Source organism: Simochromis diagramma, unplaced genomic scaffold, assembly GCF_900408965.1.
Source record: "Simochromis diagramma unplaced genomic scaffold, fSimDia1.1 OVJJ01000596.1, whole genome shotgun sequence".
NCBI classification, from domain to species: Eukaryota; Metazoa; Chordata; class Actinopteri; order Cichliformes; family Cichlidae; genus Simochromis; species Simochromis diagramma.
This window is the reverse complement of record NW_024387245.1, coordinates 22,896,309-23,040,487: the sequence shown is the minus strand read 5'-3', so window position 1 is coordinate 23,040,487 and position 144,179 is coordinate 22,896,309. Positions and strand designations below refer to the sequence as shown.

The 144,179-nt window shown below is 39.0% G+C and overlaps 6 protein-coding genes, 1 long non-coding RNA gene and 1 pseudogene across 8 annotated transcripts; 5 read left to right on the top strand and 3 right to left on the bottom strand.

Annotated features, from left to right (window-relative positions):
* Positions 1-1,982: 1,982 nt before the first annotated feature.
* On the top strand, positions 1,983-6,260 carry LOC120714497 (tripartite motif-containing protein 16-like). The gene has a single exon (XM_040000750.1). It carries the CDS (start codon positions 2,226-2,228, stop codon positions 3,714-3,716), a length of 1,491 nt encoding a protein of 496 aa, XP_039856684.1. The 5' UTR covers positions 1,983-2,225; the 3' UTR covers positions 3,717-6,260.
* Positions 6,261-10,087: 3,827 nt separating this feature from the next.
* On the top strand, positions 10,088-12,377 carry LOC120714498 (endonuclease domain-containing 1 protein-like). The gene is made up of 2 exons (XM_040000751.1): positions 10,088-11,120; positions 11,721-12,377. The coding sequence occupies exons 1-2, from the start codon at positions 10,836-10,838 to the stop codon at positions 12,300-12,302; spliced, it is 867 nt and encodes a 288-aa protein (XP_039856685.1). The 5' UTR covers positions 10,088-10,835; the 3' UTR covers positions 12,303-12,377.
* A 9,475-nt stretch (positions 12,378-21,852) lies between these two features.
* On the top strand, positions 21,853-24,857 carry LOC120714486 (tripartite motif-containing protein 16-like). Its single transcript, XM_040000733.1, has one exon. The coding sequence runs from the start codon at positions 22,165-22,167 to the stop codon at positions 23,656-23,658; it is 1,494 nt and encodes a 497-aa protein (XP_039856667.1). The 5' UTR covers positions 21,853-22,164; the 3' UTR covers positions 23,659-24,857.
* A 4,990-nt stretch (positions 24,858-29,847) lies between these two features.
* LOC120714221 lies at positions 29,848-38,614 on the bottom strand. The gene is made up of 8 exons (XM_040000330.1): positions 38,522-38,614; positions 37,525-37,743; positions 35,427-35,571; positions 35,256-35,351; positions 32,019-32,163; positions 31,654-31,799; positions 30,872-31,011; positions 29,848-30,516 (listed from the first exon to the last, which is right to left on the bottom strand). Exons 2-8 carry the CDS (start codon positions 37,622-37,624, stop codon positions 30,368-30,370), a joined length of 921 nt encoding a protein of 306 aa, XP_039856264.1. The 5' UTR covers positions 37,625-37,743; positions 38,522-38,614; the 3' UTR covers positions 29,848-30,367.
* A 1,874-nt stretch (positions 38,615-40,488) lies between these two features.
* txnl1 (thioredoxin-like 1) lies at positions 40,489-46,517 on the bottom strand. Its single transcript, XM_040000331.1, has 8 exons — positions 46,224-46,517; positions 45,300-45,396; positions 43,880-44,053; positions 42,320-42,442; positions 41,584-41,653; positions 41,326-41,498; positions 40,836-40,940; positions 40,489-40,756 (listed from the first exon to the last, which is right to left on the bottom strand). Exons 1-8 carry the CDS (start codon positions 46,319-46,321, stop codon positions 40,727-40,729), a joined length of 870 nt encoding a protein of 289 aa, XP_039856265.1. The 5' UTR covers positions 46,322-46,517; the 3' UTR covers positions 40,489-40,726.
* Positions 46,518-49,874: 3,357 nt separating this feature from the next.
* On the top strand, positions 49,875-87,292 carry atp8b1 (ATPase phospholipid transporting 8B1). The gene is made up of 30 exons (XM_040000097.1): positions 49,875-50,110; positions 67,963-68,147; positions 69,985-70,082; positions 72,500-72,613; positions 72,710-72,808; positions 73,085-73,146; positions 73,256-73,328; positions 74,171-74,241; positions 74,762-74,844; positions 74,955-75,113; positions 75,353-75,441; positions 75,780-75,970; positions 76,090-76,174; positions 76,523-76,646; positions 77,158-77,201; positions 77,355-77,511; positions 77,595-77,783; positions 78,751-78,863; positions 78,953-79,117; positions 79,267-79,378; positions 79,517-79,592; positions 80,488-80,620; positions 80,791-80,919; positions 81,009-81,165; positions 81,255-81,478; positions 82,119-82,202; positions 83,965-84,210; positions 84,404-84,542; positions 85,037-85,167; positions 85,664-87,292. Exons 2-30 carry the CDS (start codon positions 67,982-67,984, stop codon positions 85,898-85,900), a joined length of 3,750 nt encoding a protein of 1,249 aa, XP_039856031.1. The 5' UTR covers positions 49,875-50,110; positions 67,963-67,981; the 3' UTR covers positions 85,901-87,292.
* A 3,773-nt stretch (positions 87,293-91,065) lies between these two features.
* LOC120714095 lies at positions 91,066-101,693 on the top strand (annotated as a pseudogene).
* A 17,936-nt stretch (positions 101,694-119,629) lies between these two features.
* LOC120714660 lies at positions 119,630-123,259 on the bottom strand. 2 transcript variants are annotated; one of them, XR_005691461.1, is made up of 4 exons: positions 122,887-123,259; positions 122,649-122,777; positions 121,562-121,676; positions 119,630-121,477 (listed from the first exon to the last, which is right to left on the bottom strand). It is a non-coding gene; the product is annotated as an uncharacterized LOC120714660 (long non-coding RNA). The 2 variants fall into 2 exon arrangements; XR_005691460.1 differs by having other exon boundaries at positions 122,649-123,249.
* Between the last annotated feature and the right edge of the window lie 20,920 nt (positions 123,260-144,179).

Sequence of the window (144,179 nt, the reverse complement as noted above, 5' to 3'; positions counted from 1 at the left end):
TACCTTCTTGTTGTGGATTATGCCTCAAGATTTGTTGAGATTGCCCCTCTCACACCTTCAAGATCAGAGGACGCGATCCATCATCTCAAAGGGATTTTTGCACGACATGGGATCCCCGAGCAGCTGGTAACAGATAATGGGCCACAGTTTTCAGGGGCGGCTTTTGAGACATTTGCAAAAGTGTATGGCTTCTGTCACATTACAAGCAGCCCGAAATATCCCCAAAGCAATGGCGAAGCCGAACGAGCAGTTAAGACTGTCAAGAATCTATTGCAGAAAGCTGTTGATCCACACTTGGCTCTGCTCGCTTACAGAGCCACCCCACTGCAGAATGGCTATAGTCCAGCCCAACTCTTGATGGGGAGACGGCTTCGCACCACAGTGCCAATACTGCCATCTCTGCTAGACCCCGCACTTCCTGATAGTGTGGCTGTCACCCGGAGGGAAAAGGAGAGGAGGACTAAAGAGGCACAGTCATATAACCTTCGTCATCGCGCACGCAGCCTCGACAGGCTCACTCCAGGCCAAGAAGTGTGGATAACAGACCAGAGAGCCAGCGGCACCGTTATTGGCAGCCACTCCACACCACGATCATATCTCGTGGAGGGACCTCGTGGGACAATTAGGCGGAATCGTCGGCATCTTGTTCCCATGAAACACTCTCCAGACCAAACTGAGAGCAATAATGGGGAGCCAGAATCTGCAGAAGCCGGGGAGCAGTGCTCCACGGAAATGCCAGAGACAGTTTCTCCAGAGCTTCCATCTACACCCAGAACCAGATCCGGAAGAGTGGTTGTGAGACCAACCAGATTGGACTTATAACGGATAAGATGGAAAGGACTGTTTTATATAAGAATACCCCTCTTTCGTAGTATTGTTTGCACAATATGGGTAAAAGTGTAAAAGCTAAAAGGTTGTCATTTTCAAATATGCATGTTCAGAAGTTGGGAAATGCAGGGGGTGTGACAAGTTAGCATGTAAGAATGTGTGTTACTTAACGGGTTAATTAGAGTTAAGATTTTCATTATATAGTATTCCTTACAGGTAAGCGCAGGACCAGACCTTCCAGCCACAGAGGCAGAATAACCCTCTAAGGTCTGGTGAGTCAATGGTAGTCTACCCATTGATTCTAGAAAGGGGAGATGTGGTGTAATTGCATTGTACAGTAGATGTTAATGCAGCCGGTCAGTGTAGTTAGGCTGATGGCAGCTAGAGGGCGAGACCGGTGTGTTTCTGTATAGAATGTTATGTTATGTGGGGGCAGAGCAAGAACAAGAAAATAAAGGTGGTTATGAATCGTACAGTGGACCCGCGTATAATTGAATAACACGACAAGTAAATGTCTCACAGTACTCTGCGTGACAACATAACCTGCCTGAATGCAGTTCAGGTGGTGTAGTTTGTATCCATGGAGCCTCCCGTGTTCCTCCAGTTGATCAATAAGAAATCCTGCTACCTCAATCGGACTCATTCTTTCTCCTGTACAGTCCCATGCGTTTTAGGTTTCTTCTAAGTGTCCACATGCTTATCACAATACTGTCCAAACTGCCCAATAACAGCAAAATCTCCCCATGCCTCAATCCAAGCATTAAAAGAACTTAATTAATTCCAATAAACGAGCCATTTTCTCGCACTCTGATCTGCACTGTCACCCACTTCACTGTGTTACGGCAATATATCATGCTCGAACAATAAAAGATATGTTATAACGTGAAAACGTTATTGTTCAAACAAGATAATTATCACGTTCGTACAATATAATATTTATATTGTATGAACGTGATAATTATGTATATTGTAATAACGTGATATTATGTTGTTCAAACGTGAAAAGTATCTTGTTAGAACAATAAACTTTTCACGTTATAACGTGATATACTTCTATTTTTCTTTTCTTCTGTACCTTCTTCATGCTCACATAAAGACGAGGAACTTTGCGCTTCCTCGGCGTAAAAAGGCCTTTGTACCTTTGTGTTAACCACGCGCTGTTGCTTTAAGAGACCAACCCTCGCTGGATTACTTAAACTAACTTTCAGATTTCCAGACAGTCAAACTTCTCCAGTTTTATATCATCCAGCAAGAAGACTTGTGAGTTTGACCTGCTTATTATCCTCGCAGAATAAAGGAATAAAGCTTTCCTGTGTTATTCCAACCGACGTTGACTGTTTGAAACGATTTGGATTATTGAGGGGACAACGAGCTAAATTACATTTAGCGTCCCGGAAATGGCGCAGCGAGAAAACCAGGTGAACCGAGACAAACTCTGCTGCTCGATCTGTTTGGATCTCCTGAAGGATCCGGTGACTATTCCCTGTGGACACAGCTACTGTATGATGTGTATTAAAAGCTACTGGGATGAAGAGGATCAGAAGGAAACCCACAGCTGTCCTCAGTGCAGACAGACCTTCACACCGAGGCCTGCTCTGGTGAGAAACACCGTGATAGCAGATTTAGTGGAGGAAACAAAGAAGACTGGACTCCAAGCTGCTAAAGCTGATCTCTGTCACGCTGAACATGAAGATGTGAGCTGTGATTTCTGCACTGAGACAAAGCTGAAAGCTGTCAAGTCCTGTCTGCAGTGTCTGGTCTCTTACTGTGAGCAGCACCTCCAGCCTCACTATGAATCCTCCGCCTTTAAGAAACACAAGCTGGTGGACCCCTCCCAGAAGCTCCAGGAGATCATGTGCTCTCACCACAATGAGGTGATGAAGATCTTCTGCCGCACTGATCAGCAGTGTATCTGCATTCTTTGCACAATGGATCAACATAAAGGCCACGACACAGTTTCAGCTGCAGCAGAGATGAGTGAGAAGCAGAGAGAGCTCAAAGAGAGACAGCAGAACATCGAGAGGAAAATTAAAGAGAAAGAGAAAAGCTTGAAGGTCCTGCAGCAGGAGATCTCTGAGCTGAGGAGGAGAAAAGCTGAGCTGGAGCAGCTCTCTCACACAGAGGACCCCACCCAGTTTCTACACAACTACACCTTGCTGTCATGTCTCAGTGAAGCTCCAGACTCAGCCAGCATCAATATTCATCCTGAGAGCTACACCGAGCATGTGGCAGCAGCTGTGTCAGAGACCAGAGAGAAACTGCAGGACAATGTTGAATGGACCATAACTGCTGTGAAAGAAACTCAGGGTAATGTTTCAAACTTTGAGTCAGAGCCCAAGACCAGAGCTGAATTCTTAAAATATAAATGTGAAATCAAATTCAACCCAAACACAGCACACCAGCGTGTTGTGCTTGGGCCTGGCTTAAAAGCAAAATATAGTCATACTCAAACAGCCAAGTATGATCACACTGACAGATTCACTGACTGGCCTCAGGTGTTGAGCAGAGAGATTTTCACAGAACCTTGTTACTGGGAGGTGGAGTGGAGCGGGGATGATGTCTTTATAGCATTAGCTGAAAAAAACATAAGCAGATCAGGAAGAGAGAGTCTTTTTGGAAACAATAACAGTTCATGGGCGCTGGAGTGCTTCAGTGGTGGTTATGAATTTAGAAAAGGCAACAGCAGCACTTTCATTAAAGGTCCACAGTCCTCGAGAATTGGAGTGTTCCTGAATCATTTTAATAGTTACACTTATCTGTCCTTCTACAGCGTCTCTGAAAGCACTCGAACCATGACTCTCCTCCACAGAGTCAGGACTACGTGCCTACTCCTGGTTGGGCTCGGTGTATATGGTGGTAGCGCTGAAATCTGTGAGATTTTAAGTTAAAAATGATAAAAGTCATAAAATAATTATCTTATGGAACAAAAAGTAAAGACGCTCCATAAACCAAGATACTCACTTGAAGGTAAAATGTCTTTGTTTTATATTTTTTCATGTTAAAAGTAGTAGACTAGTAAAAAATGATGTGAAAAGTGATCAGCCATCAGTTCATTGTTAGAAGATGGCAAAGACAGTTTATACAATAAAACTCAGTTTTTAAAGCTTCATTTCTCTAAAAATACTAAAGATTATTTTTAAATCTTTTCTTGACTTGTGACTGACTTCTGATATTTGAGATGATCAGAAAGTTCCTGGTTTTTAGCAATAATTGACTAAATAAAAACTGAAAATGTATTTTTCTGATTGTGTTAATTTTGTTTTTTGTTTTTTTGCATTGTTTCTTTATCAGAATGTTTCTTAAACAAAATAATAATAAGTAATTTCAATGTTTTTGATATACCACCAAATCACAACAACCGTCGCCTGTATGATCAACAGCAATATCAGGTCTTGAAGAATGTGAATCTCCTTCCACTAATTATTTTGTTATACCAGGGGTAGAAGGATTTTCATTGTCCAGAGGATAAAAAAACAAACAAAAATCACACCCACCAAGTCTATATTGTATGTAACAGATTTGATTGTAAAACATCTCAAAAATAAAAGTAAATGTCAAAGTCACGTGATGCCACAACAGCTTGTTGTCTGCTGATGTTGTTTAGTGTGGATTATGTCTTTATTGGGAATATTTCATCCATGGAGCGTGAGGTAAATTGTTTCAAAACAGTATTTTAGTTTAAATAACTTTTTATTCGATTGTCTCGTATGGCCAGTTTTTTATTGCCTAGCAAATCAGTAACAAAGGAAATATTTCTAAAGCTTCTAGAAACAAAGAAACAACAAAAAATTACTGATCATAAAATCCAGTAAATAGGAGAAAACAAACAGCAGGACCTGTGGAGAGTGTGGGTGTTTTTCTTTCCTACCTGATACAGAGTTTACTGGTTTTACTCAAAATTATTTAGTTTTCAGTTTCAATCAAGTTGTAGCTCCATTTGTCTGGTGCAGTGCTGGAAACAGAGATTTTGGTCCATATTGACATGATGGTGTCACAGAGTTGTTTCAGGTTTGTCAGCTGCACAACTCTGATGTGAATCTCCATTTTACCACATCATAAAGGTGCTCTATTGTACTGAGATCTGGTGACTGTGGAGTCCATGTGAGTACAGTGTTAAGAAATAGAGAGATATTTTAATGTGTATCTGCTCATTAGATTGTTTTATGTACTTTAATAATGAAGGCTTGTAGAGCAAGGCCACTTTTGACTCACAAACTAAGTGCTCAGCCAGACTGAAAAACAGGAAGCTTTAGTGCACAGGCATATTAATAGATAAGACACAGAAAAGAGGAACTTTGCCATATAAGCAATGTTTGAAACTGTGTGACGTGTAAAGTACAGAAATAACACCATATAAGACACATGTGGAGCTAAAAATGTTAGAGATCCTGCAACTGGCGTTTGGGCTGTGCAGGGGTCTCTCTCTTCCGGAAGATGATTGAATAAAGAGAAATATAAATGTTTTAACACAGTATGAGTCGATTTTCTCTGTTCTATCACGGGGACAAAAGAATCGGGGTTAATATTTGGTGTTTCCGTCCTGTTCTTCGTGTGACAGAGAGAACAAATGTGGCCGAAGGTTGGATCTGATATGAGGCGAACAGAAGACCGGTCTAAAGAGATTTAAAGGTAGGCACAAACCTGTTCAAAAAGCAAATTTGTGCAGATTGGCTGAATTCTAAATTATCTGTTCGCTGAGTGATGATCTTAACTATTAAATTGGCTCAGTAGTGGTAAAACTAAATTCTTGAGAATAAAGTAAGGCTTTGAAGTAATGATAATGAAACTTGGAGAAACTTTGAAGTAATAAGAAGCTTTGAAGCAATGAGAAGCTTTGAAGTAAGGATAATGAAACCTTGAGAATGACAGTACTGAGTTAAAGGTCATATGGTATTTTATGGTAAAAGAGAAAAGAGACCAATGTGTGTTTAGGATAACACAGGATCATAGGTTATTGGTCAGTTTATGGTTTAATAAGTGTCAAACTCATGGGGTTGAAGAACCTCCTACCCCTCTGAGACGTTGGAGGGGGGCTCCGGCGTGGGCATACTGCAGGTGGCACCTGCCAAGAGTTGTGGGCTTGGTTTTAAAAATAGGCAATGATCGACAGGATCATTTTGGGAGACACTTATTTGTGAGTAAAAAGAGTAATTCCGGATGTGGAAGTCTGATGAGAAGGGCACCTAGAACTGGGCAAGGTGTCTAAGTGACTCAGGATTTCAGAGAATCGAGTCAGTTGTGATTTTGAGTTCTAATGGTAAATTGATTTTAAAGGAAAATCAATGTTTACCATGTTGAAGTAATTCTGAAGATATTACTAGATGTGCTGTGACACAAGTGAAGAATCAGTTGTGTACATGGGGATACACAATTGTGTTGATATTGATGGATCGGCTGCGGTCCATCTGATAAGTTAATGCTGGGTGCACTGAGACAAGAAACTGTTTTTAAATCATCACTGGCTGCAGTGATATACATGTGCTGAAGATTACTGGACCCATAGAGGTCCATTTGATGAAGTTCTTGGGCAGATAAATGACAGAACCCGTTTTTGAATCTTGTGAGAATTTTGAAGCACTGAGAGTGAGTTTTCTCCGTGCTTGGTGCGCTGTGAGGACTTATATCACGGTTATAAGTCCAAAGTTTTATGCCCTGGAGGCCAAGAGTTGCATGTAGACAAGAACATGACTCAGAAAAGGACATTTATGGTCATATTTTGTCTAATTTGGGGAGAATTGTCCCATATGTGTTTATTTCTCTTCCCTTTTAAGAGGACATACGCAGTTACTGGCTGCAGTCTACTTCCTCTTTCTGATTTTAAAAGCAGGTTTGAAAAAAATACTCTTAGCAAAGCGTATTTTGAGTGATTCTAAGTGTGTGAATGATGTGAGTACTGGATTTGAGTGATTCTGTGTGATTTGTACCAAATAATAAATAAGTAATAATAACACTACGTAGGTTCATAGCAGAGTGCGGGAAAAAGAGGAAGTCTGAGAGGAGAGAGTGTGTGTGTGTGCGTCAAACAGGAAGTCTGATTATAGCTTGTGAGCTGGTGAGAGACGTTGCAACATGAAAACAGAGGAATTAGAGACTGAACGTCTTAAGAAAAAGTAATGAAAAATGAGATCAATTACATGTTTTAGTGTGTCAATACAGGTGGAGTCTTCTCAACCTCAAAACATGAGTGCAGCGGCAAAAGGATAGATTAACAGAATTGGATAAGAAACAGGCCAGGCTTTGGCTTAAAATTTTATAGCTTGACCTCTCATTCTGTCCCCATCCTGAGAAGAAGCTTAAAGGACAGTCATTCTCCTGATGAAGACAGAAGACAGACAGAACACCGTGGACTTAAAGAGTTAACAGCAGGCAAAAGTCAGTGCAACTGACCTATAACACTGAAGGGTCAAGCAGCAGCATGTATGAATACCACTGATGGAACATGAGCTTTGAATCTCAAGCTGGAAACCTGACAAGTGACATGACTGTTTGAAGGCACTGGACATGATATTTGCCATGCTGGGAGTTGACCTACAAGAAAAGACTGAAAGATCAACAGAGAAGAAACAGAGAAGAAGAAACAGCTGAGTTGGGACTGTATTTGCTGGAGATTTCAAGCCCACACACTGTGAGACAAAAGAATCGGGGTTAATAACAGTCAACTCATTGTCATGTTTGAGAAACTACTTTGAGATTATTTGAGTTTTTTGACATGGTGCGTTATCTTGGTGGAAGCAGTCATCAGAAGATGGGTGCAGTGTGGCCATACTGGGATGGAGATGGGCAGCAACAATACTCAAGTAGGCTGTGATATTTAAATGATGCTCAGTTCATAAAAAATGTGCCAAGAAAATATTCCCCACACCATCACCACCACCTGCAGCCAGAGCTGTGGATACAAGGCAGGATGGATCCATGCCTTCACCTTGTTTACATCATATTGCTACCATATGAGTGTCGCCCCAGAAATAACGACTCATCAGACCAGGCAACATTCAGCCGTCCAGTTTCAGTGAGCCTGTGTGAATAGTTTCCTGTTCTTAGCTGACAGCATCATTCTCTGTAAATCCTGGAGATGGTTGTATTTGAAAACCCTATGAGGTCCGATCAGTTTGCCTGGCACCAACAAACATGTTCAAAGTTCAATCACCTTTCATCCCCATTCTGATGCTTGAATGAGTTTCAGCAGGTTGCCTTGACCATGTCCACATGCCTAAATACACTGAGTTGTTGCCATGTGATAGATATTTGCATTAATGAGCAGTTGATCGGGGGTGCCTAAGACTGTAAAGTTGTTGGTGAGTGTAATCTTTAACTTGTTTACAGATTAAGTTGTGTTATTAGCAGGGCTTTAAAAATAAACTGGATAATGCTGAAGTCTGACAGATTAGCTGATATACACAATACACTATACACCACAGTGAGCAAGGTTTCTTTAATAACCACAGAGATCCCTGAAGCTTTCCTAATCCGAACAAAACACACACTACCGTGTTGAATTTACTGTATTATTATAATATTAACACATATCATGTTTAATGGTCAGTTCACTAAATGACACCACCCTCCACAAATGTGACCCTGATGATGCATATTTGTTGACCGTACAGCAAGTAAGCCATGACACATATGAGGCCGAACTGGACACATATGAGGACAGGAAAGAAAAGAACAGACAGCTTCACATGAAGTTCCAACACACAGTTTAATTTCCAGCTGATAATGATCACAAATTCTTCTTCCTTTCACAGCTGCTGTATCCAGCCCGGGTGCTTCAAACCGTCCTCCTAAATTAAAGTCTTGTTTTTGACTGAAACTTTAAGCTGCCTCATCAGTTCTTAGAGAGCATCAGGATGTGTGATGGAAATATCTCTGTAGTGACATCACTTTAAACTGACCTCAGCCTCCAGCCATGCATGAGCAGCATTTAATCAGTTCATTTTCTTACTGAGTAGATACTGTGTCTACTGTGAGTTCACAGGCAAATGTGGTCAAAAGTAGATAAGAAGTTTTCAGTTTTTCCATTCACATATCTACCCGAAGTGTCATTTTTCAACTGGCTTCTTTGTCTATTTATCTGTCATAAGGCAAAGCAGCTGACTACACTCAGTAGGATGATCAGTCCTTTGTGTTTGCTGGATGAACTTTAAAGGCGTTCTTTTCTCATGATGATTTGATTTTAATAACATTTTTCAACCCCATGACGTTGTTATAAGACTGACATGGATGAAAACAAATTTCTTTTGCTCAAGTAAAAAGAAAAAAAAAAACAGGTTTTAGATAAAAATCATATTAAACCTCATAACCTCATCATTAGCGTTCAGTGTCATCAGTGTAATCAATCATGATCATTAATGGTGGAACAAACAACACATAAGTTGAATTTGTTTATGTGGGGTATCTTTAGGATTAGGATTCAACTTTATTGTCATTACACATGTATAAATACAGTGTAACGAAATATAGTTTGCATCTAATCAGAAGTGCAAAAAGAGCAATTATACAGTTTAGTTAAGCAAATATACAGATGTACTACGGGCAAATGTATGGATATACTGATTAATACAGATAAGAGTAGTATAAATGGGGCAATAGTTATGAACAGATTATGTACAGAGAGACCAAATATACAAATGAACTACAGGCAAATGTACAGATGTACTGTACATCTGTACAGATATACAGGTGATCTGTATAGCATACAGATGTTCTATATTGCTATACAGATGGGCAGATATACAGATGTACTATGAACAAATATACAGATTTGCTAAATATATACAGATGTGCTGGTGTGTGGTAACAGATCTACAGAGTCCTATGAGTATATCTACAGCAGTGGAAGCGTAGCGCTCTGAGCAGACTATAACAGTGAACAGTGTACGCACTATACCAGAGACTATGTCAGTGTCCTAAACTATAGCAGTAAACAAGTAACCATTTATTGTAAAATAATTTTTTATAAAATAATGAACTGAATAACTTATGTATAGAAACAGAAGGCGTTCATTAAAACTTAAAAATTTGAAAAATTAACTATAGAAAAATAAAAAATACATCTCAGGGTTAAGAAATTGCTGTCTTTTCCATTAGTTTCTTCTTTAGGTGCTTTTTACCTGATATGACACTTTAAACTGTATAGTAGACTGTATATATTAAGTAAGTAAGTAAGTAAAATTTTATTTATATAGCAACTTTCAAGATATAAAATCACAAAGTGCTTCACAAGACCCAACAATGAAAAAAAAAACCAAGAAAAATTAATAGAAAGCAGATTTAAAACATTTGTTTTTAACTCTTTTTTTTTTTTTTAAGAGATCACAGAGTCTCAAATCAAAAGGAAGAGAGAAAAGTTTTAGAGTCTGGAGGCCACTGAACAGAAGGCTCTGTCTCCGTTTGTTTTCAGCTGAGTATGGGGCCCCATACACACTCATTCACTCACTCAGGTCGTGTGCATGCAAATAAGAAAACGTTTGAATAGGCGCAGGTCACCACACTGTCACCTGAGTTTAGGTTTATGTAAAATCAGCATGTATTTTATTAGTTCATTTTCTTATTCAGCAGATATGATTTGCATAATACAATAAGCAGCCAGATAGAAAAAAATGTTGTTTATATATATTTATGCGTGTGTGTTTCAAAAGTCTGAATGCTTTCTCCATTCAGTTGCAACCAGGTGCAACTATGTGTCAGTGGTCAGTACTAGTTCGCTGGGCATACAGTTAAAATGGTTTGCATATTCTTTAAGATTGTATGTAAAACATTATGTTACAATGCTTACACATGACACTGTCATAAATTTAAAGACACTATAGGATAAAAACTTTGGATAATCAAGTGCCCTGTCCTTTGTTAAACAGCAGCCTGTGTGTGGTTATCTATCTGCATTAGTACCAGCCACCATCACTGCCACCACCCAGAGGCTGACAGTATTTAACTCCAACCCTCACTTTCAGGAAAAAGGTTCAGTCTACCTTCTACTTTGCTGTGAGAGCTGTCTCAAAGGAAGGATGTGGATAACTTATTTTTTTTCATCACTGTTAAGGTTTATCAGTGTTGTCTTCTATGGAGAGATCACTACTGACTTTAAACCATGCATTGAATTTTTCTACGCAGAAACGATACCACAGGGCATCAGTGGAGACTACCAGGCATTATGTCAGCACTATGAAAATCAATACCACTTTGCCACCCTGTATGACAGAAACCGTCGTATACCATTGTTCTCTGCGTATATACTCAGTCCTGGAGATGGACCTAGGCCCAAAAATACAAACTGGATGATTGAACCACGGGTAAGCTGTGTAAAATATCACTGTGTGATGTTCAAAGACAGTCATGTATTTGAACTGCTCTCTTTTAAGAACATTGTCTGATACGGTGTATTTTAAAAATGGTTTTCTTAGAGAGGATGAAGAACAATAGTTACAGTGTGAAAGAGTCGCTCTGTTTGGATTTTAACTGTTTGTTGAAGTGTGTATTCTCTGCATTTTACTGCCACATTGTTCTCCATCACCTGTAAGAATATGCAACACATTTAAAGCAGCTATTTTCCTCCTGCCTGTCCTGCCTTAGATATTGTCATACTATACCACATATAATGTAATAACTTAAATAACACAAAAATAACTGAATAAATAACAGGACAGGATAAAGAAGAAAACATACACAAAATTAGATGATCTTTAATAAAACGATGGTTAAAAAAGGCTGTAGGATTTTATTTGCTCTCTCACATTTTAAAATGACATGACTGCAGTATGACAGTACGCTCTCAGTGTTACACATTCCCACAAACTCACACTGAAACACAATTTGCACACACAGTATGAAGAATGATAAATACTCTTTGTAGCTTCTAAAGAAATAAAAAGTCTGTCTTTGTTGTCATTCAGCTGGTATCAGACAAAGTCAACACAGGAATGGAGTACCAAAAACATCCTGACCAAAATGTGAAGAACAGCCAGGCAGTCAATGAAGACTATAAACACTCTGGTTATACCAGAGGCCACCTCGCCCCCAGTGGTCACCAACAGACAGAAGAAGACAAAGAGGCTACATTCACCCTGACAAATATTGCTCCTCAAATGGAAAAGTTCAATAACGGCCCCTGGAACAATCTGGAAGATGAGATGGCAGAGAGATTTAAAGTCTGCACATCAAAAATGTATGTTATCACTGGAGTCATGCCTTATGAGAAAGATGAACCCAAGATCAACAACAGGGTGACTGTTCCTGAGTACTTTTGGACTGCTTACTGCTGCCCAACGTTCACAGCTGGACCTGACCAGAATTACTTTCCTACTTATGCTGCAGTGGGAAGAAATGATCCCAACAGTAAAGATGACATTGTGAAAAAAAACACACAAGATGGCCATGATGTGAAGGAGATGTCCTTGGAGGACCTGGAGAAGATCCTGCAAAACAGGCTAAAGATGCCTGAAATGAGTCTCTTTAAAAATAAATGTAAGGAATAAAAGTATTTTTTTCCTTTTGGTTGAACTAAAAAAATCAAATACTTGTCACTAAAATGTGTTAAGATAAAAGTGAAATAAATGAAATGAAATAAACATTGAGCTGTCAACTGTAATGTTTTTATCATTAAGTTAAAACAAAATAATATTTTAGAAACATATAACATATCTGAGTTTCTTCAAAAAAATGAAAACATCGTACAGCCTTGTGCTGCAGGACGGGTTAAATAATACATTTGTAAATAACTACCTATTTTCCTTTATTTTCACAAAGTATAATATTTTAGTATATTTTTCATATTATATCGAGATGAGGTGATCAAATTTTGGTGGTGAAAGAATGCTCTTTGGAGGGTTTACACTCAATAAATATTCAAAAGGATAATTTAATGAGATGATGATGCTTACATCCATACACGTCTAAAGGTCATTCCTGTTTGGGAATAAATATAATCTACAACCTGGCTGGCCGTCGGAGGCATGCAAACACAAATAGTAATCTCTGTGTCTGTGTGATTTATTTATTGTGCTGCTCTAACCTTAGTGTACAACACAAAGAAACAGTAAAAAGAGCTGAAACTGAAAGATGTAAAAACAATTAAACAGAAACTGTCAGCATGAAAAGCCTGATGTAAAGAAAAAACCTGAAAGACTGAGATTATGCATTACACCAGAGTTTTAAAAAATGTGAAATTGAAAATAAGATGTTGTAAGATTGTCAGTTCATAGCTGATGAACAAAGCTCTTTTTATGTCTTTATTTCCTTCATGTTGAAATAATCTAAATATTCTACTGTGAAACAGAAGCACTGAACATTTCACATCATGTTGAGTGAAGGATCTTTGTGCAATGAAAAAGCAGTCAAAGATTATTAATGATTGTTAAGCACATGTGTAAGTGTTGGTCACACATGTTCACATGTGATCCTAAGCGGCCAAAAGAACTGATTCATTAAAATGGGCACAAAACAGATCATTTAAAAGTCTCTTGAACCAATTTCTTTTAATCTTTCTTCAAGAAAGGAACAGAACAACAGCAAAAGCTCAGTCCCCCCCAGTGTTTCAGTCTCGACATGGGGACAGCAAGGAGTGACTGGTCAGTTGACCTGAGAGACCTTTGTGGAGTGTATCGGTGTAGAAGGTGTGACAGGTAAGAAGGAGCCAGGCCATTTAAAACTTTAAAAGCAAACAATAAAATTTTGAAATGAATTCTAAAGAATGTATTTATCCATCTTGGTAATTATGTTCCTAGCAGAATAAAAATACAGCAGATGCACACACTCATTAAACTCAAAGTAATCTGTGTTAGCATTTAAACAGGGCTATTCATGAATGATGGTGTTGCATTTTGTGTTATACACCAGGAACATGTGAGTGGTTTGAAGACCATCACAGATTACAAGGGGAAACAGCGTCAGATTGAGGGAGGTAACTGCTTCTCTACCTGATGGAGCTGAACACCTTCTTCACATCACATCCTTACTCCTTGCTTCACTTGATCCGCTCCAGTTTGCCTACATGCCAAACAGATGTACAGACGATGCAATAGAAATTGCACTTCACACTCCCCTCTGCCACCTGGACCAGAAAAACACATATGTGCGGATGCTGTTCATAGACTATAGCTCCGCCTTCAACACGATCATATCATCCAGAATGAAACTCCGTGATCTGAACATCAGCTCCTCCCTGTGCAGCTGGATCCTGGACTTCCTGACAGACAGACCTCAGGTGGTTAGGATCAGCGGCATCACCTCATCCACACTCACACTCAGCACAGGTGGCCCCCAGGGATGTGTGCTCAGCCCTGTTCACCCATGACTGTAAAGCAACACACAGCTCCAACACCATCATCACATTTGCAGATGACACCACCACCATCAGCTGCATTGTGATGGAGATGTGATGGCATACAGGGCAGAGGTGAGAACCCTGACATCATGGTGCTGCGATAACAACCTGCTGCGATAACAACCTGCTGCTTAACGTCAGCAAAAACAAGGAGCTCATCGTGGATTACAAGAGACTGCAGATAGGAGGCCGCACCCCCATCCACATCGATGGAGCAGAGGTGGAGAGAGTCAGCTGCTTCAGATTCCTGGGCATCAACATCAGCGACCATCTGCGTTGGTCACACAAAAGCAGCAAGACAGTAGCTCTTCGTCTTGCGGCGCCTGAGAAGATTCAGCATTAACTCCAGAATACTTACAAACTTCCACCGATGCACCATTAAAAGTATTCTTACTGGCTGCATCACAACCAGGTATGGCAGATGTAACGCTCTGGACCGCAAAGCTTTGCACAGGGTTGGTGAGATCACACCCCCTGTGAGATCCTAGGGCATCACCAGGACTGAACTGCCAGCCATGCAGGATCAATATGGACAGCACTAGCAGACACAGAGACAGTTTTTACTCACAAGCCATCAGGCTTTGGAACTGTTTACATTCTATAAAGATTGACAGACCACGTGACTTTCGCGCACTGCATGCCGGGAACTGGTGGCAAAACAATCCAAGTACCGCATCAAATGCAAGCATTTGCAGCACCGCAAAACATTCATTCTTCGGTTCCAATAAATTCTTGCTTTTTCTTTGCCCCCCAAAAAGGAATGTACAAAACAAAAGGAGAACAATGCCAGTCCGTACAAAGACAGACTCGACGAAAAGACAAAGAAAAGATACGAGGAAAAAATCAAAGGAGTGAAAGGGTCAGACCCTTACGAGCACACAGAGGGACAAAATACGTTAGCGTGCTGCCCAACTTTCACCACGCTCAGATTTATAATTATACGGTTCTTGGAGTGAATGCATACACTCGTGAAGTTTAGTAACTTCAGGTCACTGCAACAAGCCCCAGTTTACCAACGGATGGGTACAGGACCTTGAAATGCACCGTGTAGAACGAAAGACCATCGTACATATCATAAGTTTACCAGTCTCACAAATAGTCTTCATAAATACACATTCGTTAACCGTTTATTAATAGGACCTTTGAGCTCAACGGTAATTAATTAGTAGTGGAAATAATTTCTGGTACGCATCACAGAAATGTAGCAGTGACAATAATATTGTATGCTGTAATCGTACTGGGCAATTAGTGATACAAAAAACCTGTTTTACCCTGTGAATAAAAGTATATGTTTTTGTCAATGTACCATGGTAATAACAGAAGCGAAACGCAATATTGTGTCAGGACAATTTACTATTTATGCACAATAAACAAAGGAGCCTAGCGCGACAATTTCTGTTCAGTGCCAGACTTGCTTGTAACCTATATCACCAATTATGTTAAGAAAAATGACGTATTAACTACAACAGAAGACTGACCTTTGTGGAAATGCTTGGAGCAGACTAACCTGTGAGCTGGAGTGTTCTGAGACGTTATATTTTGTCTTTGAATGGCTGCAATCCAGGCCATCCGTCGCCTCTTTGTTACTACGGAAACATGGCTCGAACAATTTCTCTTCAACGACGTAATCCGATAACAACCGATCTCCTTACCCGTCGGCTTCCCATGGCTGTCATGCGACCAGCTATTGCAGTTAATAATACAACAGCTTCTTGCCATTTTTTGTGTTTCTTTTTATCGCTGTATAACTGATTTCAATTGAAAGCCTGCGTGCTCTAGTACCTCTTGCCATGAGTTCCCAGAATCCTTTGCGGTTTTACCCCTGAGTGACGTCACATTTTCAATCTCTATCCGGTTGTTCAGTCTGACGTCACTAGCCGTGTCTGGGCCTAAACTCCGCTGCAGGTCCACATATCAAACGATCACTATGGCATTACTGAGAGTTGAAAAACTGTCTAAAGTCTTTCATCTTTAATAAAATGATCAGCGTTCTGCTCTACCAGGTGTAACAATTGAGTTTAACATCCAGGCATCCATGAAAACGGAATTTATGACATTTAACGGAGTTAGAAGTTAGCAGGGAGTTAGCTCGCTAGCTTCTATCTAAATACAATATAGCATGTCCTGACTGCGGGGTTTTGGAAACAAATTAAAACGTACAGCTCTGCTATCAGTTCTAGCATAAATGAAGACAGAAAACTAAACAGCCGTGACATTTGTAGGGTTACTGAAGTTTGGCTAGCTGGTATATAATGATGTGCTACGTGACCGCTAGCGACACAGCTATGTTAGCATAATATAAACAAGCTAACTTTTTTTCCACTCGATAAAAGTTAACGTGAGTGTTCTCGGTGGTCAGGAACAAATGTAATCACATGGCAGGATGCTGTAAAAGGACCAAACTTCAGCCAGGAGAACAACTGAGATAATCCATCCACAATACGAGGTTAGTCATTCATATACTGCTGCATGGGCTGGGCTGTAGTTACATCCTAAGGTTTTAAAAACTGAGCTTAAATAAATGATTAGCGGTAATAAAAGCCGAGGGAGGTCAACAGGGATCACTGACTGTTTTAGGAGCTTTTTGAGATCAAATAGAAGAAAATACATAACATTAAACATGTTAACAACCAGTGTTGGTCAAGTTACTTGAAAAAAGTAATCAGTAACTAATTACTGATTACTTCCCCCAAAAAGTAATCCTGTTACTTTACTGATTACTTATTTTCAAAAGTAATTAATTACTTAGTTACTTAGTTACTTTTTAAAAACACGATTTACAACCTGAAGAGGTGATAAAGCGATAGATCTTTCAGCCCAATTCTACTTTTTCTGCATAATCCATCATACAAAATGTAATCAAATGGAAAAGTCTCTTTTTTTTAACTTGTTTTATCAGTTTTAATCTTTTAACTTTATGCATCAAGCAAATATTTAATTATATGCAACATTCTCTGACTTGAATAAATTAGTTTAACATTTAAACCTATTTTCTGCACATTCCAGCACATAAAATAAAATATTTTTTGTGTTTACACTCACTCTTTCAAATAGATGCAAGTAAAACACAGCAGAAAATAACTAAAGTCAAAGACTCAGCGGTCCTGTTGCTCTATTTTCACTTGTAAAGCAGGACTGGGGTAGGCGGAGGTTTACCTTGGTGCCGGTGTGCCGCGGTCAGTTGAAGAATCCTGCAGTCTCTCTGTGAATTTCCCATTACGTCGTTGCGCACTCGGTGCGTGTTTGGAAGTTTAGGGTTTTTTTTCGCTGTAAAAAGTTTTTTTTCCCCACGCACAACGGACGCTAATGTTTTTGTCACTTTTTATGGAATCAAACTCAAAGTAAGGTCAGTACTTCCACGCTTTAAACGCTGCACGCTCATACTCTCTCCCACAATCGATATGTGATCCACTGTTGATCTGCACACAGCTGTTGTCACCAACGGCGCACTCGCTTACATCGCTGTCATGAGACATTCTCGCAAAAAAATCACGGTTTTAGTAATGCAGCGTTCCAACGGGAAAGTAACGGTAATCTAATTACCGATTTTGTAATAGTAATCCCTTACTTTACTCGTTACTTGAAAAAAGTAATCAGATTACGCGTTACTGCCCATCTCTGTTAACAACACAAAAGCCATATTAAACGCAGACTACTTTAGGCCCGGAAGTAGGATTCATCGTGTCATCCCTGAACAACCGGATACACACCATTACACACTCACTACAACTACTGGACTCTACACACTGCCACTTTAAATCACTTTAAATCCTCACTGCACAGGTTTTTGCACAACTGTAAAAAAAACCCCGAAAAAAACGAAACTGTAAATACCAAACAATTGTCTTAAATTCTCTTAATATTTAATACTTTATGATTTTATTATTATTATTATTGTTATCTTCTTTAATATAACTGCATACTTCTATATGTTCATGTAAAGCTGAGGAGCACGAGTTTCATTACGGGTAAATGTGGCTACACTGTTTATCTGTACATGACAATAAAACTTGAAACTGAAACGTCTATCCAGGAATGCCTTTACTGCATTGGCAGTGTTCCTAGTTTGGATTCTCATGACATCACTAAGAAACACAGAATTATGATGCTGGTTAATATTTAACAATAGTGGATTTTTTTTCTCACATTAAAGCTCCTTAGTTTCTCAATTACTGTTTCATACGAAAAAGAAAAATAATAATAATAATGATTCATTTTATTTAAAAATGCCTTTCAAGACACCCAAGGACACTTAATAATGGAGTACAGAGAACAATAATTTAAAAAACACGAGATAAAATAAACAATCGGTTCACAGTGAATATGCAGCATTGAACAGATGGGTTTTGAGTTGAGATTTAAACTGGGGGAGAGAACCAGTGTTTCTTATATCTGGCGGTAGAGAGTTCCCCAGTCTGGGAGCAGAGCAACTGAAAGCTCTGCTTCCCATGGTGCTGAGGCCAAAACAAGGCACAACAAGTTGGATAGAAGAAGAGGCTCGAAGTGAGCGGGCAGAAGAGGCAGTGCTTAACAGGTCAGGAGGAGCAAGCTTATAAAGGGCCTTGAAGGTGAACAGACAGACCTCAGGTGGTTAGAATGGGCAGCATCACCTCATTCACACTCACACTCAGTACAGCTGAACAGAAGAAGCTTGTATACTGTTTGGAATTTCACAGGGAGCCAGTGAAGTCCCTGAAGAAGAGGGGTGCAAAAAAAGAAAATGTCTTTTTGTGTTTTTGCAAAGCGCTCAGAGCTACAATGAAAGTTAAATGCCAAATGAAATCCAGTCAAGGTCAGGGAAATACACCTTTTACACAGTCCAGATGTGATCCACTGCACCGACAGGCCACCACTTTCTTCATGGTTACAACCTTAACACAACAGTTTCTCCTCTGTGGGAGCGAGCACGTTTCAACTTCACATTCATCTAGAGCTCTGAACAGGACTTTGATGCCTTTTGTCAATTCCCCATTGATCAGCTCTGTCTGAGCTATAAATCTTAACATTAAGATGACAAAATTTATTGTCCGACATATTCATCTACTAGGTAATTTTGTTGTTAGCAGAATAAAAGCACTGTAGATGTATGCACATGTTAAACTCAAATCCACTGTAAAACATAGAGGACTTTATTCCATGGCATAGAACTTTAAAGGCAAAACATGATTTGATTAATTTATGTATTAAACATGCTTTTGACAGTTTAACACTATCACTACCAAACTCATTAAGACAACTGAGTAATAGATAAAATATTGAAAATATTTACTTTTTTAAAATTTTGTTTAGTTTTTCTACTCTTTATTTGAATTCAATTCAATATTATTTATATAGCTCCAAATCACAATAACCACCTCAAGCCTTGCTGTACCCATATGGAAAAGATATATATAAATCTTATAAAGTTTGTATCTGTCTTGTGTGAAACTTGTATGAAAAGCATATAAGGTGTGAAAACAGATATAAGATCCCTTGAAAAATTATATAATGAAACTTGTATGTTTTGGATACTTACTAAAACAATATATGAAAGTAATGCGAAAGTGGCCACTTTCATGAGTAAATCATGTAAGCCTTATATGATTTACTCATGAAAGTGGCCACTTTCATGAGTAATCACATATAAGTTTTTACTATTTCTTTTCCGTATGGGTACTGTCAGGTAAAGACCCCAGAGCAGTCCCTCTCAAATAGTGTGGCCCGATGCCGGGGGGCGAGGAAGATGCTTTTTTTGCCGTACTAGAATAAACTGTAATTGCACATCCACTACAGTAGGTGGCAGGGTTTTGTTGTTTTGGTTTTTTTTTTGCACCAAGCATGTGCACACACAGCACAGAGCAGGAGAAATGAAGTGCAGAAAACAAAGCTTGAAGAAAAAATGAAAAATATTTAACAGAGAAAGGAGGAGAGAGACGGAGTTAATGAGACAAACAAAAGTCTCCCAAAAGCTAAAATGGGGAAATATGACCAGTGTATGTAGCGCTTGGCTTCACTGTGACTACATGCACTTTAAATCTTTTCAGTTACAGACTAAAAATACAATATCAATAAAGTTATTCTTCTTTTTGTGTAATCTATATTTCTTTTTTGTTTTCTTTAATGTTCATAAAGCTACAATGTTATGCAGAGATGTACTTATAATAACAATTTGATATTTTTTCTGAATGTTTTCTTTTTCCTGTTCATTTAAAGTTACTTTTATGATCATTTTTCGGTAGAAATTAACTTATCTTTCACCACAAGAGGGCAGAATTTCACCAGTGAGCATGTTGGGATGTCTGGTTTAAAATGAGGTTGCGCCATCTTGTAGTACAAAGTGCTATTAGAAAAAAGCACTGCTCAGCAATACTACAATATTTCTGTTGATATCTTCAACATGATCCACAGACGTTTAGAACAGGAAATGAGAGCATTGATGTGTATATCAGTTTAATGTTGCAGCCAGAGATGACTGAAGTAAGTTGTGCTGTGTAGTTTTATCCATAGTAACACAACCAGGGGACACAATAATTCAGATAATACAGGAATTTAACTCCATCCCAGGACACCTGGACTGGCTTTATGTGTTGTTCAGGTCCGTCACCATACCAGATTTTCTTGACATGATGAAAAGAATTCACTTTAATTAAATTACTGGATTTTTTATAATGGATATTAAGGCCGAAACTTGTTCACTGTGTTTACAGATTAAAGCAGTGTGGCTCATGGATTCAGGCTGATGCAGAAATTCATCTCTGTTTAATCAAAATGAAGATCAATCAAGATACCGACATTTCGTAATTAGTTCCTTTAAAAGGAAGTAATTAAGTTACTCTAAATATGTTACGAATTATCTCCACTACATAAAAACATGCTTGAGAATATCTACAATTTTTTGTTATTCATTAAATCTTTGTTGTTTAAAACTATTTTGGAGCCGTGGGAGCGGCCACGTTTTTCCCACACAATGAATTCTGGGACAATGACATGTATTGGTTGTTGGCAAGATAGGGGCTTTCATTCAGCTAGCCTGTTTTTTATAGTGTAGCAACGGTATTAATTAACTTGCCTAGTGACCTGGTTATGACTTGGTAGACCAGCACTATACCAAGGAACATCTGGATTAAGACATACGGCTTCAAAGTTTTGGTGCACTGTGTTGCATGGAGAATCTGTAAAAATAACAATATCGTAATTTCACTGTATAATAAAAATTTGAATTCTATTAATGTATTTATCGTGCGGTTATGCGATACCATGGATAGATGCTGCCATAAAATTGAGCTCTTTACAACAAATGCTCTCAGTAGCCGCATAGACACTAGTAGTTTTCCCTCACTCTTGCGTCCTCGTGTGACGGACTGTTTTCATCTTCATCTAAAATAAGTACTGGTTGACTATCTTCATCCTCGCTCTCGGTTTGCTCTGGTTCAAGCTGGAAAGGTTGAACAGAAGCCATTTCCAGGGCGCTGCTAACTGTGAACTCGATGCGGTGCAACCGTATGACGTCACTACCCAGAGTGCATTGAGAAGTAAATAACAATGGTGACCTACTGGTAATTGGTTTTATATAAAATGTGCTCATTCACTGCCAGCCATTGGCAGTGAATGAGTTAAACCCATTGACTCATTCACTGCAATTGACGGCTATAGACGTCAATGGCAGTGAATGAGTTAAAAGCACAGTGCATATTTTAGCGCAAACATGTCTTAACAGCCGGGGTACCTTTTAACATATTTTGATCTCCTTCTTCACGCTCACAAAAAGAGGAGGAGGAACTTTCTAACCTTTTTGCGCCTCCTCGGTACCTTTGTGTTAATTGTGTGCTGTTGCTTTAAGAGACAGACTGGTCTGGATTACTTAAACTAACTTTTCAGATTTACAGAGAGACAAACTTTTCCAGTTTGACCTGCTTATTATCCTCGCAGAATAAAGGAATAAAGCTTTCCTGTGTTCTTCCAACCGACGTTGAGTGTTTGAAACGAGTTGGACAGGTGAGGGGACAACGATCTGAGTTACATTTATCATCCCGAAAATGGCGCAGCGAGAAAACCAGGTGAACCGAGACAAACTCTGCTGCTCAATCTGTTTGGATCTCCTGAAGGATCCGGTGACTATTCCCTGTGGACACAGCTACTGTATGATGTGTATTAAAAGCCACTGGGATGAAGAGGATCAGAAGGAAACCCACAGCTGTCCTCAGTGCAGACAGACCTTCACACCGAGGCCTGCTCTGGTGAGAAACACCGTGATAGCAGATTTAGTGGAGGAAACAAAGAAGACTGGACTCCAAGCTGCTAAAGCTGATCTCTGTCCTGCTGAACATGAAGATGTGAGCTGTGATTTCTGCACTGAGACAAAGCTGAAAGCTGTCAAGTCCTGTCTGCAGTGTCTGGTCTCTTACTGTGAGCAGCACCTCCAGCCTCACTATGAATCCTCCGCCTTTAAGAAACACAAGCTGGTGGACCCCTCCCAGAAGCTCCAGGAGATCATGTGCTCTCGCCACAATGAGGTGATGAAGATCTTCTGCCACACTGATCAGCAGTGTATCTGTTATCTGTGCTCCATGGATGAACATAAAGGCCACGACACAGTGTCCACTGCAGCAGAGATGAGCGAGAAGCGGAGAGAGCTCAAAGAAAAACAGCAGAACATCGAGAGGAAAATTAAAGAGAAAGAGAAAAGCTTGAAGGTCCTGCAGCAGGAGATCTCTGAGCTGAGGAGGAGAAAAGCTGAGCTGGAGCAGCTCTCTCACACAGAGGACCCCACCCAGTTTCTACACAACTACACCTTGCTGTCACGTCTCAGTGAAGCTCCAGACTCAGCCAGCATCAATATTCATCCTGAGAGCTACACCGAGGATGTGGCAGCAGCTGTGTCAGAGACCAGAGAGAAACTGCAGGACAGTGTTGAATGGACCATAACTGCTGTTGAAGAAACTAAGGGGGATGTTTCACTGTCAGAGACAGAGCCCAAGACCAGAGCTGAATTCTTAAAATATAAATGTGAAATCACATTTAACCCAAACACAGCACACCGGCGTGTTGTGCTTGGGCCTGGCTTAAAAGCAAAATATAGTCATACTCAGACAATCAGGCGCTATGATCACACTGACAGATTCACTGACTGGCCTCAGGTGTTGAGCAGAGAGATTTTCACAGGACCTTGTTACTGGGAGGTGGAGTGGAGCGGGGATGATGTCTTTATAGCATTAGCTGACAGCAATGTAAGCAGATCAGGAAGAGAGAGTGCTTTTGGAAACAATAAAATGTCATGGGCATTGGAGTGTTTCAGTGGCGGTTATACATTCAGAAATTCAGGCAGCAGCACTTTCATTAAAGGTCCACAGTCCTCGAGAATTGGAGTGTTCCTGAATCATTTTAATAGTTACACTTATCTGTCCTTCTACAGCGTCTCTGAAAGCACTCGAACCATGACTCTCCTCCACAGAGTCCAGACTAGGTGCCCACTCCTGGTTGGGCTCGGTGTATACGGCGGTAGCGCTGAAATCTGTGAGATTTCAAGTTAAAAATGATAAAATTCATAAAATCATTATCTTATGGAACAAAAAGTAAAGACGCTCCATAAACCAAGATAGTCATAACTGAAGGTAAAATGTCTTTGTTTTATACTTTTTATTATAAGAAGTGGCCTAGGAAAAACAGACAAGTGATTGTTCATCAGTTCATTGTTAGAAGATAGCACAGACATTTTATACAATAAAAACTCAGTTTTTATTGAAATCTTCATTTCTCTAAAGATAATAAATATTATTTTTAAATCTTTTCTTGATTTGTGACAGACTTCTGATATTGTTTGCAATAACTGACTAAATAGAAACTGAAAATGTATCTTTCTGATTGTGTCAAGTTTTTGGGGTTATTTTCACAATTTATTTATCAGAATGTTTATTAAACAAAATAATGATATTTCATGGCAATATTCAATTCATTTCTACATTGTATGTGTAACAGATTTGATTGTAAAACATCTCAAAATTAAAACTTAATGTCATGTGATGCCATAACAGCTTCTTGTCTGCTGATGTTTTTATTGGGAATATTTCATCCATGGAGAGTAAGGTAAAGTGCTTCGAAACAGTGTTTTAGTTTAAATAACTTTTATTTGATTGTCTCGTATGGCCAGTGTTTTATTGTCTAGCAAATCGTTAACAAAGGCAGTGTTTCTAAAACATCTAGAAATTTATGAGACGTATTTATCATAAAATCCAGTAAATGAAAGAAAATGACCAGGACCTGTGGAGCGTGTTTTTCTTTCCTACCTGATACAGTGTTTGCTGATTTTACTCAAAATTATTTAGTTTCCAGTTTCAATCAAGTTTTCTCCATTTGTCCAGCTGTGCTGGAAACATGCTTCAGAGATTTTGGTCCATATTGGCATGATAGTGTCACAGAGTTGTTTCAGATTTGTCAGCTGCACAACTCTGATCTGAATCTCCCTTTTACCACATCATAAAGGTCTGAGATCTGGTGACTGTGGAGGCCATGTGAGTGCAAACTAGTTTGAGTTTTTTTGACATGGCGCGTTATCTTGGTGGAAGCAATCATCAAACGGTGGGTGCAGTGTGGCCATACTGGGATGGAGATGGGCAGCAACAATACTCAGGTAGGCTGTGATATTTAAATGATGCTCAGTTCATAAAAAAATGTGCCAAGAAAATATTTCCCACACCACCACCTGCAGCCAGAGCTGTGGATACAAGGCAGGATGGATAATAATGGATTGGATTTATATAGCACTTTTCAAGGCACCCAAAGCACTTTACAATGCCACTATTCATTCACTCTCACACACTGGTGGAGGGAAGCTACAGTTGTAGCCACAGCTGCCCTGGGGCAGAAGCGAGGCTGCCATATTGCGCCATCCAGAGGGGCCGATAGGGTAAAGGGTAGGGTAAAGTGCCTTGCCCAAGGTAACAACGACCAGGACAAAGAGCCCGGGGATCAAACCGGCGACCTTCCGGTTACAGATGCGCTTCCCAACCCCCTGAGCCACGGTCGCCCCGTGAGCCACGGTTGCCCCGTAGATCACACAGACAAACACTGTGTTGGCCAGAGGGATCCATGCCTTCATCTTGTTTATATCATATTGCTACCCCCAGAAATCTGGACTCGTCAGACCAGGCAACATTCAGCTGTTCAGTTTCAGTGAGCCTGTGTGAACGGTAGTTTCCTGTTCTTAGCTGACAGCATCATTCTCTGCAAATCCCGGAAAACCCTATGAGATCAAATCAGCTCGTCTGGAACCAACAGACATGTTCAAAGTCACTTCAAACACCTTTCATCCCCATTCTGATGCTCGGTTTGAGTTTCAGGAGGCTTCCTTGACTATGTCTAGATGCCTAAATACATTGAGTTGCTGCCATGTGGTAGATATTTGCATTAATGAGCAGTTGATCAGATGTGCCTAAAAAAGTTGTAGGTGAGTGTACATACACTAGGAAATCATTAACTTATTTACAGATTAAGTTGCATTATTAGCAGGGCTTTAAAAATAAACTGGATAATGCTGAAGTCTGCCAGATTAAATGATATACACAATACACTAAAAATAAATAATAATGTTAAGCAACCAAAACCTTTCATGTATCAAAACATGGAAAGTCAGTCAGTCAGTGTGTTTCTATCCAGTCTCATCGGGCAGTAATATTGTAATCTGTAATGTCTGATTCTGAGCTTTTCCTTTGGAGTTAAAAATCCAAATCAGTGTTTTTCTGTGTGATCTGGATTTATTTATCACTAAAACTGTCCCACACTTAACCGAGAGCTGACACTGGAGGGTGACTGGCCTGAGTTTGGGTGTCACACAGGGGCAAGCAAGTATAGATATTACAATACAAACAGAACTTTTAGAAAGCAATTGACTCGCAGTCCGTTAGACATTAACGTCTCACCAAATTAACAAATACCAGAACTAAGGATCTTTTCTCTATTTTTATTTTATTTTATTTTTTCACATCCACTATTGAATTGAATTGAAATTTTTATTTCAGTCAACAACAACAACAACAACAGATTATAATTTTACATAAAAGTACTCAAACAGTAACCGAAAAAGGAATAGGCTGAAGCCTTATGGCTTATACTTATCCTATCCCTTACCCCCATAGAAATAATCAAATCCTTAACCAAGAAAATAAATAGCATTGATAAATAAGTTGTATAACAGTTTGAAAAGAAATCAATGATAAATCAAGAAATTAAATCAACACAAAAAAAATCTAACAAACCAAATTTCTATAACTTTGTATAATACTAATTTTTAAAATCTTTTAGTTAACTGTTATTTCCTTGTCTCTTACTGCCATGTTGTACCGGAGCAAACACACATCATTCCAGGTTTAGATCAGCATCAGGAACAACAGCAAGCTCCTGCAGTCAGAGGTCGTGGGACGAACACATTTATGTAACTTCATGCTATAAACTCTCATCTTCTTCAGCTTGGCTGCCACAAGCCCAAACAGATTTAGCCTTGTTAAAGTAACGACGAAACAACTGTATTGTCTGTAAGCATGAATCACAGGTCCACAGACTGATGAGTCACTGTATCAAACAAGCACACTCATGTCCTACAACTCCTTGTCTCACAGTGAACCCACTTTTGGTGCCCTGCTCCTGTCACTCGATAAACAGACCTTTTTAAAATTATTTACAATAATTTATAGTAAAATAATATAAATGTCAGACACTGTCCACGACCTAAAGGTTGAAGTCAGGTGTGTTAGTCTGTATTTCACAGAATGATGTAAAATAAGCAATCAGTGAAGTTTGACTTCTTCAGCTTTGTCAAACCTCTTATTTTGTCTTTATTTGAAGCAGCTGTATAAAACCATGATGTCAATGAAGCAGTCATATGCAAGCTGGTATGTTGTATCATGGTGACAGTTTTAGTTCCCACACTGGGTTCACATCTCCAGACTGCAGCAGATTGACGAGATACCAAAAGAGCAGGAAAGCTGAAGAAGAGCTGCGCATCGAACATACCACAGAGAGGTGACACGGTTTAAAAACGGAGTTTACACGATCAACATTTAAATGTATAATGTCAACATCAATGTTTTGTTTTTTGTTTTTTCATGTGTGTGAAAGCTTACAGTCAGGGTTGGTGTGGTTAAGGCTCCTGTTTTCTCTTTTCTTTTCCCTTCAAACCTGAAACACTTCCAGCAGGTGGCAGCACCTCCCTGATCCTGATGCCAAGGAGGCCTCTTCCTGTTAAAAAGGAATTCTTCCTTTTCCTGTTAACATTGTAGTCTGAGCATTGGAGGTCTCTCTCTAATAGTTTTGGGGTCTTTGCCATTGAGATGGCAGTTGTTGTTAACTGGTTTGAATGAATTATTCCTCAGCTCTGTATTCCCTTCATACACATGGGTTTAGGTTGAGGCAATCACAATATTCTGCTTGATATTTGAAAGCAGACTAACGAATATAGGAGCTGCATTTTTACGAACTCCACAGCTGCTCAGCCTGTGTGGGGCAGAAGTGTGTGCTGTGAAAGTGGCTTTGTTCTGAAGAAGGGGGGGGGGGGGGACTTCAAAATCAGGTTTTGGAAGACAACTTCAGGAAAGGCTGGTGGAGAGGCATTTTATCTCCAACCTTTTTAATAATTGGAGGATGTGACAATGGCTGTGGCTACTGCCAAAGTACAAAACACAGGAAATCCCTTATGAGAGACTGGCAGAGATGCCACCCACAGGGACTGAACCAGACATGTTGCACACATGCAGAGTCAGTCGAGCTGGTTCAAGTATTTGTAAAAACTTTACGCTGGAATTAAAAACAACATGGTTTTCTTTCCTGATGAGAAACGGAAGGTTACACCAACTAAACCAGCAATACACTTACCTGGTAAGTGTTGTCTGGCTGATATTGTATGGTAAGTCTTACCATACAATATCAGCCAGACAACATAACACAGGAGTTACCAGGAGACGGAGCGTTGTTGGAAAGATTCACTCAGTCTCTTAAATCTTAACCCCCGCCCACTAAATCAGGGCCTCATTGGGATCACAGCGCAGCCAATCAGAAACAGACTGTACTCACAGACCCGAGTGTATGAATCAAATGTGGATGTGTTAATAGTGAAAAACATTCTAAGCACCAAGGAAAACGCATGTGGATCAAGCTGAGTGGATCAGACAGGAGCAGCCGAACACAAAGAACATAAAGCCCTGCTGAGCCTGATTCTACATGCACTGAAAGAGTCAGGAGACGAGAGGCTGCATTCATTTATTTATTTCAACGTTCAAGGTCAACAAAACTGTAAGTGCTTCAGTAAGAGTTAGTCAAGTTCCACTGTCAAACGTCATCATACTGTACAGTGAGGTTTAGTGCCACAGCATGGATATACATGTACAAAAGCAAATACAAGTGCAATAACAAACAGTCTTAGAATATAAAACATGAATCTAATGCAATGAAGTTTTTCCCCACACATTTAGTATTTTTGGCCGGGTGTTTTGGCATTCTGGTATGACTACAATCTTATTTATTTATTTTAAATTTAAAAAAAAAAAAAAAAAAAAAAAAAAAAAAAAAAGGTTCATGATACCAGGCTAACATCAACTATCTGCAGCCCAAGAAGCTGGAGTTGGAGTTTCTCGCCCTGATTTCAGGACCAGAATCTGTCAGGACAAACAGCCGAACGACACTGAGCATCACCACAACAGTAAACTGTGCAGCGAGCCAGCTGATTCGCAGTAGGGATGGGTATCGTCTAGGTTTAATCTGATACAGGCGCCAAACCGGTACTTTTGAAACTGTGCCAGTGCTTAAACGGTGCTCAAACTGGTGCTTAAAGAATGGAGACCACAAACTTTGTCCAAAAACCTCTTATGTTTTTATTTTTAGCAGTCTCTTTTTTTCTGCAAAATGATAACCAAGTTAGCCTTTGCTGTTGATACAACATACCTCCTTTGGTTGGAACCGGTGCTTAAACAATGGAAAACACAAACTTTGTCCTAAAACCTCTCATGTTTAGCTGTTTTTTTTTTGTAAAAAGATAACAATGTTAGCCTTTTCTGCAGCTATAGGGCATATATGGTATCACTCTATCAAATAAGAAGACAGCCGCATGTAACTACAACGGTGTTTGCTAGTTCACCTTATGTGCATTAATTTAATAACGTGGTTAGCCTACTCAACGTAAATTACACATGAACAACATTAAGCTACTCATGCAGAGAAGAACGGCTGCTGCTGCATCATCTCCCGTCCTCATTTCTGCTACACTGGCAGGGCTAGGGACCAGGACTCTACTCTTTGGGTTTTTGGGTATGTTGCTAACTCCGGGTCTGATAACAGGCACCACACCCGCAGTAGATGTGCTCGGTGTGAGGTCTTGCAGCAAGCTATCAAATACGGTGCATTTCTCGGCTTTTAAAAAAAAACGCTATGCGTTGCCAGGAGTTTCATCAGATTCAAGGTGTTACCTCCTTTGCACAGTATCAGCTTAAAGCACTTGTTGCAGGCTGCTGAGTTTGCATCTTTTGCTGTGAAGTACAGCCAGACTTTTGTCCGCTTCGCCTTGGGCATTTTTAATCTGTAGCTCTGCTCTAAAAGAACGTACGTACCTGGGCCCGCCTACTATCCTTGCAAAGGTCAAATGATTGGATAGAATCTAAAGTGTATGACATCTCAGGAAAAAAAAAAAAAAGCACCAAAATGTGCGCTGCTTTTTGGTCTGGTTACTACCATTTATGTCAGAACCGGTGCCGGTACCCATCCCTATTTAGCAGTGATCGAACTTTCAAAATAAGAGCACAGAGATCATGAAGTCATGGAGTGTGAACTTGTCTCAGTGTCTCAGATGGATAAAAAACAAAAACAAAAGAGAAATCAAAAATGAGCTGGCAATTATACTGAGGGAGCCACTAATAAACCTGCAAACTAAAGTGTGTGAGTGGGGAACACTGAAATACATGAATAAAGTACATTAAGATAAAATTAAGCAGTGTATTAAATAGTTGTAGTAGTTTTTAAAAGAATTTAAAGTATTTTAAAGACTGTATTTCTATTTTCTTCAGTACAGCTGAAGAACAGATAGAAAAGATTTGTGGGTTTCCTGCCTTCCCGTGCAGACTCTTTCTTCCACTGAAGAAATACATTTGTTCCCCATGCTGACAGATAAACTCTGTTTAACATTTAGATCTACCTTCAAACATGACTGTGGAGGTGGTGTGAACATGTAACTCAGTGGGTCTGGGGAGGCACGAGTTTCGTTTAAGAAAGGACCCTGAACGTCCTGCCGTCGAGGGGTGACACCATTAGCCGTGCTGAGCCCGGGGAGTGGAGGGGGCGCCACTTGTTCCTCCAGAGCACCGTGAAGAATCTGGACACGAAAAGGATGCACGCCACGACCAACAGCACAACTGCAGAGAGAAAACAAGCAGGGCAGCTAGTGGTTAGGTTGGCCAAGGCTGGACATTAAATTAACTGAACTCCTCTCTGCCTCTGTTCACTGAATAAACTGATGATTCTTGTGACACAAGTTCATTATATTTGTGTTTCAGGGGTGACAAAAACAAATTCACTATTTTATGAAGTTTACACATTTCTAGTAGTTCATAAGCAGCATTTCAGTGGAGAAAGCAGCTTTTCCATGCATGAAACACCCGTATAATATTCAAATAGAACAGAAACCCCAAACCAAACAAAACATAAAAAAAAAAAAAAATTCTGGCTCATTAATAATCATTATTGATAAATAAGTATTGCTGAACTCACCCATAAAGATGGCGTTTGGAGTGGGATCAGCTGGGTTGAAGTGCTTGTAGACGTTTCCGACCAGAGCCACGATCACCACCGGGTAGATTGTGAGGATGTTGCGCACCCAGCGGTCCAGCACCCAGTTCTCCAGAATGAACCTGCCATCATCAAACAGCTGAGACTGAAGCACAGTGCTCACACAACATTTCACCTCACCTACTATCGCTGCTGTTATAAGAAAGCTCAATATGGACTGCAAAACTTCTTTACTTTGTAAATTCTAAAAACGCTAAACCAAACTGGCTCATATTATCCATCTATGCACCGGCCAATGATCAGTGAAATCCAAACAGAAAAAAAGAAACAGAATACATTACAAGTTTACTGTGTAGCACTATAACAATGTCACACTATTAAGCATTAGTAAGTGGTTAATTCATCATTTTTATATATAAGTGTTTCTGTTTACTGTTGAAACAAACTGTTTGGAGATTCTCTCACAGACTTTTATTCAGTTATGTGTGTCGTTCTTACACCATCAGTGTTTTGGGGTTTTTAGAGTCACAAAAGATGGAGGGAGATCACATAATTTAAGTGGCTTCTTAAGGGTGAATTTTAGGGCAAAGCAAACCTTTGCTTTCGTTTAAAAAAAAGAAAAAAGAAAAAAAAGAAAATCAGATTTAACTGGTGAATCTATATTTGACTTTCTTCTGTCTCCCTGATCATAGAAATTATCTTCAAGGTAATTTCTTGTTAGCTCCCACATCCCTGTGCCTGAACCTCATCCAATCAGAGCTTACCATGCCACCACCTCTGCAAACAGGATGCACAGTGACGCAGTTGCTGCCGTGCTCTTATCCACACCCCACAGGTGGAGAACTAGAGAGAAATTGATCAGAGAGGCGATAGAAGTCCATGTAGTGTAGACAGCCAAACCATTTTGGACCTGAAAAAAAGAAAATGAGACAAACAGTTTCTTACTATTGCCTTTTGGGGACAGAGTTGACACTCATCTAACAAGTATTTGCCCCCTTCCCAATTTCTTTTTTTTAAAAACATATTTGCCATGGGTATTTTAATATAAACATTTGTCTGATGATCTGAAACACTAAAGTGTGACGAATATGTAAAAATCAAAGAAATTTTCACACTGACTGTGTCCTACCAGTACTCTGAGAAAGGTCAGGTCTTTGCGATGGTATGTCTGTAACCAGAGTCCATAGTAATCTGTGGCAAAGCAACAGAAGAACAGAGCGCTGTAGCCGGAAACCGCTATCAGGATTAAAACGACCAAAGACGCCAGAACCATCCTAGAAGACAGAGAAACAGAAAGAAACAATGAATGCAATAAATAGGGGGCAGAAACAGCTCTGTAGGTAGAGCGGTGACCCCCATGATCAGAAGGTTGGGAGTTCAAGTCCACTGAACGGCTACCCTGAGCAAGGTGCTGTCCCTACACACTGCTCCCCAGGCACTGGATTGGTGGCTGCCCACTGCTTAACTGAGTGAATGTGATTAATAAAGTACAGATTATTAAGTCACAAGGTCAGACAGAGCTGATAAAGGGGCAACAATTCCTTTTGTTATTAACTGAATGGTGTGTCCGCATTGTAGTAACTGAACATAATTTACCACAGTGACTTTCAGGCAAACTGAGCTTTCAGTACATAATTGCATGTTCATTATTTGCATATTCATATTATTTATACTGCATTTTGGTCATTCTTATTTCATGCACTACTCATTATTCACAAACTAACATAAATGCTTCCATTCACAAAGATCTCAAAGGATATTTATTTGCCTTTCTGCAGATATGCATAGTCACCTTGATATTTAGCATACTTTGGCACAGCTATCAGTATGATTCTTTGCACATCCATAATAAATCTTAATCACTAAGTGTGGTGTTTTATTGAAACGTGCATGCATACAGTCTGTACATTTCTAATGAGCCTTAAAGGCAATGCCTGTTATGGCCATTGGCCATCTTTAATCTTCATGTTTGAGGACACTTAAATCTCTTTGGATGTTTCTGCCTTTTGTTCTGTTCTCTGTCCAGATGATTCCACACTGCTTCAGTAATGTTGACATCCAGGCTCTAGGCAGGCCAATCTGTGTGTTTTTCCTATTCGGGTATGTTTTTAATCTACTGGGAGTGTGTTTCAGATTCTTTCCATGATGAAAAATCAAGTCGTTGCCAATGACATGATTTTTTTGGATGGTATTACTTGATGGATCAAAATCTGCACATTGTGAACACATTTCTACGTTCACAATTCCATCAATTTGGAAAAGATTCCCAGCACCACCGGCTTAAATGGAGCCCCAAACCATAATAGAGATTACAGGTGGCTGTACACACTCATTGTTATACCTCTCTCCTGTCCTCCTCCATACATATTGATAATGAGCTGAACCAAAAACTTGGATACAAGTTTGGATTTGGATTCACCACTCCATCAGACCAGTTCAGTCTAGTTCTTGTGAAATCTGGCATATGTCATCCTTCTCTTCCTTTCATAAGAATGGCTTCTTGGCAGCCACTTTTCCACTGAGACCATTTCTGATGAGGCTTCAGCAAACAGTGGATGAGTCAACTGAAGGGGTAGATGCATGTGTACTGTGCAAAAGGCTTTTGTCAGTACTGTATGTTTATTGCAAGTACCGCTGTGCCACATGAGAACTAAGAAACGTGAGAACTATTTATTATGTTTTCTTCTCCATGGTGGCTGGAACAGCACTTCATTTCATGCTGCAATGCACTGACTATTGTTTTGTTAGTATTCACAGTATAGGATGATCATCCTAAATTGTCCTGTCTGAATTTTTGTTTGGTCGCCAAGTGTTACAAAGTCCGATACAGAGGAACCACTGTTTTGGAGCCATCATCAAAGATATAACTTCAGTTCTGGCTCAAACGAGTTCCAGTTATTTGCATGACTCAGTCTGGATGAACAGCTCGTCCTACAAGTGCTCGTGCTCTGCTAGTAACACATGTGGAATTTAGGTGTGTCTTTACAGACACACCTGATCTGGAACCATCATTTGTTTTTCCAAGAGCACAACGAGCCAAAACACACCTGCGAGGTCTAACCCACCAGCAGGGTGATGAGAGTGTATCAGATGAACTTGAGTGCAGAGAGACGCACAAGTGAGAAAAAACAAGTGTTCAGCATATGTGAGAACTACTTCAGGAATGTTGAAAAAGCTCCAGTTTACGACCTCATGAAGCTCGTGGAACAATTTAAACCATGTGCTGCTCTTGCTAAACCTTTTTCTCTTTAACTAAACTTTAACTCCAGGGTCCATTCCTTCTTATTATGTCTCTGATACGACCACATGTATAATTTAACAGTCTTGAAGTTTTCAATTTTGTACTGTGCTGCAGAAAAATAGTAAAAACAAATTAAACTCCTAGTAAGCAGAACCCAGCCAGGGTGGAGCCAAAAGCCACAAATGGATAACTGCTGAGGTACATTAGGAAAGACATGCAGTGCTAAATCAAATATGTAGAATAAGATATTCATACTGGATGGGCTGGAGCTCTTGTAAACAGCAGACAATGTATCAGCTGATATTAGCCATCCAACAATAAATCAGTAATGGCATATATGAGCATCTTAAAAGTAAAGGCGAGACAAGAGACACAAAAGTTCAACTACATTATGAGTGTTATGAGTTTGTTCACCACACTCTGCAACTTCCCTGTTAGGAATGCCACAAACACAACAGCTAGCTGCTCCAAGCAGACTCAGGCAGTGTGGAAATGAGTAATCTATGACTTAGTGCAGTGACAACACAAGATCACACCTGTATTGTCATCATATTAAGGTAAGGACTCATTGGGTTTTTAAAATCACAAAATATTGATATTTGCCTAACAAAAAAAATCCTAGATCAATCGGGTTATAGCAGATACACGGTGTGTGCAAGAGACAAATTGAAAGAGAAGCAAAGACAAGAGCACAGGAGACTCTGAGCGGTAACCTGCTGCACATCCTTTCCAGCTCAATCTCTGACTAGGGTGATTAAGAATAGAGATGGAAATGTACTAATGAGTGAAGTGAATGTTGTGAGAAGATGGAAAAGTACTCTGAGGAGTGCATAAATGAAGAAAATAAGAGAGAGAGAAGAGAACAGATGGAAAGTTAGTGATTCATGAATGCATATTTAGTAGGGAGGGTGAAGAGTGAATAGGCAGTCAAGCACTTTGGAGACAAATATAGAGAGACAAGGACATTTATAGAAGAAGGATTATAGATATGTTGGATAAAGGATATTGAATATGGATCTAGGGACTCTGGCGACAGGGTGAGATAAGAGGTGGATGTGGTGACCCGTAAAGGGAGCAGCCAAAGAAGCATAAGAACAGGTAGTAGTAAATAAAATGAAGACATACTCTGCATCCCACAGCAGGAGCCATATAATGTTCAGCACCATGTTGGAGAGCCAGCAAATATGGAAGCCGTAGGGCAGCAGACACTGAGCCCAGGATCTATTAACAGAGAGAGAAATATCAGTTTCATCCTGTGTGTTTAGATTTAGTCCAGCTGTTTTGATGCTAGCTTACCCTCTGCATGTGTATGAAGTGATATAAATCACCATCAGGGTGAGCCAGGTATAGATAACACCCCAGATGGAGAAGGTCCAGCCAGCTGGAGTGATGCCTGTCTCATAGCGGGCTGATACATTTCCTGTAGAAGTATGAAAGGGACCTGGAAAACAGAAAGAGAGAATAAACAAATGTGCACTGGTGGAGTTTGCATTCCAGTTCCAGCTGGTTTGTTTACAGGGGCAACAAAGCAGCAAACACAAAGATGGAAGAAAACTGATGTGATGTGACTAGATGTTACAGGGGGAAATGCAGAAAAACAGAACTACTTCAGCTGGATTAAAGAGAAATGTCTCAGATCAGCAGGGTTACTGCTTACTGACTGATGAACTTCTACCCATCTTTACATCTGAGAAACCCAGTCATGTTACAGACTTGTTTCCAATCAAATGCTTAGTTGCAAAATGTTCCTCCAGTTTTGTTTTTTTTTGGTACCACTTACTTTTCCAAACTTTTATTTACCTGTTCCAACTTTTTGGGACTATGTTTGTTAAATTAGCAACATCTTAAATGCGAAGTAAACTAAAGAAAATCCTCATTTTGTTTGTAGATGTTCCCTTTGAGCCTTTATAACTACTCAAACATAAAGACCTTTATTAAGTAGTAAAATCACTGATAAACAATAAGCTACAACAGAAAAAAACTGACCCTTACTTCGTCATTTTGAAAGCATTACAGAATTCTGAGAACGGCTCTCCTACTTTTTAAAAAGTACCTCACAGGAAAAGATCTTAGGTTAACAGGGAGACAATGTTCAGGTTTATACAACTTCCTAAGTCTTAGTCTTAACTTAAAGCAGATGCAGAGCTGCTGCCATGTCCTGCCACAGTGAGGCTCGAGAGCAGAACAAGGAGTACAAGAGGCCTGCTGCAGTCCAAGATGGAGGAGATTCACTTCAGGAGCAGCTGATTATTATGTTCAGTTATGTGTCAGTCACAAAAAGGCTTGGCAAACACATATGCATTCAATTCATATAACAAAGCGTGTGTTCCTCCTTTTGATGCGTGCGCACATAACAACCTCCTGCCATAAAAAAAATCTAAATCTGTCCTAAACACTGTGACTTCTGGGTGCTCCACTTTCCTCCCACGGTCCAAGGACGTGACTGTAAGAGGCAAGGCTGTGGGTGTCAACATGAATGTGGACGATCGTTTCTCTGTGACGGACTGGTGACCTATGCAGGATCACCTCTCCTAGGTATAAACATCAATGTGTCCTAATTATAAGGACTTCTTTTCGTTTCCATTAATGTAATGCACTTCTATTTTAGAAGGCAGGCTTAAATTTAACGTGTGCGTTTTAAACTACCTCTTTGTCTCAAGCTCACCGTTTCTCTGCTGCAGAGTAGCTCTTACACTTTTTACATGAATCACAGTGCCTGCTGCTCCTAAAAGATCTCTAAAAATAATGACTTAATATCTATCATTACATAAAACAAATTGATCACAGTAAAAACTGTGATTAAAATAGAAAAAAGTGGATACACTGTTACTATTTGCCAGCTCACTGAGGAAGGAAATGAGTCTTATCCATGTGGGAGCCCAGCGGAGCATTTTCTCGGCCACACCCGGAATATATATATAAAAATAAATAAATCACTGTTGGATCTTTCCCGTCCAGCAGAACCAGTGGGCGGAGGGATACCACAGTCACTATTCCTACACTTTACTTAGACTATTTATTAGGATAAAAGTAATATAAACTTCGTACTAATAACTGGTTAATTTGAGCCCCCTCTCATAACTATAACAAACTCTGGGAAGTTTGTGAGCTGTTATTGTTACTCCTGCCAGTTAGCAGTACCAGCTATGTAAATGCGCAGTCCTGGAAATGACGGCTCACTGGTTTGTGTAACATGCGTTGGTGACATAACAGCTGCAGTAAAGAGTTAACAAAACTTCTGAAAACACAGCTTTTGTGAAGGCAGAAAACTAAAACCAGAAATAAAACACTGAGAATGTACCACCGTGTGCAGTTTTAACAGTCTTGCAGTTATATTTTTAATCTTTTTCGAGCTCAGTGAAACTCACTTCTTGAACAGCGATATTTCACCTACCTTTGCCCGCTCCGGCCAAAGCGTTAAAGACTAAAACGGCAACAAAAACCACCGCACACAGGATTATGACGAGAATCCGCAGAATATTGACGTCCTTCATTTTGTCTTTCTCGCTGCTTCGTGCCTCGGTGTGTCCTCTTCAACTGTCAGGGAGCAGCGGACGGAGCTAAACGGACCCAAACGTGACGCCTTCACGTGCTCCACGTAAACGCCCACAGCCTTAGAAGGGAAAAGGAGAAGAAGAAATGCAAATGTGTTGTGCTCACGTTTCAACACAGGTAAACCTTGAGTTATATATTCATGTAAATGTTATCGATAAGTTAAACTAAAGTAACTGCATCGTAGTATAATATATAATTACATATATAAGAACTTGCAGTGTAATGGCGTCCTCTTCAGGCAGACCGTGAACATAATACAGCTTATTTAATGCAGTCTGTTGAGCATGTTTCACAACTTAATTGAAGTGTAAAAGTTGTTCAACAACATTTTTAGATACATAGTGTGACACATAGTGTCCGTTGAACTGGTTGAAAATAGCGAGTTTCCCCCCTCATATTTACATCCCATCATACAACAAATAACGTTTATTGATTTTGTTCTGATACGCTTAGTCAGAGGTATGGTGCAAGGTTGCGCATCTGCTCACATCATTCACAATCTGCCTAACCTGAACAGTATTTCCATCAGCACGTTGGAGGAAACAGTAACAAAACAGTGGGCTCTGCACATATTAGTAATTACATTAAACAGCGAAAACAATAAGTAAACAACTGCAAACTTCTAAATATAAATCTGTTTAAAAGAACAATTCCTGGCATTAGCATTAGTTGAGAACAGATTTGTAATATGATTTGAATATAAATTAAAAGATATAAATGAACTTAAGAGCTTTTTAAAGAATGAATAGATGGTAAATCGAGGTAATGTTTGAGTCTACCCCTCTGTCTGTCTCTAGCCCACTGTAGCTCTGCTGAACAGAGCCGCTCTTACTCACCACACTAAATGTTTGGCAGGGAGCAGTTCTAGAAAAAGCTGCAGGTTTATAATCGGTCCTTTTGAGTCCCCTTTTATAACCGAGCACCACGGGGAAGTTAGTGTCTCACGCCAGTTACCAGAAGCAGCTACGTAACAAATGCGTAGTCCTGGAAATGACAGCTCATTGCTTTGTGTAACATAGCTAGGTGACATAACAGCTGCAGTACGCGGTTATAAAAGCTATGAAAATACAGTTTTTGTGAAAATGCATCTTTTAGTGATGTTCGCCACATTCCCACTGAGTTCCTGTTAAGGGCTCGAGCCCCTAGTGTCCAGTCATTCCAGTATCCATGTGTGTGGGCACTGAGTCGTGTTGTCATGAACTATCCCACTACTGCTAGCGTCGCCCTGAGGCAACAAACCACATTTCCATGTCTCACGCTGGCCCTTCAAAATAAACAAACTTTTTTTTCTTCAAATAATGCTACGAGGCACATCTCTTTCCAATAAAATGATGAGTTGAAGGTGGCGACTTTAAGTTGGGGGGGGGCTTTCTGCAAGATGAGACATCTCCATTAGGAGGTAAGATAAAGATCACTATTTTACATGTTTATAGTGAAATAAATGTATATAAAAATACTTTGTGCATTAATATGTTAAGAAGTATATTTGATTGTTTGTTCTACTTTTTGAAATGTATTTATACAGTAAAACTGTTAATTTTCACTTGTTGCCTGAAGGCAACACTGTGTAGTTAGCCTAATTTTTTTTCAGGCAATATAATGCATTAGCATATGTGTGTAGAGATGTGTTTGTGTGCATTTATATGATCATAGTCAATGTTTTTTTACTTTTACTTTACTTTTTCTTTGAGGGACACTTAGGCAGTCAGGGGTCAGTTGGTAAAGTAATTGTGTGTGTGTGACGTGTATTACTTATCGTTGTCGGGACACAAATCTGTTTACACACTCACATTGTGAGGTCTCGCTTACTTTATGGGGACAAACTGCAAGGTAAATCATTACATTTTAGGGTGAAGGCTTGAGTCAGGGTTAGGTTCAGGCAGGGACTTGTGATGTGTAGGCTCAGAATAAGTCTCCAGGAAATGAATGTAAGTTAATGTAATGTCCCCAAAAGTGATGGAAACACATCGTGTGTGTGTGTGTGTGTGTGCATGGGGTTAGGGTCAAATGTTGGATGTACTTTGGTGTTTTATTGTTCTGTGAAATGTTTACATTGTTTATTTGTTCATCCTTGTTGTACTAATAAAACATATTATAGAATAACTTGTTTGACTACCCTTGTCACACAGTGTTGCCTTGAAGCAACAAACCAAAATAAGTAAAAAAAAATTACATATAAAAACACAAGGAAACATCAGAAATCAGTTTCTAGCAGATGATCAGCAACTGGTTCATTTGTGCTGCCATGTGCAGTTAGCTTCTTCAGCCAGTAGGTGTGAATCATGTCTGGCTCTGGTGCTGTCCAACTCTTCATATTTAATACGATCTGTCTGTCTGCACAGGTCTGTCTGCACTGAGGACACCTGTAGGTTTCAGTCTGATCCTTTTCATCCCAGTAGCTTTTAATACAGTTCATACAGTAGTTGTGTCCACAGGGAATAGTCACCGGGTCCTTCAGGAGAAACACTCAAACATATTGAACATCAGAATTTGTTCTGATCCAAACAAATAGTTAGCGCTGACATTTCACCTCTCAGAAACACGGAGTGCAAGAAACTTTACCACCGAGAGGAAAGAGCAAGTGGATTTTCAGGTCATGGCTGATACCTGTGAGAGGAATAGTTTGAGTGGTGATAAAACTGAAAGCACATTTTGTTTTCCATTTTTCAGGTTGCAGCTTGTCATGCATCAGTAAACCAATACCATTTGTTCTGACTCAATAATAGTGAATAATAGTATAACCTTCCAGCAGCCATGTCTTCGTGGTGTTACTACTACTAAAAGAAATCAAGACTGACGCACGTGCCTTTGAAAAAGGATCGTGTTTTATTTACAGAGGTTCCATCAGAATTAAAATACAAATGATTTATAGACTCCACAGGTGGAGCATTCATTCAGAGCTCGAGGAGGACAGTTGGAGGCCCTGTGTGTTTGTGTGTGTTTGTATGTGAGCATCATGTGTGTGACAGCTTTGGCAGAGAGGGGGAAAGTCCTTGGATGCATCTTCAGCCTCCTCCTCATCCTCCCCTTCGTTCTCCTGCTCAGTGACTCTCGCCTTTCTTCCCTACGACCTGCGTGGGGACAAAACATGGGTGAGTGTCAAACACTGCTCTACACAAATGAGCACAGGCTGCTGCAGCTGCTCCTCACCCTTTTGAAATCGTTCATGTTAGTGGCCTGCACCGGAGTGCCTATGAATGTCAGGTAGTTGATTTTTGTCGTCTCCTCGTCTCCTTGGTTTGACTTAATGAACAACTGAAGGGGAAAAAAAACAAGAAAATGCATTTAACAATTCAACAAAAACACACAAAAAATGTTTTTCTTTAACTGTTCATTGATTCTGCCAGCGTGCAATGTGTCCATAGGGCGACCCTTCCCAAGCTTCTTCTCCAAATTCCTCCAAGAGGAAAGTCTTTTTCCTATAACTCACAATTTTGGTGACCATCCCACAAATAAACCTCTAAAAGCTTTTCCCCCCAGCTACAGGATTTACTTCTATTGTATATACTTGAGCATTTTTGCCGTTTGCATCACGGCCTCTTCTGCTGCTCATTAACAACCTTCTTAAAATACATTTCTAATGCATTAAGATCTAACCGCAGTAATGTTTCAGAGGTACTGTTGGTAGTCGGGTCCTTACTGTAACACTCTGTACGTTCTGAAACTTGACGTAGCGCAGAGGAATTAAACCGTCTTCTTTGTAATCTTCCTCAGACAGCTCCAGAGTCTGAGTGGCTTCGCTCCGCTCTGCGTCGTCGAACCCCATCGACCGAGGGAGATTGATAAACACCTTCACCACCTTAGGGGCTTGGGCTGACAGAGAGTGAAAAATAAAGAAAAATCAGCGCCTCCAGATACTCCAGAGGCTGTGATTAATGTCAGCAGGAGAAACACTCACCAAAGTCTGAGGACAGTAGTTTCATAGAGAAGAGCTTCACAGGCTGATTGAAGGCGATCGTTATCAACAACTGGACAAGATTTAAAAAGGAAAACATCCATCAGGTTGATGCTCCACATATAACAAAGTTTATTAAGGAGGTAAACAGAATGAGAGCAGACTAAGGGTTTCAGTTAGTTTTAGCTTTGTTTCAGTTTCCTGAACAAACCTGAGAGTTTCAGGGATTTGTTAAATCAATAAATATAATCAGCAAAGCCTCTCGTGCTGGTTATGTTGTCTGAAATGAAGATATTTGTTGTATATTTTTGTTTCATTTTTTAAACGCACAATATGTTTTAGCTAGTTTACATTCCTGTTTAAAAGTGTCATGAACATAAAGAGAAAAAAATCTAAATTCAGGGTCATTAAAACCATATGCTAAAAATTTCTCTCTTGAGTATTCAGGAGACAAATATTAGAAAGAATAAGAAAAAACGATTATCAGGAACACCACTTTAAAAGTATCATGATTACCCAGATATTTCATATGAAGATAAACCCCTGAAAATGTATCGTCACATTTTAAGAGGTCCAAACAAATTAAACATGTTTTTAAGAGACAACTCATCTATTAGGCATTCTCAATGTGAAACCAGCTTCTTTGAGGAAATAACATCCAGGCTGAGCGGGGTACTGATTTCGTGAGAACTTTAAACTTGTAATGTTTAAACTTCCCGCATGAAGCGAATAATCGAACCTGTTCATCGCAGTCAGACTCCAGGTAGGACGAGTCTTTGATCAAACAGTTGTCGAAGCCGCAGTCGTCGCTCTCGTTGAGGCACTCGCAACCGGCTTTGTTCACAAAAGGCATGAGGTCCATCTGAAACACAGCAGAGGAGGCAAACTCATTCATTCAGTTCAAACTTCGTGTACGGCTCGATATTTATGAAGCTGGATTCATGTGTGTACTGCAGCAGGTTTACATGCACATTTGTTTAACCTTTTCATTCATCTGTGGCAAAGCTTACACGTGTTTTCACACAGAGTTGGGCTATTTATGGTATTTTTCTATCATTTTTTACTGAATCAGAGAGTATTACTGTCAAATCAGTGCTTACATTGGTTTAGTACAGAGTATGGCTGGATGATGTTTAGTTTTTGAAACATATGAGTGGATTATCGAGATAAAATTAGACAGTATTATTAATGGTGACATGATGTGGTGGTGATTCATCTGAACACTAACTCAAACTTTAAAGGTACATCTTAACTTATAATATCATAAGTGGCAACAGGTGACAAAGTTCAGCCGCTGTGAAGAAAGAAAGCTGACAAAACAATGCTTTTTATCACAGATAACAGTTTGTTGGCCTGTTTTTGTGTGGACTTTGTATTTTATAACTTTATCTTTTATTCAAACTTAACTATTAAAACACAGAAGTTACACATTAAGACAAAATAATTAACTTGTTTAGGAAGCAGTGGACGAAACAGCTCCTGTGTCAGGTGAGGTAAAACACACATTTTTGTCAATAGTCTGGTGGTTTAGCAGTGACTTCAGTTCCTTGTTGGAAAGAGCTGCCAGCACTGGAAATAGTGAAAATGTTATGCTGTCTGCTTGGGGGCGTGGCCCACTGCCATCTACCACAAATAACACACCAACACTGATGAGAACCCTCAGTAAAGCCTTAAGAGTACTAAAAAATGTAAGAATGTCTTATTGGGTTTGATGAAAATTGACATAAGAACTATTAAATATGAACTTTAATGGCATTTTATTTTAATTAAAGTTCATTTTTAAAAAACAATGCTATCCGACATGCTGCTTTTCTAAATAATACCACAATAAATATATATTTTACACTGAAAAAATACAGAAATATGGGACAACTGGATTGACTCACACCTTTATTGGTAGTCAAGTTGGCTCATGATGCACTGGTCCAACTTTTTCAAATGCTGATGTAGAGTACTGATCAATAATCACAGTGAGAAATAGCTTTATTTTTCACTGTGAGGAAGAGACTGTGAACCATTCTTTAAACCAGGCTCAGCTTAAACAGCTTTTCTAACTTTGTAAAATAACTCAGGAGAAATGTAAATATAGGGGAACGTACTGAGCTGGCATTCGTAAGCAAAAGCACATCCCTAAAGGAGACAATGACTAATGACCTTTTCCCTAACTTCGTGACTGCTGTCTTCAACTAGCAATAAATGCACAGATTATTTCTTTATTTGAACACTGCTGATGGCCAGCGGACAATCCAGTTGTCCTCTCATCAGCAATCGAAAGCCATCAGGAACATTATCCACTCACATATCCCTTAGGAATGTCGGAGTCCTCGCTATTTCCAGGGTCGTTCTCTGTGTGCTGTTTGATCTTCTCCTCCAGACCTGCAGCGTCTGCCCCTTGGTACTGATCGACCCGCACCCGGTTCCTGAAGAACAGGAACGTTGGTGTCGCTGAGATGTTGTTGGCTGCGGCCGTTGCCTGAGGAAATTAGAAAAAATATATATTTAAAATTCAGAATATAATCAGACTTTAGTGCAACTAAACTTGCCTGTTTGGGTCTCACTATTGACCGGCACCACACATGTCTATTATTTCATAACCCCCGACAGAAGCATACATTTCTGCTGCTCTGACTCAGTCTGCAGAGGATGATGATGACGACTTCAGGGATTGTGGACGATCAGTAATATTGTCAGTTAGGTCACAGTTAAGTTTGAGCTTGTTTCCCATTAATAGACGAAAATCAATATTCATAGTAAATTTGGTCTGCTTCCCACACCCTCCCCCTTTTGTTTTTGTTTTTTGTATTAATTTCATGAAACCATAGAAATCAACCATCAGTATGACAATTGTTTGACTTATAGGCCACCAATGTATCTCATCTGGGCTGAAATTTGGAACCTTTTAAATTTTTTTGTAGCCTTTTTGAGCCCTCGTGACTTCATAAGTGCAGGAGACATCCCAATTAAACTTTCAAGGTTGAAAAACACGACACAAAGTATGTGGTACAACTGCTCTGTGGGCTACTCTTGCTTGTGTTGTTGTAGATCCGTCAGCTGGCCATGGAGAATAGCAAAGAGTGTTAAAAAGAATGAGTCCTTATAAATCTCCCATAGATGCCATTTTTTCCCAGTCTTTCTTATTGTTCAATCAAGAACTCTGACCTTAACTAAGGCAAGTTAAGGCCAACCTGAAGTTCTTTGGATGGTGTTCTGGAGTAATTTTGCTGTGCTGGCCACTCCTGAGAAAGTTCAGCACTGTTCCAGGTTTTCTCCATTTGTGGATAACAGCTCTCACTGGAGTCACAAAGCTTTCGAGGTGGCTTTTTATCCTTTTCGGACTGACAGACGTCATTGACTCTGTTTCTCAGCAGTTCTTGAGTTTCTTTAGCTTGTGGCATGATGTCTTGCTTTTTGAGATCTTTTATCTTACTTCACTTTGCCAGACAGGTTCTATTTACATGTCTTGACTCATCAGGTCTGACAGTAATTCAGCCTGGGTGTGGCTAATGAAAATGAACTCAGCTTTCCAAAAAATGTGGCTAATCCCACTTAATAAAGGGGGCAATTACTTTTTCACACAAGGCTATGTAAGTTTGGGTGGCTGTATTTACTCATATTTTTACTCATTTTGTAGAGAAAAAATACAGTGCTTTTTCACAGCACTGTATTTTTCTTGTTTCAGGACTGCACAGGATGTCAACAACGTGGTGAATCAGACTCACCTGACAGACGTGAACATCTACTTCGAGGAAGACGACCTGTGGGTATTTGTTACTCAACATGTTGAAAGCTGGAGCTATTCTGATGCATGGCCGGCACCTGAGGAGGAAGGACAGAGCGGGTTAGCGGTCAATTCTAGTCTCACGATGGATCAGTGCATCAATTGTTGCAGTACTTGTCCTGCAAGATGTGATGAAAATCTGCCACACACAATAACACTGCTCAGTGAAGCTAATACAAGCTTAACGTACTCCTTTATTTATTATAATATCATAAAAACCTTTAGTAGAATGTAAACTAATAAATGAATTACAAGTTTTAATGTTGGTCTAAACTTTTCATTTAGACCTTTTTGCTGCTGTTGTGGGTACGTGAGTTTACCCTCAGGACAAGAACCTAGCATTATCATCATTTAATGTGTCCCAAACGAAAGACATAACCTTTAACTTTAGATACTTTAAACTGATTATCATCACTATTGATCTGCTGTCTTTTCAACAGCTTAACAGGCCTATAGATCAATCAAAGCCTCTTACAATCAGAGTGTACATAAAATCACACAAAGACCTGAAAACCCGCACGTAACAGATCATTTGTTATGCTAGTGGTAGTAGTTCTGCTTTTCATGAGGACAATTCTACAGTAGAGCTCATTCTATTTAATCAGCCAGCTCACTCACACACCTCAGCAGCCAAGTTGCTGTAATACTGCCGTGTCATTGTAAGCAGCAGCGCTAGTGAGCTAACGCCTAGCTCACTGCTAGCATAACGCTAGCATGCCGGCCGTAATTACAATACAATAAACGCTGCCGGTGAGAGAAATATTCAGCTCATGTCACCTCCTCAAAGCAGCTAAGCGACTATCCCTGAATGTTTCTCAGTCATATCCCGAAACTAAGGATTAAGTCTCGAGGGGCCTGAGCTTACCCGGCCATTGTGAACTTCACCACGGCGAGCCTGGAGCCGGCGGCGGCTAGCTCCGGCTGGAAGTCCGGGTCGCTCCCGATCACTTTAACGCCTACCATGGTGCAGTGTGCTGCTGCGATGTGAGGCGGTTACCCGGGTGGTGTTCAGAGCGAACAAACAGGGCAACCTAACAAATATACGGTGTTTTGTTTTTAGCCTTCTGTCGGTGTGTTAGCCGACTAGCCGTCCGGTTCCGAGCCACACACTACAGTTACAGTGCGTTGCTCCAGGATGTGACTCCTGATTGGCTACTACACAACCGGAAAGGTAGGGCTTTCTTCTTCGTCCTCGCCGAGTCAGTGTCCGTACGTTATATTGGCCTCAACAGGTTAAAGAACGAACAACAAAAATCTTAATTTTTAGGGGGAAAGGAGTGCAAACCAAATCAAATCAAACGCTGGTCTCATAAATCTTACAAATTCCGTAAAGCATAAATAAATAAATGAACGAATGAATGAATGAATAAAGGACAAAAAAGGAAAATGTGCTTTTTGATCCAAACCTCACATGTTGCAAATTTCATTTACTTCTCACCACTGAGTTTTGTAGAGAAAATAATGGACTGCTCCATAAATTTAGCTAACTATATATGCAGTGCAAAATGAAAAATAACATGGCCATTAATGCAATAAATAAATAAAATTAAATCCACACACATACATACAATACATTAATTAAATTGAAAATAAAAGAAAAAGAAAAATTAATGAAATCAAAAGGCAAAGTACATGAACAATAAAGAAACAATGGACAAATGAAGAACATGAAAAATGAAATAATTAAGAAAAGACAATTAGAAAAAAGAAAATTCATCACAACACACTTTACAGACTCATAAATGCTAACATTATTATTAGTAGTAGGCCTATTAATATCATCATCATTATTATTATTATTATTATGATCTCAGATATGTTGCAGTTTTTACCATTTTTTAGGCACTTTTAGGCCTTCATAGTAAATAGTAGGTCGGGTGTTATACATATACAAATAAAAATAAACATCATTATAATGAGTATTTGTAGAAGAGCTGAGCCTCATATTAAACCGATCAAAAAAGATTTATGATTGACAGGGAAATAAAGCACATACATTTGATCTTTAAATATTTTTTATACTTGCTAATCTGTAGAATCTCTTTAGGTGTCACTGTTGTACAACAACGGAAGAGAAAATCAGCGCTGGCAAAGTATTTTGATAACATAAAAAGGCACCAGAAGCATCGGCAGCATGTAAACTCTCAGATTAAGAAAAAATAAATATTAAGATATTGTTAAACACAGCTTTTGGTGTAATGCTGCCCCATTACACTTTCCCATGGAATTGCACTGGGTTTTAAGAATTGAGAGTTAGAGTGACACAGTGACTTAGGCTTTAAATCAAAGCTAAACATACAGTGCATCTCACTGAAACTCCAAAATCACATTACATTAATGGTTAATGTAACAGTTAATGTTCAATAGATGCCTTTAGAGTGAAATAAATGAAGTATAACACAATTATTACGATGTGCTGACAGAGAAACTATTTTTACAGATCAATCAGAGCCTTCTCTTTAATTTTTGTGGTAAATAGGAAGTTTAAAAAAAATCATGTACAGAATCACCAGCCAAATCTGATAAAATCACCTAACATTTGCAGTTTGATTCAGAAATTACACTTCTTCCACGCCTCTCTCTTTTAATGTCTCTGTTATTATTAATTTAAAGGATGACTGTACAGTGAATGGTATTTGTAGTTTTCTAACCTGCCAAAAAGTCTTTCACCGGTGCTCAAGACTCTTGCACAGTAATGGTAAATGGTCTGTATTTGTATAGCGCTTTACTTGGTCCTAAGGACCCCAAAGCGCTTTACACTATACACAATCATCCACCCATTCACATACACATACACATACATACAGCCGCCCTGGGGCGCACTGACAGAGGCGAGGCTGCCGGACACTGGCGCCACCGGGCCCTCTGACCACCATCAGTAGGCAACGGGTGAAGTGTCTTGCCCAAGGACACAACGACTGTTGGAGCCGGGGCTCGAACTGGCAACCTTCCGATTACAAGACGAACGCCCAACTCTTGAGCCACGATCGCCCCATAATGCCACTTCCTGTTTGAATCTTTGGATCTTATCAAACTCAAAAATTATAAAGCAGTCTAATTGTCTTGTAGATACTGGATGATTAAGCAATACAGAAATATGTATATGGGTGTGTCAGTGTGCTGCCTCATAATGTTTCACAAAATTAGAAAAAGTTCAATAAAGGCATTCACTGAGTTTTTGTAGGTTTGTATTTTCTAATCAGTTTTTATTGTAATTTTGATTTGAATTTGTGGATTGTTGTTTGAAAATGTTTATTTTAAAAGTATTTTTCATTATGTTTTTCAAACTAACATCACTGTTAGTTTTAGTCTTTTTAATTATTATGGTATAGAGAACATGTAAAAGGCTCAAGATTTAGGAAACTCAGACTCAATTTATCGTCTAAACTCACAATAAAACCACAGACATCAGTTTTCACTGAAGAACCTCATCAGGCTTTGACAACTAAAAAATACTGAAAATACTAAAACTAAGGACATTTCTTTTAAAAGGACATTTTATTTTGGTTGTTTGTTTCACATCAAATTTTAATTGTAATTGTAATTGTAATGAACTATAATAAGTTTGGGTATCGTCATGTAAATATAAACTGCCAACAAATATTTGATTGAGAAGCAATGATTGTGGCAAGCTAGGTTTCATCGGCCTGAAGCACACCTGCTTGCTCACAATGCCGGCTTACCTCATTTGTCTAACATTAAAGTATAATGTTGGACCTGCTTTGATACATGACTGCTTGGACTGACTTTAAGCTGCTACTATATGAGCTTCCCTGTCATCAGATCATTTGAAGAGGGACCTGCTGCTGTTTCTAAAATGAAGGGCCATGTGTGTCATGCTGTAGTGCTGACTCATTTTGATATTGGCCATTGCAGGCTTGCTAAGGCCCCACCCCTCATTAGGGTTCTGGATAGTCTTTAGAAGTAAGCGGATCGATCAGGACATCGATGCCAATGCTGGTATTGGTATAAGATTGATACCAGTGTGATAGGACTGATACGTCGTTTTTTTACCTATTTTTGTCTTGACTGTCGTGTCTGTTTAATTTATAGCGTGCAGCACATTTAAATAACACAACATTAGTCCTCTTTGTAAACGTAAATGTGGCAGGTACGTTTACATTACAGGTTTTCAAAAAAAAAAAACCTGCATTAAAAGTTGAAAGTTGTGTTTTGTTGTGTAGTTATTGTGGGAAGTAAAACTCCCTGTGATTTAGTGGTTATTAAAATGTGTTCAGAATTTGCAACTTGACAAACATTCATCACACAAATGATAAAGGTAAAAAACATTGGCATTGGTATTGGTTTTACCACCACTGTGCACAGCACCAGTGGTCTGCCCCACTTTTCCCCACTACAAAGACCCCGATAAGACCCCCCGACACGTTTCATCATATATCCAGGCAGGTAGCATCGTCCTTTGAGCCACCACATGGTCTAATTAGAAATTCAATTAGACGCCTTTACCTGTCCGTCGCGTGACCAGAACACCTCCGCGCCCACTTCCGCAGCTGCAGCCTGCCCCCTAAACGCGTCGTTTTCAGTTGTTATTATCGGGACAGGAGGAGAGACCGGTCCGGCAGGTTTGTGTGGACTAAACCAGGTGAGGCAGCGGGAGAAGAAGGGCGGGGAGCCGCTGCCTGAGACTGCACAATCAGGAAGAAGCTGACAACATGGTGCGGTGACAGAGCGCTCCGGACACCGACTGAGAGCAGGATTCACCTTTTTAATACTATTCTGACGAGGAAACGAGTAAGTCGAGCTAAAATATAGACGTATAAGCGTTGCTTTGAGTACTTTGCTGTTTGTGAGGTTTGTAAGTGTTAAAGATTGGGCATAAACCAGAGTTTCCCCTGGGCGGCTCACCTTTCCTCTGTTGTCGGTTAAAGTTTCCCACTGAAAACTCCTCAATGATCGCGAATGTTTTGAAATAAGGGTCTTTTTGTCATGTTCAAGAAGAGGTTAACTTTAAAGTCTCTACTGCATATTTTAGCGGAAACACTGCTTTAGGCTACTTACAAAAATGATTTTAAAAAGCTGCTGGTTCTGTTTGAATGATGTCTGAATTGTTTCCAAATTTCTGGGTAGTAACAATTACTTTTACGTTTCTTTTGTTTCCTGTGAAGGAAGGCTACACGTTAGAAACTCCCAAGTCAGTATCATTCAACAATTTACAACTTCAAAAATGATCATAACATGATGATCCATTAGGAGGAATTTCCCTAACAGGATCCAGTTGCTCTCAAGTTGAATCTCTCTGGAATCTGAGTGGGGTTGGATATATTCAGTACTTCTATATTTTTATATACCTTAATGTGTTCCCTAGATTTAAAATAAGCAAATAAATAAAATTAAGCCCCATGGGCATGAAAACATGGGCATCACCTGTCTCGTCACAATCACATTCTTCTTCCTGGTTGAAATCAGATAAATTTGAAGCTTGCTGTGGATTATTCTGCCTGCTGTGGCTCACGTCCGTGCTTTTCTCTGGCCCACGTTTGGCCTTCACTAACACTTTTAATGAGGTTTGAGTGGTGCAGTCTCAGCTTTGCCACAAGCCCACATTGTATGGGACAAAGGTCCTGACATTTGGGCCACACCTGTGCCATACAACACATACCAGCGCCTTACCTGAGCTGTGAGTCACCAAAAGTAGCTGCAATTAGGACCAAATACAGTCTGGATTGTGTTTGGATGGGTGACATGTCTTTGTTATGGTATTTCAATGTGGTATCAAATTGTATTCATGTTACATTTGTGATACCCAGACCAACTTGGAGGGCTGGTAAAAGTGGCTGTGTTCCACAATAAATACCAGAATAACTAAGACAAATCACAGCTGCGAAAATTATCATACGTTTTCCATTCCTCGTGTTTCTGTCTTCGTTCAGTGTCTGAGGTAAATGGACATGTGTATTGAACAGATGTGTCCAAAAAAAAAACAAAACCCAGTGTATTGCATTTAAAAAATATCTTTTATGTGCTTCCAATGAAATATTTTGCTTTTGCTCAAGTTTGGGAACTCTGATTAAAATCCATAAGAATAATGAAACTTGACTGAGGTGAATTCCAGAATTTGGCTGTCACAGAAGACAGAAAAATTAAGCACTTAACTTAAACATCACATCCTCATTTTACGGCTGTATTAAAAACTGATTTTAAAATCTGGGTTTTCAGCACGTGTTTACTCTGAAGAATGTAGATTGTAAAATGAAAGGGGGATTACCAAGTGGACTGAGTACATTTATACTTCATCCTGGTGTTGTGGGCAACTCTGTATCTCTTTTCTTTGTTTACCTGTTTACACTATTGTTCTTATTTTTATTGTATTTGTATCTACATGGTAAACAATCAATGACGTCACTTAACTGGACCGAGCCCATGCAAGGTTAATGTAGACAAGCACAAAACTAAAGCCCAGCTATACGGATGCATTGTGTGATTATAAAACCCAAGGCTTTGGATAGATGCACATCAGCTGTGACGAGGGCTGGCACTACACTCACTAAACTGGCATCTGAGCTACATATGCATATAACTGACAGTGGCTCAACAGGCTCAGTCCCACGTGTGGTTAGATGTAACAACCCAGCGTTTTTAGTGTGCAGAGGATACATATTGTTTAATTTTGGAGTGTGACTTTTGAATGACTTGAAGGTTATTTATTCAAACAATGAATTAATAATAATACTTTATTTATTTATTATTATTATCCCTGTGTCCCTTCTAGGCCTCCATATAGATTTTAGTTGTGTTGAAGCCACCCCATTTCCTTCTTTATAACTTGCGTAACCTCTCCATGCTGCAAACTTCTCACGGTCTAACATTTGATAGTAAAAAAAGTGGAGCCCTTTACATATGGCTACTATATAAACACGTCTTGTCTGCAGTTAAAACACTGTGATCCAAGCCTGGACACCCTCAATTGTGGCTACTGTTGTATTTGTGAACACAGTGGCGGCTGGTGGGTACACCCATCCCAGCCAGCCTGGATGTTTTTTCCATAAACACGCAAGGAAGTTTTTCCTCAGCAGACGCAGCAAGTTGGAGTCTCTTTGATTAGGGAAATATTCGTACTTCTTATGGAAATGCCTGACCTTCAAAGCACAGACAGAGAATTTGAATCGTGACTTGAGAGGCAAATGGACAGAAGAGTGATGTGAGGTCAAGGCTTCACGAAGGCTTTTTTTAAATTTTTCTTCAAATTTTCCATATGGACGATCAGACAGGTTTCACTTACTCCATCTGAAGCTTTCTGTTCGTGCTGTCACGACTGTCTATCTGCTTTTATCCATGGTTTAGGAGTGTGTTCTTAAATTAGTGCTTTATTCAATAATATCACTGATTTTCATTCATTTCATTTAATTTTTTGCCCTTCTTCTTTTATTAGGTTATCATACTTTCTCCCCCCCAGTACCATCCATATCTAAGCTTAAGAAATGCTTCCATGGCTAATGTTTGAGATAAGTGTCAGATTTAACAACGTGACGACACCGGGAAGTGTTTTGTGCCAGCGTACTTAATAAATCCGATGTTTGCTACCGAGTTATCAGCAAATATCTGCTAAAGAACTTTCACAAACATTATGACAATGAAACAGGAATAATAGGAACACATAGGATAACAGGAAGGCTCACGTCTGTCTTCTTGTCACCATGAAAGTGAATCTATCAACTTTTTCTCTCCCCTCCAACACCTATTTGAACACGGAGTCCATCTTTAGGTATTTTAATTAATATTTAGGGTAATTACTAATCGCTTAATTACTCCTTGAACTGATAATTAGGGAAATAATGTTTTAAATTGGCATATAAAGTAAGGAGTACGCTTCATTAATCTCGCTTAATTCCTTCATTAAGCTCTGAGTTATTTGCATATCCAAAGACACCTGGTCCTTAAACTGTATTTCCCCCGAGAGATGCAATGGCCCAGCTTCAATAGTTTTGCTATATGGGGGTAATTTAAAGTGAGCACCAGGGTTTTAAAAGTGTGGCCTGTAGCCCAGAGATGGCCATCCTTTAATACAGATGTTTATTGAGACTTGGGATGTGAGTTCAGTGTGTTATTTGTACCTGTTCTGAACTTCTTAAGGTTTGCCCCTAATCAATACCACCCGTTTTTAGAAGACACACAAAAATGAATGTACACAGTTTTTCATTTTCATTCACTTTCAGACACTTAAAAACTAAAACCAAACCAGCAAAACTCTGGAAATCATCAGAGACTAAACTGAATTTAAATAAATGAGTAAATGAATTGGAAAGTGTAAAACTCTTAACAAGGTCTTTACAGGCTCCGTTTAGTTCTCTTGCAGACTTTTGTGACCGCTTGCCCTGACATACTCACTGTGCCCAGAGGGGAATAGCAACGTCTCTGCCAGTTCACCTGTTTTGCTAAAGCGGCTTTGTGGACGCTTTTTAATAAATTATTGGTTTGATGGTTTTATTTTTCCTTTGTGGCCCTCTGCCCCAGACTGTTTAAAATCCTTAAATCCTTAAAATTACTTATCAAGAGCCCCCGATTTAAGAATGTAAACTGAGTGTGGGTGTCTTTGTTGGCCTTGAGGCCTCCCTATAGGTCACTCCAACCAAAACCACTTCTGTTCAGAATCTTTCTCAAACCTTGAGCCATCTTGAGGTTTCAGTCATTGCTCTCATGTGAGGAAAGGCAAACAGATGCAAACTAGGAGTCAAATAGAATTTGACTGCATAGGATATGAAGTCGATGCGTGTTTGTTATTTTAAAAAGGGGGGAAAGCCAGTTATTGTGATTCCTGCCACGGTCTTAGAGCTTCATCTTAATCCACAGAAACGTTAAAGTCCTAGCGGTACAGTGGTTTGCCCCAGGGCCACGCAGTTCTTCTATTTTATATAGACGGAGAATTCACTTTCCCCAAAAGACTTTTGCAAGCTATCTAAATGCAAACAGAAACATGTTTTTCAAATCATCTTACATCTTTTATCTTTAATAGAGAAGTTGTACGAAAACGACATCTCAAATGTGGACACTAAGACGCTGGTTGTTTTATTGAAAAGAAAAAGTAGACATGGGGCAACATAGAAAACGTATCAGTTTCTTGGAGGGGAAAAAATATACTCTGGTCATTAATGTGAGTGGGAACAAAAAAAAAAAAAAAAAGAGTGTAGAGAGACGGCACCTTTCAGGAGTACAGATGGTGAGGACTTTGCCAGCATGTTGGCAAAACATGAAACATTTCTCAAAGTACAGAATTTTCATAATCTTTGCTACCTTTTACCCTTTTTTAAACCTCTTTATTTTTTTTTATCTATTTTATTTATTTAATGTGCATATTTACTCAGCCACTCATGTAAACATTAAGAGCATTGTGAAAAAGAAAGTGTGATGGAGGACAAACTGTTGAGCAACCAAATTCCTATATGAAACAGTGATGGCATAAACCTGTGTGGCTTAAATATGAGAACTCCTCAGATCTTATTCTAATTAAAGGATTAAGGTCTTTAAAGTGTTCTTAATTTAAATCCAAACGTGATGATGATGATGATGCTTTGAGGTCATAGCGCCTAAACTTTGGAACCACCTTCCTCGGTCCGTCACGTCGGCTGAATCAGCCGCTTGTTTTAAACAACTGTTTAAAAACCAAACAAACTTTTATAGATTAGTCTTTCCTTAATCATTTACCCGTTAAATTTGGCTATAGCATACACACATATGGAAGCACGTATCTGTAAATGAGTTAAAATATATATTTCATAATGTAAACATAAGTTTATTTATTAGATGCTTTTTACTTAATTAGATAATAAGTGTCATTATAGCCAACACAGAGATACAATAAGACAAACAGATAAACAACTGTTTTAAAAATGAGTGAGTAACAATTCACTAAAAATTCTCAACAGCCTGTTTAAACACTCGTCTGTGTCATCACAATACAATCTACAGTCATCTAAACGTCATGACACAAAAGCAGGAATAATATTCTCCCGTTGAGCTGAGGCGACCACACATTACAGTTTACAAATGTTCCTCAAATGAATCAAACTGATTTTTGAAAAACAACCTTTTTATGATTTTTTTTTTTTTTTTTTTTTTTTCTGTCTCAGTTGTTTTACATTAAGATACAAAGATGGACTCTGCTGACTGAAAAGAACTGAGTATTAAAGAAGATGTTAAGGAAGCAGGAATATGGTGAATAGTTTAGCTTTGTACTGGAATTTAACACCGACTCTGCAGAGAACAGGCAGCCATTGTTCAGGTTGTTGTGTTTTTTTTTTTTTTTTTTTTTTTTTTTTTTTTTTTTTTTGTATTACAGACATCAGCTCACACAGGTGCTGCAGAAACCCGACTCTGTGTTAATGCGACCAATCGCATCTATTCTGTCCTCAATGTTCCACAGACACAAATATCTTTCAGGTTTTTAAATGAGGTCAACCAAATCGGTTTTGTTTTCTTCCCCCTTTTTGACTCTGTTAGCAGGAAAATCAGAAATGACTTCCATAAGCGTTAAGTCAGGTTTAGGTTATAATTCAAGGAACAAGGGATTTGGTTTTGTGGATTAGGGCTCAGCAGTACCACAGACTTGTAAAATAAAGGCAAAATCTCATTTTCTTACAACCAATTATGTTTATTTAAAAATATAAACAAACAAAAACTAAGAACAAACCTTTTCAAAATGCCCATATTCACATACAAAATGTTTCTTCTCAACATCTAAATTTAAAAGTCAAACCTGTTAGTTTGACAGTTATTGCTAATTGTTTAGAACAAAAAATGCCTCTCTTCTTAAATATGTTTTTCATTTAATGAGCAGTTTTTCAGCATTTGAGTGTATTCTCCTTATGTACAGTTTTGATCAAAAGTTTAAGACCACTTGAAAAATGGCAAAAAAAATCATATTTTGCTTGGTTGGATCTTAACAAGGTTCCAAGTAGAGCTTCAACATGCAACAAGAAGAAATGGTAGTGAGACAAAACATTTTTTGAGCATGCAATTTATTGAAAACAACGCTTAAAATGAAACAGTCTGTTTTACAGCTGATCAATAGTTTAGGACCACATCCCTTTAAAAGGCCAAATCTGTGCAAATGTGGATTCATTGTCATTTTCTGTCAGATAGTCACACTGTCATAATGTACTGATGGCAAAGGCAAAAAAACTTTAGCTTTTTGAATGTGGTGTTATTGTTGAACTGCATAAGCAGGGTCTCTCGCAGCGCACAATCCCTGCTGATGTCTGACGCAATAAGAAAGTCATTTGGGACTTCTTAAATGATCCTGAGGGTTATGGAACAAAAAAAGTGAAGTGGAAGACTCCAAAATTTTACCAGCACTGAGCCGGAGGACCCAACTGGCTGTCCATCAAGACACTGGATGATCCTCGACCCAAATTAAGGCAGTTACTGGTGCAGACTGCAGCCCCATAACCATCAGACGGCATCGGAGACTGAAGGGCTTCAAAAACAAAAAACGTCTACAAAGGCCTCGTCTCCTTGAACGCCACAGAACCGATCATTTAGACTTTACAAGAGTGCACCAAACATGGGACAATGAAAGATGGAAGAAAGTTTTATTCTCAGAGAGAAAAAATGTAACCCTGATGGTCCTGATGGTTTCTAACATCACTGGCATGACAAGCAGATCCCAACTGACATGTACAGTGTGTGGGTACTATAATGGTCTGGGATGCTTTTTCCTTCAGTGGAACAATGCAGGGGCGTCAAACGGCTGCTGGCTATGTCCAGATGTTGCAGAGAGCATTCCTCTCATGACTGATGGCCCTCATCTGTGTGGTAACGACTGGGGTTTTCAACAGGACAACGAGACAGTACACAGAACAAGGGACTATATCCAGGAGAACAACATCAATCTTTTGGATCATCCTGTGTGTTTTCCTGATCTAAATCCAATTGAGAAGCTTTGGGGATGGATGGCAAGGGAAGTTTACAAAAATGGACAACAGTTCCAGACAGGAGATGCTCTTCACCAATTTGAGAAATGTTCCCACTCACCTCATGGAAGTGCTTGCATGAAGCATCCTGCAATGAAGTGATCATCAATAACGGTGGAGCTACTTTGATTTCTGTTTTGGGGGTGGTTACAGTTTTTTTGGAGGTGTGGTCCTAAACTTTTGATCAGCTATAAAACAACCTGTTTCAGTTTAAGCGTTGTTTTCAATAAATTGCATGCTCAAAGAAATGTTTTGTCTCACTCCCATTTCTTCTTGTTGCATGTTGAAGCTCTATTTGCAACCTTGTTAAGACCAGTACAGTATATTTCGTGTGAGCTTTCTGTAGGTCAGCAGCAGTATTTCAAATATTTCATGATTTTAAAAAACTTCTCTAAATGTAGAGATGCTTTTGAGTTTTAAGCACAGCAGTAAGAAAAATGCGTTTTTCTTGAAAACTGGAATGATCAGTGACTTAATGCTATTTACGATTTTTTTCATACTTTTAAATGTCAGACACCTTTAACAGCACTAATCTTCATAATGGAAGCCATCTTTCCTGCTGTAAAGTCCAACAACAATGTTGTTCTCTTTTAGGCTTTGGAAACAACTGAGAAAACATGAATAAACCTCAGTCTTATTGTAATTGTGTTCTTCTGGATATGAACCAAGTAGAAATGGGCCAAGTGAAATTTCTTATCAGATTATTTTCTTTTCTAATAACTGAAACACAAATACTGGAGCTGGTAGTGGATGACTGCTGTTTGAGTTCCTGCTGTTGTGTTTATATTTCACAATATTCTCAGATTAATGATGGACATTTAGAGAAGTAGTCGTCTCTGGTTTGTATTTTTCATTTCTGAAACCTGAGGCCTACATTACCCACAATACAGTGGCTGTGGTGTGCTACGCTAGCAGAGTTTAACTTAGGCAACCATCTGGTGAGCTCATATTTTCGTGTGTGTGTGTGTGTGTGTGTGTGTGTGTGTGTGTGTGTGTGTGGGTTTTTTTTTTTTTTTTTTTTTTTTTTTTTTGCTCTTCAAACTTGTTTTTCACCTAAACAAACATGCAGTCACATGACTTTAACACATTTTTCACACATACAAAAGTGCACTTCGATCCTGTTCATGTACCCTGATGTGAAGACACTGTTTACTAAAAACAAAAGCTGCCTTTCAGCCTTCAAACTTCACACACTGCATAACTATTTCCAGTGAGGTCTTCCCGCAATGCTGCAAACTGTAAATGATGATGATGGATTGGATTTATATAGCGCTTTTCAAGGCACCCAAAGCGCTTTACAATGCCACTATTCATTCACTCTCGCATTCACACACTGGTGGAGGCAAGCTACGGTTGTAGCCACAGCTGCCCTGGGGCAGACTGACAGAAGAGAGGCTGCCATATTGCGCCATCGGCCCCTCTGGCCAACACCAGTAGGCGGTAGGGTAAAGTGTCTTGCCCAAGGACACAACGACCAGGACAGAGAGCCCGGGGATCGAACCGGCGACCTTCCAGTTACAGATACGCTTCCCAACCCCCTGAGCCACGGTCGCCCCATAAATATTATATTTACAGCTGGTACAGCATTATATCAATAAGGGACTAACTTTGAGTTTACTTGCAAACTGGCACCCAAAGTCATTTATTTTATGATTACATTTTTATTTCTGTATCTTTTAATTGACTTTTTTTGGATGGCTTTCTGCGCAGATCTTAGAGAAGACAGACTAAATATTAGGCCAAATGCAAATTTGATATTTAAGGGTCATTATCTACAGATCCGCAGTCTTGTGCTTCTTGTTTGACTTGTCTGAAAGCGACTGCTCACCTGAGCAGTCTCACGGAGCGCTGTACCTCCTCCCTCCTCAGGTTTCAGTGTTGTCAGTTAGGTATGCTCTATTCTGTCCCACTCTGAATCCCCCCCACCCCTTCCTGCTCCCCCTGGTTGCCATAGGGATATCCTGTACCAGATAGCGAAACCTGTTTTCTGAAGAGCGATCCTGAAGAGCGTGGCTGCCTCTAAGCCTCACTTTGGTCGTTATCTGTTATCAGGGAGACCTGTGCAGGAACCGCTGAGCTCTCGGGAAAGAAAACTGATGAATTTGTTTGTTAATGAGGCTGCTTTCATCCTCAGTTGACTTCCCAGGTGATAAAACCAGCTTTTTAGGTCAAGTTGATGAGGTTCCGCTTCTTCATTATTTCACAGCAGTGTCTGATATATTTATTTATACCTCCTAAAGAACTTGAAAATATATTAACATTCAATATTGACAACAGATTGAAGATATCAGCCACAGGAAAAGACATTTAACTTCACTGGTCTAGTTCCAGAAGTTAAAGGGGACCTAGCTCTTTAGTTTAACGACTGCACTGTTCTAGAGTAGTTTTGTATGATTCACAGTTCAAAATAATCTTTATTTCATGTCTTTGGCACAGCCCAAAGTGCCCCCCCTCTTTTTTTTTTTTTTTTTTTTTTTTTTTTTCTTTCTTTCTTTCTTCCCCCATTACTGGCTGTTCATTGTAAACATAAGATTTGAACAGCCATCTCAGAGTCATGACACAAGGAAAGGGTCATCAAAAAGCACGATCCCCTCTGCGGCATGGTGGTTGTTGAGACAAGAAAATTAAGCATTTAAAAAAAAGTTGTTACCATTATATTTCAACTCAAACCTTTTTTCTTTCATTTTTTCAAACCCAAAGAGTAGTATTCATTGATACTGTTTCTGACAGGGCAGGTTTCTACATTTCAACTGTGTCATGTTAACTGGATTATAAAGTGCAGTCTGTGGTGTGAGACAAAAGCCCTGCCAGCCTTTAAAATCAACAGATATGAGACATGTTGGTAAAATAAAAAATAATGATAAGGGGAACTATTTCCTGAACTACGGTAAGAGTGTGTCTCATTACCACCATAAACATTTAAAAGTTGAAAAAGAAGGGTCTCAAATGACTCATTTAGAGCCGTGTGAAGCTGGAGCTCATGATACAATGCTAAACATCAGACTCATCATGGCCAAACACAAGCATTTTTCTCAGATGCTTGGGAAATTTCTCAGCATCATCCAGTTCAGTGCAGTAATGGCATATTTATAATAATTTTGATGCAAAAATCATGAATGGCTAATAAGGAGGGGAAACTAAAAAGGAGTGGAAACTTCCTGGTAAACTGCTCATTTGCAGCTTTGTAAAACCACATAATTTTCATATGATTCAATGCTTCTTTCAAGATTCAACATTCAAGAACTTTGTCAGTACAACAATATACACAGTATACAACGTACAGTGGAACCCTGACTTACGAAATTAATTAGTTCCCGAGGGTCTTTCGTAAGTCAAAAATTTTCGTAAGTAGAAGCACCCATGGCTCCTTTTGAGTGAACAATAGGCTATAGGCTAATTGCTAACTGCAACAACAATACGTTGTTCAAATGGAACAGCGAAGCGCAAGTACGAAAGGCAAGGGGGTTGTCACATGATTCGGAAGGCATTGTGGGCCTTCTGGACTCAGCCAATCAGAGCCAGCAGATTTTGTTACACGGGCATTTTGCCGTAACACGGGCAGAAATATTGCCGTTAAGTGCCTTCGTAACTTGAATTTTTCGTTAAATGGGGTATTCGTAAGTCAGGGTTCCACTGTACTGAAATGCTGTTTCACCCAAAGCCCTCCATGGTGTATTTATAAGAATATAAAAGATGTATCTCAGAGATAGAAAACTAGGAATTACAAATAAATAATAATGATTATTTGTTATCGTTATTATCTTTATAATAAAGATTAAAAAGTACTATTACTAAGTATACAATACTATAATAATAACTATACAATACTAACTGTACAATAAACAAAGACGGGACAGAGACAATACAAAGTGGATTGTGCAGTAGGTATTGAATAGCAGGTTCAAGTTATGGTCAGGATATTGTAGACAAGACAGGACGAAGGCATGTGTAAGGTCCAAAATGTGCAAATATAGTATTATGTAGATGTGTTCAGTAACCATGTGACTGAGTGTGACAAAGTGGAGGAGCAGTTGTAATTCTCTCCATTTGTCCCACATGTGTTTACCTTTTTTTTTTGCACATTGTACACATTATTCTGTTTCTATGTATTTGCTATGATTTGCTATTTGTCAAGTAACATTGCTTCACTCACTATCCCGGGTTTGTTTGTGTAAGCGTTTTGTTGCCGGCAAATCAAACATTCTGCAAATTAAGACAAATACTAAGTTATGTTTCTTTATACTTTATTATGTTACAGATTCAGTCATTTGTTCATACTTACTTTGTTTGCCTTTTCAGTCGTCATAAGGGTCAGGTGTGGGAAACGCCCGCCTGGCATTTCCTCATTTTAAAGTCCTGATGATGTCACATATGACACCAGCAGGTCAAACCAAGTGGAGGGGTTTCTTTGTCCATAGAGATGCTTCATTTTGTTTGTGTTAAGGTTTAAAGGGATTTGTTGAATGTTTTTCCTTTCGTTAATACTGCCATTTAGTTGTGTAAATGTGCATGTTAGAAGTGTGTAGAGGTTTTGTGTTTTTAGATAATCTGTGTAGAGTTTTAGATCCCTCAGTTGAGTGAGTGGTACTGGCTGGGCAATTGGAGGGAAATGATGGCCCTATTTAAAGCCAGTCTCTACCAGATGCAGGAGAGAGGAGAGGTGAGCTGTGTCACCAGATCCATGTTATGTTGAGTTTTGTTAATTGAATTGATTTGGGGGAAGTTTTGTTAAGTTACATTAAATTAAGTTCACTGTAAATAAATTGCTCACCTTGGAAACCTAAAATGTCTGCATAGTCTGCTTCCCTACCACCTTCCTTGACATTCGAGTCTGACTACTTCACACTGAGTGTGCAAATAAGCATGTTGTTCTCAGGTCCAGTTTGTAGTGAATTTGTGGAAGTTTTTGTTTTTGAGTCTTTTGGTGAATATTGTAAGGTGTTTGTGTATATCAGTTGTTTGGTGGTAGTGAGTTGAGGGCTCTGACTGCTTGGGGGGGGGGGGGGAAGCTCTTGCAGTGTCTGGTCATTATGGTTTTGATGTTGCAAAACCGTCTGCCAGATGGAAGGAGGGAGAACGGTGCATCTGAGGGGTGGAAAGTGTCCTTCACTACACTGTTCGCACGTCGGATGATGTTTGTTGTAGAGTTGGGAGACGGGTGGGAGAGGCCTCCAGTGATCCTCTCTGCTGTCCTCACTATGCGCTGCAGAGACTTCTTTTCAGCAAAAGTATAGTTCCCGTACCAGATATATTTTCTTAGACACATCTATTTTTGCATTTGTTTGAATGAATTCTATATCATGTTCTCCCCTTGTTAATTGACTGAATATTAGTCCACGGATCATTGAGCCTTCTTTGGTTGTATTTTTTTGCTTTTTCTGAAACAACACTGTGGATTTTTCACTTTAAACATGAAGAGTGAGTTAATGTTGTGGGCATGTTGACACTGATGCATCTGACTTTAAGCAAGGCTAAAGCTCCACTCCCTTGGTCCAGAGCTGTTTTTATGTTAAGTGGATTGCTTAGGTGGACATAGTCTGGTTCTTTAGCGTATCTTTACAGCTGGTCACACTGAAATAAAGACCCTGTTTATTTCTTACAACCATACATGGAGTTGTTGGAGATGGCTGCATTTACTGGAGTGCATTCTTGTAACCATCAGCTGTCTTTGTTCTTCGCATGGACACATCAGGAAGTCTTGGTCTGGATATCCTGACAAATTTCCCAGTAATTGCCTTTTTATTAAAGCAGCTGCAAAACTGTAACTTAACAGAACTTTTAGACTTGTGTATTTATGAAGCCAACTCGCTTGGAAGAAGTTGTTTTGATGGCATGCATACCTGCAGTGATGACGGGTGTCTTAAAGGATATATCCGTGAATGCAGGAGTGACGCAGAGCATTATTTGGCATTGTGTGTTCCTTTGGCGTGGTGTTGTTTGACTGGGTGATGAAAGTTTTTCTGGTTAGACAGACTGTTGTTTAGAATAATTTGACTTTTAAAGGTGGCGTTTTTGCTGAGAGATGGTGGAAATGCTAAGTGAGGTCAGAGCAGCAAGTTTTTACTCTACACACTCGATCCCCCTCTTCCTCTCCCGCCCCTCCCGTCATCAAATCTCTGTGTTCCCATGTTTTCGTGTTTGGACTTGTATGTTCAAACAAGGCCCATTCAGCCAAAACACCCACTGTAAATGGAGAGCTTGAATAGAAATGAACTTCTTATAGAAATCTCTAGCTGGATGAAAACTTTTAGGAGCGATCTGAATATTACCTTGTGTGTTCAGTCTGTTTGAGCAGTTTCCTGCTGTTTTTGTTGAGTGTATTATTATCAGTATAATCACAGCAAGAGTCTGAAGACGTACTCTTACCGCCCCATTTTTTTTTTTTTCTTTCCCTTTCTATGGCTCTGCTTTATCTTTGATGGGACATAAAACCTTTTAAGCAAAACGGCTTTATTCAGCAGCAGTGAATACATAGCTACTAACCATCTTACATGTACAGTATATTGTGTGTTCGTTGTGTGTTAAATATGTTCATCCCTGTTTTTTGTGGGTCAGACATGAAATTCATGTGTGCCAACAAGTCATTGGTGGAAATTTTGCTGCAACTGTTAATTAAAGTTGTGAAATGCTGTTGACGAACACGACGCATGGGAACACACTACAGGCTGTGAGGAGGGCGGGGCTTAAACATGTATGCACAAAGTGTGCTGAGCTGTGTTCCTGGTCTGTGAGAAGACTTCTGTGCTTACCAATTAATAAGTAAATAGCCTTTACAGAGGCTCTGGCAAGGAAAGCATGATTAATATTTAATTAAATGTTGACACCGAGCTGGTAATAAATAGTAAATGTAAGCTGGCAGAACATAGAATTGGGCAATCAGTTACAAGCTATGGAACATTTCCTGCAAAAACGCTGTTACGTGAACACTGATTGTGGAGATAAAGGTGATAAATGCACTGAGACGTAACATGTCGTCTGGTTTAGAAACCTTTGAAACCATGGTTGTGTAGACTGAAGACTCAATGACTAAAATATGTTTCCTTTATGACTTAAGAAGGCTTTAAAACTAGATTTTCTTGCCCAACAAGTGGAAAGGAATTTCTTTGTGTGGCTCGCATTCATAATAGGAACACAAGAAAAGCTGGTCCAAGCCGGCAATGTCAGCTGTCAGATGGGCTTGTTACATGGCAGACGTGTTGACGTGTCATTAAGTACACCTGTTTTGTAAAAAAAATAAAAACAACATTAGCAAAAGCTCCAAGTGTGACCAAAGCTTTGAATCTGAATGAGTTGCTTGAAATTTAGCTGCCACTGATTTATTCATTGTGCAGTTTTAATTTGACGTAAACCTCTTTTTGGGAAGAGCGCTTGCATACAGATAGACAGATGTTTAAATTCAAAGTGGAAAAAGTGTTCATTAATATGAAGACGAAGAACAGGCTGCTGACTGCACTATAATTGCCTCGAGTGGCCTGCTAAGCTGTTTGGTACATTTCTGTGTCTCCTGACATTGTTCAGTGCTTATGTTTGGTTTTTGGAAACCAAATTAATCAACCTTATCAGCTGTGCTAAAAGACTCTTTAACAACATTAAACATTAAGCTGATTGAGCGTGCCAATCTGAGCTTGGCGCCTTTTAATCAGGAACTGTTAGTCAGTCAGCTGTCAGAGGGAGATTTCCCATAAAATGGCCAATTCATTACATTATCTATCAAAGCTGAGGTAAGACAAAACAATTTTATTTATTTTTTTAAAAAACAGTCATGTATGTTATAGTTATAACCCTCTAGTTTATTTAAAATGAACTATGGCGTCATGCTTATTGCCTCTATTGCCGCATATATACTGAAACAAGGTGTTAGACATATGTCCACTCAATTTTATAAAAAAAACAAAAAAAAACAAAAAAACAAAAAAAACCTAACAAAGAAACCCCAGTGTTTTAAAAAATTTATTTGTGGCATGAAATCACAAGCTTATTGGGTAACAACTTATCAGTTACAAGTTGTGAGCCCATGAGCACCTTTCTTTGTCACATCCAGTTTTTCCCCCCACACAAGATTGTAACAATGGAAACGCTCATCTCGAGGCTTCACAAACCAGTGGACGACAGCATTGTAGCTACATCCACCTTTAATCTGTCTACAGATGGTACAAAAGATGGACACATATTGATATTATGAAAATACATTTTCATCTTTTGGATATTTAAACCCTGAATTTGTGCTTTCTAGTATTAGCTGACAAAGAAAATAAGCTATAAAGCTTGGTTAATTTCTTGGTTGATTAGTTACTTGCTAATAAGTGCTAATTAACATACCATCCAATATTAGAATTTCAGTCACCCAAAGGTAAAGGGGATTAATTAGACAAATAAAGTTATTATTGTCATATAACTCCATTACAAATGTTCCAAAAGACACAAAACACAGTTGAGGTCAGAGACTGGTGTAGCATGAAGACAGATGGCAGCTATTCCCCTTAAAATACATAACTTTAAACTTTAACATAATAAATGGATGAGTGTGGTTTTTTTTTTTTTTTTTGGTTTTTTTTTTTGTTTGTTTGTTTGTTTTGTCACCAGTGTACAGCTGTCACTTAAGTCGCTACAGAGATCAACAACATTTTGTACCAGGCTGTAAATATGTTTCTGGTCTAAAATTGCGCATTTTAACTATTGGCGAGGATTTCAGGTTGCTACCTCATCAGGGCAAACTATATTTTGAAGTGGATCTTGTGCCTCATGCTGTTTAGTGAGACTGGATGTTTCCCCGATTCTCTTCTTTGTGGTGGAGAGTGCAAAGTTGGCAAAACAAATAGTCACATTAGGAAAAAATGAAAACTATGCCAGGTTTAAGTAAACTGGAAATATGTTTTGTTAGAAAGTAAAGTTTATTTATACAACTCTTTTCAGACATAAAAGTCACAAAGCACTGCACAACAGTTAAAATACAATATCAACAGAGAAAACCAAGTCCTGTATATTTCCATCCTGTAAATTGCACTCGGCCTGGTTCATTTCTGAAGATGTGCTTTAAGACCTCTGTAATTTCCAAAAACAGGTGGACACGGTAGTTTTTAGGGAACACGACGGAAAGAAGAAGACAGAAACGTTTCTTTTGTGAGGAACTATTGTTAGCAGTCGATAAATAATCTGTGTTCCACTGAGTAACTGAACCGCACAGTAGCACATAGGTTATTATCTGTGTCATGCCATTCAGTGCAGCGGTAAGACCAACAAGGTTTGTTTTATTAAATGTCACAGAACCACACCTCCCCTTCAGATAAACTTTTCAAACACAAGACTTTGTTTTAAACTCTGAAAACTGCTGTTGGAGGTTTGTCCTGCTGTTCCAGTCGTCGCAAATAGGCTATAAAAAGCTCATCCTTAATGAGAGGTGGTGATGACAAGGAGGGAGTGATTGCGTTCCTCAGATGGACACGATCACTTCGACACGCATCCCACGTCATCACACTGCATCATTTTGCTCATGGCATTTGTCAGTCAAAGTAGGGAGAAAAACAGAAGTACAGCTCCCTTCTTGTGACTGATGACTGAATATTAATGGCTATAATAATACTACACGTGGGCGGTCAGTTTTCCTGCCGTGAAAACTTTTAGAGTTGATCAGTCAGCTGGAGCCAGATCTGCATTTCCTGATTCAGCTGCATTCCTGCTCTTTTCATATTCTTAAGTACTAAGTCAGTGTGTGGCATCTGTAAACCTGTTAGACTTGTGACTGCTGTCACAGCTTTCCCCCCCCCCCCCTTCTTTTTCCCCCTGCAGTGTTCTTACTTTCACTTCTTCGTCTGAGAAACTGAGGCCTGTCGAACCATTAATCCTTGTCAACCTGACCAATTTTTTTTTTTTATTTTATTTATTGAAATATTAATGTTTTAAATTTATTTAGATTGTTTTCATTATAGTCGATGTGTTTATTTACAGTTTACTGTGTACATTATGGAAATCTGAAGGGCCCCATTGATTTCAACTGTACTACTTTGTATGATGCATTATAGTGTTTGCATCATCTTCCTCATTTATGAAACAGACTTGGAATTAAAAAGAAAAATGCAAATCACGACTTCATGAGCTGTATATAAATGATGGATGCAACGTGTGGGTCTGAAAACTGAGGCCAGAACAAATTGTATAATTATTGTACAAATAAAATATGCTGAATCTGATGGTTTATGTGGAACTAGCCCTAAGGAAAACTGTCAGTTTAAGTTTTTGGAGATTGTCTTAAAGAAAATGTAAACTACAATCTTGATACTAACATATGTAAGAGGCCCCACATTCTGAGCAGGTTAGCTTTTAGCATTGGTATTATCATCTAAGTCATATCTAGTGTCTGATGCATCCTTAGTATAAACCTTTATTCAGGAAATCACACTACAGATCATTCATATATTAGTTTTGTCTGGATTAAACTGATCTGCTCACTCCATCTATTCATTTATGTATTCATTAATTTATTTATATTTTGTAAGCAGGTCTGGGGAAAAAAAAAGGCACCTGGTGCATCATTGCAGTCGTTGCACAACGTAGCTGTTGGATTGATTGTTTTTAAAAAGTTGCAGAACTTCTCAGAAACGGTCTGAAGACTCCACTGTGAAACAATCTGTAAGATTCTTATTGAACCTACTGATCTCTTCATATTTTTTCCTTTCTCAGAGATAACTGACCCGCCAAGATGAGTCGACGACGTGTCGACACCCGAAGCTCCCTGGGGCCTGATGATGAGGTCATGCCATACAGTGACGATGAGACGGATGACGAATTGGAAGAGGAAAGCTCTGAAGGGGAAGAAGAGGCACCAGAAAGAGCACCGCAACCCCAAGTGGAGACAAGACCCACTGGTGAGTTATTCAAGACGTGCAATGATCTATTTTTTTTATTTTTTTATTTTTTTTCCTTCAGGGGATGAATGTGTCATTTTACACGCAGTTTTCCTGTTTCATAACAATTTCTATTTCTCCCAAAGTATTGATCAGATTTTAATGGACATGAGATTAATTTGAGGTGAATGACAAATATGTTTGAGCCTCCTTAAATTCTCAGTGGATTTTTAAGTGTTATTAACATGTGCATAACTAATGTCACTATAAGGCAAATAATACTGGTTGATGTGTGGTTAAATGTCCTAGCATCACATCATACTGTGACCCACCCTTGGGGACTTTCTAGTTTCTTCTGAAAAGGTTGATTCTGTTCATCTGGACGTAGCGTTTTTAGTGGGAGAAACCTTTCGTTATTCATCCCTGTGACTTCTTCAGCCTCACATTTGCACAATGACTGAAACTAGCACCACTGAATGAACAGTGGGCTGTAAGGTCAGTTCCTTGATTATTAATATGCAAATTGTTATGACCATTGATAAGCTGATGTTTACTGTAAGCCTACACACACAGATCAGTATTTAAGGGGTTGACTCTCATCATCCACTGGAGCATAAACTGAGTGTCATCAGGACGCTACAACACAGAGCGAACACCATCCCCACAGACAGAGAGACAGCGGCCAGGGAAGCAGAAGAACAGCACATCAAGAAGGCCCTGAGTAAATGTGGTTATCCCAGCTGGACATTTGTCAAAGCTGGGAAGGCACCAAAAGAAAGCTCCAGCCGATCCAGGAGAGAAGGACTACCGCTGCATAAGTGAAAACCTGTTATGATCCCATATGTGTCAGGAGTATTGGAGCAGTTGAGACCCATTTTTTCTAAACACCAGGTCTCTGTGACTTTTAAACCCCAAAACACGCTGCGCCAAAAATTGGTCCACCCCAAGGATCGGGTCCCCGACACAAACAGAGTAACATAGTGTACGCTGTTAAGTGCCAGGAGGATTGCCAGGATTTATACATCGGGGAAACCAAACAACCTCTGGCAAAGCGGATGACACAACACAGAAGAGCCACCTCGTCAGGCCAGGACTCTGCAGTCTATTCACACCTTCAGGCCAGTGGACACTCTTTCAGTGATGAGGATGTACACATCCTGGACAGGGAGGAACGCTGGTTTGAGCGCAGAGTCAAGGAGCCCATTTATGTGAAAAGGGAAAGACCATCTCTGAATCAAGTAGGGGGCCTAAGGGTACATCTTTCACCATCTTATAATGCTGTGATTGCAGCCACCCCCGAACTCTCTGTGAATGGTACTCATGGCCATTGATCAGTGGTTGTTGATCAATGGTTATGACAGTTTGCATATTTATGATCAAGGAACTGACCTCCCAGCCCATTGTTCATTCAGTTGGCTGGTTTCAGATATTGTGCACATGTACTCTTTATAAGGGGAAACCTGCAGTCAGCTGAGACTGAAGAAGTCTCTTTGATGAGTGACGAAACGTTTCTCCCACAAAACGCTACGTCCAGATGAACAGAATCAATCTTTTTGGATTTACTTACCTGGATGATTGAGCATGCATCAAGACATTTCTAGTTTCTTGTTTGTTTGATTTTTACTTTGGAAAATTGAGTTGTTCTGTTTTTTTTGTTTTTTTTTCTTCTTGTTTTTAATTTAACTGGTGGGTGAAGTTATGTTGATTACATCCATCTTTCACATACAGTCTGTGTTTTAGCCTAACTTTCTAGAGTATATAAGTAACAGACATGTTATTTATTCTATAGTTTACTTCATCAACATTAGGTATATTTTTAAAACACTGTCTTTTTTTCTTTTTTCTTCTTGTTTCGCAGACGTCACCTGGAAAGTGAAAGCCAATGACCGACCCTATCACCAGCTGCCAGAGTTTAAGAAAAAAGTCTTTCTGTGTATAAAGAAGAGCAAATACTCTGTAAGTTTAAACATTACGTCAGCAGGCCATTTAATGTACTTATCTGCAGATTGACTGTTGATTGTGGTGTAAACCAAACCCTCAGCATATAGAGCTGAACATGGCACACCCTAAACAAATACCAGGGCAGGTGTGTATTTTCCATCAGGCATCCCACTGAGAGGGTGTTTTATAAAATATGACGTTTTTATTTTGTACGCTGTTCAGTTATGAATGGAACTGTAGATGAATAATGGGATGAGGTGGATGTAACTCGATGAGGGTTGGGCGTGCTACACTGGAGTCAAATGAGAAAATCTTGTTCTTTGATTTATGTACAGCTTTTGTTCATCACACAGTTCATTTGTTAAATTTGTCTCCCTTCATGTGGAAAACCATTTAAAGTAGTTGTTGCTGGCTGTGTGGTTTATCCTTCTAACAGCCGGTTAACACGGAAGAGATTTTTATGCTTCGTGTCACTGGCCTTTGTCAAGGTTGAAACCTGATCACCCTGCTGGGGCGGCCTTTCTTTCACCAGCAAACACAGTCAGATACGGTAGATCCTGATGCCAGGAGATGTTTAAAAATACTCGTATCTCTTCTGTAGTTCTGTGGATCTCTAGGTTGTTTTGGTATTAGCTGCCCAAAATGGATATGCTGCCTTCTCTACTATATAATTGAAGCCACATAGCGTTGCCCGGTGGTGCTAAAGTGTCATAAATTACATTATAAATAAATTACATCAATACCACTGCATAATAACCTGTTGATGACGCCATATTTTTTTGTGTGTTAATTTAAAGAAGTACAAGTATATTCTGAAAAAGTTCACATTTAATGCATGTAGTAAACAGACGCCAAAAGCTTGACGTCTTAATAAAAACAGGTGCAGTCCTGTAAATTAAAAAACAAAAACAAAAAAAGGCAAAACACAAGTATGCACCATGATTTAGTAGCTTGTAGAGTTCATTGATGTGTGTGGGCATGGTAAAATCTTAAATGGATCGGTTCTTATGTAGCTCTATAATACTTCGGTATGAAGAGGAGTTTATGGTTGACTCAAAATGCCCAAGTCCTGTGGCTGCGAGACAAACCCAAATCATTACGCCTCCACCACTGTGCTTGACAGTTGGTATGAAGCGTTTCTGCCTATATGCTGTGTTTAATTTCTCCAAACGCAGCATATAGGCAGAAATGATTTCCAAACATCTCTACTTGAGGCTCCTCTGTCCAAAAGACATTGTTCCAGAAGTCTTTGTTTGTGTTTGTTTGCTTGTTGTTTTCTTTCAGATGCTGCCATGTTCTTTTCAGAGAAAGGCAACTCTAAAAATTCCAAAAAACCCACTCGTGTTCAGTCTTCTAATTGTACTGTCATGAACTTTGATGTTTAACATACTACCCATACCCGTAGAGTCTGCAGTGTAGCTCGTGTTTTATTTCTGCATTGTCTCTGAGCATTGCATAGTCTAACCTTAGGGGGAATTTGCTTCACGTCCACTCCTGGGAAGATTGTGTTATGGCATGAATAAAAACCTGAATGCTTCAGACTAGCAAGATGCCAACACGTCAGTGCATTTCATTGCATTTCTTACTGTTAATTGCTATAAAAGTGGTTAATAGTATGTAGTTTTTCAAAGAACCGGACATATTCCTGAGGAAATACTTTTTTTTTTTTTTTTTTTTTTTTCTTTTCATATTGATGATGACTGAGATCACTAGCTTGAATAAGACAAGTTTGGAAACCTTTCCCATTTTCTCCCATGACATTTTGCAACAGAAAATGAATTTTTATTAAAACAAAAACAAAAAAAACCTGCTTCACCTGCAGGTCTTAGTCTAAAAAGCAATCCGCTGTTCCAGACTAGAACCTTTGGCCAACTGCTTCTGTTTGCTTTGATATTTATGTGAAGGTTCAACATAACACAGATACAGTATGGAATCATAGCCTCAGATAGAACAATGTCCATCACCCCATTGGACACCAGCTGGGGGAATCTGCCCTGAGCCAGCTCTTATCATTCAGCACCAGTAAGAAGAGAGTCTGCCCTCTGTGAAATCAAACTCTGAGCTCTCCCACAGTGGCAGAGCTTCAGTGTCTTGCTCAGTGGAAACCAGGTGTAATAAGCAGAGTTTAGATGGTTATCTGTAAATGAAACGCAGCATCAGCTCAGTACTGACAGCATGATAAGTTTACAATTTCTCAACCCTACTTTCTGCAGAGCATCTTTGTCTTTCTAACCAGAATCGAGAATTTTATAACTCTTGCTTTATCATAAACATGTAGTCTTCAAGCCTAGTCTGAATTTACTTTTGTAGTAGAATTGAAATCAAGTTGTTTTTAAATAAGCTGCCAAAATAAGCTCCTGTGTTTAAAATGACTCGTTTTTTTTTGGAATAGAGAAGAAAGCAAATTGTTGTTTTGTTTCTTTTCTCTGCAGGGAAATGCCATTAAGACGTACAAGTACAATTTCTTGACCTTTCTGCCCCTGAATCTGTATGAGCAGTTTAGGAGAGTAGCCAATGTCTACTTCCTGGCTCTGCTCATCCTACAGGTATAAATATTACTTCTATGCATTATCTGTTTTATGACTGACAGTTTTGCAAAGAATGGGGATCAGTGAGTGCCACCAAATGTCTTGTTTGTTTAGATTATTCCAGAGATTTCTACTCTGCCCTGGTATACTACTCTGATTCCCCTGGTCATCGTGCTTGGAATCACTGCTATCAAAGATCTGGTGGACGATCTGGTAAGATTTGGTCTTTGGAAGACATGCGAGGTTAATTCTTCTGTCATTGTCTTCTCGACTTGGCCCTCAGGTGCAAACTTGCTTACTCTCATTGTTCATCTTGGCAAAACAACATGCAGCATTGTTTTAATCAGTTCAAAAAAAACTAGCGATATATTTTCAGTTTCCTTTGTAGAAGAACGAGGAAACTGTTCAAGTTGACTGGATGCTCCTACAGCTACTCTGCATAGTTTTTGATTGTTTTATTCTTCATGTTCTTATGTCTTTTTCCTTCAGGCACGCCACAGGATGGACAACGAGATCAACAACAGGAAGTCTGAGGTTCTACTAAATGGCAGGTTGGAAGAAAGCTGCTTATTAAAAAAGTTTTTTTTTTTTTTTTTAATCAATTTAAAAAAACAAAACAAAACCCATTTCCCATTTTTTTTGCTTTTCTCTTTGCTTCAGGTTTCAAGAGGCCAAGTGGAGGGAAATCCAGGTTGGAGATGTGGTTCGTCTCAAGAAAAATGACTTTATTCCGGTATGATAATTCACCCAAAGTGGGGGTTTTTCCTACAAGTTTGCATTAGTTTTAATTTAAATCAGCCATAACAAGCTCACATAATGAGCACACACTTAATTTATTTCCTTCAAAACTCCCTATTACGATGTGAACTGAATTTAAACTTTTTTAGCGCTATGGGACTTTAAGATTAAATATTATTACGTGAAGACCAATAACCTCACTAAATTGATGTAATCTTTAAAATAATAGTCTTCGTTAGAATCAGAAAGCATTATCCAGGATGCGTGTGTGGTTTCAGTCACTTTCATGATGTAGTAAATTCAGTGCTCAGTTTTAACTTGAGATTTCACAAACTAATGGGTAACATCAAACAGCTGCATCCAGTTTTTATATATATATTTAACTGTAGAGAAAAGGTACAGAAGAAAACTCAAAGATGGGAAATGGACTTTAGAGGGACATGCTGAGGCCATTATGAGGTTCACTGTTACATAAACTAATGTGTCATCTACATAAAAGTTTACAAAAATATAATCTTCAGTGTATAGTCATTTTCTTTATACTTTACTTAAAAGGGACTCCTGATCGATCCTGGAGGCACTCCACTCATCAAATGTATTTGGATTAAAATGTATCCACATCTGCTAGGTATAAAGAAATGAGCTGAATAAAATGATACAGCATCGCATAATCCAGAACTTAAAATATTAGCTGATTGATCATTTAGTTTTGAGCAAAAGCGAAAGTCTTAAGAAATTGCAGATGTGTGCCTTGAATCCTCTGAGTGCTTTATCAATTTGAAAACTCAAATGTTTATATTTTCAGATATTTTATATATATTTTTTTTCACTCTGTAGGCTGACCTCCTGCTGTTGTCCAGCTCCAACCCAAACAGCCTGTGTTATGTTGAAACAGCTGAACTCGACGGGTAAGAAAGAGGGGGAAAACACCATGTACTGTGCTATCACCATGTATTAGGTTAAACTGTACAAACGATGCATTGGACTGTTGGAGTAGAGTACTGTGTTTGAGGAATTTCTATTTAATCAGTCTTTTTCCCAAGTGTTCAGTCAACAAATTACTAACTGAGAAGAGAAGAGCAAATTTGAAAAGCCTTTTCTAAGAACCAAACAGTCTTTGCTCTGGTGTGTGAACGTGTTCTGCTTTTAAGAGGGAACACCTTTAAATCAAACAGATACTTGTATATGTGGTGCAGTTAGATCCTCCAATAGAACGTGTTTACAGTGAATGGGAATAGAAATGAAATAAAATAGAAAGTGATACAAACAAGATCATAATCATTTATTTATTTATTTATTTATTTATTTTTTGCAAAAACAGAACAGAAATGATCTGGGGATTTTTCTTTGTTTTTAATCCTTCTCCCAGACGGGGTTGGAATCAGTTCTCAGGTCTTTGTGTGTGTATATATTGTTTTCCCGTTGCAGCGAAACCAACCTCAAGTTTAGGATGGGACTTCGAGTGACTGATGAAAGACTTCAGGAGGATCATCAGCTCGCTGACTTCAATGGTAAGAACTGGATCACCACAACACACTCCTTCAGTTTGAATCATGCTTACAGAAACAAGCTATTTCTTATTTTATTTCTCTGAACCAACGCCTTTTTTTCTGTCCCGTAGCCCTGATCGAGTGCGAGGAGCCAAACAACCGTCTTGACAAGTTTACGGGGATGATGCTGTGGGACAGGGAGCGCTACCCTTTGGAACTGGACAACATGCTGCTCCGAGGTTGCAAGATAAGAAACACTGACTGGTGTCATGGGCTGGTCATCTTTGCAGGTGTGTGTTTGTTGTTGTTGTTGTTGTTTGTTTAAAAAGTATATAAATAATTAAATATAAATGTAAAATATAAATGTGTGTGTGTTATTGGTTTTTGTTTCTAACTCAATACCAGATTGTACTTTCTTGTGTTGTAGTTTGGCAGTTCCTCTTCTTACAACATTGGTATTTCAAAAGTTTGGTTAATTTGATTGTAAAGGTTAAAATGGTGAACGTATTTTACTGACATCTTGTTGTAGGAAGTGATACCAAAATCATGAAAAATGGTGGCAAGACAAGGTTCAAGAGGACCAAAATTGATGAACTGATGAACTACATGGTTTACACAGTAAGCTTCAATCACCATTTTAACACACAGTGTATATTTTCATATCTATTATCTGATGCACCTCCTCGCCACAGACTGAGGTAAATGTTGGCCTGTATGGCTGAATGTGTAGGCCCAATCTTCCTGAAGGTTTCTGTTTAAGTGATGCAAATATGCTATTGATGATGTTTGCTTTTTCTGAATATGTTTTGAGGTCTTTTTTTTTTTTTTTTTCCCCCCCCGATTTCTTGCACTGACACTTAAACAATACATTTGCAATAAGTAAGTCAAGCCATACAAGTAGTATATGAAGTCTTCTCAACAGCTATTTGGTGTCTCTCTGTTACTCCTCACCATAGATCTTTGCACTGCTCATCCTGGTGTCCGCGGGTTTGGCTATTGGTCACACATACTGGTATGAGGCTATCGGCACCAAGGCCTGGTATCTGTTCGATGGCAAAAATCAGACCCCCGGCTACAGAGGCTTCCTTAGCTTCTGGGGATACATCATCATTCTCAACACCATGGTGCCCATTTCGCTCTATGTCAGGTACATAAAGCCAGACAAAATTAAGTGAAAACAATTATATTAATGCGTTTTGTGCTCACTTTAAGATTTGTGTGTGTTCAACAGTACACCAAATAAAAGTTTTTGTGCTTTGTCTACAGCGTGGAGGTGATTCGTTTGGGCCAGAGTAAGTTCATCAACTGGGACCTGCAGATGTATTTTGCAGAAAAAGACACCCCAGCTAAGGTACATTAACACTTGCATGTTTGTTTTTCAATTATCTTTTTTAACTGATTTTTTTTCACCGCACTTTTATGCTGTATGTTGTCGAAGGCCTGTGAGTGTTGCCCCTCAATTAAATGGCCATTTCCGGTATTCAAGAATATAATGACCTTTAAAGAGGCGAAGAGTATTTGTGGGAGTGTTTTGTTTTTTTGTACCAAACCAAAATCATATGACATAAATGAAGAATATATGCTGTTTTGTGGTAAACCAGACCTTTTTAATTGGAGATTATTTTGTGAAAATGGCAGCTTTTCCACCCTCAGTTGATCACTACAGCTCTGCTGCATAAACTCCTTTAACTGTCTGCAGGCTCGGACCACCACCCTGAATGAGGAGCTGGGTCAGATCCAGTACGTCTTCTCCGACAAGACAGGAACTCTGACGCAGAATATCATGCAGTTCAAGAAGTGCACCATCGCTGGACGCAATTATGGTACTGAGGAGTTTTTGTTTCACACAAGGAAAAAATAAGATTCAGGAATGGGAGTTTTACATACACCCCCCCCCCCCCCCCCCCCCCAAAGAAAAGCCACCTGTGATGTTCCGGTGTTGGTTTTTAGCTTAAAGTTACCCAAACTTTAAGCTACACAGGTAATAATGGCACATAACTACCGGCAATGAAGTTTGTGCCAAATACATGTTTTTGATTAATGGTAACAAAAGAAAAGCAGCAGTTTCCTGATCAGTGGCCTGTGGCACAGCTTTGAGGGAGTTAAAAGATCGAATCAAATGCAAATTAAAGCAGAAAATGAAACACATACATGAATCTAGGAAAAACATGTTAAGTAAATTGTTGGGTCCTGTATCAACTCTATTTAAAACCTCTCATTGCTGTCTTTGAGTGTGTTTTTTTTGTTTTTTGACAGTTGCTGTACTGTGGATTTGTAATTTTGGCATTAAAAGTTTGTTTTGTGGGGGGTTGTTTTTGTTTTTTTTCCCCACAGGTGATCCAACTACTGCTGAGGGTGTGTCACTGGAACGAGGAAAGGTAAAATCTAAATAATGAGTTGAAAGAATTTTCATGAGTAGAAACAAATTAAATGTCAGTTTGATCTTCAGCGATCTGTAAAAATGGTCCCCAAAAAACCCTGTAAACCCAGGAAAATGGAAAGTCATAAAACCTTTTTCTATTTTATGTCAGCTGGTGGACTGGAGCTGGAACCGCTATGCTGATAAGAAGTTCCAGTTCATAGATCATTCCCTGGTTGCACATGTCCGATCCAAGAAGGATAAAGATGCCATGGAGTTCTTCAAACTGCTCTCCCTCTGCCACACCGTCATGGTGGAGCACAAAGACGGTAATCCTACAGTCACATAATATAGGTCCTATTTAAAAAGAAGACTGCAGGTACTGACTTCTGCTTTTGTACTGTCCTCTCAGATGCTCTCGTATACCAGGCAGCGTCTCCTGATGAGGGCGCCCTGGTCACGGCTGCCAGGAACTTTGGTTACGTGTTTCTGTCTCGTACGCAGGACACCATGACCATCAGGGAGATGGATCAGGAGATGACCTACGAAATGTTGGCGCTTCTCGACTTCAACTCTGACCGCAAGCGCATGTCTATCATCTGTACGAGCACACAGCCTGACATAATGTGCTTAAATACTTCTTTAGATGTACAGTTATCTGCATACACATGAAGCTGCAAGGGTAAAAACCCCATCAAACTTTGAATCAGAAACAAAACAAAGTACCAAGTTACTGAAGGATGCGCAATGAATGAAAAACTGATGAAATGCCACCTAAAAACTGAATAAATCAAGTCTTCACTAAATCATGGAAGGATTTTATTATGTTTCTACTCAAAATACACAACTGGCACAGAACTCAAAAGTATTTGAACAGTTTTACTTGTTTTGGACAATCTTTAATATAAATGCATACGTAGTTAATCCTAAACATATTCTGTAATTTCAATATGTGTGGATGCTGCATGACCTGGACGTGGATCCAGATCTTGCTAAAACCGTCGCTACTGCACCACATGCCATCCTTTTATAGTGTAAGGAATATAGATTGTATATAAATGGGCATATTGCTTCAGGGCCTAAAAAGTGAAACCTGTGACTTACACCTGCCTTCTTTCTAGTTGTCAGCAGGGGGCAGCACCTCTGGATGCAAAAAGAAGTGCAGTCATTTAGAAATCTAAAGGAAATGACCCTACTTATATCTCATTTTGATTTCAACAAACAGGTTCCCGATGACTTTATGGTCTCAGTCAATAGTTTCATTCATAGTTTTATTTCTCTAAATTCTTATTTTTAATTTAAAGTGAAATAGAAAATAAAGCAGGGTTGGTTTGTTTGTTTGTTTGTTTTTGTTTTTTGCAAACTGGCAAAAATTACAAATTTCAAAAAAGGTTTCCAAACGTCACTATGACTACGGTCTTTTTATAGAAATAACTAAAACAAATAAGAGCAATATTATCAAAGCCATTTAGACTGGACAGATTGGACCTGCTACTTTTGACTTTTTACCTCACTGAGACTTAGTTCTGTCTAATTACCGCTGATCTTTCTATGTACTGTCTTTTTAGTGAAGTTTCCCGATGGCCGTATTCGTCTCTACTGTAAAGGAGCAGACACTGTCATTTACGAGCGTCTCTCCCCCAGCTCCAAACATAAGGAAACCACCCAGACTGCTCTTGATGTGAGCTATTGTTTAATCTCATTTGCAGCATGCCAGATGCTGTCTTTTTCTCTCAGGAGTAAACAAAGTCAACATTTTCATGTTATCAGGTCTTTGCCAACGAGACCTTGCGGACACTGTGCTTGTGTTACAAAGACATCAGCGCTGAAGAGTTCGAAGCCTGGTCCAGGAGACACAAAGAGGCCCAGGTGACCATGAATGACCGCGAAGCTGCCCTGGATGCTGTGTATGAGCAGATCGAGAACAACCTGATGGTGAGTGGGAAATGACTACGCTTTAGTTTCTATATACATGTAGAATTCATTTGAATGTTTTAATTAAAAAATCTCTTCTGCTAAAAATCGATCGGATTTTAAAACAAGAAGCTCCCGTTACAGCTAGTAATGAGTTCTCTTGCATTTAGCTAATTGGAGCAACGGCTATTGAGGATAAACTACAGGATGGAGTTCCAGAAACCATTGCCAAGCTGGCTAAAGCAGACATCAAGATCTGGGTCCTGACTGGAGATAAGAAAGGTACCATCACCCCAAAGTGCACAAGAAATAAAACACCTGTATCACATGAATAACAGCGACATGCCTGAGCTGGTTAAAGTAACAATTTGGATGAATTGAATCTGAACTCGTGTTTTAATCTTCATAATTTATCCCCAGAAACGGCAGAGAACATCGGATATTCCTGTTCACTTCTGACAGACGACATGGAGATCCACTACGGAGATGATGTCAAGTAGGTTGACAAGAACATTGCAAACGACATCCCAAGGCGGACTGTCCCTGCAGACTCAATTAAATTCAGTTTTTATTTATATAGCGCCAAATCACAACATCGTAGCCTCAAGGTGCTTTATATTGTAAGGTAGACCCCACAATAATACATGGAGAGAAAAACCCGACAATCACATGACCCCCTATGAGCAAGCACTTTGGCGACAGTGGGGAGGAAAAACTCCCTTTTAACAGGAAGAAACCTCCGGCAGAACCAGGCTCAGGGAGGGGCGGGGCCATCTGCTGCGAGCGGTTGGGGTGAGAGAAGGAAGACAGGATAAAGACATGCTGTGGAAGAGAGACAGGGATTAATAACAAATGTGATTCAGCAGAGAGGTCTATTAACACATAGTGAGTGAGAAAGGTGACTGAAAAGGAAAGACTCAATGCATCATGGGAATCCTCAGCAGCCTACACCTATTGCAGCATAACTAAGGGAGGATTCAGGGTCACCTGGTCCAGCCCTAACTGTATGCTTTAGCAAAAGTAAAGTTTTAAATCTAATCTTAAAAGTAGAGATAGTGTCTGTCTCCCGAATCCAAACTGGGAGCTGGTTCCACAGAAGAGGGGCCTCTTCTTTTTTTTTTTAAATTTTTTTATTTTAGGTTAGATTAATTTCACAGATGTAAAATTTTCTTTTTAACATGTAACTTGATGATGATGATGATGTGTCCCATCATCAAGTTACATGTTAAAAAGAAAATAACTTGATCAAAGCATCAGAAAACGGTGAAATGAAACCATTGCATTCTGTTTCCATTCATATTTAAAAAGTGTTCCAACCATCTTTTATACTATTTATGGTGCCAACTGTGTTGCAATTGAGCACTGTTATCACCTGTATTGTGTGTCTACAGTGAGAAGCTAACCAGACGTCAGGCCAGCAGAAGGGATGACCCTCAAGCTTACCGTGGAGGCAAAAAGAAAACTGCCGAGCCTTTCTTTCCCGGATCAAACAAAAATGCTCTCATCATCACTGGAGGATGGCTGGTGAGCTTTCTTCAAAAACCAAAACTAAATTAAAGCTACTATAAAAGACGAATTGGTAGTACTAAAAAGCCTAGCCAATGTTATAGTCTAAAGATAAATGTAATATATTGCCTTTAATACGGTTTCCCTGCATGGTTTACATACTAATCTACTCTCTTTATTCTTTTCAGAATGAAATTCTGTATGAAAAGAAGAAGAAACGCCGTCGTCTGCGTCGTCTGCGTCTAAAGAGGCGTCAACCTCCAAGCAACCCTCAGGACGGACAGCCGATGGATGATTGGGAGAAAGAGATGAGACAGGTTTAACAAATAACTTTGATTATTGTGAGTAAGAAGAATTTTTGTCTTCATGATATTAAATCCAGTGAAATGTTTCTCTTTACCGGTAGATTGACTTTGTGGATATGGCTTGTGAATGCGAGGCGGTCATCTGCTGCCGTGTAACACCGAAACAAAAGGCTAATGTGGTGAGTTTGGTGAAGAAGTACAAGAAGGCTGTGACACTGTCCATCGGAGACGGAGCCAACGACGTCAATATGATCAAAAGTAAGGACACAAGCTAACTGTGCTCACGCCAAGTGTGTAAGATTCTATGAATCTGCTCTAAGATTTCTCCCCGTCCGCTCTCCCTCCAGCTGCAGACATCGGTGTCGGTATCAGCGGTCAGGAGGGGATGCAGGCCGTCATGTCCAGCGACTACGCCTTTGCTCAGTTCCGTTACCTGCAGCGCCTCCTGCTGGTGCACGGGCGTTGGTCTTACATCCGAATGTGCAAGTTCCTGCGTTTCTTCTTCTTCAAGAACTTTGCCTTCACTCTGGTCCACTTCTGGTACTCCTTTTTCAACGGATACTCCTCACAGGTCAGCAGCACTGTGAAAGTCATCCCTTTGATTTTATTCTGAAAAGAAGGGAATGTTTGTAGTATCATAGCCATCATTAGACTAACTTTTCATGGAGTTTGCCCATTATGACATGTACTTTAACCCTGTGAAAATTGCAAATGTAGTGAGTAGCTCCCACACAAAACACTGAAGCTCATTTCTGTAGAATTTTTAATCCATGTTCAAACATGGCAAAGAGTAAATGTTCTCCTGCTGGAAGACATCCACAGAAAACGCCTTTCACACACAACCTAATTTCCATTAGTCAACATCAACTTCTCAGTTTAATGTCTAAATTTGTACCTTGGTCCTTTTGCCTAAGGGGTCGTAATGTTAACCTTCAAAGGTTTTTACTGAGCAACACCTAAAAGAATACTTTTAACGGTGCATACATCTGAATGCTCCAGTCGCACAAGAGGCAAGAACAAGATTATGATACTGCAGATGTCTCTCCTACATCTTCAATTCCTCAGCCCACTAAATAGCATGATTGCTTTGGATTAGGTTGTGCAGTGAGAAGTGCAGAATTGTGGTGCTTTACTTCTAAAGTACACACTCAGTGACAGATAATACTGAACAGCAACAGAGATGATAAATGATTGTTTTTTCCTTCCCGCAGATCACCTTTGAAGACTGGTTTATCACACTCTACAATCTGGTTTACAGCAGCTTGCCTGTTCTACTTGTTGGACTTCTTGACCAGGTAAAAGCTGAATTTGTTGTAGACCAAAGAAAAGAGGGCTATTGTATTCTGCATGAATGTAAAAACTAACTATGAATAGCTTTTTTTCTTCTTCATAATTTTCTCATAATTTCATGGCACAAAGACAGAGTTAAAGTTTAGTTGAGTCATTCTTCAGTAGATATTTTTTTCTTAATCTTTTTTATGACTCAAACTTTATTAGATTTTAATATACACAAAACAAACAAACAAAAAAAAACAAACAAAACCCCAGACACCCCCCCCCCCCCCCCAAAAAAAAAACCACCCCAAAAATAGCAGAATGGACATTCCCAGTAACAACAACAACAGAACAAATTGAGCATCAATGCATATTTCCATCCCAAAAAAAAGAAAAGAAAAGGTGATGCCAACATTTCACATAGACCAGATTACAGCTATCCTATTTAGTCCGAACTTAACTACTTTAGCCGGGTACGTCACTGACCTGTATGTAAAAAGTAATTAGCCCACTTATCATTATAGTCGTCCAGTCTATTTAGCAGTCTATATGATAATCTTTCGTAAGCTGCCACTTGTCCCAAAGAGATATACCACTGAGAGAAGGTAGGAGTCGATGAGGCCTTCCACTCTTTCACCAGCAGCTTCCTCCCCAGCATAATTGCCGTTTGTACCCAATGAGCAAGAGAAGTGGATAAGTGACTCAAAGCTGAAGGATCTCCTAATACATAAAGACTGTTCATAAATGGGACCCCTTGACCTACAACCTTCTCTACTACAGTGTGAATATGAATCCAATAATCTTGGACTTTGGAGCACCCCCAAAGCAAATGTAAAAGTGTGCCACTTCCTTGCTGGCATTTCCAGCATGCATCATCAGTCGCTAGACCCACCCTATGCAACCGTGAGGGTGTCCAGTATACTCTATTTAAAATCTTAAAATTGAACCAATTCGCGTGACATTTTTTTTTCAGATTCCTGAGGATGCCATTCCATTCCTCCACTGTAAAGTTGAGATTTAAGTCCATTTCCCACGTTCTTTTGAGGGACAGTGTGTTGGGATCAGAAGCTAATAAAAGCATTTTGTAATAAGCTGATGCCTCTTGTCCACGCCCAAAGGTTTTTTTTTTTTAATTTCCTCTAGAAAGTCGCAGCTTAAAGGGAACTTTGCGAATGAACCACATGTATTGGCCATCAAATGTCTTAGTTGCAGATATTTCCAAAATTCCTGTCTAGGTAAATCAAATTCTTCTGCAAGTTTTCCATATGATTTAAATATACTATTTTCATAAAGATCCCCCAACACTGTTATACCTCTCTGAAACCAGAGCTTCCAAAAGAAGGGTAGTTTAGCAATAGAAAGTTTGGGGTTATACCAAATACCAGCAGATTGGTTAAGATATAGATCAAATTTGAATAATTTGGACAATCTTTTCCATACTTCTTTCAAATGAGAAAGTACTGGATGTGATTGGATACGGGGGGACAAATTAGTTGATAAGCTATATAATGGTGTAAATGGCGAGCAAGCAGTACTTTCAATGGCAAAAACAAGGAGGCGCTTTCTCAGGGGGTAAGAACCAATGTGCCAAATGCCGAAGAGAAAAAGCATAATGATATAAAAGTAGATTAGGCATCCCTAACCCACCTCTGTCCACTGGTTTCTGCAGTTTTCTCAGATTCAATCTAGGCTTTTTATTATTCCATATAAATAACATTTTTTTTTGATTTTTTTCTTAATCTTAAAATTTCTTGAAACCTTCTCTTTCTTTCTCTGTTATAGGATGTCAACGACAGACTGAGTTTAAAATTCCCCAAACTCTACATTCCCGGTCAGCAGGGGACGTTGTTTAACTACAAAAACTTTTTCATCAGCTTGTTCCACGGCATCTTCGTCTCACTCATCATCTTCTTCATACCTTATGGAGCCTTCCTGCAAACCATGGGGCAAGACGGAGAAGCCCCCTCAGACTATCAGTCCTTTGCTGTCGTTGCTGCCTCGTCCTTGATTTTTATCGTGAATCTGCAGGTTGGTTACAAATTTCTGAGCATGTGCAGTGCATAAATTTTCAGTTTTTGCTTTTAGGAATTATAATTTGGATTTTGTGACTTATTTGAAGTATTGATGTTGTCAAAATATGGAGCTACTCAAGAATATTGATATTTGTAATGGCTTTTATGTAAAATATCCTGTCTGTCTTTTCTCCTTCCTGTCTTGTCAGATCTCCTTGGATACCTCCTACTGGACTTTTGTCAACTGCTTTGCAGTTCTGGGCAGCATAGCCATCTACTTTGGGGTCATGTTTGACATCCACAGTGCTGGGATCCATGTCATCTTCCCCTCAGTTTTCACCTTCACAGGTTAGTTGACCACAGCTTCACTAATTTAAGCGGTTTGTCTGACTGTTATTCAAAAAGCCAATAAGGGTTGATGACGTATTCTAAAATTCCTGTGTTGGTTGGCCTCCAATTTAAAGCCTGCTTCAGATTAAATCGCTCCTAGAGGATCTCTGGCCAGCTGAAGCTGCAATATCACTGACAAATTACTTGTTGATATATTAAACAATAATTGCATTAAGGCAACTTCATCATTCATTTGTAGCTTTCAGTGTAGACACTCCTTACAGCTGTTTGTCAAGGAAAGTTAAGTCTCTTTAACTGCTAAATCCTCTACAAGTTGTCAGTAAGTCAGGCTTTGACAAAAGGCTTTTTATTTTCATTAGCATGAATGCAATAGCCTTCTACTAATAATTTTACTCAATGAGAATAATGTCCAAGTATTGAAGGTCCCCACATAAACCCCTCATTCTTCATTTCTCTGTTAACATGTGTGTATTTATATGTTGTGTTTTTAGGGGTAGCATCAAATGCTTTACGTCAGCCGTACCTGTGGTTAACCATCATCCTTACTGTGGGCGTCAGCCTTCTGCCTGTCATCTGCATCCAGTTTCTCTCTAAAACCATCTGGCCCTCTGTAGGAGACAAGGTGAGACCTCTGCCAGTGCAGCAACAAGCCTGCTGGTCATTTTCTGACCTATCAGCCTGAACCCTCTCAAGGAAGGTGGGGGAGTCCTGGGTGATGGGCAATAAGATGCTTGACATACATAAATATATTAATAAACATAAAACAACATAGCTTTATGTTTTTTTTTTGTTTTGTTTCTTTGATGCATTGTTTTAAATGTATGATTGTCACTTACTAATTCTGGCCACAACTTTATTTCCTAACATTGATGGCAGGGCTGTAGTACAGATTATCCTAACCCACCATTCTTACTTTACAATTACACAGCATCATTAGGGTGTCGGCTGTATTGCAGAATATTCAAGCGCTCTTTTGTAATTACAAGTTGCTTTTAAAGCTGTATTCTGACCATCTTTTGAAGTAAAATTGATTTCTTCTTTCCATTATAACTTTCTACTGTATTTCCATGTACCCTTCTGCTTCATATATTACCGGCTTATTTCCAATCGTCCTTTAGGTCCAGAGAAACAGAAAGAAATACGAGATGGAGCTGAAGGAAGACGATGATAAGAAAAAGCCAGCGCCCTTCCAGCGAGGCCGGCGTTCCCGGCGATCTGCATACGCCTTCTCTCACGCCCAAGGCTACGCTGACCTTATTGCATCTGGGCAGAGCTTTCGACGGCGCCCACGGGCACATGGTGGACCTCAAGAGAGCATCAGGGAGATTCCCCGGAGAGAGGCCGAAAACATCTGAAGGGGCGGGTCTGAGTCTGAGACGGAGCAAAACTGCAGTAGGGGGAGCTGTAAATATTTGGGAGTGCAAAGAGCACTTAGTTATTCTATTGCAGTTTAAGAACATTTTCCCTATAAGGTATTCTGAGCATGCCAGAAGGGAATAAAAGAAAATAAGCTCTCCTGAAGTTTCTTAAATGAAACTCTTCTAAATTGTTTTTCGCTCCTGTCTGTGACCTAGACTCCCTGCCTCCAGATGCACCTCTATGCACAAACTTTGTTGAAATACTAAAGCGAAAAAAGCTCACCGAAAACGACCGTCATTATGAGGTCTGATGTCACGCAGCATCTGTGTGACTGACAATGTTATTTAACTCAGGATTTTAAAAGAGTCTTATTTTTAGTCAGTTTATCCCTGCTAAGTCTTTCTGTACTGTAACACTAATATAATAATTTTGATTTTGAGTTTTAGCCTTGTGTCTACAGCACACTTGACATATTAGTGTTTTCGTTAAAAGTATAAGAATAATATTTAATCTGTACTGCATTAAGTCAGGCTAAAGCATCGGTTAGTTTGATTTCCATCCGTTGACCTCCAAAGATTTTCCTTCACATTAAGCTAGTGGGCTAAAGTTAAACAAGTCAAGACATCATCTTTTTAATATTTTATTCTACATAATAGTGGGACGTTACTATGCTAGGCAATGCAGGGTGGTCAGATGTTATAAAGTGTGTCTTAATTTAACAGTGAGACGTGAATGGTGATCTTTTCTCCTCTGCAGCATCAAACCAGGTATACTTAGAGTAATCACTAAATTAAGGTACTTCATGCTTGAAATCTTTTAAATACCTCTTTCCAAGTTGGATCCTTGTTTTGTTCGGTGCCTTACATTAAAAAAAAACAAAAAAAACCACACTTTCCTCCTCCAACAATCTTCAGAGCTTACTTCAGAAATAGAGCAAGGGTTTGTCGGTTTATCTTCATTTGATTAACTTTTACTAGTTTGTACGTTCCTTTCTGTTTTTACAAATTATTCCAAGTTAACTTACATGTTCTTTAGGTTCAAACAGGAGAATTGTCTTAGTGTGAGTGGGTATGTGTGTGTATGTGTATGTTTGTTTCATTTTGTTTACAATCAACCCAAAGAAAAGATTTTTTTTTTTTTTTTTTTTTTCCAGTCCTCTAATCAGGTTTAGAATATTGAGGAGCCAAGACTGATGATAGTTCCTGTTCTGACTGTTACTGTATCTTTTTCATGCTAGTGTTACTGTCCACAGATGATGTCTTTTTATTCCTGAATGAATGGAACAGTCGATCAGGACTGCTGTTAAGTAAAAGCAGCAGTATGGTCTTTGATGTATGATGGTGTTTTATCATGTGGTTGTTAATAAAAGCCAACGGCACATTTAGCAATCTGAAATGTGTCTTTTATTTAAATTTTAATTTGAGTATTGCCTACCTCTTGCTTTCTCTATGCTCCTCTTTTCTGCAGTCTCTCACCCTCCCAAACTGGTCAAAAACAGATTCCTGCCAGTACTTCAACTTTGTTCTAATGAAGGTGTCTTCCTGGCAGAAGTGCTTTCTTACAAGAGAGATAATGTATAAGCAATGTTCTTAGTCCGAGCTCTGAGCTGAGTCTTCCTTTAACCTTAACTAGTAATGACTTAATGAATTTATTCACAAATCAAATAATAATCATCTCACAAATCTATCATTACATACAGCAACCTTCAATACCACTGATATTTATTTAGTGTCTCTCTGACTGAGCTTTCTGAGTGAACTTCAACCATTACTTCCCCCAGACAGTCAACACGTCTGTTAGAACTCATTCCTTCAAAAGTGCTCAAAGAAATCCTACCACTAACTGGTCATGTTTGAGAAGCAATAATCTCTCTGTTAATGGGCAACGTGCCACAGGCCTTTAAAAGGCCGTAATTAAACCATGACTTGAGAAGCCAGCAGTTGACACAGCTCTTACCTAATTATCGATACATCTCCAACCTTCGTCTCATCTCAAAGATTCTTAAAAGAATAGTTGTCAAACAGCTAACAGATCATCTTCAGATGAATGGCTTATTTGAAAAGTTTCAGAGCTCATCATAGTGCTCTCTGTGCTCGTCCTGCTAGACCTCAGCGATTAGACCATGCTGTCAGTGTAAGATGGTTTGACTCCTATCTAATAGACTTATTTGTTCCTGGAAATGGATGGAGTGTGTGTAGTTGTATCCCAATTCAGGGTCTGCAGCCTTAAAGGCCGCATTTTAAGGCCGATTATGGCTGTCCCAATTCGAAGGCTGCTCGAAATGCAGCCCGCAAATGCGTCCTTCATTTCCCTGAATTTTAAGGACGTGGCGGTGTAGACTTCGTCGTGGCCCAACATATCCCAGAATGCATAGCGCGGCGGTGGGTGTGGACAATTTTGCCGAAAAAAAAAAACGCGGATGAGGGGCCCCCCGAGAAAACTTTAAGTATGTACTGAATATTATGTCACTTATTTATGTGCAAATGTTTAATAACGAAGAACATTAAAACATTACTGTTGGCCACATGTCGGCAAAGTTATGTGACATTAGTGACGTTTGTACTAACTTGGTTTTAAAGCCTTTACTTTAAAATATACGCCGTTCATTAGCTGAGCTTAATCTTACAGAGAATGATCAAAGCTCATGTAGAAAGAAACAAACAAATGAACAAATTCTGTTCTCCTTCATTTCTGTCAAACAAAGCTGTATGAAACGTTTCCAGCTGTTAGTATCATGGTTGCTAGGCAACCTGGGCAGCGCGACGGAGGCTAAACCGTCCCATTTCACAAGCCTCGCACTTCCGCAATTTAAAATCTTGAATAAAATTTACCCGACAAATAGACTCCTTAGTGATAGATTCAAAATAGAAACGGGTAATTGTGTATTTTGTGAAACAGAAGAGGAGGATTTGGACCATCTATTCTTTTTGTGCAATTTTATACAAATATTTTGGTTGGATTTTCATACCTGGCTTTATTCCAGTGGGATTCAAATGACCCCATTTACCTTAAATATGATAATGTTTGGAGTGTTTTTGAAAGAAAAGAAAGCTAATTATGGTGTTAATGTGTTATTAATCTTGTGCAAGCATTTTATACATAAATGTCGCTTTTTTAAAACTAAACCAACACTAGCTTACTGGAAAAACAACTTAAACCTGTTGGTTAAATCTTTGACTTTAGTTAAAAAGAAAAAGGCTGCTTTTTTTTGTTTCCTTTATGGAAGATTTTGATTTAGTGAGTTAATAATCTGTTAAATTATGTGACCCCATCTTTATATTTTATTTTCACTATGTATGAAAGTTGCTAATATGTAAGAAATGTCTATTCTCTGAATCTGTAATATATGGTGCATTTTGTTTGTATGTTTATATTACTAATAAAAAAATAAAAAAATATAAAAAAGCCTCGCACTTCCGGCCTTAGCAGTCTTTGAGTACGCGGCCCTTGTGGACCGTTAAGGCTGCGTACTTTAAGGCTGTAGACCCTGAATTGGGATACAGCCTGCGTGTGTGCTTAACAGCGTCTTCTTCACACACTGTTAAATATGCAGTTCCACAGGATTTAGTGCCAGAACAGGTTCTGTTTACATCATACATGCTTTCCTTAGGCAGTATCATTTGAAGGGATAATATACATTTTCACTGCTAAACAAGGATCCCCAGCTTAGTCAAACTGCAGGAATGTCATAAAGATCTTGATGACCTGTATATTCTTGCTGCTAAATTCAGATAAAACTGAGGTTATTGTATTCTCTCTCTTTTGCAAGGGCAGGTCTGTCCAGTCTGAGCATCGCCTTTAATATGGACTCTACAACATTTTGAAGTGTATGTAGGTGCACTTCTGCCACTGAGAAAGCTATGTCCAGATGAACAGAATCAACTTTTTGGGATTTTCTTACTGGGGTGATTGAGCATGCATCAAGCTGTAGGTGCAGGTTGTAGTTTACACAGGTCACACTCCCCTCACATTCCCTCATTCTCTTCAGAATCCCAACCAACGTCCTATGAGATGGTGCCTCCTTCTTCAGTCATATGATCTCGATGTTCAACATATAAAGGTGCACAAAATGTTTTGGCTGATGCAGTATCGAGGGCTGTGTCTCGGTACTATTCTTTTCAATTTTTTGGTAAAATGTTAACTTCTTTCTGCTTCCATATGCCTCTATAGGAAGAAATGGGGCTGAGATGAAGGAAGTTCAAAAGTTTAAACGAGCTTTGTAGATGGCTAGCTAAGCCATATTTTTATTGGTGGGAGTGTGATGGCCTTGTAGCACTGCTATTGTCACCTTTGTGTTTTGGGTTAGATTGTTAAAGTATCCAGCTGCACCTGTAAGGTGGGAGTGACGGGAGTATATCATCTGTCACACACACTCTCTCTGGGAGGCTGTTGCCAACATGTTTTTGTTACATGCCTCTTTTTACAACATATTGCACAAACCTTGTGCAAGCATCCATGCTGGGCATTTCATACATACACTTACATACTTACCATTACTCATTACCTCTATGGTTACATGCATTTATTCAATGCAATCATTTTTTGAAAAGGATATTATTTAAGGAGGGAAATGTCCTCAGTTTCACCTTCATGAAATCTTTTGGTGGTTATTTACATTTGTATTCATATATTTGTCTTTAAAATTTTACACAAGTAAACGGGAAAGTCACTTTTTATTCCTGCTTTAAAACATTTTAACGTAGAGCTTAATTAAAAATCCTTTAGCTTTGTTATTTTGGAATATTGTACAAAGATTTTTGGATAAAATACATGAACCGATTTGAGAAATAAGAAGAGATTCATGCATGATCGCTTTTAAGTGCGAATAATAACAAGATTGAAGGTTAATCTTGAATAAGCAATAAGTTATGGTCCATGAGTCTTTAATCTGTTTCTTTCACACACTTTCACTCAGATCAGATGTTTCAGTTCAGACGGACACTGATCTTTGTAACACAGGGAAATAAGCTTCCTGCTTTCCAAACAAACACTCCCACTCGGTCCACATGTTTCCTGTTCCTATACTTAGATCTACAAGTTTACAGATGGGTGTGACCAGCATGGTGTGCACGTAAACCCCATTCAGTGCATGTGAACAGAAGGAATGAGAGTCAGTTTTGTTTCTTTGTATGACAAAAGTGAAACTATTTCACAATCATAGTCTCTGACCGGTGAAATGGCGCAGGGAGGAACCCAGTGAAACCAGGACAAACTCTGCTGTTCGATCTGTTTGGATCTCGCGAAGGATCCGGTGAATATTCCCTGTGGACACAGCTACTGTATGAACTGTATTCAAATCCACTGGGATAAAGAGGATCAGAAGAAAACCCACAGCTGTCCTCAGTGGAGACAGACCTTTGCACCGAGATCTGCTCTAGGGAAAAACACCATGTTGGGAGAGTCAGTGGAGGACCTGAAGAAGACTTCAGTCAGCGCTTCTTCTGAACTTGAAGATGTGAGCTGTGATTTCTGCACTGACACAAAGCTGAAAGCTGTCAAGTCCTGTCTGCAGTGTCGGGTCTCTTACTGTGAGCAGCACCTCCAGCCTCACTATGAATCCCCTGCCTTTGAAAAACACAAGCTGGTGGACCCCTCCCAGAAGCTTGATGACCATGTCTGCTCTCATCACAGTGAAGCTATGAAGATTTTCTGTCGCACTGATCAGCAGTGTATCTGTTGTCTGTGCTCCAAGGTTGAACATAAAGGCCACGACACAGTCTCAGCTTCAACAGAAAGGAAAGAGAAACAGAGAGAGCTCGAGGTGTGTCAGCAAAACATCCAGCAGAGAATTAAAGAAAAGGAGAAAGACGTGAAGGTGCTTCAGCAGGAGGTGGAGGTGATCAATCAGTCTGCTGATAAAGCTGTGAGAGACAATGAGAAGGTCTTCGAGGATCTTGTTTCACTCATCAAAAAAAGAAGCTCCAATCTGAAGCAGCAGATCAGATCTAAGCAGAAAAATGAGTTGAACAGAGTCGGGGAGCTACAGGAGAAGCTGCTGCAGGAGCTCGCTGAACTGAAGAGGAAAGGGACAGAGCTGGAACAGCTGTCATGCACACAAGATCACATCCACTTCCTACACAGTTACCCTCTTCTGTCGTCTCTAAGTGAATCCACAAACTCGCCCAGTATCAATATTCACTCACCGTGTTACTTTGATGAAGTAACAGCAGCTGTATCAGAGGTCAGAAAGAAACTCGAGAATACTATTAAACTTGAGTGGACCAAGATCTCACTTAAAGTGACCAGTGCGGATTTTTTACTCCTACCGGAGCCAGAACCCAAGACCAGAGCTGACTTCTTGCAGTATTCACGTCAAATCACACTGGATCTAAACACTGCACACCCACAGCTGATATTATCTGAAGGCAACAGAGTAGCTAGATTGACGATAAAAAAACAGCTGTATCCTGATCATCCAGACAGATTCACTCAAAGACAGCAGGTTCTGAGCAGAGAGAGCCTGACTGGACGTTGCTACTGGGAGGTGGAGATGGGACCAGCTAGTGCTACAGTTGCAGTCACATACAAGGACATTAGCAGAACAGGAGATGAAAGTGAATTTGGATGCAATGACAGATCTTGGGCTTTAGAAAATTCTGTTGAATTTATTCACAACAGCATGAGCAACACCATCTCGGGTCCTCGGTCTGCTAGAATCGGAGTGTACCTGGATCACAGTGCAGGTGTTCTGTCTTTCTACTGGATCTCTAACACCATGACTCTCCTCCACAGAGTCCAGACCACATTCAGTCAGCCGCTCTATGCTGGACTCAGTGTTTATGGTTGTGGTAATTCTCTGAAATTGTGTGAACTCAAATAGATGGGCAGGAGAAAGAGTAACTGTGTCACTCTGTGTAGTGTTATTTTACGATGCACCTACTGTAATCAGTCGTTTCTTATTGTAGATTTTACCAGGCTAGAATAAAAGCTTTACACCATAATACTGTCAGCAGCTGGTTGCCATTCAAATGTTATTTGAACATGTCTTAGTGTTGACATAATTTATCACAGCTATTGTCCACATATATAGCTGCAGAACCAGTCAAAGGTTGAATACAGTCATAGTGGGGAACACTATTTAATTTTCTTTTTCAGTTATTTTCCATGTTTTATACCAGGAGTATAAAAATAACCCCATTACTAACGAACAACATGTGGAACTTTTTATGCCTTACTGTGCAGAAAAGTATCCCTACTACCAAATATGCTACGTTTGGGATAAATCAAAAGTCCAGTAAGAGGAAAATTAAACCACAAATGAACCTTTATGAGTGATCAAGATGATTAGAAATTTCCCTTTAAACTATCTCTCTACCACCACTGATGTTCTGTTAGGAAATTTACTTGTTTAGAACAAATTTGCAGAAGCTTGTTTTATGTATTATTATTATAATTAAACTTGACCAAACCAATGATTGGTACTGTATCTGTAAGGGTGTTGGGGTTTACTTAATATCTGTGAATCAGGGTTTTGTTTCCTCATTTGTAAACTAATATTTGTTTGTGTTCATGCTTACCCTTCTCTCCAGTGTTTCTTTTTCTGCTTTTGCTTTGCTGATTTGTGTTTCTTTTCTCTGTTCTAATTATTTCATATTTCATAAACCTTGCCTGTGGATTTCTGATTTGTCTACTCGGGACAATTTCCCTCTATTATTATTGTCTGCCTGGCTCTTATTGATTGATTTGCACTGGTGTTTTTCCTTGTTAGCCTATAACTTTTGGGCCTTTTTATCTTCTTAGTAATTCACATCATCTGAGTGCTGGAAATACTTATTGTTTTTGTTCTTTTCAGCCTTTTCTTCCACATTGGGTTCTCCTTTTGCAAAAACATGGGGTACACCTGTACTAAAACATTAAGATTGAGTAAATTAGGTTTGCTCAATTTAATGTAACTTTAGGTTTTAAAGTTATTTGTTTGTGAAAATACTGCTAATGTAAATAATATACAGTGCACAGTTATTGTTGCTGTGGGAAACCTGACTAGGGATTTGGTTTTCTTTAACATAAATAAAATTTGTACTATTTGAATGCATATAATCTTTTTTTTCTGTTTGTGTTCCTGTTGATGTTCATTAAAGTGTTTCGAGAGGGTAAAAGCTGTGAATTAAAAACAGCAGGAGAGCAAATGTGCATCGGTAAGGCCTGATTAACTTTGAAGGTGATTTAAGTAGTTAAAGGCATTAAATATGTACATTAAATGAATAAACATCCAACATGACACAGACGTGGAGGATTCCTCGAGAATTAGATGTTTTATCAGGTTCGTCCAGAGAGAAGAAAGTATCTTAATGCTGAAATAAAGGACGTGATTGACAATGGGACTGCAGAGCCATCTAGTTCTAGCTCAGTGTTTGCTTTCAGACTTTAGATAGTGAAGACTGACTTACATGTATGGAAGGTCGTGTCATTCAGGTAGAGGCTGTAAAGTCCATCAGTAAATTTGATTTATTGAATTCCTCAAATCTCATTGTTTACTAGAGTTTGGATTTACTGTATGAGTTATGAGTGTTATGATGCACCTGACTCAGCATGAACTATGACCTTTTATCTGACCTTTGAAGGAAATGTTAAAAGCCTTATAATGGTCCTGAGATTGATGTTAAATGACAAAATTCATGAATTCAGGAGATCACTAAAATCAGAGAAAGAGACAACAGTCTTGACATTTTGCTGTGAATAGAACGTTCAAAATCAGTCTTCTATAAACAAATCAAAAATACATCTAATATAACTTATACTTTTAAAGGCCACTTTGAAGAAGATATAACATTTAAAAGATGAAGTAAAATGTTAATATTTTGAAAATGAATGGATGCATAAGTGAATGAATTAATTGTGTTGGTGAACAAAATCACAGATAGCAGATTTTAAGTGAAAATAATGAATTGTGAGGTACAAGTGTACCTCACCCACACAATAACTGCTAGTTATTATCTTATCTACTGTTCTGATTTTATCTGTTTTGATTTTATATACTGTTTTGTTTGTTTGTTTGTTTGTTTGTTAAGTGGGTTTAGAGCTCTGGGTAGCTCCCCAGCTGGGTCTAGACTGGGTCTAGAGAGTATTTTAAATTCAGGAAATTTAAAATAGAAAGTAGCTCGTCCACAGAAGGACTGGTAGCTCCCCTTACGATAAGGGTTCAGATCGCGCGAACAGGTGTGAAATGTGTGTGTTTAGTTAGTTTGTTTGTTTGCTTGTTTTAATCAATTTTAAATCATGCTTTTTATTTGTTTTTGTTTCTAATGTCTCTGTAAAGCACTTTGAATCACCTTGTTGTTGAATTGTGCTATACAAATAAATTTGCCTTGCCTTGCCTTGCCTAGTTCTATAAGTTTGGAAGTGGCATCTGTTCAGTCATAAGACTAATCTTTAATCCTCTAACTCATGATACAATGAAATTGGTGCAGTTCAGTCACAGATAAGCTAAGTTGCTAAGCTTATTGTGCTCTTACTCTCAAACACACACTCTTGACAAACTTTGACCTTTGTTTGATGAGGAAGGAGTTAGCCCCTCCCCCCTCATTCCTGTTATATAGAAAAGTCACTCCCATTCATTTCAGGTGTTTTCTGTTCCTGCCCTGTTCACAGATCTGCAAGTTTACAGATGAGTGTAACCGGCATGCTGTGCTCTGACATGCCAGTCAGTGCGTGTTAGAAGCTGAAATGAAATAACTGCAGCTCAGCCCTGTTTTTCTGGTAAGACGAAAGTGAAACTATTTCACAATCGCATTCTCAGAGGTGAAATGGCGCAGCGAGGAGCCCAGATAAACCAGGACAAACTCTGCTGTTCGATCTGTTTGGATCTCCTGAAGGATCCGGTAACTATTCCCTGTGGACACAACTACTGTATGAACTGCATTCAAATCCACTGGGATAAAGAGGATCGGAAGAACATCCACAGCTGTCCTCAGTGCAGACAGACATTTGCACCGAGGCCTGCTCTGGGGAAAAACACCATGTTGGCAGAATTAGTGGAGGACCTGAAGAAGACTGGACAAACTGCTCCTGCTAATCACCGCTATGCTGGACCTGAAGATGTGAGCTGTGATGTCTGCACTGAGAGAAAGCTGAAAGCCATCAAGTCCTGTCTGCAGTGTCTGGTCTCTTACTGTGAGCAGCACCTCCAGCCTCACTATGAATCCCCCTGCCTTTAGGAAACACAAGCTGGTGGACCCCTCCCAGAAGCTTCAGGACAATATCTGCTCTCATCACAATGAAGTTATGAAGATTTTCTGTCGCACTGATCAGCAATGTATCTGTTATCTGTGCTCCATGGATGAACATAGAGGACACGACACAGTTTCAGCTGCAAAAGAAATGAGTGAGAAGCAGAGAGAGCTCGAGGTGTGTCAGCAAAACATCCAGCAGAGAATTAAGGACCAAGATAAACACATGCGGGTTCTTCAGCAGAAAATGAAGGCCATAAGTCAATCTGCAGATAAAGCTGTAAGGGACAGTGAGATGATCTTCACAGAGCTTATCTGCCTCCTAGAAAAAATAAGGTCTGATGTAAAGCAGCAGATCAGATCTAAGCAAAAAAAGGAGGTGAGTCGACTTACAGAGATTCAAGAGAAGTTGAAACAGGAGACTGTTGATCTGCAACAGAAGAAATCTGAGTTGGAACAACTCTGTCACATGCAGGATTACATCACCTTTCTGCAAAAGTATCCCTCACAGCCAAGCTTGACTTTCAGTGAGAAGCCACCCAGCATCAGTATTCACCCTCTGTGTAACTTTGATGATGTGACAGCTTCTCTGTCAGAAATCAGGGAAAAGATGCAGGACATACTCAAAGGACAATGGACCAAGCTATCAGCAACAGTGAGTGAGTGTGATCAGTCACCGTCACAAAGAAAACACACAACTAGAGAGGAATTCTTAAAATATTCACAACATATCACACTGGTTCCAAACACAGAAAGCAAGATTTTAATATCTGATAGCAAGAAAAAAGCACTACAAAAACATATTACACAAACAAAATGTTTTTTTAATAACCTGCTCATGTTAGCACAATTAGGATCTCCAGAAAGAAGAAAAATGTCTCATTTTTGTGTCCTAAGTAAAGAGCGTTTGACTGGCCGGTGTTACTGGGAGGTGACGTGGTCTGGGACTGTTGCAGTAGCAGTCACAAACACAAACAGACTACCAGTTTATGGATTTGGGGATGATGACACATCTTGGGCGCTATATAGTATAAGAGATAAATTTGAATTTAGACATGACAACATCAGGACTCACATCTCCACATGTCAGTCCTCCACTATTGGAGTGTATCTGGACCACAGTGCAGGTACTCTGTCCTTCTACAGTGTTTCTGACGACATGACTCTCCTCCACAGAGTGCAGGCAACATTCACTCAGCCGCTCTATGCAGGATTTTTTGTTGGTTATGGATTATCTGTAGTTGAGCTCAAGAAGACAGCAGTCATTAGATGAGATTGTAAAGATTAGTTTCTTATTTTGGACTAATTAAGTTTTTGTTAAACACACTCACTTATGTCATCTTGAAGTTTATAAATTGGATGTAAACTATAAAATATGATAACATAGAAACATGATTTTCTAGTGCTAGCCCCCCTGCTCCACAGCTCTCCGTCTCTAATTAAAAATATTACACTGATTAAAGTTTACTGTCAAGAAAGGGAAAGGGCATTTGTATACATCTTGGTTGGATTCAATTGAAATGACACTTCTAATCACTTTTATATATGCATTTCCTTTATTTAAGTTCCAAATATGATGGTGCCCTAAAATGAAAGAGGTCTGAAAATTTCTGGTCAAACTGAAATGTAAACACAGGAATAACAAACTCCCTAAATATGTGAATTTCATCCATCAGTCCATTCAGAGCTGCAAGGCTGTCACAGGGCAAGCAGTAGGGTACATCACCAATCACATGTATGACTGAGTTTTCATTTTAAATAACATTCTAACTAATTCTAACTATTGGAAGATATAAAGGTCTTTGTCATAGCCATCATGGAAGACACTGTCACCGATATCTGCAGTTATAAGTGAGATATGCGTTTTTGGTATCTTACATTATTTTGTTCATATTTCATTGATTTGTTCATATATTTCTTTTGACAAAGCAGTGTTTAAGGTTTATAAATGCATGTTTGTGTCTTGACCTGAGTGCAACCACTGAAATAAGCAGCAGCCTGCGTTTAAATAGAGCAGTACTGTTTGCACCCTCTTGATGTCACTGCATGACTGCATTTGTCTCTCTCAGCTTTGCTTTCATTATAATTCTCACTTCAGTGAAGAATCAGCGCCACCAGTGAGAACAGCCAGCATTATTAATATTTTCACATATATTACTGCATCTTTTTGTGATTGAGAGGTTTAAAGATTTTTTAGTAGTAGTTTAACTTTGCAAGCTTTGACATGTTTGGTATATGTTTAACTACGACAATAACGTTATTAAATTATTCTTTCACAACATTTTCCAGTCACAATCACTTCTCCATTAGAGGTTCAACCTTCAAATATATATATTTTTTGTTGTTTATTGTTTTTTTTTTTCTTAATTGAAATGAGAATTGCAATAGTGACAAACATAAAAACTGATGTTTTCTGGGGACACAAACTATTTATAAGACTTACAAAACTTCAATGCTGTACTGCTGCATAGACGTTTTCTGATTGTTTTCTTCATTTATTTATTCTGCTAATGTCTTTCAAACTAGAGTTGACTTTACTAATTTTATTTATCTACCTGTTAATATTATTACCATTGTTGTTGTTGTTGTTGTTGTTACAGGATTCTTGCCTCACTTTCATTCCAGTCTATGGTAAAAAACAAAAACACTTTTTTTAATGGTTCTGTTTCTGTTCATTATATGTTTTATATATCATTATATTGTCTCCTTTATCTTTTATCTATGACACATATTCCAAAATGTTTTAATGTATACGCTTTTATTTTCAGCAATTTTTAAGCAAAACTGCAATTGTCTGTGTTCCTTTGGGTTTTAAGTACATGCCTGATGTTTTCGGCTGCAGTACACTGTAAGACATGATTGACTGCAAAACTTTAGCATGTTGTGATTAGAAAACTTAAATTAAAATTAAAATAATTACCTTAAAATTAAAGCTTGTAATGTCAAAAAAATATGCATACTGAATATTTCCAGAGTCATAAATACAGCTCACTTCAGGAAGGCGCCAGTCAGTAAAAAAACAAAACAAAAACTAAAAATTGTAGGGGAAGTAGACTGACAAATTTATGATAGCAGATATGCTATGCTTGTATCATCAGTACAGTCAACTGACTGGCCTGAAACCTACATTTATTCAAGGGAAAAATAAGTGAAATACATAACAAAATGTGTAACTGATTTTACAGCAAGGAATACAGAAAATGTTTTGCTGTAGACACACTGTGGAATGAGGTTAATCGTGACTGTAATGCTGCATTATGTGCATATTCTTTTATTACCAAGATATGATAAATGCAGACTATAAAGTGCATTAAAAGCACTATTACAGCTGTATGCCTGGTATATATTTTCAAAGAAACAATCTGTCCAACCAAACTTTAAATAAAGTTTTTAAAAAGAGCAACTCCAACATTAAGGCTTTGCTTTGGCCTTCAAAGGTATCAAATAAGTTGAGAGAACAATCCTGTATGAATGACCAGGCTCCATCAGACTTTTAAAAGTTGAAATTTGATTCAATTCATCTCTACAACCAATCAAATTACCGCTGTAACTACGTCAACAGCATGTTAAATCATCTTTTTTTTGGCCGCTATCTCTCAGTCTCTCTGTCAAATCTGCATCAGTTCCACATCAGAGGCCTCCAGGCGGACGCAGATAATGCTCTCCATATTTACAGTGGCAGGAGGATTGGGAGGTTTTTGACTAGATCCCATTTGTGTGAACCTATTAGTGCAGAGCGCTCTGAGCTCCCTCTGATACGCCTCTGAGATTAGGCAATGGTATTACTGTAAGAGGATCGACTCGCCTCGAGGTGAGGGCCGAATATACAGAGAGAGAGAGCGAGAGGAACACACACAAAGACGGGAACATGCTCACACAGATAGGACCACACACTCCCCAGGAAAAGAAAAAAAAAAAATCAGGATCTGGCAGTGAGAGCGGAAAAAAGAGAGGGAGGAACACACACACACACATTTTAAAATAATGAACTGAAACCAAGGGCCCGCACCGATAACAAGGTGCATGATGATCCTCAATTTTAAGATGCTAAATTTCCAGTGATCACTCTCCTGAACACTGATAAGTGTGACTGAGCAACTATTTGGAGGAGGAGATCTAACATGATTGTCTCAATATCAGCTAAATCTAATCAGTCACATGCACGCTGCAGGTTTAATCTGCAATTAAGCTTATGGCACTTTTAATATCCTAAAACTGAAATAAAGAAAATATGACTGGTATATGTTTAAATCTTTACATAAAGGTATGTATTTCTGTCAGGCATTAATTAGAACCCTTACCTTGTTTTGCTCATTCTCGCCTTATTTACAACGTTTTGCAGTTTATTTTGTGGGGAACTAATACTATGTAAAAGAAACAATGCATCAAATGTACAAATGCTAAACAAACTCAGTCATACCCCAATTACACATCTACTGTAATTAGATACTGCATTCAGTATAATAAGATTAAAAAAAACTGCTAAACTACTATATTTACACATAGCAAGTTATATCATGATAATGAAGCAAAGCACTGAACTCAAAAAACAAGGTACTTATCAAATCTTTTACATTGTTTTAATTTATCACGGCATCATTTGATGCTCATTAGAGAGGAAATTTTAATCTGAAGTCAAGCCACATGTGTCATTCCCTGAATGCTTTTGGAGTTGGAGCAACTTCCTTTTAACTGTCTTGAAAACAGGTACTGACATACAATACTTGGCTACATGAAATACTACACGAAAGCATGGGGAATATGAAGAGTGAATCATGTCCTGACCTCCTCCCTAGACCTATTTGGGCTACTAAGATTGGTCAGTGACATGACATTTCCAAACCTGTAGGGGGTGCAGGGTGCCAAGTACCTGACGTGATGTGGCTGAAGTCCCTGGTATGCTTTCTTAATGTGCAACAAATGTTTCTCTAATGAATTAAAACAATGTAATTCTAGGGTTTTGTTATATTGATTTTTGGTTGTGGTTCTGATTTTGTTTTTCTATTCTCCCCAGTGTTTCCTCTGCGCCTGTGTTATATTGAGTGTGTCTTCTTGTCTCTGGGTTTAAGATGTGAATTTTAGTTGCTTCCTGTTTTATTTCAAAAGTTGTTTTACATCTTGTATCTTGTTTTGGGTTTTACTTCCTTTATGTCTGACTGGAAACACTTATGCTCACCTGATTTCTATCTAGATTTCCATCTATCCACTGATAGATATTTGACTTTGTTTAAAGTGTTATTTTTTCCCTCCTACTTTAGTTTTGCTCCTTATGTTGGTCTTTTGACTTTGCCACTGTTTCGATTTTGCTTATTTGCTTGCCAGAGTCTTGCAACTTTTAGCTTGAGATTAATTTTTTTCTCCTTGCACCACTTTGTAGAAAACTGATGAAACACGTTGCATTGGAATCGAGTTTGATAGCAGTGCAGATTCGCTGCAGTCATTTGCCCCGAGGTTCCTGCCTCCTATAGAAATATTTTGACTAGAATGTCCAGAAGCCCCTTGTGGGCTTGTGTGGTGGAACCAGTCTAACAACGCTATATTTTTTATTAGATCGAATATTTGGTCTATGATGTCCAGTGTTTGACAATATTTGTTTAAAAATAATAAAAAAAATTATCATTTATAGTTTTGTCAAATTTTTTACAAGGCATTGCACTGATTGTTAGTGTGACTGTTTTCACTGCTTTCACAGTCTGTTTACGATCCAGCACACCAGTTTATACGACTTTCTGCAGTGAATTGATGGGCCAAGGGCTACATGGTTATATTGGACACTGATAAAATGCCCACCTCCTCATCACGTATCTGTTATTTTATGCAAAGCCTGTAACCGTCACATAAACTAGCTGCAATCCAGTGAAATAACAATCAAATATTAGCATAGAAAGACACATGGCTGGAGTAGCCAGAAGTTCATAAAGGAGCCACATTCTCTGTATGCGCTGATAAAAAAAAAAAAGGTGCTCTTTGTGGTGATCAAAATGAAACAGCTAATCAAATATTGTTTTAAGTACCTAAACCAGGGGCTTGTAAAATATTTCATGACTCATTGCCTTCTTAGGAAGCAAGTATCGTTTCCGAGGTTGGCCTGGAGAAATGAACACATCTAACACTAGGTGGTTTTCACACAGACACTGCAGCACAAAACTTGGACATGATCTTACAGAGCTGTAAAGAAAACAACTGTGAGAAACCAACTGTGGCAACTGTCAAATAACTACAACCACATGACAGGGACACCAGCACAAACTTCATCCAGAATCAAATCACTACTTTGTACCAGCAACACACACCATGTCTCCTCCGTATTACTGGAACGTATAAAAGATCTTTGGGCACAAGAAGCACACAAAGGTGATACCACCCCACCTCCATCCTGATAGAAACAGTGCTTTTCTCCCATCACTCAGAACTCAAAGCATTCTGATACTGTCTTGTTGTTTACCCGCAATCTTCCCTGACATATCTACCATCTTACTTAGTTTGAGAAGAAGTGTTTATAATAAGGGAAAAAAAGTTAATGAGGCTGGAGAAGCCAGCAGCCGGGTGAGACTGAAGAATGAAAAATGTTTCTCCCACTGAAAACATTAAATCCAGATGTACAAAATGAGCTTCCTGTGTTTGTCGTGTAGTGCTCTGTGTATCTCCCTTTGGTCACTCCTTACTCCGCCCTTTTGTATAAATAGTCCAGTCTTAAGATGGGCAAACACTGTGCGATTTTATTCAGTTGCGTTATTCAGCTCCTGCTCAAACTGCACGACTAAATCACAGGGGTTAGAAGTTCATAGGTCACGATCACACGATCACGGGTCTCACACTATACGGCCCGATGCTCTGAGGCAACCTGAGTGCTCACACTGTGCGTCCATAACATGAAGCTTATAACACAAAGTCTGTCTCTCGCTCTCTTTTTTTTACTGACACAGACACACCACCGCCATCAGCTTTGCTAAATTGCTAATGAAAAACATTGATCAGGCAGCTGCAATTGAGCAGCAATGTCCATCCAACTATTTTCACGGTTGTTGTGGTCGTGATAATTTTGTGAGGCCACATCGAAAAGGCTCGGATGAGCTTGCCAAAGTTATACAAGTTGGGCCTCCATCGCTTGTGTCCAGATCACACACTGCACCGCCGTGCTACTCCGTCTTTTTTACTTCCATTTCTGTGTTTGCACGTGCGCAGTGTGAGAAGTTGCGTTAAACTGGCTCGTGGCACTACTTCAACAGTGCGATACCCTCACGAGGGGCGACCAGGACTTCAAACAGGTTTGATTTTCTTGTGACTATACGATTGCTGATCAGGAGCTGGTCGTGAGGTGTTAATCGCTTCTCATTACCCCATGTATACATGATGCATAATACACGATTAAGGCGAAACTCAGGCCGATCCCCAAAATGGTCATGTGACTGAAAAATCTTCTCTAAATGAGCCAAAAATCATACAGTGTATGCTCAGCTTTACCCTCAGTCTTCGTCACAGCATCAATTATGATTCCCACATTTGTTCCTCAGGTGCAGCCTGGCATTTTTCTTTGCCCTTCACATCTTGTGGATTTACAATGTCACTCTCTGATTTATTTAAGGACTTACTACAGCATTAAAAGCATTCTGCTTCTAGTCTCCTGTATTTGGGTCCTAACTTTTACATGACACTCATCTGCATTAAACCTGCAGCCAGCTGCATCAATATCACGTTACTGTTACTGACAATCAGCCAGATAACATGCTTCCGGATGTGTGGGCTTAGGCATTTTAACAGTGAAGCTGTCATACTAGACATTAAAGAGTGCATTAGGCACATTTTCAGAATTTTCTTCAACTTCCATGCTCATTCTGTTTGTTAACAAATATTTTTATTAAAAGTTCATGCTTGTGGGTTACAGCAAGCATTTGTTACAACTTTTCTTTGTTTCGCCATCGATTCACCTCTATCTGGACATTGCATCCAGGTAATACCTGAAACCCAGAAATATGGTAACATCAGTGAAAAGTACTGAAAAAGAAATTAGCAAACAGGATATAAATAAGCCAAAATCTTATGTAAACTGCGTTTTCAAAAAGCCACCCATGTTAAAAAGGAAACATAAAAATAACAGAAGCTTTCTAAGTCTCTTCTTTGTTATTATCAGTAGAAATTATAGTTAAAACTAAAATTCCACAAAATGCTACTACTACATGCTCATACTACATAATACTAGTATGGAGGATTTTTCCATGTGGTATCCTCAAGTGTGGATATCTCATTCAACGCTCCCTCCTTTTAATTTTGGCTTTTCTGTGAGACGGTGAGAGACTGAGAATTTCAGTCAGGAAGAGGATGGTTGACGAGGAGGGAGTCACAGCCACCCACCTCACCCTCCACCCCACCGGCAAGAGGAGAGAGCAGCGTGTCATAATTTATGACTTAAAAAGCATGAATTTTTCAGCGCACAGTGGCAGGGATGGCACTTCATGTTTACGGCAATCATTTCCTTAGTGAATGATTCATGTGGATGTGGCGCTTATGAATCTTTCAGGGAACAAACAGAAACACTGATGCTCAGAGCTTTAAACTCCTTCGTTGGTTGCTGCCTCAACAGCCAAACTGTGTCTGGGAATCGAAGAAACGGTGACATGAGCGTGGGAATGAAAACAAAAAAGATCCCGTTTCATCTTAAGGTTCTTGTATGCTTCTCTTTTTTTCTGAGCATATTTAAAAGACACTCTTCGATATTTTAGCACTCTTCGAAGGAAGCTTGTGACCATAGGTGACCATGTATCCCTCCAAATGCTGTCGAAGCTCTGCCAGAGGTGCGAGTTGAAGATCTCGTGGACCGGGGCCTCTGTCACTTTACGTTGTCTCGTCGTATACGTGTAGGCGCCTCAGGTCTGTCCAGCATCCTACTCTGCCACCTGATCCAACTCTAAAGTCAGGACCTGTTCCCCAAACAGCCTCCTGCAGGTGGTGTGCCCATGTCCCTTTTTCAGGTTGTTCCCAGCAGGGCCCGGCCACAAGGCACTCACCTTCAGGCACCCTCAGGCCTGGGCCATGGTGACCCTATCCTGGGCAGGGTGAACTGTTCCCTAGGTCTGTCACTGACACAGCTTTCTAAATCGCTCTTTGTCTGGTTCCTCACCCAGGACTAATTTGCCATGGAACACCCTACCAGGGTGCAAAAAACCCCATGACAACATAGCCCCTGGGATCCCTGGGACACACAAACCCATCTGCCATGATAAGGTATTGGATGACAGAAGAAATATTTGTGTAGCTGATAAATTGCATTGCATACTATTTCATATTCTCTCACATAATTCTGTAGATCCTTCAAATAGCTAGACCTCAAAATTAATTGTCTTATCTTATAAAAAATCCAAATCCAAAACAAGTACAAGGGCCCCAAAAGACTCACATTTAGTCCTCTAATGCTATACATCACTCAGCTGCAATAATCCAGGCTACTGTTAGCTTACAAATTTTAAAAAGTTATAAAATGTTTTGCAATATTTTTCTTTGTTTCTGATACAACTGTAACTTTAGGTTGCACAGCTGAAAAAACCCTTTATATAAAATCCAACACTATATTGTGCTCATCATATAGCACTGTACTATAGTGCTATATCAATATTATAGCAGAATAGCAGAATATTAGCCATCTTTAAGATCTTTTGGATGCCTCTTTAAATATTTGCTACTCTGCAGTTCCTTTAACAGCCAGCAGATGCTTTTCCCTAGCTGAGTGGAAAAAATGGTGGCAACCTCAGGGGCTGATAAAACAAGCCAAGAAGAAGTTCCAAAAAACTGCAGTTCCTCTGAAGCTGACTCTGAAAGCAATTCTCCATAGACCTTTATAGTAAATATAAATCTTTTTATAGCCTGGTACAAAAAGCAGTTTTTGTCTCTCTTAATGACTAATGTGGGAGGGTAATATTTTTTACCTTAGTTAGTATTATTATTGGCCTGGCCCCTTGAGTGGCAAGTGGTTGCCAATAGGCCTGCTAGCTGTCTGCTAGGCCTCACCTCTGCTAATTTAAAAAACTGGAACTCCCAGCAGTGTTTATGGTTTTAGTGCCTTTTCAAGCATTTTTAATGCATTTGTCTGACAGTGTTGCATGGACTGCAGCCTTCCCAAGATGAGTAAAATTCTTTAATTTATTAGTCTGCTACTTAGCACTAATCAGCACGTACCCACAGAGACTATAGATGCACCTTGCTAACCCTGTTAGCTATCATTAGCTGATATTTTTGATCTCCACCCACCAATAAATCTAAAAAAAAAACCCGAGATGAGTACTACCAAATGCTGAACTGGAAGCTTCATATGTTGGTCACATATACCTTTTGCATATGATCATTACTGGCCATCGGAGCCACCTATGACAACAAAGCAAATAAACTCACTGTGTTTACATATGTTGCTTCTAGCCAGTGTGTTTGGTTGTATCTTCTGTGAAATATTGATCAGATAGTCACATTCACTGATACACCATGCAGACTAACATGTAACCAGATTATTATTAGCTATATAAAGATGTTGGATGGGGCACTCTCACCCTGATATTCACTGTCACTTCTCTGCTCAGCGGAGCCATGTCCTCCTTTAAGAATCACATTTATCTGTTGCCTAGAAGCTGCAGTCGCCTGGTGGAAATCTTTCATCTTGCCTGCGTAGTGCCCTTCAGAGGGCCCTACCGGCTGTTTGGATTTTAGCCAAGGTTACTATAGAAACACACTGAGGGAGAATGGCAGGGAAACAGGAAAGGCTGGCGCTGGCTAATGGAGAACACGGTTGCTACACAAAACCCCACACATTTTTAAATGCGAACAAAGGGTAAACAAGAAAGTTTGTTTTTAATCTTTGTTAAGAAAAAGCAGATAGATGCATTGATTATTCATTTCATAGACTGGCTGTTTAAATGAGTCATTCACCCAAAGCATCAGAAGATCAACTCCACAGACAACACACACTTGTCTTTGTGTGCAAAATATAATATGGATGAAATATACATTATAAAACATGGATTAAAAATATATAATACCTTTGAGTAATTAAAACAAACTTCAAAAATGTATTAATGTACTTATTTGTAAATCGAGTTAGTGAAGAGAGTGATCAAGTGACTTCAAGTCACAGCATGCGCACTGGATGTGTGTGCTTCAGAAGAGGGTTAGTCACTTTGAGGGGAGTTTGATATTCATGAAAGATACCTGCACAGATCACAGCTGAAAAATTTAAATTAACCTACAACCTACAAACAGATGAATGAATTAAACCGCTGATCAAACGTGTTAAATTAAAATGTATGTTTGACTGAAGTCATCCACATTGAATGCACTCAACATGCATATTGAAAAATGTATATAACATGAATTGATGCATGCATGATTGAGAGCGAGAGAGGCAATGAATAAATTGATGAACAAATGAGAGCGTGAAGCAATGTTAAATTAAAGTTTAGAAATATTTAATTGATCAGCGTTAAAAAAAAACAAATATTGCTAAGAAATTGTGCTGTTGACGGATAAATCTTTTGGTCAGGAGTGAAATATGCAATGTCCAAATCCTATTTAATCAAACTGTGCTGCTTTACTGCTTTAAATAAAATGTATTTAAAGTTTATTTAATTAAGAAATTTTTGCTTTCATACCATGAATAGTTTCTGAGTTACAGGTCCTTTAAGTAAGGATATGCATAAATTCTGCACTTTATGTTTTTTGTGTTTTGTTTTGTTTTTTGTTGCATTTTTGAGCTCTCTTAACTTTTAAAGTAAAGGGGATATATATATATATATATATATATATATATATATATATATATATATATATATATATACATATACACACACATACATATATGAGAAAATGATGTTGACACAAGAGAATCCTAATAGAAGATGAGCTTGGCAAAAAAAAATGCAGAACCTGTTTTGACCAGCAACCTATGCCACATGGTAAAATGTCCCTGTGTCGCTGAAAGTATACCTAAAATGACACCGTCATATATGAAATTGTTACTGTTGTGCTATTCGTTTAAATCCACTTATTTTTGGATCTATTCACGCTCAAAGCTGGTTGCAGATGACAAAACAAGATTTTGGATTTAGGGTGTGATACCTGGAGTGGATGTGAATTTGATTTGATTGTGGTTTTTAACAGAGGCTAAATGTGTTTTTCAGCCATAGAAAATTCAAATGCATACATAAATTACTGAATTAAAATAATTGCCATCTGCCAATCTTATATGCTGCTGCAATCAAATTCAAAATGAACTAATTTTTTTAATAAAATGCTACATTTTTGCAGTTATCTATTCTAGTGCAAATAAAATGCAAATTTATGAAATATGGAGATCATTACTTTTTTTTTCTTTTTTACATACTGTTTTTGCAGTACCCAATATGGCAACATTTTGAATTTCATTTCAACATCCTTTCAATTACAGTTTTATTTATTTACTGCCAAATCACAGTAGTCGCCTCGAGATGCTTTATAATATAAGGTAAAGAGCTTAAAAATAATAAACGAAAACACCAAAACCATAAGACAACTACCTATGTGTAAGCACTTGGCAACAGTGGGAAGGAAAAACTCCCTTCAAACAGGAAGAAACCTCTACCAGAACCAGGCTCAGGGACGAACGACTGTTTGGGAGTGAGGGGAGAGAGACAGGACATAATACATGCTGTGGAAGAGAGCCAGAGATTATATTTGTATGTTATACATATCATATATTTAGTATAGTATAAATGTAAATCAAATGCTGGATTAAAATTGTTTTAATAATTATATGTCTTAAACCTTTCCACTAAATGTAACCTTATTTGTATCTTTTAGACATCCACTTCCTCAATAGGATAAACATACAAATATGACTGAAATTTAGTTACATTTATATCTTTGTAAGAGTCTAAGAAGGGTGACTTTTTACGGTTAAGTTTTAACCAAATTAAGACACCATGACTGACCAAACAGAATTAGCCCAGGAAACATTGTCTGTAAACATTCATCTTTAGAAATGTCTTGTTCCCTCTACCCTGCAGTCCTTAATCTAAATTTTCTTTTTTCCCCATAGAAGCTGCAGAAAGATGCATTCTTCATCTTTTACACAAAGATTGTGTACAGTTACACTTCTGCAGTTGCAGTGTACGGGTGTTACTTTGTAGCAGCTTGGTGTTTTTTGCATGTACCTTAATGAAGACAAACAACACAGAGGACTGTCATGGGGCAATAGCACTACACTTCTGCACAGTATAAAAAGCTACAGGGATTGGGCATCCCACATTTATATTTCCTTCACAAAAGTTGGGGGGGAAATCACATATATGCTGCTGGCACCAGTTTCAGCTGTTTGTTTCAGCTTTTAGTACAAACATTTTCACTTTGACCAAAATACCAAATTCTTTTATGAAATGAGTTTTTGTTTGTTTTCTGTAAGAACTGCTCAAATCAATTTGCATGGCCTCAGAGCTCAAACAGCAAGTAGAAGAATACTGAGAGATGGACATGGACAATATTGTTAATAGGAATAAACAAATACTAATAGCAAAATATAGCAATATGCATTAATAATCTTATTTTAGTTGCAATATAAAGGCATTAGGCATAGAAACAAATGCATTATGTATAGCCGGATAATCTCTCTAAAGGCTTCTATATTTTCATTTAAACGCTTTCTCCTTTATGTTTAACCTAATTCCTCATAACACTTAAGCTCCCTCGGCACATTTCATCCCCTGAGGGTTCTTGTTCGTTTGACTCTGAATCGCTTCCTGTCATATTCAAATACACATACTTTATTATTATTAAACATATCTAATAGATGTTCCGTTTAGCCGGGCACAGTTTTTGCTTATTTTTAATATGTTTGGGCCCCCGCTGGGAATCGAATTCTCACCCAGGCTTCGTTAGTGCCTTGCTCATCCGATTAGGGACAGCAGATCAGTAAACAGCTTCACCCAGGGGATGATAAAGAAATGGGAGTTTTGGATTTGAACTGATAAATCAAACCAATACACGATCATTATGTAAATCTTAACCTCAAAGGGCAGTTTCACTTAGCATTGTAGGTGCATGCGTGTGTGTGTGTGTGTGTGTGTGTGTGTGTGTGTGTGTGTGTGTGTGTGGCATAAGCAGTTTTTCCTCAAAGCCATGTTTCTATCATTTTAGAGGACGCAACAGTGGCTTACATGAATCTCCTGGAGAATTACTCTAATCTTAACCATAAGGTCTAACCCTAAGCCTATGCCATGTTACTCTTTAACCATTTACATTAGAAGATCCTACTGTTTGTCCCCATAAGGAGGAAATGTTCCCATAATTTGATGCAAATACAGTTAAGTCCCCATAACATGTGGAATATCGGAATCCCACACACACACACACACACACACACACACACACACACACACACACACACACACACACACACACACACACACAGAGAGAGAGAGAGAGAGAGAGAGAGAGAGAGAGAATATGTTGTATCTGCCAGCTGAGACCCAAACAATAAAAAAACCCAACAAATAATAAAACACTTCCCTCGTCCCTTCAGGACAATCCCTTTCACTCTTTCCTTTCTCTCTCTCTGTCCCCACTCTCCACCTATCTCTGTGTATTTCTTTTCCCCTTACGAATTATTATCCAGCTTTTGATCTGCTTTCCTATCAGTCCTACAGAGGATTTTTACCTTTCTTGCACCAGTGTTTTGCAGAGGTTTTACAGCACATTCACTGTTTGCTTCATTATCTCATTGAATTTTCTTTGAAGTAGCAGTAATATAAAGTGAAGTAAATAATTTTTGATGAATCACCCACTTTGGGTGAGAAAGTAGGTGAAAGGTTAGAAACCAGTCTATACTACAGATGTTCTAATAGACATGTTGATGGTTTGGATGAAGTTTGCTCAGAGACAACAATAGGAATAGCAGTCTAAATAAATATCAGCAGTTAAATAATACATCTGTGAGGAGTCTGTGGTTAGTGATGAATGTTTTATTTCTTTTTGTTTGTGACTTCTTGAAGTCAATACTATGGAGAGCTAAAGGAATAGAAGGATCAACAGAGCTGTGACTCTTTGTCAGCCTGGCTATAGTGCTGAAAATAAATCTGGGATCATATTCCTCTATCAGTGGCCAAGAGTAAGATGTCCCATCATTACGAACACTTTTTTTTCTCTCCATTTTTACAAACTTGCTACAGTTCATTGAGGTTTCCAGATTTGTTTATTTACAGTTTGCTTTTTTTAAAAATATCATTTTAATCATTTTAAAGATCATAAAGATCCTGCCACAACATTTTCATCAGACTGAGATCTGGACTTTTGGGCATTGCAGCACCTTGATTCTTTTTCAGCTACTCTATTGTAGGTTTGCTGCTGCGCTTGGGATCATTGTAATGTTTTGTGACAGAGTTTGGGTCAAGCTTTAGTTGCTAAACAGGCAGCCTCACATTTATCTCTAGAATACTCCGGTATACAGAGGACTTCATGGTTGATGGAGCAAGTGCAACTTACCCGTGACCTGTGGCTGCAAAACAAAGTCAGATGCTTGACAGTGAGGTGTTTGCACTGATATCCTGTGTTTGGTTTTTACCAAACATGCTGCTGTGATTTATGACCAAACATCTCTACTCATCTGTCCAAGGGACATTGTTCCATAAATCTTGTGGTTTGCTCAATGGCAGTTTTGCAACCCTAAGCTGTGCTGCCATGTTCTTTTCAGAGAGAAGAGGCACATCTCATTCTTGTTCAGTTTTTTTTTCTAATTCTAATACTGTAACAAACTTTAAAATCTAACATGAAAACTGAAGTATAAAGTGTGACGTGTAGCTCTTGGACTTTTTGCAATTTCTTTGACCATTGTACAGTCTGACCTACAGATTGTGGCTCTATGATAATACACCCAAATACTCCAGACCAGCAAACTGCCAAACATCTGCTTCTGCAGAGGTGCTCGCACTTGATGGTGGCTGCTACTTACCTTCTTAATTCTTGCAAATATAAGAGTGTACTCAGTTTTTCACATGGTTGCATATAACACACTGAAAACTTTTAGCTGCTGTGTGGTGCTGCCACATGGCACTGAAGGACATAATAGTGGGAGAAAAGGTTAAAATTAACTGTAGCGTAAATTAAATCTGTTAATCTTGTAGCTTTGAGTTACCACCAGTCAACAGGTTTAAATCGACTGACAACCAATCTGACACACAGCTGCTCCACTTCAATGACTGCTCTCAGAATATGTCAGCTAAACAGGTACTGAACAGAGCAAGAATCTGTTTGTGGTGATGAGAGTAGAGTGTAGATGAGAGAGAGAGGTCAAAAAATAAAAGCAACATGAATATCCCACCGTTTCTTCACGTACTGATTCATTTTCATGTTCACAAAACCTGTAGTTTCCCTTTTAAAGACCAAAAAAACACATTTGAAGGCTGGATGGTTGGTGGTGAAGGGGTTGTTTGTGGTTTGTCATTCACAAATGAAACAATTTGGTTTGGTTTAGGCATTAAAAACCTAAACCTACTTTAGAAAAAAGCAACTGTTCTTTTCCACTTCTTTTAAAGTGTCGGTTCTTGTCTTGCCAAAGTGACTCATTCCCACTTGATCTGGACAAAATATGTGCTGCAGACATGAAACATGTTTGTTTTTTGAATACGTTGGTTACACTGTTGTTCTGAGTGTTATAAAAAAAAAAGTGACATTTCATGCCCTTAAACACAAATAGACTGTTCCTGTCACAGTCCTGGGTCGGTGACCCAGTGTTTTGAGTTTCTTGTGTCTCTGAGTTTTTGTATTATGCTCTTAGTTCTTTGTTGCCCCAGTTTATTCTATAGTCTACCTCATAGGTGTCAAACTCTGGCCCGTGGGCCAAATTTGGCCCGCAGCCTAATTACATTTGGCCCGCGAAGCCATACCAAATTACTATTAGAGCTGGCCTGCTGGTATTATACAGCTAATATATATATTGTTTAGTATTAAGCTTTGCTTGTTCCATATTCAGTTTTTCAGCTAAACTTGTTTGAGTCCATAAGAAAAGATTCATTCTTATATCTGGAGGAAGATTTTTTTTTTCAATAAATATTAATGTTAGCCCGCGACTTTGTTTCATTTTGAATTTTGGCCCACTGTGTATTTGAGTTTGACACCCCTGGTCTAGCGTCTTAGTTTGGCTTTCTTGTATTCTGTTTAGTTCTCTGAGTATTTAGTAGCTGCCCTCTGTGTCTCTTTGTTGTTGTTCTTTGTTTCTTAGTTGCTCAGTTGCTCTGTCTCCCCTAGTCAAGTCTGCGTCTGTGCTACTTCCTGTTTTACTTTGAAGGTCTGTGTCTCATGTGAGAGTATCCTACTTTGCTTCCTTGTCTCGTCAGTTCTGATTTCCCCCAGCTGTGCTCTCCTTCTGTGTCTTATTCCCCTCATTATTTCCCAGTGTATTTAAGCCCTGTGTTTCTCGGTGTCAGGGTTGCGATCTTCTGTCATGTTTCGGTTGTGTGCAGGCAGGAATAGGACACAAACGCAAACTCGCTGGAGACAGAACTCAAAATGGCAGCTTTTATTGCTGAACACAAAACTCTACAAAACCTAAACAGAGAAGAATCTAACAAAACACACACAGGGAGCCACAGGTAGAAACACACAGCATGCTGACCATTCCATATCTTGCTGTAAAGTCACGCTGACAGGATTTAATTACATAATTTTTTAGAAGTCTAAATAATTATGTATTATTTAGTGCTGAATTATATGTATTATATATAATATATATATATATAATATTAACCTACATGGACCTACATATATATATAATATTAACCTACATGCTGTATGTATGTGTATGTATTAGGGGTGCAACGATATTCGTATCGATATTGAACCGTTCGATACAGTGCTTTCGGTTCGGTACGCATATGTATCGAACAATACAACATTTGTAATTTATTTTATCAATTTTCCTTCTGACGATGCTGTCTGTGTTGAGCGCTCAGTGAATCTGTGTTCGACTACTCCGCCTAGGCTGCACTGTCGAGCGCAGATCCACTGAGCGCTCAACACAGACAGCATCGTCAGAAGGAAGAGCGCAGGGCAAGCTAGCGAGACAGAAGTTAAGCTCTACTTGCAACATTCAGATCTGGCGTTTGGAATTATTTTGGTTTTCATGTGACGTATGACCCTGAAGGTAAGCGAGTCATGGACTAAAGTAAAACAGTATGTTGGATGTGCCATGCAATGCTCAATTACATTGGTGTGAACTAGTGTGTTAGCGCAGTTAGCTCGTTAACGTGTTTGCCGTCTAGCCCCATGCACGGAGCGATCGGCGGTAGCTCGTTAACGGAGATTTGCCGTGTTGTGGCGTTAAGGTCATTTCAACAAGATTAACCTGAAAGCACTAGTGGGAACACAACGAATATGACTGCACATTTACGCCGACATCATCCTAGTGCAAAGACAAAAACAACAAGCATGCTACTAACTTTAGCCGAGTCATTTAGACAGCTGTTAGCACATGATTCTCCTTATGCTGCTGAGAATATAGCCCAGAAGAAGCGGATAGTATAGCTTTTATTTTGGAAAGAGACATTTCTCTGTAATAAACTCTCAATTCCAAAGATGAGTGATTCCTCAATCAGATACAGGGCTCGCAATATCACTAGCCCGACGTCCCGGGGCTAGCGATTTTTTTCAGACGGGCTACCCTGCCCTTCGGGCTATTGTAGGAAGGAAAAATATATGTCAATGCTTTTGCATTCTTTCAGAAATGTAGCTGGGTAATTATGTCATTGGCATTGGTGAGCCACTGTCAATATGTGACATATTGAAATCGCGTTTGAATTTGCGCTTGTTTTTTTGCTTTCACTTTGCAATCGTGCGAACTGTGTATAGAGAGCGACAGCACTGATCTGTGAGTGATGATAATTTGTGCACCAATTCCTCTGACATCGTCTTATTAATCGTTAGCTTACTATGCAAACATGACAAGTGAAATCTCCCGCAGCTTAAACATGTGAGAGGTTGATCGCGCAGAGAATCGCTGAGCTTATGTGAGTGCGTGTGTAAAAGCAGCAGGATATATATTTGACTACAATGACCTGGATGACTGAGAACCTTCACAGACAGACATATATTTTAGTTCTGCTGAGCCAAATAAGACAGGTCGGGGTGAAGAAGTGACAGCCAAAGAAAAGCTTACCACAAAACGGAGAAGTTATGACAAATGAGACTATAAGGCAAAAAGAAAGTGCAGCTTTATGGTTTCATGGACAAAATCATTTCTGTGGCTGCAATATGACGAGCTAAATAACCAGGGCTGCACATAAGTGGTCCGCAGGTGCGCATTCGCTGTCAAAATAAAAAACGCGCACAAGGGTTAGGGTTAAATTTAAAAACTGTACTTTTGAGTTAAAATATATATTTATAATTTTAATAAATGACAAATTAAAAAGGCATGAACATTTTTTTGTATCGAAAAAATATCGAACCGTGACACCAAAGTATCGAACCGAACCGAACCGTGAATTTTGTGTATCGTTGCACCCCTAATATATATATATATATATATATATATATATATATATATATATATGTGTGTGTGTGTGTGTGTGTGTGTGTGTGTGTGTGTATATACGTATATATGTGTGTATATATACGTATATAATAGAAAGAAGGAAAACAAATGAAAACTATGAAGTAAAAAGTTTTTAAAAGGAAATTGATTCAGAAAAGTAACACATTGGGATCTTTTGCTATCAACGGTGTAATATTATTTTTGCATTACAAAAAATATTGTTGAAAACTGCCTGCTTAGATGTATTTAGATATGAACATCATTTATTGTTTTTCCTTTGTGTGTGTATTTTTTGTGCTGTGCTTTTGTGCTTCATTAGATGCTTTTGAAGTGTGACAGAAAGGTGGTGCGGTGGCGGGGGTGTTACTCTAATCTAATAAAGGGCAAATAATATGTAAGATTTATGGTTCTCATCAATAATAATATTTCTGTTTATTGAAAAAATGTCAGAAAATACCAGGCTGGCAGAATAATACCAACACATATTGCATTAGCAGCGTCTGTTTTGTCTTCATCTGTCTTTTGTTTCCTCTCATCCTGTGGGAGTGAGTGCAGAACAGATTTTGTCTTCGACATTAAGTTAACATGTTTCCAATTTAGAGCAGCATGTAGGTTAATTCAGAATTTAAGGCCTTATCGAAAACACGAACATAAACCTAGTAGATGTACCCAGAAAGTCAGAGCATGCTGCTGTTAACATTGTCTCGAAGCATGAATACTTTAGATTTGCTGTATTAACACTGAACTAAAAACACAATCTGTGCTTAAACATAACATAAGTTCTTTTATTTCCTAAATTGGTTAACTTTATATAATATTAATCTTAGTCACATTTTCCAGCCTTTAGGGAAGATGTTTGTATTAATTTTATTTTCTTTGTTTCTATGATGTTTCTCTTGTTTGCTGTCACCGTGCACCTGTAACCTTTAGCCACATAAAATATGTATTTTGCAAATACATATTTAAGGAGAAAAATTAAAAATACATAAATAAAAGAATAAAAAAAGATCATTTATGTATGAAGTGGGGCACAGCTGCATGTTCTGTCCATTGCTTTGTTTAAATCTGCTGCTGGATTTTATAACCTCACATATAGATATCAGATAAACCCAACAGTAGTTGGTAACTACTTATGTTAACTCGCCGGCCATTTAATTCAACACCGATTCACCTGCTCAAACATCTAATCAGCCAATCACAGGGCAGTAACTCAATGCATTTCAGCATTTTGTCAAAACAAGCTGCTAAAGGTCAAACTGAACGTGGTAGTTGGTGAGAGATGTGCATGTCTGAGTATTTAAGAAACTGCTGAACAACTTATGGAATTTAAGATACAACCATCTCAAGGTTTTATAGAGGCGTCTGCAAAGAAAGAGGAAATATTCAGTGAGCGACATCAACAAGGCATTGTCAGAAGAAACTAGCTAGACTGCTTCAAGCTGATTGGAAAATAACAGGAACTCAAGTAACCAGTTGTTACAACCAAGGTTTACACAAGAACATCTCTGAACCAAAAATACATCCAGAAGTAAGGGCAGTCTAACAGAGGAACTTTGGGATGTGATGGAACACACACTTCCATTCTCATTTGTTTGTGATATTAATCTCACAAACAAATGAGAATGGAAGAAAGTTAAAAATGATATGATAAAAAATTATAACTACAAGAACTTACAAGGACAAGAAACACTTCTTTGTATGCTTTTATGCAGCTACGTTACAGCTGTCATGCCTCTTTTATACATCAGAAAAAAACCCAAAAATGCATCTTTGGCTGATGATACACCCATGCATTCTCACTTGTACTTCCTCCAGCATTCCAAATCTCTCCTTTAGGTATTATAGGAATTGAGACAACCTTCAGCATGGTGCACTGAGATTGATTTCCAGGTCACAGGAGGGATTAGCAAGGATAGAGGAAGTGAAAAATCAGAAAACATAGAAAGTAAAAACGGTCTCTTACTCTAATGTGGTTTCCACTGAAACCATTACAGTTATTATGGTGAGAAAACAGAGAAGAAAAACCTACAGCAATGAAACCAAAGAAACACTAAACACACATGCTGAAGTAAATGTGGGCAGGCTTTAGGGTTACAGATCAGGGCATGCTCTAATGTGTCAATTTGGATTTTGTCACTTTGAAATGAGGACTTGTAGTAAAACCAGCTTCACAAACAAATACGTTGTGTATTCACCGCATCTACAAACACACAGCCAACACTTCCTTCCCATCTTCTCAGGCACCGTGGTGAGTGTGTGTGTCTAATCCCCGTCTTCTCCCTCTCTCTCTCACTCACACACATGTTCACTGAAGTGTGCAGAAACATGAAGCTCCTCTCTTTCCCTCTTCGGCACGTCAGAAGCATTTTGCCGGGTGATTAATCGTCGCGGCGAGCGTTCGAGCCCCGCGGTTGGCCCGGGGGCGTCGCCACGATCCCTGCACCTGCCACTTTGATCCAGTGACCCCCCTTACTCTCACACTAACCCCCCACCCTCATTTCAACCCCCCACCCCCCACTAGATGCACAAACAAATATGCGTTCATACAAAATGAACAGGTTATTGTAAACTCCCTTTTAGGAGGGATACATACTTTCACATGTTATACTCCTAACATTAACCACACACAACCTCGAAATTTTATCATTTGCAACCTGTGCACTCCCTGTGAAGAGAAAAAAGACATAAGAGAGCTTTGAATAATGCAAATATGCAGTACTCTTAATCTTATCTTTAGTTCTTTAGTTAGTTTTTGTTCTCATTTATATAGATCTGCATGAGGATAAGTGAAGCTATCCAATAAGTAAAAGAATATGAAATGCTGACATGTTGACATGAAATTGAATGATAATCATTGTAATCAATAATAATGAATGGAGCTAACTAATTGACTGCTAATTTAGTCTGGAGTAGGCAGGCTGGGGTATCTAGCTGCTCCTGTTAGGTTTGGTCAAGGGTAGATGTGACAAGTTTGGATTAAAGGTAGTGGTTGCAAAAACAGCCATTATTGAACATCTAATATGTAACAGAATGTACTTGCTCAACTCCACAAAGACCAGTAAACTTTGAAGCTACAAAGAAAACAGGTCCAGTGGAGCTCACAGCACAGACCTTAGACAGATGGATGCAGCTTCCATGCCTGGAAAGTGAAGCTAGTGTGGTAGAGCCTCAAACCTTCACTGTTTTTAGTGGCCAGCAGGGGGGCAACTCCCAGGGTCTTAAATCCACTGACTTTGTATTTGGTGAATGTGCGCCCTTTGTAAATTAACTATCTAATGGACTTTGGGTTGTGTACGTGAATCTTGCAGTCATGAAAACAGTTTTCTTCAGCGTCATTTAGAGTCACTTCACTCACTCGCCTCTAAGTTTAGATAAATTGAACTCAGTGGCCAACAAAAACAATAGGAAACAGTCATTTTGTCTCTCATTGCTAAAAGTCTCGCACATTTGCCCAACAAGCAGAAGATTCCTGGTTCGATGCTGGTAGGAGACACAAATCCCTTTGGAGTTGTGCCAGAAAGAAATCTGCAAAATCAAACATGTGCTGCTGTGGTGACCCCTTTAAATAAGGGAACAGCCGAAACTAGCTAAGCAAAGGTTTATTGAAAAGCCCCAATTGGAGAGTTAATGAAACAAAAGAACAAAGAAAATCAGCCCGTACATATGAAGACCTGGAAAATTCATATTAAAAGAAATGAAATCATTTCACCGTAAATGCAGCATCGCTTTATAGAATTTAAATCCACAGTAAAATCCTCTTCATGTAGGTTCATAGACTTGCTGGCTGATTCTTTTTTCCCTTGCACTAAATTATTTCTTTGTCCAATTTATTATGCTGTTAAATAGTCCTGCAAACAGACCACTGGCTTCACTGAAAATGAGAATGAAACTCATGCCTATCTTGTATTTGCCGTGGTCTCATATTGTGGTTTTGTGCTGAGCCTTTAGTGGAGTTATGCTTCTATTCGAGTAAGATTTCATTGCAGGCTTTTGCTTCTTCCTGATGGTGTAAAATGATGGACGACTTTTGGACATTTTCAGACTCCCAGGACAAGTTTCCTGTCTGTGACATGCTCTGCTCTCCCACCACCTGAGTTGGAGGAGAGCGAGCATGTGTCTCAAGCCCACATTACATCTGTTACACCACAACGTGTGCGTATGTCTGTTGCACCACCAGTTACCATGCGAGTGTTTTGTATTTACTCTTGGTGGTAGTGAGTGTGTGTGTGTGTGTCACAGATGCCATTTGTTCTGAAATCAGCAGCTGGATCCTATGTTCCCGGTGGGACTTGTGTCTACAACAGACACACACATACACACAGTGTCAGCCGCTAGCCATACCTGTGGACACATTCACACACACATGCATGGGCAGATGTCATGTGGGACAGCTTGCTTGTATTTATGTGCGTCTTGATGGATCTGGAGGTGAAGCAGTGGTGTGTATGTGTACGTTTCTGTGGATATTAGCAGAGCTGAACTGCTGACCATTAACATATGGAGCAGATTATCTGCATACAGTGTGCACAGGTAACACACACATCCACAGATTTTATTTTAGAAACAAGTCCTAGGAAGTTGTTTCCCTGGTTCAGAGTTCACAGGGTGGAACAAACTTAACCTGTAAAACTTTCTTTTCCTTTTTTTCTCCCAAGAAAAAAACAGCCATAAAACCCCCTAAAAGTATACTGCAACCACCAGCTGCTAACATCAACATGCGAGCGTGTTACTTTGTTCATGGTACAGCTGAGAATAAAATACAATATATTTATAAGAAGTCTCCTTCATTATAATTAAGTTAAAAATTCTGATAGAATGGTGGAAATAAATGAAATATAGTGTTATATTGTCTTAAAACATAATTTCCTGCTTTTACTGATTATTTGACTACTTTATTAGGAAAACCTTGTTACTACGACTGGACTCTTTTTGCCTTCATTCTTCATGGAATAGATTCAACAAGGTGCTGGAAATATTCCTCAGAGATTTTGCTTGCATCCATGGTGCAAACCTCTCATTCCACCTCATTGGATTGAGATGGGGTGACTCTGGGGGCCATTTTAATACTGTGAATTCATTGTCATGTTCAATAAACCAGTTTAAGAAACCATGTGCATTATTGTTCTGGAAGCAGCCATCAGAAGATGGTTAGACTGGGGGATGTAGCATTTTCTGAGTGCAGCAATAAAGGGATGGAAACAGGACATTCCAGAAGCTAAATGTTAGCCTGCTATTTCAAACCACTTTTGATGTGTTTTGGGATCATTGTCCTGTGCAACATCCTGCTGTGTCAATCACGTAGCTGCTGATTAGAGGTTAAAGAATTAGGAGATAGCCCTCCTTCATCATTTCATTCACTTTGCATTACCACTGATAGCAAAACAGCCCCAGGTCATGATGCTACCACCACCTTTCTTGACAGCAGATACAGTGTTATTAGTTTTGAACACCTCATCTTTCTTCAAAATACCTCTTGTCATTGTGGCCAAATAGCTCAATCTTTGTCTCGTCTGACCATGAAACTTTTCTCCAGAAGGCTTGTCCATGTGGGTAGCTGCCAATTTTAGTTAAGTTTCATGGTGTCTATTTTGGAGCAGGGTTTCTTTCATGGTCGGTATCCTCTGAGTCCATGCCAATATAAAACGCTCTTCACTCTGGACAGTGATGCTAGTGTTTCACCAGTTTATTGTTCACAGCAGGTTTGAGCCTTGGTGGTTCCTGTGTTGTTCCTGAACATCCTCACCAATTTACTCTAATCTGAGGGTGGCAGTTTGGATCTTTTTCCAGACTTTTGCAAAGTGAGGACAGATCTGAGCAACTCGTTTTAACTGATGATCTTTGAATTAAAGATGTATGAATACAATCATTCCATCCTGGAAAAAGAACAGTTCAAACAAATCATTAAAATGGCTAAATTACTGTTACATTCATGCACAAGATGACTGTATGTAAAATACCTAAGGACCTGGAGCCTGTAGCATGGGACCATATGGCCATCTCAACACCGTTGTCCCGACAATTAGGACCACAGGCTAAAGTCCTGCTAGATCTGGAGCATGAGCAGAGAAGGGACTAGAAATAAACAAAGAAACAAAGATATAGTCAAAAGGTATTATAAAACTATTGTGTAAAGACATCACAAAGCAAATATATATATATATATATATATATATATATATATATATATATATATTTTTTTTTTTTTATTTATTTATTTATTTTTTCTAAACTAGAAAAGTGACTAAGTGGGCTAAACAATGTTTAGCCAATTAAACATTGCAAAGGAGTCCATGTGCACAATGAGCCACCCATGACTGAGCGCAGAGACAGAGGCAGAGTTGCCTAATTACAGCCTAAAGAGACCGGAGTCTTCATAAGAGCGGAAAATGAGTGAGAAAGGAAAACGGGAAGAAAGGAAGTGATTTCTAGTCTTAGAAAGGAAAGAAGGGAGGAAGGATACCAAGATTTATGAGTGGATAGTATAGTCACTTCATACATAATGAAACCTCCTCTCCTTTTTATACAGATGTTCCTGCTAATGTCTCTGTGAAATACCACCCCAAAAAGAGAGAGACGAACATTATTTACCTGTTGTGTTACGAAAAACCCGCACAAATATGCACCAAGATACAGCTGTGCATAAACACAAAAATATAGAAAATATAGAAGCAAGGGGCAGAAGGTGAGTTATGACAGCATGTAAAACTCAACAACCCAGAAGGTGTATTAAAAAGTGTCACAAAACAACTCTAGAGACAAAACCTGCTCAGGACTGAAAGAAAAAAAAAATCTATGTAACACCAGTATTTTGGTTTTTTAGGTGGAATTAAACAAGATCTAAAAATGATCAAATCTAACACCTGACAGCAAGAAGTAGAAGTCAAAGGGTGCTTATTAGAAAGGCATGAATACATATGAACTTGTGAGATTAAGCTCATCTGACTGTGGGTAAAAATGTACAAAAGTACTAAAGTTTATGGAGGCCACAGCGATGAGTCGAGAAACGCAGCATAAATATTGTAAAACAACTCACAGTTAACAAACCTGCAGTGCATTGTGGGAGTTGCAATCAGGTTTGTCCTTATGCTTATTCTGTCCTTCAGGATAATGTAATACAGATGCCGTTATTCTGGAACATCACTGTTACAACTTAGGCTGTAGCTAAAAACAGAACTAGGAGAGGGTACATGCTCCTGATAAGAAAACACAGTATGTCTCTGTTTGACCAGCAAGCAGCTAATAGCCTGTCTCTGTGACCATGATAGAGGCAGAACAAACGCACCTGACCCTTCTCAGCTCTCCACAAAATAGTTAAACCTTGAACAAATAAGGGAATTAAAGGAGTTTACTCTGACATCTTACACATCAGGTTATAACCCTAACCCTGCTTGATTCTATGTTCTAGAGCAGGGGTGGGGAACTCCAGGCCTCAAGATGTGTCCTTGATCCAACACAGCAGATTTAAATGGTTAAATGACCTCCTCTGGTAATGAACTGGTCATTTGATTCAGGTGTGTTGACTCAGGGTGATATCTAAAACCTGCAGGACACCAGCCGTTGAGGCTTGGAGTTCCCCACCCCTGCTTAAGGGAAAAGCAAATTTGACTTTTTTTTTTTAAAGATGAGTTTCAGTTACAACACTTATTTTCTTTGATAAAGATCCAGTAAAAATAGACTTAGAGATGGAGTCGTCACCAAAATACTCCAAAAAGATCAAGTAAGCTTTCCTTATTGTATTTTTCTTATCTTATCAAGTGGAAGGTGGAGAGAGTGATGCAATGTAAAAGTCACCTATGTCACACTAAAGTGACAAATTCCTGCCCACTTATCTGTAGTAATTATGAAGGTTTCCAGCAGTCCCAAGACCTTTTAGGGGTTAAGGTTTTCTTATCAAGGCTACAATCTAAGCTCTCTAGACGTCTTGTATTCCTCCTGTGAACTTCTGTGGTTGCTGTCAGAAACTTATCGCTACCAGCAACAATACATCCATCATAGTTTTTTTTCATTTTACCCTGAGCTTAAACAACAGCAAGAAGTCGTCTAAAGGTGCATCCACAACTCACAAAGGATTGCCATAATACTATTTTATTCCAAAAAAACAGATGTTATTAGGACTTTATTGGAATCATGTTGCTTTTGTAGAATGAAGGTAAATTTCATTTTTGCAGCTGCTATCGCCAACATACAATAAAGGTACAATCAAAATATATACATAAGGAGGACAGTGGTGGCAGTATCTTGTCCTCAAACACTGAGTATAATAATATCATGGAACAGTCTGAAAAATCCTTTTAAATGGCCTTCATTAATGACTCATCTCATTTCTCCTCTTCACATAGAGGAAGGATCCTAATGCATATTCTGTGGGCCCAAAATTACAGAAGCCTGAGCATCTGCGATCAGATTTCAAAGGCAAATGTCACTTTTATGTTTTGTCCTTAGCATGTGCAGATTCTGAGTCTTGTAGTAAAGCCAAAAGGTTTAAACCTAAATCCAGTGTCATCTCCCTCTCAATCATGTTTCTTTCCATCTTCTTAAAACTTGTTTTTTTTTGTAAATATTTGAACTAACTAGTTCATTCAGCATCAAGTTTCTCTTTAGTCTTCTTTTTAGTGTTTCTACGTGTGATCATGTTACTGATGCATGACCAGCTGAACAAAGTGACAACAAGTAAAGTGATGGACTGAATAACTGAACTGAGTTCTGGTGTGTAAGGTGCACCATGTCCTTTCCTACAAATACTAGTACGGGAGACTAAAACAAACAGATCTTTGTCAACAAGTCAATAAATGTGATTGACATATAAAATATTAGATAAATGTGTCATAAAAAGAGTAAATAAAAATGAGAAGAATACTGAGTTTATTGTTTATTTTTTTATGCTAAACTAATGAAAAGTGAAAAAACAGGAGAATATAGAGAACTAGTGAGAATAAATAGTTCATCTCCCACCAGTTAAAAGCAGTTTGAACCTATTTAATGTTACACATTAAATGTATATTTAGCATATTCATTTTACACATATGTGTGTGTGTAAAGTGGTAAAATTAATAATGCTGAACGAGTAAACTGATGGTATGTATCCCTACCCACCTGATGTATGAGGGTTATATTACAGTCCACTGGGGGGGAGGACAGGGAAGGGAGAAACTTCCCTATTTATCTTCTGCTGTGCTGCCTGGCACACATGTTTAGCCCGGGGTGACTGCAAGCAGGAAGTATTTCTAAATAAAAAAGAAAAAGAAACTCCCCCCAAAAAACAGGGCAATTCTAGAAAAATCACTGGCAGGGAAAAATCCCTCCCCCCTTGATGTCTTTGGCTGGGTCATTGCATAATTTAGTAATCAACTAAATTAGGTACGGAGAGATGAACTTGCAGCTCGTGAGCATTTGTGTCAAGTTCATCGGCTTTTGCAGGAAAACGGCGTCCGTGGTTTAATGAATCTCAAACTGCCTCTGATTTTCATCTGCAGCGATGAGGGAGGGAATTATCCGGGGCCCCTGCACACACACACACACACACACACACACACACACACACACACACACACACACACACACACACACACACACACACAGAGGAAACAGGCACCATTTGGTGTTTATGTAAATGTGCTAAAACAAAATGGCTGACTGCCAAATCCTGTCAGTAAACAAAGCTTGTTTGAATGCCAGGCAGTGTTGTTAAGGTGGACCGCTCAGGATGGAGTCTGAGCAGTAGGTGTCCTAGCGAGACCGAAACACCTTAAACGAGGGCGCCGGTGACCATGTAAAACAGCCATTAACTTGTGATCGGATGCAGGAACGCTGGTCTGCATCTCTAAAACGGGAACATTGTTCCTAGGCCTCTTAGTTTGGATGGGGTAGGGGTGGGGTGAGGTGGGGGGGTGTTGGTTGTCATGGCAGCTGAACAACCAATAATCATTCAGAACAGAATAGTGGATCTGACCTAGATCAGCTTGTAAGTTCTAACTGAAGGTCCACTTAAGCCATGCTATCTATGAAAGCTAAAATAATCGCTGTCGACAGAGCTGCGATCGCCACAGAGCTCTCTGCCTCCTGAGCAGCCTCCTGCTGTGGTCACTTCAGCAGGAGGACATGGATGTTTTCTCTGCAGGCCGGCCCTTTCTAACAGAGTCAACCAGAGCAGAGAGCTTCTTAATGATGCTGTTGTATGTAGCTCACTGAGATTAAGGTTAACCTGCAGGCTACAATGGTCATAAAGGATTATTTTTCCTGTGCCACAAGTCTAAATTTTAAATAAAATTCAGGTGAGCAATCTGACCAAAGTACGATCTTATCAGTTCATTTTTATGTATATCAGTTCAGATTCACAACAGTTACTTCAATGTGCTTTATATTACAAGTTAAACAGCAAATAATATCATAGAGTCCTATGATATTATTTGATGATCAGATGATCCCCTGTGAGCACCACAGGGCGACAGACGGAAGAGCTCCCTTTTAACAGGAAGAGACCTTCAGCAAAACCAGTCCCAGAGAGATATCATCGGGGGGAAGGTGGGGAGGTGCTAAATGAATCATCAAACTCATGAATCTTTTGTGTCTTGTTTTTTATTTTGTTCTGAAAGTTGTTTCTCTGCTGAAACAATAATCTTTGCAGTCACTCTATAAATTATATCTTAAATTATATCGAAACAAATGTTAAAAGAAAAATAATATCACTGTTGGAAAGAAGTAGAGTAGCTGCTTAAGTTTACAGGAATTCCTCAAACTTTTGGACTCCTGGCACATTAAAGTATCAGTTTGACAGTTTGAGCTTGCTTGTAACAATCTGGAACTTTTCTGGGTCCTTTCAGAGCGGAAGCTTTTAATTCAAACACTTATTTGTTTGGTCTTACAGTCTCTCGGTGACATGGTTTGAATCAAATATTTTGGAAAAATCAATTTCAATCAAAATGTATTTCTATAGCACATTTAAAAAGACCACAGTACATCAAAGTGCTTCACACAAATGCCGCAGTGCGGTTTACAACAATAGACAAAGAAAAGAAGATACAGTAATGGTTACAGTAACAATTACAGTTGTGTAATACAAATCCAGACCGGGGGAAGTCTGAACTAATTTGCTTCGAAGGCTAGATTGAACAGGTGAGTTTTTAAGTGTGATTTAAACGATTCAGTGGATTCTGACATGCGCATATCAAGTGGAAGATTATTCCTAAGTTTGGAAAAAGAATGATTTGTTGCGCTTTTAGAGAAGTGGGTGATAACATGACAAACTGATGCGGTGTGTCATAATCAAGTCCTCATATTGTTTCTGTTGTCCCAGAGATAGCAGTAATGGGAGTAATGAGTAAAGTATGCTTGTGTTATTACCACTTTGTCTATTTATATGCTCCTTTTTCCTGATACCACAACATTTTATGAATTCAGTCTACTTTTTCAGCCCCTTAGCCACGGGTCTTGGATACTTTCAGTAATGACAGCTATTGTTTTTCCTACATTTTTAAGCGTACTGGCTTGTTGTCAACTTTTGAAAACCAGTATCATTTACTTCATCTGGCTTTACTGTCTCAATCACCTCTTTGCTGTCCACTGTGTATCTGTGTCAATAAAGCTAAAGCGTAGCTATAAGTAAGAACAAAACAAACATTCGGCATTGTTTGCTTTGTCTGTTTTTTTCCCAGGTGCTGTGAATAACCACTGGGGTGCTGCACCCAATTATTTTTTTGGAACACTTTGGACCTTGATGTTTTTTTATTTATTTATTAGCTTTTATTGAATAAATATATTCAGTCTCCATTTCAGCTTCAGATTTCTGAATGTCCCTGAAGGCCACAGCAGGTATATGTAGCCCTCTAGGAAATGCTGAAGTGTGTTTGGAGTCTGAAACGATCATACTGACCTTTTCATCTTTGGGGAGGAGGGAACACTCTTGATACTTAAGGAAAAAAAGAAATATCCATTAGCTCTGTGTGTGTGATTAATCGGTGACATTGTGTGTGATGTATTTAGGCCATTTCCTAGCACCTCAGAGGCAGCAAACAGCTAAATTATCCGAAGGCCCAAATGCAACAGAGAGGGCTTACTTTCATCTCTTTTCTGCTTCTTAGATGTATATGTGTGTGTGTGTGTATATATATATATATATATATATATATATATATATATATATATCACGAACATTATATATATATGTGTGCGTGCGTGTGTGTATGTATATATATATGTCACGAACATTTAATTCTTAAGTAGTAATTGCAAATGATTGAATGCGCAGATGCACAGATGGCGTTATATTTTATTTTTTTTGACTTTTATTCAAATGCATTTTTACACAAGAGGCAGGACTTGAAGCAAAACGGACCCTCCTATCTGCCCCTGGCTCTCAGTTTGTGTAATTGTACGGCAAAGCTGATAATGATTAGCAGCGCGCCCCCTGCAGTGTTCTGCTGTTTGCTCAGCTTGTGGATGGATGAGAGGGAAAGAAAAATACACCAGCTAATTATTTCAGATAACGCAATTAAGATATGCATATTTAGCATAAATTCCATAAAGGAAATGTAGACGTCAGCAGATGCACTGTGTTTGTGTATCTGTGTGTGTGTGTGTGTATCGTGAGCATGGTGGGATATTTGTAGCAGTCTCTGGTGGCAGGTAGCAACATTAATCTCACCCTGTTTTGGGTCTCTGAACTACACAGAGGTTACGGTGTGTCTGAGCATGCCTAGATGTGTGTTTGCCTCAACTATAAATAAGCATATCTGAAATCTTTTTTTAAAAACGTATATTTATCTCTGTCATCCTCAGCTCTGCACTCTCATTCCTACACACACACACACACACACACACACACACACACACACACACACACACACACACACACACAGTCGAACACACAATGTGCAATAGGCCAGGTGCCTGTCTAGCTGCAGTGTGTATTTGTGTGCATGTAATGGTTGGTGTGCATTGGTTTCTACCTGCTAAACTAATGATCTGCAGCTGTCAGTAGTATACACACACACACACAGACACACAGACACACACACACACACACACACACACACACACACACACACACACACACTTGAAAAGGGGAGGAGAGGACAAAGCCAGGAGGGGAAAACAGAAAAAAAAAAACAGAAATGAAAGAGGAAAAGAAAGGTGGGGAAAATGAGAAATCCAAAAACAGAAATGTGTGCAAGGATGGAATTCAGAGAGTAACACAAGAAGAAATGTTTTTAGGAAATCAAAATCAGCCACCATGAAGTGAGGAGAGATGAAAACACAAAAGAAACAAGAAGTAGATCATTTCTGGAGAGCAGAAAGAAAAGAACATGAGAGAGGGAGCATAGGTGGATAAATTAAGGAGTTACAAAATAGATGTCATGGAAACAAAGGAGAAAGTGAAGGAAGAAGGAGCCAAAAAAGAGGAGGGAAAACTTTTGGCATTCATCCAAATAGGAGCCTCTTCCTCTCCAGTGTGAATGCTGTTGCATGTCATTAGAGCTGCCAATCAGCAGCTGCCAGTGCTCTGCTGCAGCGTGCAGCACCATGCAGGATGACAGCTGCAGCCGACGCACACACCCTGAACAATGTGTGCTTCAGTGCTTTAAATGGCTTCTACCCACACTGGCAGAGTTTAAGGTGACCTGCAGGCCTCATCGGAAATGGAGTCGCCTTACTTTTGCCAAAGTTTTGGGATCTCTGGACCAAAACATCCACCTGTTGGAGATATTCCAAATTTATTGTTATAGTTATACATGCTGTATCGAAAAAAATTTTAAAATGAATAAATAATCTAATTTCAAAAGTTCTTTAATTCTGCAGTCGTTCAAAACACGTCCCATTAGAAAGCGAGTTTCACGTGGTTTCCAGTAGGTATGTATGCTGTGCGTCCAGAGCAACATGTTGGACACTTGTAAACATTATGAGTTTTTTATGTAAAACTTCATTTTCAGCCATGTGTTTTAAAATTTACCACATCTGTATCCATTACTTTAGAAAATAAAGCCTTTCTTTTTGATACACCCTGTGTTATCACACATTTTAATTTGCATTTGTTTTAATATGTGTTAATATGTGGATTCTTCTTGCAGAAATCCTTCTATCCTTCTTGTTTGTTAATAAAAATCAAAGTAAAATAAAAAAAAAAAATGTAAAAAAGATGACTGAAAAAATAATCTAAGCACACGAGAAGCCACATTAAATGCCTACCAGGATAATTCTCACTCTTCACTGTGTGATAGCTGATGTAGCTCAGAGCCCACAACGCACACCTTCAGGCTTTGCAAGAGCCTTATTATTTTCTATGCAAGGATTTAAAAAAATGACACAAGAACTGATACGAACATGGCCAAAAAGTTGCAATTGTAACAGCTTAAATTTAGAAATGCAGTTCAATTTTAGTTCAGACCCTAGAGGCCAGAATGCTCACCGCTCCACCACCCACCATTTCTTACAGATGACAACATTCATTCACACACCTGCTGCAGACTGAAGGGGGAAAAAAAAAAGTAACGTCACCAGTGGTCACACTTGAAACCGATACCCTCATTCAGTGAAGCAAAGTTTTCCAGACAGGGAAACCCAAAAGTCAAAATACTGGGACTAGAAGAATGTGCGTTTTCATGGCAACCGAGTAAATATTTAACGGTGTTTGTTCAACTGGTGAGCTGATGGCTAAAGGCTCCGTCTCGCCCTCCTGACCCCTGTCTGCGTTTCAACCTGTCAGTCTGCTCGAGTGTCTGTTCCTGAGTGTTTCCATCCATCTGCATGTCTTTATCTCCATTTAGCTTGGGTCATGAATGCAATAAAAACAAAACATTTAACTCTGGTTAGAAGTGTATTTGAAGCTTCTCTACATGCTGATAGTTTCTCTGCGGAAAGATTCGCACAAAGCAACAAAAAAAGGTTAAAGTGGAGATCAGGGTTTGGGTTGAAAGACCTTTGTTTTGATGGCTGCTTCAGAGGGTTTGCAGACCCATCCATCCACCCCATCTGGCTTTGTCACCCCACTTTTTTTTTGGTGGGCACTCTTTCTTTTGTGTGACACTGCTTAAAGAATCCAACCCAAGACTTGACTGGCTCTGGGAAAACTGCTCAATATACACAGATCAGCCAGAACATTAAAACCACCTGCCCAATATTTCAGGTTCTAGACAACCTTCTCACACGTGATCCAAAGACTTACAGCACAAACCAAAAACTTGTGCAGGGAGCAAATGTCTACTTCTCTTTCAAACTCATCCAGTTTAAGTAGAGGGTCATCGCTGGTGATAAGAATGGCAACCCAGTAGAAGAGTCCAAATTCTGAAGGCAGCGTATCAGCGTGACCAGCATGCCTGATATTTTTTATAATACTCAAAGCTTGAAATTTTCCAGCAGGATGAGGCTGTCAGCACACTGCTCTGAGGGAGAACACTCAGGAAACAACATGAACTGAACCTGAACATTGCGTGCTGGCACACCGAGCACTGAATTTTTTTAATCACACAACAACAGTACTGGCTCTCCACCTTCTCACCACATTATAACTTTATAATGCGATGCTCTGCTGGGATTTGCCTCCTTGTGAGTTCATCCACTTTCCCAAAATAAAGGTAAAGTTGAAGGACTGGACACACACTGGACGAGACCCTCTATACACATCAGACATCAAATTCAAGGGGACAGAATAGGACTGGGCAATTCAAAAATTGTGGCGGTGACAGAAGTTGTCAGAGCAGACGATCATTGGGGAGTTTGGCTGAATTAAAATAAAGTATGGCTTTGATATTTATGGGTTCATTCCCAGCTTTGCGATCACATCTTGTACTGAGAAGGCCCGCTTTGTGCCACCAGAACATATTTCATAAGATGTTGTGAAGTGTCCTGTGCTCTCTGATGTCAGGACGTTTACAGGGGTTCCTTTTTGTAACTGGTGTGGCTATTCGGTAAATCCAGAAAATCCTATGGATGTTTGATTGAAGGGTCAGCCCTGTGTGACCGCTGTTGGGTGGTGCGCGCTTGATCTGTGTTTTAGGCGTGTGGTACTTGCCTCAGTAACTTCCTTTTCCCAGCACAAAATCACATTATGAAGCCATGATTAATGTTTTTCAGCTGTCAGTGGTTTTAATCTTGTGCCAGTGGACCTCTAATACCCTTAAGTGGCCAAACAAGTGCTTCCCTAACTTTCCCCAATGTGGTTACTTCAAACACAACCTGCAGCTCTCTGGGTTTGTTTTACCTAACTTTTAAACTCTTCTAAATTTAATCCACTGATTCATCATTTTCTTAGACTTTTTCTAAGATGTGGTAGAAAGAAAAAATCCCACAACTGTTGCATATCTGCGAAACAAGAAGCTACTCAACTTCTTAAAGGCGATCAAAGGTTTTAAGCACCTTTCTTCTCTGTGGCTGTTTGTATGACCTTAAAATTTAACCCTGATCCCTGTATAGCATCACAGTAAAGAAAAAGCCTGTGGCCGGTCAGTTTGACTCTCAGCCAGGCTGTGGATGGAGTTTTTTCCTTGCCACATGTGGACAATAAACTTGTCTCTTGACTTGAGCTGAATGAAGTAATGGTAGAAAGTTTAATTTGGAAAGAAATTGTTCCCACAATGGAGGAGGATGACTCAATCCACAACAGCTGCCTTAACTCACCCCTACAATATGTATGTGTGTGTGTGTGTGTGCACGTGTGTGTGTGTAAGAGAAAGAGGGGGATCAGATAGCTGAGCATATTTTCTCACCAGCTGACTGTATGGGAAATGGATTATCCCCAAACCTGCAGGTTTACATTTCATTACATTTCCTCCATAAAGCCACAACCTCAGCCTAATGTATCACAGTATCAGACCCATAGTTGAAGTTAATGGAAGGGGAGGCGCTGCAAGGTGCAAAGGTATTACAAATCATTTCCATGTTTTGATACAGACCTTTGTTTATTTGTTTGTTTTTAAAAGATTTTATTACCTTTTCCACATAGGTTTCTTTTTTTCAGATGTGCTCTGTTGTAACCTTTATCTGTTCTTATTTTGGCAGAATTTTACATGCGGGCACAGTCTGGAAGATGATCACCTTTGCATTTTTGTTTCAACATTCAGTCTTGTGTCCACTGGATGGATGCAAGTGTAATATTCATTCGCTTCTTATCTCCAGTTTTAAGATAACTTGCAGGGTTTTTTTCTGCTAGCTGTTTCATTTTCTTTACCAGCTTGAGATTGAACCAAAACAGTGAAGATGCTGTAAAACCATGTGGAAGTGGCTTTATTTAAAATGGCCAGCAGGGGGTATTTTATTTGGTTACAAAAAAGTCTAGTAGTACTAAAGTCTATGAGAAAATAATGTTACTGCTCCTGTGATTAAGGATTTCCGTAAATACTTTGTTTACAAGTTTAGGGTGTTATTTGCTAGTTTCAAGTCTTAATTACATAATTATATGTTTTTTTTTTATTATTACAGTCCCACCTTTGGTCCAATAGATGAAGCAGGATATTTTTCAGGTGATTGATGATGTGGCTACAGTATGAGCCTCAGTTTCTCCGTTAGATCCACTCTATGCTTCTCATGTTTGCTCTCATGAAACAACTACAGGCTTCACAAAGAGACTTAATTAACCACAATAAATGCAATGACAGTGGTTACATCCATCTTTTATATACAGTGTATGTGCAAAACCAAACATGACTAAAAGCCTTTGCACAGTTTGACTGGCCAATAAATATTTGATCCTTAAATGTTTTTTGCAGAATAACTGGCAACAGTAGGAAACATAAGTAAAGAAATACTGTTTACGGCTGAATTTGTATGTTTTTGCCATAGACGTGGGGTGGACTATTCTTGGTGGAGTATGACTATATTTCTTTTTACCTTAACAGATTCAATCTAAATTTTAAATTCAAAAACACATTAGATTATAGAGCGGTGGAGAAAAGAAACCTTTTGGGTGTGATATTTGCAAACTTGGTAGAAGGGCATTACCTATTTCACTAAGAAGTCTTACATTTAATCTGTGCAATTGTGTTTTCATCGCATCTAACATGTCTAACATGTGGTGTTAATGTGACAGCAGCTGGAGGTCAGAGGTGAACACACATGCACATACATGTGCACACACACACACACACACACACACACACACACACACACACACACACACACACCTTCCTCCAGAGCAGCAAGCTGCACCTGCAGTCTGACAAATGTGGCAGCATGGCTGTGTGTGCATTTATCAAGTTACGGCTTTTTTATAAATTTGTCTATGTCGTCTTTAAAAGTGAGAAAACAAATGAAATGAAAACACAATGACTGGATGGATGAATGAACTAAAAGAAGTAGCAGAGAGAAAGTGGAATTTGAGAAGGAGGGAAGGGCTGTGCTCACCGCGAAGATCTGTCCCTGCATCTATGAAAGGACTTCCCACCCAATGCACACACACTCAGAAATATATATATAAATTCCTGTGTAAATCTGCCCATGCAGGTGAGGTTCACAGTAATGTGGCCTCAATTTAAACACAGATTTTTTTGTTTTGTTTTATTAGACAGAATTGAATCTGATTTTGGTGAAATGTGTTATCAAATTTTAATGAACATTTTTTTTTTTTGTCCTTTTTTGCTGTGAGGAAAAGGTCTGTCATCAGTTGGGGGTTTGCGCCCTCTGCTCTGGGTAATTAGGCGGTGGTAATTAGGGAGGGGCAAGTGCTGCTCTGTCCTGCACCACCAACCTTCCTGTCAACTCTTTTGGGAGCAATGAGGGCAGGTGGGGGGGCTGGTGGTACAGTCCAATAATCAAAAATATAAAAACCTATTATTAAATGATATAGTTAAGTACTACACATTAAAGCACCAAGCCTAATATTTATGTTTAGTTTCCCTTTATCATTTGTTGATGGTTTATTGATACTGAGATACGTGTGTTCGTTGATATTCAGTTTTAGTCAAATTAAAAAAATAAAAAGCATACGACATTATTTTGTTATCAGAAAAACAGTAAATTCTTTCTATTTTATTATGTTTTACACTATTCTTTTCACGGCATACGCTGGTTATCATATTTGTATTAAATTAAAGGGTCAACATTTACAGTTCTTTTTTGAATAAGCAGTTTTTTTAAATCATGTCTCATTCATCTCGCTCTTATTGCTGTGCTGTGTGTGTCATGTCGAAGAGCTCCGACGCTGTGCATGTGTGTGTTTTTCAATCCACGTCACCAGAAATTAATTCATGAAAAACATCTTAGCAATTAAAAAAATCATGTTTTATTTATTTTGCCTGCTCTAAATAAGGTCATGACCCGCTGGCTGATCGCTGTCCACAATCTGCTGTTCTGCAAATCAAAAGGTGAGAGGTCACTCTGATCAGAGCTGCTTTCTGCAGCTCCACTTCTACTCATGAAATTAATTTGAATTTAATCTATAGAGTTAATCAAATGTAATGAACTGAGGCCAGAGCAGAGGAACAATCTGGAATCGTCTCTGTGGAGGATTAAAGCCTCGCATAGTTTGCCTCTGATTATGTGACATCATTATAGTGACTGCTGGGTTAAGCTGAGGTCATCTCTGGTTGGTTTAGTTTTTGGTGCAAAAACTTAGCTTTGTTGCCAAATAGTTTAAACTAAATAGATATTATCCATTTCTGAAAAGGGTGGTAAAGGAGGGTGTGTAAAGTGTAAATAAAAGCAATCATTTGCAAATCGTTTCAGTGCAATATTTAACTGAAAATAATAAAAAGTGATTAGGATTAGGGCCTTGATGTCATTCAGTCTGAAGCGTATGCATACTGCATGTTGTGTGAAGGACACAAATGCAGACTCTCAGGCAGCCAGCGATGATCTCAGAGTGAGACATTTATCATTTTCCTGTTTGCAAAAACCTACAATATAAACAATAAGTCCAAAAAGGGAACGCTGAAGACTAAAAACTACAAGGAGACACACGCCGGGAATGAGAAACACTATTGCTAGGTGAACAAACACAGGAAGCTGGGACAGCTGGGCTGAATAAGACACAGCTGAACTAAGTCACAGAAGATGTGAAAGTGAAGAAAAACTATAAAAAGCAAAGCACAAGGATTCACAAAATAAAACAGGAAGTGAGATAACTGGGAAAACAGACACGTGAATCAGCTAAATAAGGAAGGATAAGATGATAGGATGCCGAGGAAAGAATTAAAATCTAAAGCAACACAGACTAAAGAATAGGGTTCAATACACCAAGGGAGAAAAATCATGAAAACATAGAAACATGAAACAAACACAGAGTCAAACAATATATTTCAATAAACAAGGATAGAAATGCAAAGCAGGTTTAATGACCCCAGATCATGACACATACTTTGCTTTGACACTTGATTGCTTTTTGCCGCCCTTTGTTCTTTACCCAAATACCATTTAAGAATAAGTAAGTAATGTTGCAAAGACGCGGGGGATCTCAGCATCTACCCTACATAACATTAACAACAACTGTCCCGGTGGTGGAACATTTTAACATATAAAAAATAAATAAATAAACACGATTCAGAAATGACGCTACCTCTGTTGGGTCTGAGCTCCTTTAAGATCATTTCACGAAAATTAAAACATTCATGTGGCTGACCAATGCAAATTTGGAATGATTTTTCACTAAATTAGACATGCATGTCAAAGAGGAGACTATCCAGCTTGCACTCAGTGCACAGTTCAACAGTTCATGGCAACTTGCACATCTGTGAGGGCACCACTAATGCTGAATGGTGTGTAGACAGGGTATGGAGCAACATATGCTGCCAGGCAGACAACGCCTTTCTCAGAGAAAGCTTTGCCTATTTCAGCAAGATGTGATAAGGCCACACGTAATGTTTTTTTTAGTTTCTTTTTCTGTCTTTTTTTTAAGTATTGGTGAGAGTTTAAAATAAAGTTTTAAATCAGCATATATTTTCAGAAAAAGGAGTTTCTTTGGAAATCAGTTCATGATTAAAAGCAGAGGAATACTTTATCTTTAACTTCACATTATGTTAAGCTACCTCGCTTTCCTACACTTAGAATAATCATGGATCATTCACTTTTCCATACATCTTCATGGAGGGTTAGAGCCTGTCCCAGCTGTCACAGGGTGAGAGGGAGGTACAGTACACTAAGAGACAGAAGATTGTGAATTTTTATTTCCCGTTGAGCGCTCAGCTGCCAATAAATGCCATAGGATTATCTATATGTCTCAGCAGGAAGGGAAAAACGGTCAATGTCAACTCTGAAGTAGAGCCTTTTCATAAAATCTGACCTGATCTCCAAAAAATAAAATAAAATAAACTGCACGAGAATAGCACCCATTCACCGTTTTTATCCAATCGATGGTCAGGTGGGTTACTGTCACTTTTGTCCCTGAAACTTTCCCCTTCATCTCTTCTTCTTCCTCTTGTTCTTTCTCTCTGATGGACTAATTATTGTCGTTGTTCTGCCACTCGCGCTGCTGGCTGCCAAATGGAATTAAAAACCAATTATTGATAAATGAAGAGTGGCTTTAGCTGTGTGTGTGTGTGTGTGTGTGTGTGTGTGTGTGTGTGTGTGTGTGTGTGTGTGTCTGGAACCGAGCCTAGACCAGAGTACTACATCTGTCATCCAAACGCCGTGACAACCACTCATGTGTGGCGTCGCATCCTGTGCATTCAACACACACATCTGCACAGCAACGCCTTCACTGCAGGAGAGTGAGTGTGCGTGTGTTTGTGTATGAAACATGTTTCACTGTGCATCTGTGCCCTCATATGTGTGTATGGTGCATATCTGTGACATTTTAGCATGCACATATGCACATGTGTGCAGGTGTGTGTGTGGGCAGGTGTGTGTGTGGGCAGGTGTGTGTGAGTGAGTCAGGTTTGATTCTGTCTATGAGTGAGTTTTCGTTGTGTGTTCTCTTTTTGTGTGACAGATTGACATGCTCACAGATGGTGGATGATGAACATATGAATTTCACTTCACACTTTATATGTTGACGTGACAACAGTGTTAAAGCACATATGATGGCATTTTCCTTTTTCAAACAAAGTTTATTGATCTGTGTAGAGGTTTAGATCACTGTCGATCACAAGATTTGGGATAGAAGATGTAAAACTGGACTGTGACATGTCGCGTTTGCCTCCTCAGGCAGTCTAATAATAGCTGTGTTTTAGAGAAAGTCCTTTGAGACAAACTTGATTTTCTATAAACGGCTTGTTAAATTTAAATTTGAAGAAGGAAGAATGATGGAAGTTTCTATAAGTGAAGCTCAAAGACTAAAATTTCAAATTGTTGTACATGACAATGAAATAAATTAAGCATTTAATCACAAAAAGATAGAAGAAAAAGCATAAATGTCAGTATATCGCCTGATAAGGACATGCCTGCAGCCTCAGTTGGAGGGGTGTAAGTCTGTGATTTCCTCGGCATGTTTTTGCTGTGACTCATCCTGCCAGTGCTGGTACACGTGTGATGAAGCGGTCAGGCTGGCATTGGATTGGTGAAGTTTCTTTCTAATTCCTAAATTCTATCAAGTAAAATGCCCCGCCCTTTTAAGATGCAACATAATCAAGCCGGAAGTGAAAAAGTAACGTTCAGTGCTTCATGACATTCATGAAAAGGAAACTCATGTTCACATACACCCCCACATGATACCACCCCCCCAAAAAAAATTAAATTCACATTCAGCCACACAAATCAAGAGATTAAAGGTTGTGACATTGACCATAAAGAAGAGTTAAACACGTTTATTACTTGTGTCTTTGATAGAGAAACTTTACTGTAATGTGTTAATTCATATAATGATTAAAGTAAAACTGAAGAAAGCAAAAATGTCTTATTTTAAGCTGCTTAATATCAAAGATGAGAAATCTTTTCGATGAAGCACTGAATGCGCTTCGGTGTTAATTTGTTTTGATGATAGTTTCAGTTGTCAAATCTGACTAGAAATTTGTCGATCCATTTACCTAGAGTAAACATCTTTAAATTTACTTTAAAAACTGTTGTTATTTATTAAAGATTGTAGTAACTTTACAAGTACATGCTCTGCTGCAGTCCGCCGACCCATCCAGGGTGCAACCTGCTTCTCACCCAACAGTGTGTGAAATAGTCGCAACAGTTAATCTAACGATTTGTGTTTCTGGACACAAATTTCATAGAATTTCCCAACATGCTTTGTGGCCTTAAACAAGACTCTTCTTTGGTCTGCTCACACATTTGTACTGATTTTTGACTTTTAAAGGTCCAAAAAAGATTGCTGCCTTTGATACCCAAGTTTGAGTTGCAGAAGTCACAGGTCAAGATTTTCACACATAATTTGAATTTCTTTTAAACATGGTAAGTAATTAAAACATTTTGCTTGTTTCAGTTTAAGCATTGACAACAACTTGGTTAGGTGTAGAAAAAGCTTGTGGCTTAGGTTAAAAAATAGCAGTTGCCACATTTTTTTAAAGCTTTCTTGATCGCTGTGATGACACCTCTCTGCTTTCTCTGAACAAATTATGTGCTTCTGACATGAAATATCCTTCCTGCTGAAATACATTACTTACAAACGCATGCTCACTGACACACACACACACAAACACACACGCTGACAGTTCTCACTGAAAATGAAGAAATACTTTTTCTTGACTATTTCACTTTTTTTCAAGACTGAGCTGAACAGCTGTGAAAGGCTCAGTTGCCCCATCACTCCCAGCCTGAACCAGATACAGCTGAGAAAATGGACTGATATTTGCACACATTTAACAGTTAAGGTAATATTTACAATGATTTCTTGTATTTTTCAGGGTTTGAAGTTTCTTTTTAAATAATTTCCTGCTGTGTGTCGACAGTAGTCATCCTCTTTCATTCCAGTTATGTTTCCTTACACTCTCCTTCGGAGGCCGCATTGTAGGCCACGGTGAAGTGAAGAAGGCTGTCTATAGTCGAAGGCTCCTCCAAATGCGGCCGACAAATGCGTCCTCCTTTTCCCTTGATCAGAAGGACAGGTTGGGTGTATCTTTTGTGGCCCATCATATCCCAGCATTCATTGGCAATCAGAGGTTGAAGACAATATTTTGGGAAAAATGGCGGACTGTCGAAGCAAAGCGGTCCAGAAATAAACTTTTAAAAGTAAGTACTGGGTTTTTAATCTTACTAAAAATATCCAGCATAACAAATGTGAGCATAATGAAAAGTCTTAAAAAGTTAAACTTAGCTAACCTTCGGCTAAATTACATGACGTTAGTGATATCGCCAATTAACGTAGCTCGGATCATACAAGCTTTGTTTAGTTAGTTTAGTTTTCTGTTGAAGCAGGGTCTGTTTGGGGGTGTGAAGCCAAAAGCACTAAAACGTTTTAGGTTAAACTGAGCAGAAGCTTCACCAAATATCTGGCCCGTGAACTGTGGTGAGGAAACGGACTCGGGTAGGCCGGGTCCTTCAAAGGATGCAGGCCCTGAATTTGGACAAAGCCTTCATTTTACTTCCCCGCCTTCCTGATTACCAGTCCCACCTAGTGTTGTATCACCTTTGCTCAATCATGACTCATCACTCTTTGCAAAGTTTCAAGTTTTATATAGGCTTTTTTTCTTTTCTTGCTGTGTTTCTTCTATTTTCATGAAACTTTTTCTCAGTTTAGAAACCTTTGTTTCTATAAGATGGTGGATTAAATGTCTACATTAAAAAAAACAAAACCCAAAAAACCCCATATGACGATGACCTGAAATTCTCCATGAAGACCAACATAAAAAAATATAAAATTGATGAGCATGATAACTGGATTAATGCACACGCACTTAGTTTTAAATATTACCTCGTGCTTGGGCATGAACAGCAAATTATTATTAATCCCAGTAATAACGGCCTCACCATGAATCCATCAACTGATCTTTATCTGTGAGAGCAGGGCTATTTTTAGAGCTGCTGTTAGGGAATTGGGATGTGTGTATGTGTTTCTAAATGTATCTATATATATATGTATAATGGTGTGTGTGTGTGTGTGTGTGTGTGTGTGTGTGTGTGTGTGTGTGTGTGTGTGCATTTGTGGGGGTCGTGGGACCAGAGTTGTTTTCCACCAAATAGTTTTGTAATTACATCTGCGAGGGGGGGAAACACGTTATCTGAGTTTGCGAGTGGCCGACGGCGAACGCTTTGAAATACAGATCCTCTTCAGTGCGGCGACGCCAAAATACTGGTAATAACTGCTGATAAACAAGGCAAGTGTAATTGCATCTATTTGCATTTTTAAATAATGCCGCTGAAAAATAAATGTGTTTGCTGTAAACAGTGGCTGCTAGGTGTAAACTGCAAAGAGGAGTGTTTTTTTCTTGGGTTTTTTTTTCAGCATTTCCACTTGTTTTCATTTCAGATTATCTTTTCAGCTTTTAATAAGATGATATATTATCTCATTATTTCAAGGATTAATATTTGTATTGTTTCAGAGGTTAAAGGCAGAGAGTGGCTGCTGTCCTTCAAAAAGTTAGAAATGCCTTTCACTGACAAAAACATTTTGTTTGCATTTTCTTTTTCTAATTTTTGCTTTCAAGAGACACAGAGCTTGCAGGTTAGCGTGGCCCTGAAACTACGAATCTGATTGATGTGATAACAATGCTTACTTTGAACTTTCAAAACTTCCACAATTAAAAAGGAAAAACGGAAATTCCACATTACTGCCTAAAGACGACCTTCTGTAGACAACTTTATTCTATATCATAACCTGCAGCTGATTAAATGTGTTTTTTCCAGGTTGACCAGCTACTGACCATGTACTTCTATATATACACATATATACATTCTGTATTTTTGTAATATGACTAAAAAAACAAGTGTTTTGACCAATTAAAACCATCAGTGCCGAGTCAGTGGAGCCCAGGATATTTCTTGCAACTCATATTTGCTGTGTGGCTGGCAATCATTAAATTACAAGATAGTTTAGACAGTTTCAAGATGCATAATGACACACCAATGTGCAACCTCCAAAGAAGCAATTTCTCTAGGTGTCATTGAGTCGGGCTTGAGTGGCACTGTGTTAAAATACCCAACTTTACAGTATTAAAAGGACGCTTACAGTCTGGTACAAAACAAAAAAAATCTGGCCTCTATGGATATTATTGCCCTTCATTATCCACCTTGCTGTTATCACCTTGAGTCACTGGTCCTAGTCCTTTTCACTGTGTGTGTGCTGCTGGAGCCTTCAAGCATTTTTAAAAATAAATTGTTTGACTAATATTGCGGTTTGCTATGAGGTACAGACCATCCTGGAAGCAGAATCAGTTTTATTGCCAAGTTTGTACAGGAACAAGGAATTTGTTACTTTGTCATATACAAAACAACAGTGGTACAGAACAGAATGTTTGGTGTTGTAGTATTTTACCAGACCAATACTTAGTGCTAATCAGTCAGTCTCTGCCTTGCACCCATAGTTAGCTGTTTAATAGCTTATTAGCCAAACTTATCATCCATATAAAGTTCTGGCAGTAAACGTTTTGGTGACCAAACACTAATACTGAAGCTTCAAAATGTGGCTTTTCAGAATGGCCAGATTGTTGTTTGCAGGTTTTTTTTTTTTTTTAGAAAACCAAAGACATGAAATAAAAACTAAACAAAAAAAATGTCCAGTTACCTTTGTGGGAACCAGTGTGACTATTAGACTTTTGGAATGATGCATTGTTTTCAAAGTTGAAACCTTTGACAGGCTCTGTACAAAAGGACAACGAACTGTTTTGGGTTGCATGGAGTTCCTTACACTTCTTTGGGGGATAACCGAATTCTCCCTCTGCCCCTAAAGAGATCATCAGGGAACTGGTAGTTGTTAAGAGATTAAGAAAGAGGTGGGAAATTAATTTGTGCAATTAATTTTCCTATGGGACTATATGAGAAACTGGGACTGTTGTGGAGGGCAGCACCAATAAGATGAACTGAATTCTGGTCAGCATCAATTGCCCACCCCTGGATTAAGACATAGTTTTGGATTGGAGACAAAGTCATGGCAGGGGAAACACTGCTAAATTTTATTCAAAATATGACAACTGCTCATCTGGAAAAACAAACCCTGTTGTGCCCTTTCGTGGCTCCTATAGACAGACAATCATTTCTCAGTCATCAGTTTTTTGTTGTATTTGATAGTGTTAATAAAATTAAAGCAATCAGTCGGGAAAGGGTATCTGAACAACAAGACGCGGATTATAGTAGAAGGTCCGTGTCTTTACTAACAGAAGAACTTCAAACTCTGCTAAACAGCATTCATACTTCCATCTCCATGTACCTCCCCCACTTATCCTCTTATGTTTACCTTTGCATGCTCACATATCTAATTTCTCTTTCAGCCTTCTTCCTTATCTTCTGCTCCATTACTCCATTTTCCTTTCTTTTTCCCTCTCTCTCTCCTGTTCCCCGTACCTCTCTGATTCATCCTTCTTTTTCATTCTGTCAGTCTTTTTCATTTCTTCCTTTCTCGTCTCCAAATGTGCTCTCTTCTCATTTCCACTTTTGACTTTTTCATTATATCTTTCTCGCGTCATTTTCCTCCAAAAATGTCTGTTTTGACATTTTTTTCACTACTCTTTCCTTCCTTCCATCTTTTCCTCCTTCACATGTAGCCTATGTTATGACAGGGGTGTGGGTGTTGGGTTTGGTTTAATTAATACCACAGCATCTCCCAGCTCTGCTCCCTTCTCCGGCTCCGGACATTAATCAGAGGTATTTTCGGGGGAAGCGCGGCGGCGCAGGTGCAGATCGTCGGGGGCAGAGAGAGAGAGTCAGATGATGTATGGAAATACACGGCAAACCCTGATCCGGCCGTCCAATCATCATCCATCACCACCCGGTCGCCGGGCGAAACAAGCTATTCCCGCCAATGGAAAAAAGGGAGGCAACGGATTTAACGTCCAGCTTTATCAGGACAAACAAGGTGGACGGTTTGTAAATGGGACGACGGAAAGTTCCTGCATGTCCATCTGGACACACACACTGTGTTCTTTAATGATTTCCTACATTTCACAGGATGCAGAATTCTAACTGGAAACTCAAAACATATCTAAATGCTTCTGTTTCAGACTAAATAAAATTCACTAAAGCTCTGCACTGAACACACAAAAAGCTCTTCTGAACATATCTTTAAAATCTTCTGTTGCGTTTATTGCTTCCATAGTGTGTAAAAAATGTGAAAAAGACTTTATAAAGTTAGTTTTTCTTGACTTCTTGTTGAAAGGCTGATACTTCTACCCTAATTTAGAGTCCTGATTAGGCAGATTTTACACACACAAAAGCCTTGAATATCCATTTGCAATGTCAAACACAGACCCACCAGCTTTCTTGTACAAAATATGTATAATGTATGTCTGAGTCCATGTGTTATTCACAGTGAGCAAGTGGGCGACATGTGCCCTGTCTCATTTAAACTCTATCAGCATCCTCAACCCAAACAAAGGCTTTCCAATAGTGAGAACATATCTGAGCCTAATGTTTCCTGTTGTGTGCTGCATGTGAGAGAAAACACTGAAAACAGCGTTATTGTTCATCATAAACAACATTACTATGCTTAACCTCCAGCGCTATGTTTTTCCTTGGACTAGAAAAACATGCTACTCTTTTATAGTAGCTTTGCATCAAAGACATTTCAAAGTATTCTTCATTTATCTTTTATTTACCCTTGGTACAGTTGCTTCTTTTGTATTC

Bases quoted from the DNA above. Each gene is read 5' to 3' on its own strand.
- LOC120714497 (XM_040000750.1), top strand. From the start codon at position 2,226: ATGGCGCAGCGAGAAAACCAGGTGAACCGAGACAAACTCTGCTGCTCG.
- LOC120714498 (XM_040000751.1), top strand. From the start codon at position 10,836: ATGTGGATAACTTATTTTTTTTCATCACTGTTAAGGTTTATCAGTGTT. The intron at 11,121-11,720 runs GTAAGCTGTGTA...GTTGTCATTCAG, and splicing joins ACTGGATGATTGAACCACGG to CTGGTATCAGACAAAGTCAA.
- LOC120714486 (XM_040000733.1), top strand. From the start codon at position 22,165: ATGGCGCAGCGAGAAAACCAGGTGAACCGAGACAAACTCTGCTGCTCA.
- LOC120714221 (XM_040000330.1), bottom strand. From the start codon at position 37,624: ATGAAGGACGTCAATATTCTGCGGATTCTCGTCATAATCCTGTGTGCG. The intron at 35,572-37,524 runs GTAGGTGAAATA...TCTGTTTTCCAG, and splicing joins TTTGGCCGGAGCGGGCAAAG to GTCCCTTTCATACTTCTACA. The intron at 30,517-30,871 runs GTGAGTTCAGCA...TTCTCTCTGCAG, and splicing joins TCCAAACGCCATCTTTATGG to TTGTGCTGTTGGTCGTGGCG.
- txnl1 (XM_040000331.1), bottom strand. From the start codon at position 46,321: ATGGTAGGCGTTAAAGTGATCGGGAGCGACCCGGACTTCCAGCCGGAG. The intron at 42,443-43,879 runs GTGAGTGGATAA...GCTGTGTTTCAG, and splicing joins CCGACATTCCTAAGGGATAT to ATGGACCTCATGCCTTTTGT. The intron at 40,757-40,835 runs GTGAGGAGCAGC...GTCCCCACGCAG, and splicing joins ACATGAACGATTTCAAAAGG to GTCGTAGGGAAGAAAGGCGA.
- atp8b1 (XM_040000097.1), top strand. From the start codon at position 67,982: ATGAGTCGACGACGTGTCGACACCCGAAGCTCCCTGGGGCCTGATGAT. The intron at 77,784-78,750 runs GTACGAGCACAC...CTGTCTTTTTAG, and splicing joins CAAGCGCATGTCTATCATCT to TGAAGTTTCCCGATGGCCGT. The intron at 80,920-81,008 runs GTTTAACAAATA...CTTTACCGGTAG, and splicing joins GGGAGAAAGAGATGAGACAG to ATTGACTTTGTGGATATGGC.